Source organism: Salvelinus fontinalis, chromosome 13 (genome assembly GCF_029448725.1).
Source record: "Salvelinus fontinalis isolate EN_2023a chromosome 13, ASM2944872v1, whole genome shotgun sequence".
In the NCBI taxonomy this organism is placed as follows: Eukaryota; Metazoa; Chordata; class Actinopteri; order Salmoniformes; family Salmonidae; genus Salvelinus; species Salvelinus fontinalis.
Window position 1 is genome coordinate 5,027,300 of NC_074677.1, and position 144,179 is coordinate 5,171,478.

General features: G+C 42.9%; 1 protein-coding gene across 4 annotated transcripts; it reads right to left on the reverse strand.

Moving 5' to 3' along the window:
• Positions 1–5,343: 5,343 nt before the first annotated feature.
• LOC129867970 (glutamate receptor 1-like) lies at positions 5,344–118,967 on the reverse strand. 4 transcript variants are annotated; one of them, XM_055941495.1, is made up of 16 exons: positions 118,394–118,961; positions 118,062–118,196; positions 83,648–83,887; positions 47,914–48,101; positions 46,378–46,431; positions 41,624–41,782; positions 41,355–41,522; positions 40,387–40,491; positions 36,762–36,872; positions 34,724–34,930; positions 31,804–32,312; positions 20,808–21,006; positions 20,414–20,661; positions 15,806–15,920; positions 13,894–14,028; positions 5,344–9,097 (listed from the first exon to the last, which is right to left on the reverse strand). In XM_055941495.1, the coding sequence occupies exons 1-16, from the start codon at positions 118,476–118,478 to the stop codon at positions 8,951–8,953; spliced, it is 2,805 nt and encodes a 934-aa protein (XP_055797470.1). In that variant the 5' UTR covers positions 118,479–118,961; the 3' UTR covers positions 5,344–8,950. The 4 variants fall into 4 exon arrangements, with proteins under 4 accessions (XP_055797470.1, XP_055797469.1, XP_055797471.1 ...); XM_055941494.1 differs by lacking the exon at positions 15,806–15,920 and adding an exon at positions 16,492–16,606; XM_055941496.1 differs by lacking the exon at positions 5,344–9,097 and having other exon boundaries at positions 13,885–14,028; positions 118,394–118,967.
• Between the last annotated feature and the right edge of the window lie 25,212 nt (positions 118,968–144,179).

Here is a 144,179-nt window from a genome sequence, read left to right on the forward strand (position 1 = left end):
CTAATCACTAGGCTACCCGCCGCTTCTACACTCTAACCACTAGGCTACCTGCCCCCCCAACGCTCTAACCACTAGGCTACCTGCCCCCCCAACGCTCTAACCGCTAGGCTACCTACCCCCCCAACGCTCTAACCGCTAGGCTACCTGCCCCCCCAACGCTCTAACCACTAGGCTCCCTACCACCCCCCAACGCTCTAACCACTAGGCTACCTGCCCCCCCAACGCTCTAACCGCTAGGCTACCTGCACCCCCAACGCTCTAACCACTAGGTTACCTACTGCCTCTACACTCTAACCACTAGGTTACCTACTGCCTCTACACTCTAACCACTAGGTTACCTACTGCCTCTACACTCTAACCACTAGGTTACCTACTGCCTCTACACTCTAACCACTAGGCTACCTACTGCCTCTACACTCTAACCACTAGACTACCTGCCCCCCCAACGCTCTAACCACTAGGTTACCTACTGCCTCTACACTCTAACCACTAGGTTACCTACTGCCTCTACACTCTAACCACTAGGTTACCTACTGCCTCTACATTCTAACCACTAGGTTACCTACTGCCTCTACACTCTAACCACTAGGTTACCTACTGCCTCTACACTCTAACCACTAGGTTACCTACTGCCTCTACACTCTAACCACTAGGTTACCTACTGCCTCTACACTCTAACCACTAGGTTACCTACTGCCTCTACACTCTAACCACTAGGCTACCTACTGCCTCTACACTCTAACCACTAGACTACCTGCCCCCCCAACGCTCTAACCACTAGGTTACCTACTGCCTCTACACTCTAACCACTAGGTTACCTACTGCCTCTACACTCTAACCACTAGGTTACCTACTGCCTCTACATTCTAACCACTAGGTTACCTACTGCCTCTACACTCTAACCACTAGGTTACCTACTGCCTCTACACTCTAACCACTAGGTTACCTACTGCCTCTACACTCTAACCACTAGGTTACCTACTGCCTCTACACTCTAACCACTAGGCTACCTACCACCCCTACACTCTAACCACTAGGTTACCTACTGCCTCTACACTCTCACCACTAGGTTACCTACTGCCTCTACAATCTAACCACTAGGCTACCTACCACCCCTACACTCTAACCACTAGGCTACCTGCTCCCCCTACACTCTAACCACTAGGCTACCTGCCCCCCCCTATGCTCTAACCACTAGCCTACCTGCCCCCCCTACGCTCTAACCACTAGGCTACCTGCCCCCCCTACAATCTAACCACTAGGCTACCTGCCCCCCCTACAATCTAACCACTAGCCTACCTGCCCCCCCTACGCTCTAACCACTAGGCTACCTGCCCCCCCTACAATCTAACCACTAGGCTACCTGCCCCCCCTACAATCTAACCACTAGGCTACCTGCCTCCCCCCTCTAACCACTAGGCTACCTGCCCCCCCTACAATCTAACCACTAGGCTACCTGCCCCCCCAACGCTCTAACTACTAGGCTACCTGCCGCCCCTACATTCTAACCACTAGGCTACCTGCCCCCCCTACACTCTAACCACTAGGCTACCTGCCGCCTCTACACTCTAACCACTAGGCTACCTGCCCCCCCTACACTCTAACCACTAGGCTACCTGCCCCCTCTACACTCTAACCACTAGGCTACCTGCCGCCCCAGAGAGACTACTTTTTAGACACTATAAATGGTGATGATTTCACTAATGAACCAAGGAATGAAGTAACATCCTCACTCAATAGAGAACTCGTGATAATAATACAATCTAAATCAGCAGACAATCTAATTAAAATATTTAAGTACCAAGAGCAGATTGAACCAGTGACTTAGCCCTGTGACACTACAAGACTTTTAATGAGGTAACTATGTAATGTAATGAGCCGATAACTCATAATTAGGGGCTTCTCAACTAATTGCCAGCTCCTTTTTAGTGTCTCTCCTCCTGATGCCAGTGCAGTGATTAATGGTGTGTTACGCTCTATGATGCCCAACAGTTCACAAAACAAAGAACAAAGGTCAACGATTTTCGAGGCATATGGCAATTTTGTTTATTTATTTTGTTTCAAGAGTAAGAACCCTCACACAGAAAACAGAGCAGAAAGAAACGAACACTGAGAGAGAAATTCTAAAACAGCCTGCCTGTCACGGATCCTTCCGGAACTTTTATCACGCACACCTGTCCCCTATTCCCACGGATTAGTATGTGTACTGTATATATGTGCCCTTTGATTTCCGTGGTCTTGTCTATTATTGTTACAATGTCCGTTGGTGCGTGTGAGTACCTGTGCTGTGTTTTGGGCATTCGTGCCATTGTGACTTGTGCAGATGATTATGGGTCTCGTCCCGTGTGTTAATCATTGTGTGCGTGTGTATTTATTTACTCCTCACTCTTTTGTTTGGGTTCCAATCCTGTGTTTTATGTACGTGTTTGTTTGGTCTTCGTCCCCGTGCCTTTACATGGCACGCCGTAATTTGGGCTGAATAAAAAACCCTATTACGCATTTCCTGCGTCTGTCTCCTGAATCATTCATACCAGCGTGACACTGCCAAACGGGGCTCTTCGGCTATCCCCATAGCAGAATCCCTTTTGGTTCCAGGGAGAACCCTTTTTGGTTCCATGTGGAACCCTTTTGGGTCCAATGTAGAACCCTCTGTGGAAAGGGTCCTTCATGGAACCCAAAAGGGTTCTACCTGGAACCAAAACATGTTCCTCAAAGGGTTCTCCCATGGGGACAGCTGAAGAACCCGTCTAGGTTCTAGGTAGCCCTGAGATTGCATTGTGACTCTGAACCCTTTTCTCTCCTTTTAAAACCAAAAGAATCCCTCAGGATATTTCCTGTGTTTTGTATTTATTGTGAACAACGGGGAAGAAGGGGGTAATTTATTTTTTTACGTTCAGCATCCCTACGTCAAGGGAAATCTAGTATTCTTTCTAACAAATATATTTAAATACATTTCAGGATGTTGTGTATCCATGGAAATAATCAGAATTCATGTAAACATAAGATTTGTGAAAACATAGCTTGTCTAAAGAAAAAGTAGTCTCTTGGAAGCCTCCTTGGAGGGATGCAACTCAATATTAGGAAGGTGTCCTTAATGTTTTGTACACTCAGTGTAGATTTCTCTGTTAAATATCACTTACCTTTCCATTTCTTTACCAGTTTTCTGGGACAAGGTTGTTGTTTTCGACGTGCCAATTCCTAGGCAAGTTCTTTGCATTAAAGGCTACTAATCCCATGAAACTGGTCTGCAAAATTCTTGATATGTTTATCAAGCTCACACCATGTCATCATATAAGACCTGGTGTGTCTCTGCTACTCTATCATAGCCTCTCTTTATCAAGCTGAGACTCCATGTCATCATATGAGACCTGGTGTGTCTCTGCTACTCTATCATAGCCTCTCTTTATCAAGCTGAGACTCCATGTCATCATATGAGACCTGGTGTGTCTCTGCTACTCTATCATAGGCTCTCTTTATCAAGCTGAGACTCCATGTCATCATATAAGACCTGGTGTGTCTCTGCTACTCTATCATAGCCTCTCTTTATCAAGCTGAGACTCCATGTCATCATATAAGACCTGGTGTGTCTCTGCTACTCTATCATAGCCTCTCTTTATCAAGCTGAGACTCCATGTCATCATATGAGACCTGGTGTGTCTCTGCTACTCTATCATAGCCTCTCTTTATCAAGCTGAGACTCCATGTCATCATATGAGACCTGGTGTGTCTCTGCTACTCTATCATAGGCTCTCTTTATCAAGCTGAGACTCCATGTCATCATATAAGACCTGGTGTGTCTCTGCTACTCTATCATAGCCTCTCTTTATCAAGCTGAGACTCCATGTCATCATATAAGACCTGGTGTGTCTCTGCTACTCTATCATAGCCTCTCTTTATCAAGCTGAGACTCCATGTCATCATATGAGACCTGGTGTGTCTCTGCTACTCTATCATAGCCTCTCTTTATCAAGCTGAGACTCCATGTCATCATATGAGACCTGGTGTGTCTCTGCTACTCCATCATAGGCTCTCTTTATCAAGCTGAGACTCCATGTCATCATATGAGACCTGGTGTGTCTCTGCTACTCTATCATAGCCTCTCTTTATCAAGCTGAGACTCCATGTCATCATATAAGACCTGGTGTGTCTCTGCTACTCTATCATAGCCTCTTTCACACAGGCACATGTTAATAGTCTTTTTTGTTCATGTACCTCTTCAGTGTCATTCAGTCTATTTGTTCATCTCTTGCTGCTGTTCAAATGGACTTCTTCCCTTCTCTCACTTCCTTGGCTTCTCTCTGAAGAACCTCAAGGGGGACTAGACCCCTGCTTGTTTTATGTTTGTATACACGGCCATGATGTCTGCTCTGTAACAATGAAAATACACTATATTGAGGTTTTATGCATGACACATTGCAAAAGTACTACGTATACTATGCATAAAACTGAAGAAATGTAATCGTCATTTGTATGGGGTATGGTGACTCAACTTACCTCATGGTCATTGGCTCAATTTACCCCAAGGCTAGGTTTAGGACCTGCTAGATTTAGGACATCATATTGCAGCTTATAAAGACCCCAACTGATGTATAAAACAATCTTAAAATGATCTACTTTGGTTTAGATACAAGCATCATGAAACCTCTAACACAATCAATTCATTTGACCTGGTGAAAATCAGTTTTTTTTGTGACCTAACTTGCTTACCACTTTTTACCATGTGGTTTCTTCCTTCACAGAGACTCCATAAAATTATGACCTCTTGCTAAATATTTGGTCTAATGATTATTTTTGTTTATGGTTTCCTAGAAACGAGGGTTGGTTCAACTAACCCTTTGGTCCCTACCCCACTCTGGTTCAACAGGAAGACTCACAGCGTGTGAGAGGAAGACCATGAGGATACTATATCTATTGTAGTGAAGGGGGGGGGGGGGGGGGGCAGGGATGAATACCTAGGCAAACACTCTATGCATCACGCCAATAGGGTTAACCCACCTGGTGGGAATTGTAAAGTGGCTCATACATGCGGAAATCAAAGGAGGGGAAATGAGGAGAGAGAGTCAAGACAAAGTTTTACTCTACGAAGTAATGGATCCACTTGACAACTCCAATTCAAGAGACTCCATCAGGACATGTTTTGTGAACGTTCTAAAAGGCAATCTTCAAACAATTACCCGTCTTCAGTTCACGGATTTAATGACACTGTAGAAATAAACACAAGAGGAGCCTCTCTTTCTCTCTGTCTCTCCATCTCCCCAGGACTATTTTCACTTCTTAGCCTCACCATCCTATTCTCTCCAGACCAAGCGGAGCGCTGAATAATGAGAAAAGAGAACCAGGGCATGTGGTTACAAAAGTTTAGAATTTATTGAGAGCACTGTTACTCAACAAAGTTCTCTCCTCACCTATTGAAATCCAAATTTTTGCATTAGTCTTTTTCTAAAAGCTATCTCTTGAGACAGAGGTGAACACAAAGACATAAGGTAGATTTTCTCTTGCATTTTGAGAAGTAAATTAAACAAAGTAGTGCCAGATCAAAGTATTGTTTAAAAGGACAATATAAATGTAATCTCACTATATATGCACAAAATCTATTGGACTGAGAATAGCTTTGAACAAAACTGGCTGAACCTGATCAACATCATCAGGGTGTCTTACATTACATTTCTTACCGTACAAATGTGGATATTATTATTATTATTTTTAAACAAATTGATTAAGGTACAGTACAAAAAAAAAAAAAGTTTTAGTTGTGTGACACTTTTGATGTGCTATGCCAAAGAGGATGACAAATAGGGAGAAAATGAAGAGAAGACGATGACCCTCTGAGTCGTACAGTAACATATTGGGTGATGGGATAGTGACATACTATGGATGGCTGCTCAACGGACCATGAGATGCTGTCCCTCACAGTACAAATACGACCGTGCAGCGTCCATTTTAAGAGTCTTCTTGTGCTTGTACGGTCTTTGTACTGTAGATCCAAAAAGTTGTGAAATTGTACAGTTGTCTAAAATCATATGCCTTTTTTTGTTTTCAAAAACACCATCCACATGTCCACATGAAGGTAGGTAAGCTTAGGTTAGGTGATGTAGGTTAGGTCATTGGTAGGTTAACAAGCCTGAACCTGAAACATCAATGTAGGTTAACAAGCCTGAAACATCAGTGGATTAGTAGAGTAAAATGAAAATGGCACACCCTAATTTGTGGGCTAATTGCGTCATCCTCTCATACCATCTCATTTTCAACGCTAAAGCCACTCGATTAGTCATCTCATTCATGTTCTATATTTTTATGTATTTTTCAATCCCAGCCCCCTTCCCCGCAGGAGGCCTTTTGCCTTTTGGTAGGCCGTCATTGTAAATGAGAATTTGTTCTTAACTTGCCTAGTTAAATAAAGGTTAAATAAAAAATACAAAAATAAAAATGTCAAAGATTTTATACCACTAGATATTCTACTGCCATCTACTTACCAGCGCATTGGAACATCCTATCTTTATCAATGGCTCATACTTCAACTCTGAACTATTAATGGAAACATGCGGAATGAAACAGCAGGTAGAAATTATATTGTCTGTTCTATCTGTACTCTGTTAAATCCTTTAAATCCTCAGTTGGTAGACCATGGCGCTTGCAACGCCAGGGTTGTGGGTTCGATTCCCACTGCGGACCAGTATGAAAAAAAGTACAAAAATTCACTCACTACTGTAAGGATACGAGTGTCTGCTAAATGACTCACTACTGTAGTATCTCTGGATAAGAACGTCTGCTAAATGATTCACTGCTGTAGTGGCTCTGGATAAGAGAGTCTGCTAAACGACTCACTACTGTAGTGGCTCTGGATAAGAGAGTCTGCTAAATGATTCACTACTGTAAGTGGCTCTGGATAAGAGAGTCTGCTAAATGACTCACTACTGTAGTGGCTCTGGATAAGAGAGTCTGCTAAACGACTCACTACTGTAGTGGCTCTGGATAAGAGAGTCTGCTAAATGATTCACTACTGTAAGTGGCTCTGGATAAGAGAGTCTGCTAAACGACTCACTACTGTAGTGGCTCTGGATAAGAGAGTCTGCTAAATGATTCACTACTGTAAGTGGCTCTGGATAAGAGAGTCTGCTAAATGATTCACTACTGTAAGTGGCTCTGGATAAGAGAGTCTGCTAAACGACTCACTACTGTAGTGGCTCTGGATAAGAGAGTCTGCTAAATGATTCCCTACTGTAAGTGGCTCTGGATAAGAGAGTCTGCTAAACGACTCACTACTGTAGTGGCTCTGGATAAGAGTGTCTGCTAAATGATTCACTACTGTAAGTGGCTCTGGATAAGAGAGTCTGCTAAACGACTCACTACTGTAAGTGGCTCTGGATAAGAGAGTCTGCTAAATGACTCACTACTCTAGTGGCTCTGGATAAGAGAGTCTGCTAAATGATTCACTACTGTAAGTGGCTCTGGATAAGAGAGTCTGCTAAATGATTCCCTACTGTAAGTGGCTCTGGATAAGAGAGTCTGCTAAACGACTCACTACTGTAAGTGGCTCTGGATAAGAGAGTCTGCTAAATGACTCACTCCTCTAAATAGTAATGACCTACAAACTGGTTGTTTAACATATTTATATGCCAAGGGAACACAATAGGGAAAATGGTTGGGAAATATGTCATAGCTGCACAAAAATGTAGTGTAGTTTTGTAGTAATTTCAAAATGTAAATGTATTCTCCATGTCAGGTGTTGGGCATATTAGAGAGGAAATCCGTAAGTCGGAATGAAATTTCAATGCAGTGACGTTGACAAAGTGGCTCATATGAGAAACAATACAGAAATCATCCGTTCCTATGTGATGTGTGAAAACAGTCATCAGTAATTTTACTCAACATACTGTATGTACCTATAGATAGGTTGAAAGGCAAATGTTTGGAATTGGAAATGCTTGAATTTTTGTGTCACAAGGAACAAAATCACTGTTCAGTTTAAGGCAAAATGATTGACACCCTTGATACAGCTAAGCATTAATGACTGTATAATATAAACAATTAAAATGCTGAGCTATATTGTTTACTCAAAAGGTCATACCCCCAAAACATGCTAACCTCATGGCTTTGGGGAATGATCTTTGACCCTCTGTAACTTTACTATTCACGATTCATTCAGGATTATCCGTAATCATCGTAGCATCCACATTTCTATTCCTATTTATAATAAAAAATGACACCAAAATGACACAATACATTATTTACCATTAATTTCTATTGGGCCCAAAATAATCTGAAACACAACCAAAACAAACTGCAAATGCATCCAACAAGTTTGTAGAGACACAAGCTTAATGTAGTCACTATGTGCTATGAATATGGGACCAAATACTAAATGTTTGACTACTTTATTTATAAGAATCTTTAGGGGTGTCAATCGGTTTGACCCTTGCCTTTTTGAGAGAAAAAAAAATCTCTTTCTCCAAGCTATTGTATTAGTATAAAATAAAATAATTTCCTAATCATTTTTCTTGCATACAATATAGCTAAGTATTTGAATTATTTATTTTATACATTATTGCTCATCTTTATCAAGGGTTTCAATTATTTCAGACTCCACTGTAGCTGTTCATGACTGTTAATGATAGTAGTAGACAGGAAAAACTGAATTGTCGACAGAAAAAACTGAATTGACATAGTGCAAAAAGTGTCACTATTGTTGGGGAAGAGCTTGTCTTTTTTTTTTTTTGATACACAAAAGTATGCCATCTATTAAAGTCCAAGACAGCCATCTTTATTGCAGCAGAAAAGATCCAAATAAACCGTCTCTTTACAAAAGTGATTTTGTTTGTTGTTTCTATCTTCAGAGTGAGCAGTCAGTGAATCCTATTGGCAGTAGTCAAGCCGCAGTGCAACACTTTCCCCCCCTCTCTTTTCCTTTCCTCTTTTCTGGTGGGGTCTGTGCAGAGGAAGGACTGCCCCATCACATGCCCGCGGCCTGGCTCATGCAGGGGAGAGTCTGTGACGCTTTGGGGAAGTCATGGGCGACCACTCGTCCATTCTCGCCGCCGCTCCCTGTCCTGGTCATCCGGCTCAGGGTGGAACTCAGCATGGCTGCATCGATGATTTGCTGCATGGGATAACACAGGGAGTTACACAACAACAACAAGTGATAGTTACCCATTGACTCTATTGAACTCTACTGAGTTAATCCACTGAACTATACTGAGTGAATCTACCGAGATAATCTACTATACTCTACCAAGTTAATCTACTATACTCTAACAAATTAATCTACCAAGTTAATCTACTATACTCTACCAAGTTAATCTACTATACTCTACCAAGTTAATCTACTATACTCTACCAAGTTAATCTACTATACTCTACCAAATTAATCTACTATACTCTACCACGTGTCATGACGTTGGCCTGTGGGTAGGTTTATGACATTCATAAATACCTCTTTCCCCCTTTTCCTTCTCCCTACTATAACTGATGTGACATAAGGAAACCCCTTGGTTAACATAGAGGTTCTGGGAACATCAGAAGTGGGGGGAAATGAACTATATTCTGGTAATCCGACCAACTGAACATATGCGGTGGTACTTAAGGTATATTATGTCAGTTCGGTTGCCCTCTGACACATTCTCATCAATGATAGAATGACATAAACTCTACTGTGGAAAGTCTAAATGTCAGAGATATCGGATTCACATGGAATTGTTGTTTAATTCAAATGTTTGAATATGACATTATATGTGAAGAGGTGAAATGCAATTTTAGCTTCCAAATGAGAGATCTGGACTTTCACAAGTGTTCCTCTGCTCACAGTGGCCCGCCCCTGTGACGAGGCATGGGTTATAAACTTTTCAGACACACCCCTCTCCCTCCACTATAAAAGCCATTGACAAGAATATAACTTTCTGTTCCGGGCACACCAGGATGACGGTCCGGTGTCAGAATGGTTCAGATAATAACTACAGAATTAAGCCAACATCAGCATGGACTTTGATTGTGAATGGTATGAACTTTGAACTCGTATTCACTACAGAAGTGATATCTCCTAGCCGTTGAGTTAGCAACAGCTAAACGCAGGTTAGGAAGGAATTTTGAGTATCCCGTCTACTACACACAACATTCCTCCAACGTATCCAGTAAGGCACCAGAGACATTCTCCAAAGGACAGAGGACTCGGGTTGGCGACACGGTCCATCTACCACCAACCTACTGAAGCGCAGCTCAGAGTAAATATTTATTGCATTTTCCTTTTCTAAATGGGCGGTAATTTAGAATGCATAAAATACTGTATTTACGATAGCACAGCTCGCCTATGTTCCAGTCTCCCGCTCTTTCACTAGGACTCAGCCCCTTCCCTTTGTGTAACAAGCTGTCATATCTATTCCGCCCGCTAGGGACGTTTTTCTGTATGACGTAATTTGTGATCAAGTTATGATTTAATTGCATATGTGTGATTCTGTGTGATTAGTTAGGTATTTAGTAAATAATTAATTAAACCCAATTTTGTATTGCTGATTCAACTTGTTAGCCAGGATTCTTGCAGATAATCAAGTATTTACAACTTTCAGATGAGACTGAATAAAATGACGATTAATGTGACTGTTATGGATGTAAAATCTTACTAAATCTTTAAGAGTTTATTCGGAAGATAACAGCTCTATAAATATTATTTCGTGGTGTCCCTCTCTAGTTAATTAATATTTACATGATTAGTTCAATCAGGTAATATTAATTACGGAGAAATTATTTTATAGAATAGCATGTCATAGCAATTAATCTGGCATAGTCAAAGACACGACACACGTTAATCTACTGAGTTAATCTACTATACTCTATCGCGTTAATCTACTATACTCTACCAAGTTAATCTACTATACTCTACCAAGTTAATCTACTGAGTTAATCTACTATACTCTACCAAGTTAATCTACTGAGTTAATCTACTATACTCTACCAAATTAATCTACTGAGTTAATCTACTATACTCTATTGCGTTAATCTACTATACTCTACCAAGTTAATCTACTATACTCTACCAAGTTAATCTACTGAGTTAATCTACTATACTCTACCAAGTTAATCTACTGAGTTAATCTACTATACTCTACCAAGTTAATCTACTGAGTTAATCTACTATACTCTACCAAGTTAATCTACTATACTCTACCAAGTTAATCTACTATACTGTACCAAGTTAATCTACTATACTCTACCAAGTTAATCTACTATACTCTACCAAGTTAATCTACTGAGTTAATCTACTATACTCTACCAAGTTAATCTACTATACTCTACCAAGTTAATCTACTGAGTTAATCTACTATACTCTACCAAGTTAATCTACTATACTCTACCAAGTTAATCTACTATACTGTACCAAGTTAATCTACTATACTCTACCAAGTTAATCTACTATACTCTACCAAGTTAATCTACTATACTCTACCAAGTTAATCTACTGAGTTAATCTACTATACTCTACCAAGTTAATCTACTGAGTTAATCTACTATACTCTACCAAGTTAATCTACTGAGTTAATCTACTATACTCTACCAAGTTAATCTACTATACTCTACCAAATTAATCTACTATACTCTACCAAGTTAATCTACTATACTCTACCAAATTAATCTACTATACTCTACCAAGTTAATCTACTGAGTTAATCTACTGAACTCTATCGAGTTAATCTACTGTGTTAATCTACTGAACTATACTGAGTTAATCTACTGAACTATACTGAGTTAATCTACTGAACTCTCCTGCGTTAATAAACAAAAATGTACTTGAAACAGTCATTATTGGTTCAGTTACTTGGTATAAAGCAGGAATTTGCAAACAGACAATCCTGACTTCTGTGCTATGAGTCACGCAATGTATTTTCTTCCTTGGTAATCTCTTGTGAAAGATGACACACGTTCTCTCTGCTCATTTCTCTCTGATTATCTCACACAGTGGAGAGCCAATAAGTGTACCGTGCAAAATATGAGACCGAACCCGTAACAATAACGCCAGCAGAACCGTGTGGCGTTAGCTCCCAGCCTACTCTCTTTTGCATTAGTTTAACATAATGAAACACCCGTAGGCTTGAAACTGGAGCTAATGATCTGGATGTTGGCTTGTACATCCTCAGTGTATAAATGATTTAAATCGAGTACACTTCAATAGATCCTGAGGATTATGCTCTTCGGCTGATGCAGACTAATTGGTCTACTCACAGCAGCGATATGTGGCTGAGATACTTTAAACACAGGACTTGCGTGATTCCGCTGTCGACATGACATGTAAACATTTTCAACGGAATGGCTGTTTATGATGGAGCTAAATGTGTACTGTACAGCCGGGATGTATACTTTACACATTAAGATATCATCATGACATTAAATCACTTCTGTTGCTCATATGCAAAGAAAGTCCCTGGTTTCATGTCTTCATCTAATTACAATCTACTGATATTTGGACATTCATTTTTGAAAATGTATCGTAAAAAAAATAAAATACATATATTGAAGAATTTTTGGGGGGCGCATTAAGTTCATCAGGTTAATGAGAAGTTGCAAATGAAAGTCATACACAAATCTTAACTAATTATCTGATAAGATGAAACGATACCCACATGTTTGATCTAAATAGGAACTTGGTGGATACTGTAGCATGATCACGTGCATCTGGCAGCTATTATGCCATTGTTTTCAATCAAACCTACGTCATCAAAGATGTAGATGACAAACAAAAGCCAGGTGTCTCTACACCTCACACGATACAGTACACAACAGAATAATGAATACTGTATAACTAAGAAGTAGTGTGACATATTCTCCTCACACACATAACTCATCTAGTAGCTGTAGGGTCAATAGCTGACTACATGGACCCTTCATTGAAACAACTCTGAGCCTGACAAAGTGCTTTAGTCTTCAGTCCGATGGTTTAGGGGGATGACCAGTTGTCACGCTCTGACCTTAGAGAACCTTTTTATTTCTCTATTTGGTTAGGTCAGGGTGTGATTTGGGTGGGCAATCTAGTTTCCCTATTTCTTTGTTTGGCCTGGTATGGTTCCCAATCAGAGGCAGCTGTCTATCGTTGTCTCTGATTGGGGATCATACTTAGGCAGCCTTTTTTCCCACCTTAGTTTGTGGGATCTTGATTTTGTTAGTTGCTGTATAGCCTGCAGAACTTTACGTTCGTTTTGTATTTTGTTGGTTTTTGGTGTTCATTTTAAATAAAAGTAAGATGTTCGCCTACCACGCTGCACCTTGGTCTCATTCCAACAACGGATGTAACACCAGTATCTCTGTTGTTCAGGGGTTTTAACAGTATCTCTGTAGTTCAGGGGTTTTAACAGCATATTTGTGTGAGTCATATAGGTGGCAGAAATATATAATAATGATTGCCAAGAGTCATACGTATGTTATTATATTATAGAGCCTCTGTCATGACTTCAGGGTTTAAATAATATAAAAATAATAATTTAGAGGGGGCTTATATTTGTTCTAGTTCACACATGTACAGATGTAGGATCTTAATTTGAGCCAGTTTGCTACAGCAAGAAAATAATCCTCCAGCAACAGGAAATGTGAATTATTACGTGGATTATAATCAATGGACTTTTCTTGTAAGGGTTGGTATATTTTACGTTTGGACAAATCAAGTCAGATTTTTTTTATGTGTAAATTACAAACTTTAGAAGCCTTTTCAAATCTTGATTACACTAGCTTGCATTTCCTGCTGTGCAGGAAAATTTTCATCAACAAAAGAGAGATCAAATTAAGAACCTACATCTGTACAAGTGTGTATTAATACGCACGTGTGAATTGAAAATACATTTTTTTCCACATCCCAACTCCCCCTGAGACACATTTGGAGAGTCGGGGTCACGGCCTGCCGTCCTCCACTTAGCTTACCTTCATCCTCCTCGACTCGATCCTGGACTTGTAACAGAACTCGACCAAGGCCACGAGCATGGCCAGCCCCAGCCCACCAATCAGGATGTAGAACACCCCAGCCACATTGCTGAGGCTCAGGGCGCTGGTCTTGTCCTACAGGCACAGAGACACAGGGTGAGACGCACCGGACCATGCCCAAGAGACACAACACAACACACTAGGATAAAGATAGCCTAATTAACCATTCAACTACTGGTCTCTATAGGATAAAGATGGCGTAATTAACCATTCAACTACTGGTCTCTATAGGATAAAGATAGTGTAATTAACCATTCAACTACTGGCCTCTATAGGATAAAGATAGTGTAATTAACCATTCAACTACTGGTCTCTATAGGATAAAGATAGTGTAATTAACCATTCAACTACTGGTCTCTATAGGATAAAGATAGTGTAATTAACCATTCAACTACTGGCCTCTATAGGATAAAGATAGTGTAATTAACCATTCAACTACTGGTCTCTATAGGATAAAGATAGTGTAATTAACCATTCAACTACTGGTCTCTATAGGATAAAGATAGTGTAATATAACCATTCAACTACTGGTCTCACTACTGTCCTAGTGAACTTACACGGCACATACCGGTAAGTGTACCTTCAAGATAAATCAACAGGTTATTGTTTATCTCCTAGAGAGGTGCTGCCAAATCTTTCTAAGTTAACTGACCACTATCAACAACATACTTGATGCAGTACATATCTAAGACTGACAGAAACATGCAGAGTCATGCACATGTAACAGGCTTGGGGTGAACATATCTTTAGAAGTAGCTGACTAATGTGTATTTTATACCAGACATAATGTCCAGTCATTCAAAATCAAATATGCATTAAAACACTTACATTCATTTCATTCTATATCGCCTCGCTGGTTTTTGATCATTTACTAAACCACGAAGTCCCATGAGATGAGAATCTCTTTTTCAAGGGAGAGCGTTTCACACTATCAGAATGATATGTAGTTTGTGTTGTGTATTTTAAAACATTACAAGACTGAATTTTCATAGAGTGGAACCATGCAAGAGGGAAAGGTCAACTTTTATTTTTATAGGTTTACGTCATAGGTAGGGGTATCTTTATAAAATATAATTTGATCTTTAAGTAAATGCACCAGGGAGGGCAATTGATTCGACAAGCCGTGGTTGCCGTGACATCACAAAAGGGGTTGCGCACATCTGTGACATGCGTGGTCTGGGTTTGGTGGCAGATTGGCCGTGTCTTGGGTCTCAACCAATAGCATGCACACTGTCTAAAGACAGAGACAAGGAAAACAGCACTAAAGGAGAGGAGATCCCAGTTCTGGAGGAGGTCTTGTATAAAGGGCCTTTCTCTCCACGCTGTCATTTACCCGTGTCTCTTCATTTGACTTGGAAAGTTAAAATCACAAATAAATCTAACTTCTATTCATTCAGAAAACTGTGAATACTTGGCCTGTAGATGTCTGTAGAATATCCCAGACACAGGAAAAGAAAAGGTATTAGCACTGACAGTAACTGTGTTATTCCTACACTATACAGTTTCAATTGTTATCCTTGTAATTGGTTCATCATCATTAGCTACACACATTTTGTAGAATAGAATACAACCCGAGGTCTACTTTTTGGTTTAGACGAAACAAGCATTTACCAAGATCTAATTACGGGCCACTGACTCATCCATAGCATGTGAGGACACAGCAATTATCACTAATCACTAAAGGTGTCTAGAGTTCCAGGGCTGACATGAATCACAGTTATAAGGACACCAGTTTGTGTAAATGGCAGATTGGAGAGAAAGACAAAGAGTGCTAGGGAGGGGGACGAGGGACCTTACAGAAGTGCTAATACTCAATCTTGGTGTTAAGTATAGGACCAACACATGGACTGACCTTTCTTCCGGAGTCCTTGCTTCCACACTCTCCCTTATCGTACCACCATTTGTTTTTCAGTTTGTCTAAGATGGCTTGCTCATTGAGTTTCAACACCGCTAGGTTTACGGGGATTCTTCAACCAGGAAATGACATAAATAACATCACCCATGTTATCTTATGTTATTCAGTACATAGTAAACAGACACCCATTATTATGTCTAGATATGTTCTACGTACATGTCTAGACAGATAAAAAATAAAATAAAATACACAATCACAACTTGAAACTGTCACTGCCAAAGTGATATGCATTAATACTCCATCTAGCTTTGTGTCCTTTTTCCCTATTGCAAGATGTGTATTACTATATCACTTTGGGTAACCGGCAAAATGTAAACACTCGGATATGCAAACCTGTCAATTATTGTTGCTTTAACAAGACAGTACTTGAGAAAACCTACACAAAAACTGTGCTCTTTTTTTTGGGGGGGGGGGGGGGATTGCTAATGCAGCTAATTTGAAAGTAAACGGCACGTTTTTGAAGAATTCATCATACAATATAGTTGTGATCTTACACAAACTAACGTCAACAAGGACGAAGGGGGATTTGTGGTATTGCAGCCGGTGTGTTTTTTTTTAAGGTACGTTGCCGGTTACCCCCCATCGTCGTGGTTACCCGCTAGGTTTCTCATACTGGGGCTGACCTTGGAATCACCTCCCCCGCTGCCGCACTCGCCCTTGTCGTACCACCATTTGTTTTTCAATTTGTCCAACAGGCCCTGCTCGTTCAGTTTTAACACTGCCAAGTTTACTGGGTTTCTTGAAATGATAATAGAATAATACTGGTCAGCATTTATGGAGATGTGATACGGTGTGGCAGAGGTAGTTCAGAAATAAAGTCTAAATAGCAAAAAGGAGGTACTGTTATCAGATTAATGAAACATTAATAAAAAATAAGGCTACTAATAATGTGCCTGCCACTGTAAGATTAAAAAATAAACATTTTTTCTAGTTCTGTATATAAAATAATACTATATGGCTAAACCATGACAGATTTTACCAAGCAAGACAAAGATTCTAGGTAGGAGAACTATATAAATATCAGAAAATGTCTTGGATTGGTTGCATGGGTATGTATTTCAGTTAAAAACTAGAATAAGTAGCTCATTGGATAAGGAAAAGGCATAAACAGCCAACTTGTCGATTCAATATTCAGTTTTCGTCAGATATCGTCATTCATTGTGTTATTTTTTGTGGTCAGGGAGCACTATCCAAGGCATTACTGATATTGGGCATTGTGCTCCATTCTCTTCACCCTTTGCTGTTGCTGGTCCACTATGGACAACCCTCTCATAACTAACATGGTAGAAGGTGCTGCTGTACAGTAGACTAATGGAAACATTATGTCAGCATGAACCTCAGCAAGCTAGAGTCTTTCTCAGCAAAACCCCGGAATTCTTTCTCTATTCAGAGAGAAAGAAAGAGTTCCGTCTGCCTAATGGATGAGTCAAATAAATCCACATCCTCTATTAGGATTTTAGTAGCATTTTTGTCTTTGAGAGCGGCAGTTTTCTTGTGATGCGACTGACAAAATAAAGTGATGTGACGATGATGTTGAGGAAAACATGTCAGGGATAAAACAGAAAGGAAGAAGATTATTTTTGTTGTTGTCAACAGGTAAAGAAGGCAAGACAAGGGTGAGATGTAATGGTATGCCACATTAGATACATAGCAACGAAGGACTCTTAGTCCATTTCTGTTTCATAAATATTATGGAGAACGGATCACAGTTTATAACTTTATGATAGCGGATAAGGGTATTGTCTGAATATGACGTAGCAACACATTTAGAGCTGATGGTTAAGAGATTTTTTTTCTCCAAATCATCAAAACCTTAAAGCTCATATAGAATAGTATGTATCTGATGTGGCAAAGTTGTTACAGTTCACACAGCAGTCATTTCAACATCATTTTCTACATTCAACATACACAAACTCTCATTAAAGTGCAAATATAGGCTAGTACACTGTGGCATGGGGATCACTGTTTGGTTTAAACATGTTTTAGATGGTTATTTTTCAAGAGCTCATTTTTAGCTCAACTTTAGAGAATGTACCGTAGAATAGGAAAATATCAATCGTATACACATAAATCCATAAAAACACCATTTCACAGAATTAGCTCAAGATTTTTGGAATGTTCGTAATTTGAACCCACAGCCACAGGGTGAAACTACAATTAGTCTCAGAGCATGTATGAGTCCGTCAAAGCCCAGTCTGAACCAGCCATCACACTTGATATTGAGTGGTACCTAGAAAGCCTTTGCGAAACACCACTCTTTCTGTCACCTTGATAAAGATATTGGTAGACTAAAAATCAAAAGGTAAACAACACGAGTGATCGATCAAAAAGGCTTGCTAGGTGCGATTGATAAAGCCTATGTGCTTTGTGAATGGGGCCTGCATCCCATTAAGATGGGCCTGTTAATATGGAGACAATAAAATCTGATTGAACACAGATGCATTAAAAGTGGTGAAACAGATGACATCCTAAACGTAAACAGCAGAATCTTGCACAAAAAGTTTTAACTGGTTGCCTTCACCCTGAAATAACTTGTAAAATACTGGATCATAATTGGTTTTTGGTACTAAAATAAAATGGTAATTAAATCACAGGAGACGTACAGAAAAGGTAATAACTAAAACCTAGGATACTAATTCAAGCGCTATTTCTTGGGAAAATGACGTTTTGATATTTACTACCAAAGTGCACATCTCTAGAAGTTCTGAGATAAAAGAAAAGCTGCAGGTAATAACATCAGGGTGCAATTTAAAGTTAATTTAATTAAATAGCTTTCATTTACTATCTATCAAGACTGAATTTACATTTTCGTAACAGTTATTACCCCCAGTTTTACTTAGTTATTCCAAGGAGCAAGACATTACAAAATGGTATTATAACCAGTGTCTGTCTGAAGAAAGTAAGTGTCTGAATAGTCATGCTTCCACTTTATGGACTGAGTTGAGACAGTGGGGCGGGAGGGGGGGACATGGACTGAGTTGAGACAGTGGGGCGGGAGGGGGGGACATGGACTGAGTTGAGACAGTGGGGCGGGAGGGGGGGACATGGACTGAGTTGAGACAGTGGGGCGGGAGGGGGGGACATGGACTGAGTTGAGACAGTGGGGGGGGGGGGGGGGGACATGGACTGAGTTGAGACAGTGGACTGAGTTGAGACAGTGGACTGAGTTGAGACAGTGGACTGAGTTGAGACAGTGGACTGAGTTGAGACAGTGGGGCGGGAGGGGGGGACATGGACTGAGTTGAGACAGTGGGGGGGGGGGGGGGGGGACATGGACTGAGTTGAGACAGTGGACTGAGTTGAGACAGTGGACTGAGTTGAGACAGTGGACTGAGTTGAGACAGTGGACTGAGTTGAGACAGTGGACTGAGTTGAGACAGTGGACTGAGTTGAGACAGTGGGGGGGGAAGGGGGGACATGGACTGAGTTGAGACAGTGGACTGAGTTGAGACAGTGGGGGGGAGGGGGGGACATGGACTGAGTTGAGACAGTGGGGGGGGGGGGAGACATGGACTGAGTTGAGACAGTGGGGCGGGAGGGGGGGACATGGACTGAGTTGAGACAGTGGGGCGGGAGGGGTTGACATGGACTGAGTTGAGACAGTGGGGGGGGACATGGACTGAGTTGAGACAGTGGGGCGGGAGGGGGGGACATGACATGGACTGAGTTGAGACAGTGGGGGGGCATGGACTGAGTTGAGACAGTGGGGCGGGAGGGGGGGACATGGACTGAGTTGAGACAGTGGGGGGGGGGGGGGGCATGGACTGAGTTGAGACAGTGGGGCGGGAGGGGGGACATGGACTGAGTTGAGACAGTGGGGGGGGGGCATGGACTGAGTTGAGACATTGGGGCGGGAGGGGGGGACATGGACTGAGTTGAGACAGTGGACTGAGTTGAGACAGTGGGGCGGGAGGGGGTGACATGGACTGAGTTGAGACAGTGGGGCGGGAGGGGGGGACATGGACTGAGTTGAGACAGTGGGGTGGGAGGGGGGGACATGGACTGAGTTGAGACAGTGGGGCGGGAGGGGGGGACATGGACTGAGTTGAGACAGTGGGGCGGGAGGGGGGGACATGGACTGAGTTGAGACAGTGGACTGAGTTGAGACAGTGGGGGGGGGCATGGACTGAATTGAGACAGTGGACTGAGTTGAGACAGTGGGGGGGAGGGGGGGGGGCATGGACTGAGTTGAGACAGTGGGGGGGGGGCACACGTTCTAGACGTCTGATGAGAGTGGTTACAAATCAGAAGTAGAGAATAGTTGAATGAGACTTTATCTCACTATATCATTACATTAACTAGCGTTATCACTGAAACAGACTAAAATGTGCATCATTTGCCCAAAGATTGTAAATTGATATATAACATCAAGCTTCATTTATTAAAGAAATAGTCTCTTCACTAATTATTATTTACTTTACATAAGTGGGATAATTTGCAAGTGTAACCTCACTCACCTCAAGGGTGCATTTGGCATTCACATGTAAAACATAACATGTGTGGCGGATCGTCACGGTGACGTGACCAGCCTACACACTGTAATACCTTAGTGCTGACCCCTTGGGCGTGGCCACTCCGTAACCCTTGGAGTCCAGGTTCCCCCCGACCTTCATGGTGTCACAGGGTTTTCTCTGCTCGATGTACTCGTTCATGGTGGACTCCAGCAGGTAGGCGTACCTCCCTTTGGACTTCCTGACCCGGACCACGCCTTCGTCTGTGGTCTTCACGAACACTGACGGGTCAGCAGACTTCATGTACGACCACATCTTCTCAAATACGGCTATTTTCGATCTCTAAGGTGCAAAAAAACAATAATGGGTAAAATACTGTATATAGATGCTCTATGAGAAATGTAACCGCCTCGTCAAAAACTACTTGGAGCCACTTCATGACAGTTGATGCTTTTCCAGAGTGATGACATCTAGAGCTTCAGCTTTACCCTGAAGAACTCTTTGGTGGAGCCTCCGTCTAGAGTACCATAGGCGATCTCTGTCTGCTTGGCCAGGTCCTCAGCACTCTCTATGGGCGACACCATCCTCTCCACGGTGAGGAAGGCAGCCAGGTTGGCCGTGTAGGAGGAGATGATGATGAGGGTGAAGAACCACCACACTCCCCCTACAATGCGACCAGAGAGGGACCTAGAGAGAAGAGAGAGAGAGAGGAGTCTCTAGCAATCCAAAACATTGCCATCTCAGATAGAAGCAAAGGAAAGTGGACGTGTTGAGTGAGGGAAGTGATAAAGCAATGCTTCAAGAGTAACACTAATCGTTTCTTGGCACACAATGATACATTGCTTTCTGTTGACACTATACAGATAATCACTCAATCACTTGGATAATCACTCAGTTTCACACAATGCCACAGGTATAGAGACATGTGTATTAATTGCTTTTCCTTGTTTGATTGAGTGTGAGTGTTGTACTTTTTTTTTTTTTTTTTACAAAATAAGCTCTATCTGTTCACACAAACATACACTATATGTGAAAAAATAAGCCTCCCCAAAAATATTTGCGATCAAATCATTGCGATAATTGTACCTTCAAAAAGACCTGTCCCCATTCCTGGCCTAAATCTATGCTCTGCTACAAATGTATTCTGAACTACAGCAGAGACAGCTGCTGCAGCACGTCTGCTCCGAAGATCACAGCGGCGCTACAAAACAGAGATCACATTTATGAAAACAGAAACGCACATTGTTGGATTGTCCTTTGTAGGCTGCACCCACCCAATTAGTATGCATTGTATGAAACAATCCTCTCAATTTCAGTCTGAGCAGGCGTAAAAAAAAACAAACATGAAAGTTGTGTGGGCTGACGGGGAAAGACGGATAGATCTGTAGAAAATGGCGTTCAGCGTTGTAGGATCTCTTGAGTGTCAATGTAGATTTCTCAAAGACGACACTCCTCTTTTGGAAGCAGCAAAGCACTAACTAAAGCAGAGAAATTGTGTGAAAAAAAATTGCTGTAAAAATAGCAAATTGTTGTTTTGTGTTGTTTTATGCAAAACAGAGGATAAGCTCCAGTATTTGGATTTGCCCAGCAAATTCAGGGAGAAGGACATCCTCACCCACAGACCTGTTTCCAAATTCAGAAACCGTTCCTCTTGGAAGATTCCCTGAACAAAACCTCCTTTTATTTCCCTGAATCCCTTGTACACAATGCAGCTCACACACTAAAAGAGAATTTAAAAGCAGCGAGAACAGAGTGAGCCTAAGACTAGGGGTTAGAGGGTAGCATGTGAGAACGGGCCATTGGAAACTCCAGCAAAAAGGAAAGCACAAACAATAAGCCCTTCAAAATTCAATTCATGACAGCTTGCAGGCACAGAGATCTTTTGAAGCCTCGGCACTAGCCAGCCAACAATCTGATCTCCAGAGAAACAGCCTGCCAATAGTTTTTAGCCACCAAGAACTGGACAGGGGAATTTCTAGGTCCAGCCCACCACAACGAGACGGGATAAAAAAGTACAGTTACACCTCCAGCATATTAGCAGCAGGGAACGATTCTAAAATAGGCATTCATTTATTTCAATGCAAACTAACTGGTAAACAGGGTTGACACTAATGTGGATAGTTATAACACTACTTTAAATTACAAATAAGAGGTAATGAGGTAACCATGCACATCACCACAATACATTTTAAAATGACAAATCATTTCCCAAGTGCGTGCTAGAGCAAACACATAAAAACACACACACACCACACACACACACACACACACACACACACACACACACACACACACACACACACACACACACACACACACACACACACACACACACACACACACGCACACAATACTCCGTCATGGTGAACTGTCCTCTCCAAATATTTGAGCTCATCAGCGGGAGGCAGGGTTATGTCCGTAGGTCTGTCAGCCAAGTCTGGGGCGGGTAACGAGTCTCCAGAGACGATGCTGAAGTCTAAAACTTGCATTCTGTCAGTCTGTTCTGTTTGAACAGAACACTGCAACTGCAGCAACACAGTTCATATGTGACGCCGATCTCTATTTTTGACAGAACCGCTGTTAAACACTGTTAAGCATGTCATAACACTGAGGGTTTCTGGGTCACCTCTGTACAGGGAAAGGGCTGTGAGGCCCGCAGGGTTGGGTTTGTGTGAGTGTCTGTTTGTGTCCGTGTGTGTGTGTGTGTACTGTATGTACTGTTAAAGGAGTAGAATGTATGAGAGTGTGTAAATGTTTTAGCTATGGGATGGCTGGGCGTTGTGTTTGGGGTGTGTGTGTGTGTGTTTAACAATAGAATTGAAGTGACAGACTCTGCCTGGGGCAGGAAGAGGAGCGTTCGGGGCGTCTGGTCACACTAAGAGAGAGCTCTGACCCGTACACCACCACGTCTCACTGCAGACACACAGGCAAAGGGGACTGGTCCGGGTTATACACTGACCCTTCCCCACTGTGTGCACACATACGTACTGTACATATGAACACACTTATACCTTTCTCTCCTTAAATTGATACAATATATAAACAAAAGTATATGGACACCCGTTCAAATTAGTGGATTCGGCTATTTCAAACACATCCGTTGCTGACTGGTGCATAAAACGGAGGACACAGCCATTCAACCTCCATAAACAAACATTGGCAGTAGAATTACTTTCAACGTGGCACTGTCATAGGATGCCAGCTTTCCAACAAGTCATTTCATCAAATATCTGCCCTGCTAGAGGTGCCCCGGTCAACTGTAAGTGCTGTTATTGTGACGTGGAAACATCCAGGAGCAACAAAGGCTCAGCCGCGAAGTGGTAGACCACACAAGATCACAGAACGGGACCGCCGAGCTGTAGATCGCGTAGCACGTAAAAAATAAAACGTCTGTCGTCAGTTGCAACACTCACTAACGAGTTTAAAACTGCCTCTGGAAGCAATTTCAGCACAATAACTATTAGTCGGGAGCTTTATGAAATGTATTTCCATGGCCGAGCTGCCGCACACAAGCCCAAGATCACCGCGTGCAATGCCAAGCGTCGGCTGGAGTGGTGTAAAGCTCGTTGCCCTTGGACTCTGGAGCAGTGGAAACGCATTCTCTGGAGTGATCAATCATGCTTCACCATCTAGCGGTCTGATGAATGAATCGGGGTTTGGCGGATTGCCAGGAATGCATAGTGCCAGCTGTAAAGTTTGGTGGAGGAGGAATAATGGTACGGGGCTGTTTTTCATGGTTCGGGCTAGGCCCCTTAGTTCCAGTGAAATCTTAACGCTACAGCATACAATGACATTCTAGACGATTCTGTGCTTCCAACTTTGCGGCAACAGTTTGGGAAAGGCCCTTTCCTGTTTCAGCAGGACAATTCCCCCATGCACAAAGCAAGGTTCATACAGAAATGGTTTGTCGAGAACTTGACTGGCCTGCACAGAGCCCTGACCTCAACCCCGCCAAACACCTTGGGGATGAATTGGAATGCCGACTGCGAGCCAGGCCTAATCGCCCAACATCAGTGCACGACCTCACTAATGCTCTTGTGGTTGAATGGAAGCAAGTCCCCGCAGCAATGTTCCAACATCTAGTGGAAAGCCTTCCCAGAAGAATGGAGGCTGTTACAGCAGCAAAGGGGGAACTAACTCCATATTAATGCCCGTGATTTTGGAACGAGATGTTTGACAAGCAGGGGTCCACATACCTATTGTTCGTGTAGTGTATCTCCCTGGCTAATTATTTAAAACTAATCTTAACCCTTTCATAACTCATCTATCTCCAGAAACCTCTGTATGACATACGTAAGTATGAGATATTGTGTCCATAAAATGACTTTAATGAGCTGTGAAAAGTTACAATAACATTAGAGGTGCAGCACACATTCCTCCAGCGGTGAAAGTGGAGAGTATGAGGCTGAGAGTGAGATCCCCCTCAGGGCAAAAACGCAGTAGCAAACACACATCCAAGCAGACAGGAGCGTCTATCTTCCCTGAGCAGAGTCTAGCAGTACCAGGGAGGCATCAGTCTGCTGTACAGCAGGAGTGGTATGGAGGGAGGAATGGAGGGAGGGATGGAGGGAGGTATGGAAGGAGGTATGGAGGGAGGGATGGAGAGAGGTATGGAGAGGATGGAGGGAAGTATGGAGAGGATGGAGGGAAGTATGGAGGAAGGTATGGAGGGAGGTATAGAGGCATGGAGGGAGGTATGGAGGTATGGAGGGAGGTATAGAGGGAGGTACGGAGGGATTGAGGGATGGAGGGAGGTATGGATGTATGGAGGGAGGAAGGTATAGAGGGAGGCATGGAGGTATGGAAGGAAGGAGGGAGGGAGGCATGGAGGGAGGCATGGAGGGAGGCATGGATGGAGGTATGGAGGCATGGAGGGAGGTATGGAGGGAGTCATGGAGGTAGTCATGGAGGGAGGTATGGAGGGAGGCATGGAGGTATAGAGGGAGGTATGGAGGGATGGAAGGAAGGAGGGAGGGAGGCATGGAGGGAGGCATGGAGGGAGGCATGGATGGAGGTATGGAGGCATGGAGGGAGGTATGGAGGGAGTCATGGAGGTAGTCATGGAGGGAGGTATGGAGGGAGGCATGGAGGGAGGTATGGATGGAGGTATGGAGGCATGGAGGGAGGTATGGAGGGAGTCATGGAGGGAGTCATGGAGGGAGTCATGGAGGTAGTCATGGAGGGAGGTATGGAGGGAGGCATGGAGGGATGGAGGGAGGTATGGAGGGAGGTATGGAGGGAGGCATGGAGGGATGGAAGGAAGGAGGGAGGGAGGCATGGAGGGAGGCATGGAGGGAGGCATGGAGGGGGGTATGGAGGGGGGTATGGATGGAGGTATGGAGGCATGGAGGGAGGTATGGAGGGAGTCATGGAGGTAGTCATGGAGGGAGGTATGGAGGGAGGTATGGAGGGAGGCATGGAGGGAGGTATGGAGGGAGGTATGGAGGGAGGCATGGAGGGAGGTATGGAGGGAGGTATGGAGGGAGGCATGGAGGTAGGTATGGAAGGATTGGCATGGAGGGAGGCATGGAGGGAGGCATGGAGGGAGTCATGGAGGGAGGCATGGAGGGAGGCATGGAGGGAGTCATGGAGGGAGTCATGGAGGGAGTCATGGAGGGAGTCACGGAGGGAGTCATGGAGGGAGGTATAGAGGGAGGTATGGAGGGAGTCATGGAGGGAGTCATGGAGGGAGGTATGGAGGGAGGCATGGAGGGAGGCATGGAGGGAGTCATGGAGGGAGGTATGGAGGGAGGCATGGAGGGAGTCACGGAGGGAGGTATAGAGGGAGGTATGGAGGGAGTCATGGAGGGAGTCATGGAGGGAGTCATGGAGGGAGGTATGGAGGGAGTCACGGAGGGAGTCATGGAGGGAGGTATAGAGGGAGGTATGGAGGGAGTCATGGAGGGAGGTATGGAGGGAGGCATGGAGGGAGGCATGGAGGGAGTCATGGAGGGAGGTATGGAGGGAGGCATGGAGGGAGGCATGGAGGGAGGTGTGGAGGTATGGAGGGAGGCATGGAGGGAGGCATGGAGGGAGGTATGGAGGGAGTCATGGAGGGAGGTGTGGAGGTATGGAGGGAGTCATGGAGGGAGGTATGGAGCGATTGGAGGGAGGGAGGTATGGAGGGAGGCATGGAGGGAGGCATGGAGGGAGGTGTGGAGGTATGGAGGGAGGCATGGAGGGAGGCATGGAGGGAGGTATGGAGGGAGTCATGGAGGGAGGTGTGGAGGTATGGAGGGAGTCATGGACGGAGGTATGGAGCGATTGGAGGGAGGGAGGTATGGAGCGATTGGAGGGAGGGAGGTATGGAGCGATTGGAGGGAGGCGGTATTGACTGCCTTGATCTTGCCAGCCATTAGTAAAACGCTATTTCATATTTGATTATCTCTGTGATTGGGAAATAATCCCATCGGCTTTGCACAGTGGAGAACAAAAAGGTTAAAGAGATACTTTGGTATTTTGGCAACGAGTCTCTTTATCTACTTCCCCAGAGTGTGATGATCTCGTGGACACCATGTTTATGTTTCTGGGTGCAGTTTGAAGAAAGTTACTAACAGCTGCATGTCTGTGAGGCTAATCATGTCTAATAACAAGAAGATAATGACATATAATCTGTAATAAGTGTGCACTTAAAATGGCACACAGACATTTACCTCAGAATTTAAACTGGGCGTCTAGTGGCTTCTGTGAGTTGCTACATGACGAGCCCTTCTCTGAGTGGCAGTGGTGACATTTACAGAGATCAGACACATGCTATCATTAATAAATAGCTGGGGTCTGCCCACAAAGCTGCTCCTTCCATCTCCCATTGCTCTTGTTCTTCAAAGTTATGTTTCGATCTGGTTGTTTGGAGATGATCATCAACATGGCAGGCCTCCCAGTTCCTGAATCCTCTGACAAATAGCATCCTGCCAAACGCAGCTGGCCGGCCATTTCTTTAAACAGTTCTTTCCTCAGAGCTGCTATCGATATATGACATTTGAGCTGTTTTACTGCAGGTCAGCTCACTGAACACACCAGTGTGAGAAGCAACTTGACCTTTCTATTCATATTGACCTTCAGGTGACCTTTCATAGTGTAACGGCTTTCTTCCTGGAACTATGGTCAGGACGTGACACATAGTGCCACCTATCCACCTAGTGTCACCTATCTGCTCCAAATTAGACTCCCTCAGAGATGCAGTGCCCTCACCGCACACGCTTTCACAGTGCTGAAGAAGCTACCTGAATATACTGTAGATTCTCGCAATACTGAAGAAGGCACATGACTAAACACTTCGTGGCCAGTTTATTAGGTACACCCCCCCCCCCCCCCCCCCCCCCCCCCCCCCGTTCACGAAAATGGTTTGCTCCTACAAACAGTGAGTCACGTAGCTGTGGCTTGCCATATAAATCGGGCAGACAGGCATCGAGGCATTCAGTTACTGTTTGATTAAATGTTAGAATGGGCAAAACCAGTAGCCTAATCGACTTTGAGGGTGGTATGATCGTCGGTGTCAGGCCGCGCCGGTTCCAGTATCTCAATGGTACAGATTGGTGGAGGTGGTGTAATGGTGTGAGGAATGTTTTCCTGGCACATGTTAGGTCCCTTGATGCCAATTGAGCAACGTTTCCATGCCCCGAAGAATGCAGGCTGTTCTGGAGGCAAAGGGGAGGTCCGACCCAGTACTAGATTGGTGTACTTAATAAAGTGAATGTAGATTCTCACAAGACTCTTCAAAATAGAGTGGAGAGGTGTTCTTATAAAAGCCATCCTGTGTATCAAATCAAATCAAATGTATTTATAAAGCCCTTCTCACATCAGCTGATATATCAAAGTGCTGTACAGAAATCCAGCCTAAAACCCCAAACAGCAAGCAATGCAGGTGTAGAAGCACGGTGGCTAGGAGGCTAGGTGTAGGCTACAAGTATTACCTAGTGTGATGCATGACTGATTAAGAGAGTCACTATGTGTTTGAGACATGAATGTAACTCATCTGTGCTCTGGCCTCATGGGTAAAAAGGTCCTTATCCCACTGAGTTTCTCCATTACTGTATAACGCCATGAGGTAGCAGGGAGGTGAATCACCACTATTTGTCAGGTCTCCCCTCCTCTATTTGTCAGGTCTCCCCTCCTCTGACAGCCTGGGAGATGAAGTCAAATCACCAGCCCGCCAAGAGGCTTAGACCATGAAACCCAAATGATTCACACAGGAGAGAGAGCGCGAAAGAGAGAGAAAGAGAGAGAGAGAGAGAGAGACCGAGAAAGAGAGAAATAGAGAGACACCGAGAAAGAGAGAAAGAGAGACACCGAGAAAGAGAGAGAGAGAGAGAGAGAGAGAGAGAGCGAGAGAGCGAGAGAGCGAGAGAAAGTGAGAGAGAGAGAAAGAGAATGAGAGAGAGAGAGAGAGACTGCTCCCTAGTCAACTGAGGAGAGGGGAAACTGATGTGTTAAAACAGAAAGCTGCAGAGAAGACAAGCGAAGAGAAGATATAAGATCAAAGTCTTTGTAATGATTTCATTTGGAGGAATCAACAATCTGCAGTTCACGACTCTGCCTCGTTGGTCAGTATAGGGAGACAGAGAAATGGGGAGGAAAATAAGCTTTTACTGCACAAACTAAGACAAAGTAAGACTTGGATTGTCCTTGGAACGGCCAGCGCTAAAGAGTTCTTCTCCTGAAGCTTAAAAATTTTGGCTGGGTTAAATTGGATGCATCTATGACCGAGAAAACAACATCTGTCACAGGCAGCTTTCTGCAAATGTAATCTAATTTGGGCCCATTAAGCAGCTTTCTGCAAATGTAATGTAATTTGAACTCATTAGTTCCCTCAAAGCAGAAGGATACTCATGTCCACCTAAATGTCAGGCAGTGACTGAGGAGCCAGCAATTAGAGCAAGCCAAGCACCCAGCCGCCTTACTTTATAATGAGGAGGAGGAGGAGGAGGAGGAGGAGGAGGAGGAGGAGGAGGAGGAGGAGGAGGAGGAGGAGGAGGAGGAGGCAGTGGGAATGGAGGAATGTCACCAGATTGACCTGAACTAATGATCTGGTAATGAATCCCCACATGACTTTATGAAGGAATAAATTGATAATATAATAATATACAATAATAATAATCATAATATATATAATATACACCGTACAGTATGGTTAGCTGGAAACAAAGGGGCAGGCGTGGGGCAGGCTAGGTAGGCAGGCAGGAGGGCCGCAGGACACAGTACAGTATGGTTAGCTGGAAACAAAGGGGCAGGCATGGGTCAGGCAGGCAGAGAGGGGCGCAGGACACAGTACAGTATGGTTAGCTGGAAACAAAGGGGCAGGCGTGGGTCAGGCTAGGCAGGCAGGCAGAGAGGGGCGCAGGACACAGTACAGTATGGTTAGCTGGAAACAAAGGGGCAGGCATGGGTCAGGCTAGGCAGGCAGGCAGAGAGGGGCGCAGGACACAGTACAGTATGGTTAGCTGGAAACAAAGGGGCAGGCGTGGGTCAGGCTAGGCAGGCAGGCAGGCAGAGAGGGGCGCAGGACACAGTACAGTATGGTTAGCTGGAAACAAAGGGGCAGGCATGGGTCAGGCTAGGCAGGCAGGCAGAGAGGGGCGCAGGACAAAGTACAGTATGGTTAGCTGGAAACAAAGGGGCAGGCGTGGGTCAGGCTAGGCAGGCAGGCAGGCAGGGAGGGGCGCAGGACACAGTACAGTATGGTTAGCTGGAAACAAAGGGGCAGGCGTGGGTCAGGCTAGGCAGGCAGGCAGGGAGGGGCGCAGGACAGTATGGTTAGCTGGAAACAAAGGGGCAGGCGTGGGTCAGGCTAGGCAGGCAGGCAGGGAGGGGCGCAGGACACAGTACAGTATGGTTAGCTGGAAACAAAGGGGCAGGCGTGGGTCAGGCTAGGCAGGCAGGCAGGGAGGGGCGCAGGACACAGTACAGTATGGTTAGCTGGAAACAAAGGGGCAGGCGTGGGTCAGGCTAGGCAGGCAGGCAGGGAGGGGCGCAGGACACAGTACAGTATGGTTAGCTGGAAACAAAGGGGCAGGCATGGGTCAGGTTAGGCAGGCAGGCAGGGAGGGGCGCAGGACACAGTACAGTATGGTTAGCTGGAAACAAAGGGGCAAGGCATTGTGATAATGATAATGGTAGTCCTGCCATGTGGCAAGGGAGCAGTGAATAAGGCCACACATAGATCTGCAGTAGATACCACCAAAGCAGTTGCAATCCAATATTTATGAAAATATATTTTCTTTCAACGAGATCCAGGAGGCACAATGTAAAGTTATCCATCCGAAAGGGTTCTTTTCACGTTAACTCACTGGAAGGAAGGAATCCTGTAAGAACTGTAACTGAATCTGAATCAATCTAATTTCTCCAATTCTTCTTTTGAATTGGACTTGCCTATTCACCAAGAATCAACATGAAAAATACACCCTCTTTTGTGTGCCAAAAATACCCCTATCTTAGGGAATATCTTTGTCTCTCTTCTCTGAGAAGCTTCTGCTGATGTCCACGTCTGACCTGATAAGAGCACAACTGCACACACCTCCAACAGCAGCCTGGACTGGACCCTGGGGCTTGGCTTGGGCCTAGGGAACCCCTGACTAGGGTCTGGCCTGGACCCCATGACTGCTGTCTTGGGTTGTGATAAGAACACAGGCTCCTGAAGGCCCAGTACAGTAATACTGTCAGTCAGTCTGTCACTCTGCTCTTGTTCTGTTCTGATATTTTCTGATCTGTTCTGTTCTGGTCTGTTCTGTTCTGGTCTGTTCTGTTCTGGTCTGATCTGTTCTGATCTGTTCTGTTCTGGTCTGTTCTGTTCTGATCTGTTCTGTTCTGGTCTGTTCTGTTCTGGTCTGTGCTGTTCTGATCTGTTCTGTCCTGTTCTGGTCTGTTCTGATCTGTGCTGTTCTGATCTGTTCTGTCCTGTTCTGATCTGTTCTGATCTGTTCTAATCTGTTCTGATCTGTTCTAATCTGTTCTGATCTGTTCTGTTCTAATCTGTTCTGATCTGGTCTAATCTGTTCTGATCTGTTCTGGTCTGTTCTGTTCTTTTCTGCTGTTCTGTTCTGGTCTGATCTGTTCTGTTCTGATCTGTTCTGTTCTTTTCTGCTGTTCTGTTCTGATCTGTTCTGTTCTGGTCTGTTCTGTTCTTTTCTGCTGTTCTGTTCTGATCTGTTCTGTTCTGATCTGTTCTGTTCTGATCTGTTCTGGTCTGTTCTGTTCTTTTCTGCTGTTCTGTTCTGTTCTGTTCTGTTCTGGTCTGATTTGTTCTGATCTGTTCTGTTCTGTTCTGTGCTGTTCTGTTCTGTCCTGTTCTGTTCTGGTCTGTTCTGTTCTGATATGTTCTGATGTCTTCTGATCTGATCTGATCTGTTCTGCAGGATGCCTCTGTATCCTTTCTGCTGATGACTCATCTTCCATGTCTTCACTGTGGGGAGACTATTATAGTGTGAAAGGATGTTGTTCGTGGAAACACTACAGGTAACAGTGGGGGTCAAAAAAACGTTTGCCTACCTTGGCGAGATGTCACAGCCCTGCTGCATGAAGGCACCCAGCGAGAACCACAAGCTGTTGAATATCCCAAACTCATTGGTGTGCCCCTCACTCTGGCTCTGTCCTTGGCCCTGGTTTTGGCCCGGTTGGGACTGGGACTGGCCCTGTCCTTGGCCCTGGTTTTGGCCCGGTTGGGACTGGGACTGTCCTGGCTCTCTCCTGGGACTGGACGACTGCTGTCTCTGCTGCTGCTCGTGGCCCTCCTCTCCCTCTGAGTCGTCCCCCTGCCACTCGTACGGGCTGAAGCGGCTGACCAGGAAGAGAACCACGCTCACACCGATGTAGGCAAACACGATGCACATCCAGATCTCGTAGGCCAGTGGGTCGAGGAAGGAGAAGACTCCAGGTTTTGACTTGGTGGGCTTCTTGATCATGATGGAGATGCCCAGGGACATGAAGGGCTTGGAGAAATCGATCACCTCCTCTCTCACCAGGGTGATGGTCAACGGCGCTACTGCTACATCTGCTTTCTAGGAGTCAAGGAGAGAATTACGTGTTCATCTATGTAGCTCTCCCTCAATGTATCATTCACCAACATTATCCCTATATTATCCCTGTATTTGTCCTTCAAACAGTATCCCAACAATCAGAAATCCATCTCTGTATTTGTCCTTCAGACATTATCCCAACACTCAGAAATCCATCTCTGTATTCGTCCTTCAGTCCATAAAGACTTCAAGTGGATATGACAAAAGCATTTCCTTAAAGGGGCAATCAGCAATTGCAACAATAACAAAGCATTTTCCCATCCCTTGCTTTGGTAAAAAGCTGAGGGATGTGGCTAAAGAAACCAGGGCTCCTGAGTGGCGTAGCGGTCTAAGGCACTGCATCTCAGTGCTTTAGGTGTTACTACAGAAACCCTGGTTTGAATCCAGGCTGTATCACAACCAACAAGCAGCTGTTTTTTACCAAAGCAGGGTCTGGGAAAATGCTTTGTTATTGTTGCAATTGCTGATTGTCCCTTTAAGGAAATGCTTTTGTCATATCCACTTGAAGTCTTTATAGATGGAAGGTGCACAATTGGCCCAGCGTCGTCCAGGTTTGGCTGGTGTAGGCAGTCACTGTAAATAAGAAATTGTTCTTAACTGACTTGCCTAGTTAAATAAAGAAAAAATAAATGTAACCATTTTCAATTCATAGACAGAGCTATCGATTCAAGGACTTTACCATCCACGACATCAAAATTATAGTTTTAACCATATCTTGAGGCTATATAGTGTCTGTTTACATTTACTTTGTTTATAATTATGGAGTAAAACAAGCTTATATTTTGGGTTCTGATGGGGTACAAAAGTTGAACTAAGCTTATGAGGCATCAAGAAGCATTTTTATTCAAGAATCAATAAATAAAATAGATGTAACAACTGCAGATTGCCCCTTTAAGGTGATGTGAAGGAATGTAAATCTCAAGGATTAGCATACGGCTCAGTAATAGTAAACTCTGTTCCCATAAGACAACTTTCTAAAAATCACTCCCCAGCTTACATAAACACGGCGCCTTTTCAAGCTGAATAATAATGAATCGCTTTCAAGAAATATCAGGCTTACAACACTGAGAGAGAAAAATAAAACCCCCCCAAGCTAAACTTGATTTGGTTGAGTCCACCCAGCACCTCTGTCATTGTAAGGACAGAACAAACATTCTACTGTACCCTAGACCCAACTAGGAGCGTATCTTTCATCTCAAGTTCCTGAGGGCAGAGAAATAGTGTTTTGACATGATTCACATGAACAATGGAAGATATGAGTTGTGACAGTTCTGTTAGGGACGTTTCAATAACAGCCTTCCTGGAATACAAATCCAGATACGGTTCTGTTCTCAATCTGTTGCCTGTTGCCCAAATCTTTGGTTACCAGACAACAGCTTTTGACTATTTGTTACCCTATCACTTCAACACTGGCAGCCTATCAAGACCCATCTGAATTGTGTGGCTATGTGTTTTGACATTGAGGAAGCTGCTGGATATGTAAAGTGAGCGGTATAGGACCTTCGTCCGAATATATCTTAGAACTTGTAGGGACACGCTGCGTCCTTTTCTGAAGTAAAGCTGTGAAATACTTCTCCAACACAACGTTATTGTTACCACAAAGGATGTGTGTCAAACCTACATAATATTCTAATTAAATAAACTATGCTACAGAATGTCCTTTGGTTACAGTTGCAAAGGACATGTACAATGTAGATCTGTATATGCTCCAGACCTATAAAATAACACAACGAAACACTATTTATACTATAGGCCACATTGAATTTATTTGTACGTATTTAGCATGTGACAAACATCCACTAACGAAATCATTGCACACGTATTTTGCATACATTTGTTATGTTAGGATTAAGGCTTAAAGTCGTGTCTGTATGAATGTTGAATCTTGAATATTGACTGGGGGGGAAAGGCTAGAGTGAAGGTGGAGATAAAAGATGGTGTGTCCTTGGAAAACTACATGTCAGTCTAAAAGAAATGTGAAATAATGTCAAGATGCTTTTTATAGTGAAGATCAAGTTTATAAATTGCCTGGCTGGGCTGACGAGACAGTGGATTGCACAGTCAGAAGGAACAGAGTAAATAGGCATTTTACCGTCATAGACTTAGCCGGTTTTAACTTGTGGAATAGACACCGGCTGGAATGCGGTTTTAACCAATCAGCATTCAGGATTAGACCCACCCGTTGTATAAACGACAGATACTGTACCACATCTGCAACATTTTGGTTACTGCTACTACAGTATATAAACCGAAAGTGGGTGCATTCAAAATGTGTCCTTGCTATTGGACGAATTCCATGGACAGCTGTGTTGACTGAGACTGTACAATTAACACATTTCTCCTCTCTCTGAGCCTAGTGAGTTGCCCAGTGTGTTCATGAGACGGTTACTAACCCCATAAACGAGCTCGCCCACCATCCCGTTCCACATCTTGGACTCAGCGTCTCTGGCTCCGTACTTGCCATCCCCTACGATCTCCAGTTTATAAGTATAGCCCACATGCTTGGCGATCTCCGCGGCCAGCTCCACACAATAGCCCTCATACTTATCGTTCCCCACCAGCTGCTCATGATTCTTCTTCAGCATCACATATGGAGATTCCTAGGAAACATGAAGGACAACAGTGATGTTTGTTTTTCTTGGTTTTCTTCACTCTGCACGCATTCACCATTCATTTTTCACACATTTTTTAAAAGGGGCATTTATAAATCTTTCCTGTACAGCTTTCTCTGGGATAATGTACTCTAGGGGTTCCAGGGACTTTCCTTGATTTGAGGGGTAAAAAAAAAGTACATACTGTAGATTATAAATAAAAAAAATAAGAAAACTATTCGCAATTGTTTATACTAATCTAAAACGACACATAAATCTGCGATGCGTTGTGCTAGAAACAAGTGGTAAAATACCAGAGGAAGAAGTCCCTCGGATGCATATGAGAATAACTTTGGTTTGTCTTTATGACATTTGGAAGCTGAGCTACGCATTTCTAAAGTTGAGGAGTCAAAGAAATCTGACTTTGCTTAGAAAGTAATCTGATACTCTGTCCTTATCAATTGATCTAATCACTTTCTGTAAAAGAGAAGAATATAATTAAATTGAGGGTTCATATAAATTACCATAATAAAACATATTTGGTAGCGGAATAACATTTGGGGCATTTGTGACATTTTTCAAATGTTAAAAAGGGGGCCCTGGATAAAAAAAGTTGTACATGGTACGGTATAATATATGAACTTGTTTACAACCATTGGGCTTCACACCAATTTCTGTCAATTGCTTTGTGTATACGAAGGGGCCTTCAAATGACATTATTCGTAGTGAGGAACTGGCCACCCCCGGGGGTCTGGACACAATCTCACACCTTCTCCTCAGTGTGGGGTGACTCAGATCTGATGGGCAAGCAGCGCTCCTGCTATTTCTGGCTGGCCAGGCCAGGATGACTGTAAAGAGGCTGTGTGGAGCTCTGGGTCTGCCCTCCAGGTAAAGCAGAACAGAGCTGCTGTGAAAACAGCCCTCATGGCCAGGCCACGGGTGAACACAACATAGAGTACAATCTGGAAATCGTGGGGCTGAGATAGTTTCACAGGGACACTATTTCAGAGTTCAGATTTAGCCAGAAGCATTTTGAGACACGCAAGGGTTATCGCTCCCCATCCCGTACTCTCTCCCTTCCTCTCGCTCTCTCTCTCTCTCTCCCTCCACATCCCTTACTCTCTCTCTCCCTCTCTCTCTCTCTCTCTCTCTCTACCTCCCCATCCCGTACTCTCTCCCTTCCTCTCGCTCTCTCTCTCTCTCTCCCTCCACATCCCTTACTCTCTCTCTCTCTCCCTCTCTCTCTCTCTCTCTCTCTCTCTACCTCCCCATCCCGTACTCTCTCCCTTCCTCTCGCTCTCTCTCTCTCTCTCGCTCTCTCTCTCTCTCTACCTCCCCATCCCTTACTCTCTCCTTCTCCCTCTCTCTCTCTTTTTCGCTCTCTCCCCTTCCCTCCCTCATGTAGATGACTTGACCCACTGGTAATGATAGCCCATCTTAGGGATTTCTTAGATGGATGAATGTGCTGTACCAAATAGAAACCCTGCCATTTAGATATGAAAAGTTAAAATAAATTCACTGTCCAAATTTTCTGGGATAGTTGCCACTAATTTCTATTCCTGTGTGAATCCAACCTAAAAATCCCTATTTTCCAGTATAGCCATATCAAACACAGCCTCAAACAATTGTTATTTTTTTGTCAGTGAAACCCATTATCAGCATCCAAACATTGAGCCTATCAGTTAAGCTAGAAGAAGTATTACTAAATTGTCACTGTGAATTATTGTAATGTTTGTTTATGTGTCAGTTAATCCCATAAGGGACGGGTAGCCAACTGGCGATTCCACACGAAAATAACATGTCATTCATTCATTCATTCATTCATTCTAGTGAGACTCACAAGGATACTGGTCACTATGTAGGTCCTGTTTTGCAGTCCGAAGAATTCTTCAACCACCGGTGTGTATACCGCTGTGTTCACATAGTTCTCATTCTCATTCCAGTAGCCCACCTGCAGTCAGAAAGGGTACAGTGTATCAACACACACAGCGGAGGAAATCATACACTTCTATTTATAGTGTAAGAAATATTAATATCACTGGCTTATGAAGCACAATTAGCCTATACACACATGTAGCGTGGGCATAAGAACACTGTCCATATCAGATTTAGCATATTGTTTATAAGGGCCCCAAATATGTATTAACGGCTTTGCCTGATGTCCTTTGTGGGCTATCTCATCAATTGATGTGATGGATTTAGACGAGCGGACACCTGGGGTGTGAGTTGTACTTCGTGCCCACTCCCGTACCCTATAATTGTGTATCTTTTTGTGACTAGTTTGTATACAGGTAGACCATAAAAGCCACATCCTTGATTGGCAGATGAGGCAACCCTGATTAGAACCACCTGCTACCCATCTGCTGTTCCCTACAAAATGCTGTTTTGAATTAAAGAAAGTTGTACCTACACACTGAAGAAGGCTGTAAAGACGTCAGTGTACGCTATCCCTGATACAGCGAAAACAATTTGAATAATGAAGTAAGCTTTATGCAATATATTTATTGAGTGCAAACCCATTACACCTCTTTGTTTGGGCATAAGAACATCCATTAATTCATATGGCTAATCCCCTAGCTAGTCCTTACGCTATACTCAGTGATAACCAACACCTCCTACCGTACGTCAGGGACAGATTATCTTACTCTCAGGTTGTAAGACTGTGTCGGTGATAACATTAAAGAGAGTCTTCTTTATGTACAAGTACCTTGCATACCAAATTATATGAGGAATTTGCTCCAAATACAGTATGCAAGATCACTGAGTACTATAACCAATGAGCTGCTGGTTCACTGAGTACTATAGCCAATGAGCTGCTGGTTCACTGAGTACTATAGCCAATGAGCTACTGGTTCACTGAGTACTATAACCAATGAGCTGCTGGTTCACTGAGTACTATAGCCAATGAGCTGCTGGTTCACTGAGTACTATAACCAATGAGCTGCTGGTTCACTGAGTACTATAGCCAATGAGCTGCTGGTTCACTGAGTACTATAGCCAATGAGCTGCTGGTTCACTGAGTACTACAGCCAATGAGGCTCTGGTTCACTGAGTACTATAGCCAATGAGCCGCTGGTTCACTGAGTACTATAGCCAATGAGCTGCTGGTTCACTGAGTACTATAGCCAATGAGCTGCTGGTTCACTGAGTACTATAGCCAATGAGCTGCTGGTTCACTGAGTACTATAGCCAATGAGCCGCTGGTTGCATTCATGTAAACTCAGCAATAAAAGAAACGTCCTCACTGTCAACTGCGTTGATTATTAGCAAACTTAACATGTGTAAATATGTCTATGAACATAACAAGATTCAACAACTGAGACATAAACTGAACAAGTTCCACAGACATGTGACTAACAAAAATTGAATAATGTGTCCCTGAACAAAGGGGGGTCAAAATCAAAAGTAACAGTCAGTATCTGGTGTGGCCACCAGCTGCATTAAGTACTGCAGTGCATCTCCTCCTCATGGACTGCATCAGATTTGCCAATTCTTGCTGTGAGATGTTACCTCACTCTTCCACCAAGGCACCTGCAAGTTCCCGGACATTTCTGTGGGGAACTTCACCCTCCGATAGCCCTCACCCTCCGCTCCAACAGGTCTCAGATGGGCTCAATGGGATTGAGATCCGAGATCTTCGCTGGCCATGGTAGAACACTGACATTCCTGTCTCGCAGAAAATCACGCACAGAACGAGCAGTATGGCTGGTGGCATTGTCATGCTGGAGGGTCATGTCAGGATGAGCCTGCAGGAAGGGTACCACATGAGGGAGGAGGATGTCTTCCCTGTAACGCACAGCATTGAGATTCCCTGCAATGACAGCAAGCTCAGTTCGATGAGGCTGTGACACACCGCCCCAGACCATGACGGACCCTCCACCTCCAAATCGATCCCGCACCAGAGTACAGGCCTCGGTGTAACGCTCATTCCTTCAATGATAAACGCGAATCAGACCATCACCCCTGGTGAGACAAAACCACGACTCGTCAGTGAAGAGCACTTTTTGCCAGTCCTATCTGGTCCAGTATGGTGGGTTTTTGCCCATAGGCGATGTTGTTGCCGGTGATGTCTGGTGAGGACCTGCCTTACAACAGGCCTACAAGCCCTCAGTCCAGCCTCTCTCAGCCTATTGCGGACAGTCTGAGCACTGATGGAGGGATTGTGCTTTCCTGGTGTAACTCGGGCAGTTGTTGTTGCCATCCTGTACCTGTCCCGCAGGTGTGATGTTCAGATGTACCGATCCTGTGCAGGTGTTGTTACACGTGGTCTGCCACTGCAAGGACGATCAGCTGTCCGTCCAGTCTACCTGTAGCACTGTCTTAGGCGTCTCACAGTACAGACATTACAATTTATTGCCCTGGCCACATCTGCAGGCCTCATGCCTCCTTGCATCATGCATAAGGCCCGTTCACGCAGATGAGCAGGGACCCTGGGCATCTTTCTTTTGGTGTTTTTCAGAGTCAGTAGAAAGGCCTCTTTAGTGTCCTAAGTTTTCATAACTGTGACCTTAATTGCCTACTGTCTGTAAGCTGTTAGTGTCTTAACGACCGTTCCACAGGTGCATGTTCATTAATTGGGAAACAGTGTTTAAACCCTTTACAATGAAGATCTGTGAATTTATTTGGATTTTTACGAATTATCTTTGAAAGACACGGTCCTGAAAAAGGGACCTTTCTTTTTTTGCTGAGCTCATTTACTCTGATATGCTGTGCATTTTCTCATATGAAATATAAATGGATATATTAGAAACTCGAAGAGCTAGGGTAAATCATTTTCTGATTGACAAACAAATTCTTCGCATATGAATAAATAATATGAAAATCCTACAACTGCGCTATGAAAACAAATATGTCACATACTGGTATGATGTGGACATTGGACATACATTTTTTGCAAAGCCAATTTTGCTCCAGCGGTTCAATTTTGCTCTAGTGGTTCAATTTGGCTCTAGTGGTTCAATTTGGCTCTGGTGGTTCAATTTGGCTCTAGCGGTTCAATTTGGCTCTAGTGGTTCAATTTGGCTCTAGCGGTTCAATTTGGCTCTAGTGGTTCAATTTGGCTCTAGTGGTTCAATTTGGCTCTAGTGGTTCAATTTTGCTCCAGTGGTTCAATTTGGCTCTAGCGGTTCAATTTGGCTCTAGTGGTTCAATTTGGCTCTAGTGGTTCAATTTGGCTCTAGTGGTTCTTGTTGCTGGGCACAATGCTAGTGAATGACTAGTCAAGTTTTTTTTAACAAAGTGTCTTAAAAAAGGATTTGTAGTTAAGATGAAAATAATGTGTACAGAAAATGACAGTTGAGATGATGAGTCCATTGAGGGTGATGTTCTCTGATGATGACTCCTACTCGTAAGGTCAAGTGTCATACAGTATCCTATCTAACTATCTAACACAACAGATTTCCCCTGAGGAGGATAAAAAGAGGTTGATTGATAATTCTAGAGGTTATGGACAAGTCCCAGTTCACCTTCAGCGGTCCACTCGGGCTCAGCTCCATGACGCTGACCGTGTAGTTGGTCCGATGGCCTTTCTCGTTGAACTGGACATGGCCAGTCAAGCCTTCAATTCGAACCTGTAGGACAAAACAGATATTGACCAGGATTGGTATGAAGAACTGTTAACTCTCTGAGACCTGTATCTGTGCAACCTTGGAATCTGGAAAACGAATAACGCTCAAGTCGTTTTAAGTAGCTACAGTACGCAAAGAAATCAACACCTAATACAAGGGTAGGTAACTAGATTCATCTGCGGGACGGTTTTTCCCTGAGCGGATGGTCGGGGGAAAAGAGACTTCTTTGATGACGTTATAATGTCTCCTTTTTATATTGGTGGGAATACTTGGGAACAGATTTCCTAAATTAATCTCAATTTTAGTGATTTCCTGGTGATTTATCAGTCCTTTTTGACCAAAAGCTAAAATCCTATATATATATATATTTTTTTTTTCATTAAAAACTTTGGTGAGCCACCCAAAAAAATAACTTGAGGGCCAGTTTGGCCTGTGGGCCGTCTGTTGCCGACCACCGATATAATATATCTTTTACACAATACTGTCTGATTATATTATAGCTAGAAGCAAAAACTGCAGAAATGTCCTTTTCTTATCTCAAGAACACAAGATTGCTATTTCAGGATTCCAATATTACCAGCTGGTTGTGTTGACATTGTATGATGTCTAACACAATATTTGAAATCCTACAAATCTACAGGTCACAAGATAACTATTTAAGGATTACTGTACTGTACATATAGCTCACACGTTTGCATTTAACTGAGGGTTTAACACAATAGTACTTAATTAAGCTAGTATTGTTTTCTATTGTACAGTATTTCTCATAGTCATACATGATTAATTGCCTGTGCAGCTAGCGTTGAGTTTGAAGCCTAGTCCTTCTATTGTCTGTGGCTGTGGAGTGAGTGGTGCTATCTGCCTACCTGCTGTAAGGCTCTCTGGATGTCGATACCCTGGCCCCAGGGAGCTGGTGGGTTGGCCAGACACTCGCCAGCGTTGCCTCGCCGAGAGATGTCAATACGTTGCTTCCGGAGGTTCTGAAAGGCTGTTGCCATGACGCTCACTCCGTCGTATGTGAGGGCTCCTGTGTACTAAGAGGGTAAGTCCGAGGAGGCAACATTAGAGGCTGATAGATGTTTATTGAAAACTTGAGAACATGAATGGAAAGATCTCTTAGACAGTTTGATCATACCTTCAGTCTTCTCTTGGGTAGCTTAAGGTCTTTGCTGTCAAAGTCCACCCACTCCTCTATGGCCTTGCTGACATTTTCGTCTGAGTAGTTCATTAGTTGGAACCCGGTGATGTTGGCACCACTTTTCTGGAACTCAGTGAAGTTCATGTCCAAAAATCCCTGAGAAAGAAGGAATCAAATTCTTACCATAGAACAGAAGCAAACTTAAGCTAAGTAAACATAACAGAAGCAAACTTAAGCTAAGTAAACATAACAGAAGCAAACTTAAGCTAAGTAAACATAACAGAAGCAAACTTAAGCTAAGTAAACATAACAGAAGCAAACTTAAGCTAAGTAAACATAACAGAAGCAAACTTAAGCTAAGTAAACATAACAGAAGCAAACTTAAGCTAAGTAAACATAACAGAAGCAAACTTAAGCTAAGTAAACATAACAGAAGCAAACTTAAGCTAAGTAAACAAAACAGAAGCAAACTTAAGCTAAGTAAACATAACAGAAGCAAACTTAAGCTAAGTAAACAAAACAGAAGCAAACATGGCCGTAAGGTTGGAGCTGATCATTGGATGACAGTGTTTTTTCAGAGTGCCGGTATTGAAAGCTTGGATTTTCTTAAAGTTGCTAATCAGCTGATCAACCCCACTTGAGAAGTCACTCCACTGGGCAAAAAACTTGTTGAAATCAACGTTGTTTCCATGTCATTTCAACAACAAAAAGTTAATGTGCTGACGTTGAATCAACATGGGAAAAACTGATTGGATTTGAATAAAGTCATCAACGTAAAGGGAATTTTGAATATTTTCAGCCACATTTTTACCTATATCCATTGACATGGTGACTGTTTTTGTTGATTTCACATTGAATTCACGTTAGTTGACAACTCAACCAAATGTAAATCAAAACTAGACGTTGAACTGATGTCTGTGCCCAATGGGCAGGTCCAGGCAATCACTACAAATCTATGAAGCAGGAAATGAAAACCACTATTCTACAGTTTGACAAGCAGATTGTCTTTTCAACTGCATCTGCTCTCTTTTACTATTTTGATTTTACAAAATGTGACTACTTATAGTCGTGCAAAGATAGAATCAAGTCAAACACAGGACAGCACTGCCACAGTCTCTGAGCATTCAAGGAAGTGTGTAGAGTCCATTAAAACACACATCAGACACACAGCCTGACGACTTCAAAATGGGACTTCGGTAACACTTCACATTAAATGTACACTAATGAATATGTAACTAAATAGTAATACATGATATTTATAACATAGTAGTTACATGTAATTACTATGTAAATACTATGTAATTATACTGTAATAAGGGTTTAGCAGTGATAGGTTATGACACAAGTGGAACAAGGACATGTAATTACAAATCTGCTTGTCGGAGGTTATTCCGGATCTTCAAATGGAATTGTTCCTCGTGCTATCTTTGATTGACTTAGGGATATGGTGGACAACCAAGTGGGAGCGGCTCCCATCACCTTGTTTGCATTTAATTACCTGCGTCTCCAGAGTAAGAACGTCTATCTACATTAAACTTACCCAGCTGGAGTCACGCTGCAGCTGGCCTCAGAAACAGGCTTCAGAAAACGATCTTTGAATGCTTTATTTGAATGATAAAAAGTCACAGATCACATATTCCATTCTTACCCCACCGAGGCTAAAAATAATAAGAAGACTGTTGGAAGGTTAAGGAGTCTTCACAGGCTTCACATAGACCATACTTAATCAATAAACAGAGGGAGTATGAGTGTGTTTGTGTGTTTGTGTGTGTGTGTGTGTGTGTGTGTGTGTGTGTGTGTGTGTGTGTGTGTGTGTGTGTGTGTGTGTGTGTGTGTGTGTGTGCGAGCATGTGTGTGTGTGTGTGCACACGTGTGTGCACGTGCGTGTGTGTGTGCACATGCATGTGAGTGTGTGAGCATGTGTGTGTGTGTGTGTGTGTGCATGTGAATGAGTGTGTGTGTGTGTGTGTGTGTGTGTGTGTGTGTGTGTGTGTGTGTGCGTGCGTGCGTGCGTGCTTGCGTGTGCGTGCGTGCGTGCGTGTGTGTGCCCCATCTGGCAAATGGTTCAAATGGTAAGGAACCGCGGAGTGTTGCATCTTGCCACCTTTATAATCATTATTATCTATGTTTCCTACGGCACAATCCAGTTATGAATTGAACAATCCTGCCGGTGAAGTCACCGTTTTTCCCCCCTGTATTTCACAGTCCACTTTATGTGTTCTACCACAACAAATGTTTCTAGATTTCTTGAGTTGAGCCCTCTGGAGTGCATGTTTAGACCATGCTCCTGACATGCAACCCTTAAGCCAAACATACAGCATCCTCTCCAGGTGAAGTACTGTGTATAACACAAGACGACATCCCACTAGAGCAAGCGGCTAGCTTGTTGCTTCACGGGCGACAGTTGACCTCAGATCTCAAATCAGATCAAATCAAATCACATTTTTTTGGTCACATACATTTTGATTAGCAGATGTTATTGCGGGTGTAGTGAAATGCTTGTGCTTTTAGCTCTGACAGTGCAGTAACATCTAAACAAGAAATATATTATAGAACCGTACCGTAGAATATTATAGAATACAGTATATACATATGAGATGAGTAATGCCAGATATGTAAGCATTATTAAGTGAATGAGATACCGTAGAATATTATAGAATACAGTATATACATATGAGATGAGTAATGATAGATATGTAAACATTATTAAAGTGACTAGTATTCCATTCCTTAAAGTGATCAGTGATTCCTAGTCTATGCCTACAGGCAACAGCCTCTAATGTCTTAGTGATGGCTGTTTAACAGTCTGATGGCCTTGAGATAGAACCTGTTTTTTAGTCTCTCAATCCCAGCTTTGATGCACCTGTACTGAACTCTCCTTCGTGGATGATAGCGGGGTGAATAGGCAGTGGCTCAGGTGATTGATCTCTATATGAAGCTATGCTAACGTGAGAGGCAAACATAGAAAGATGGCTGCCGGAGGGTAAGGCTGCGGTTTTATGGGCTCTTAACCAACCGTGCTATTTTGTTCGTTTTTTCCCCGCATTTTTTGTAACTTATTTTGTACATAATGTTGCTGCTTCCGTCTCTTATGACCGGAAAGAGCTTCTGGACATCTGTAACGGCTTTCGTCGGTGGAAGGAGAGGAGGACCAAAATGCAGCGTGGTGCGTATCCATAATAAATGTTTAATCGAGAATGAATACAAAAAAAAGAACAAGAGAATCAAATGAAAACCGACACAGTCCCGAATGGTGCAAACACTGAAACGGAAAAAACCACCCGCAACACACAATGAAAAACAGGATACCTAAATATGGCTCCCAATCAGAGACAACGATAAACAGCTGCCTCTGATTGGGAACCACACCAGGCCAAACACCTAGAAATATAACCCACAGAACAAAACATAGAAAAACAACATAGAATGCCCACCCCAACTCACACCCTGACCAAACTAAAATAAAGACATAAAAAAGGAACTAAGGTCAGAACGTGACAGTACCCCCCCCCCCCCCCCCCCCCCCAAACGTGCGGATATATAGCCTCGTTGTTGTTATTTTACTGCTGCTCTTTAATTATTTGCTACATTTATTTATATATTTGTAGGTATTTTTCTTAAAACTGCATTGTTGGTTAATTAAGGACTTGTAAGTAAGCATTTCACTGTGAGGTTTACATCTGTTGTACTCGGCGCATGTGACGAATACAATTTGATTGGATTTAAAATAGAGGCTAGCTTGTTGCTTCATGGGTGACAGTTGACCTCTGATCTCTATATGAAGCTATGCAAACGTGACAGGCAACCCTAGACATAGAATGACTTACGAGGTAACTATGCTTCAGTACAACTGGATATGTGTGGAATGCAGAATCATTCTAACAGAGTCCCTACCTACTATTGCTGGTATCTAGGAACTCATTAGGTCTGGTGGCCAATGAATATTAACAGGAAGCAATGAATTGAGCCCGTTAATAATAACAGAAAACTAACTTCTGTTTAGTTACGTAAAGAACAAAAGCACACACACATTCATATACCAAATATATATATATATATATATATATATATATATATATATATATATATATATATATATATATATATATATATATATATATATATATATATGCGCAAGTATAGTGTAAGCATGTACAAGCACGCCCATGCACACACACACACACACACGCACACGTACACGCACACACACACGCACACACGCACACACGCACACACACACACACACACACACACAAAAAGAAGCTCAGAGCCCTACAATTGCCTTAAAGGAGTAGAAATGATAATATACTTGCTCAGCGAGTAATCAGCAATCTGTCTACATTGTGTTCTGCACAGACAAGCAGAAGCTCTACAGCCTGTCAGATACTGAGAAGATGAAGAGGGACCAATACATGGAACAACGCCACCATAGATTAGTCTAAACAATCGCTTTCCATCAATTCTGCAACAGATGAAACTACAGTTGTGCTCACACGTTTGTAATCGTTCAGTGGGGATGAAGGTACAGTGTTATTTTACTTCTCAACAGGGGCGCCAGTAACGTCGTGATCAGAACAACAGACAACAAAAAAATCCTAGCAATTTCACAGTAGAGTTCTCTTGACTGGGAGTTCCAAGCAATATCTACAACGAAGACATTTCAGATGGATTGAAAAGAAATTACAATGAAATACATTGGAGCCTGCATGTTGCATTAAAGCTTCAATTGTTTCAGAGAGGGCTAGACTTACCAGGTTTGCCAATATGTAGTGGTAATTTTTTAGGTTCTTCTTCTGAGCAGCGATCTGGAAAGCATAACAAAAAGGGGAAATTATGTCCATTTTGCAACACGTCAATGAAGATAAAGCTATTTCATTCCAGATGTGGATTTAAGTGCCCCATTAATCCTGAGTGGCGCCTCAGTGCAAGAGGCGTCACTACAGTCCCTGGTTTGAATCCAGGCTGTATCACATCTGGCTGTGATTGGGAGTCCCATAGGGTGGTGCACAATTGGCCCAGTGTCGTCCGGGTTTGGGTTAGGCCGGGGTTAGACCATGCTCCTGACATGCAACCCTTAAGCCACATTGTAAATAAGAAATTGTTCTTAATAACTGACATGCCTAGTTAAATAAATGTAAAAAAAAAAAAAAAATGTACCACGGTCCTCCCAAATAGGAGCTAATTGTTCCTGTCTTTGAGGAAATGAATTACTCATCTCCTGTCTCTGCCTGCATGTCTGAGTAAAATATCAGTGCTCAGCAGAACGGGGGCAGCTGGAACAACTCGCCGTGGAGGGCTGGGAAGGAGTTGGCATCTGTCACTGTGGGAAGCCCAATTAGAGCTTTAATGACTACATGTTCACAATCTGTATCAAAATCACTAGTACACCTGTGATGGATAGGCCCGGGATCGCCTCTGGGAGACAGAACGAAGCAGCTGTCAGGGATAATTGAGCCTGAACATATTTCTAAATGCTTATCTGTAAACTACATGTTTTTGAATATACTAATTTCACTAGCTCTCTGCTATTCAGAAACCATGACATTTTTTACATTTTAGTAATTTAGCAGAAGCTCTTATCTAAAGCGACTTACAAGAGCAATTAGGGTTAAGTGCCTTGCTCAAGGGCAAATCGACAGCTTTTTCACCGAGTCGGCTCGAGGATTTGAACCACCGACCTCTCGGTTACTGGCCCAACGGGACTAAAGAGATTTTACATATTCAAAATAGCTCAAAGGAACTGTTATCCCTTCTAAAAACAAGATAGACTACATTTATAAAAAGGTCTGCTATGAATGTTTCTTTAGCTAGGTTTTTGAATAGTTTTAGTCCAGATCTACTCACTGTGGTGATTCCATTTATAGTACAATATATAAATGGTACCAGGGAACAATGTTGTCCCTGGAGAACTGGCTGATGGTCTTCCAGCAGCAGCATGGAATCCAAGTCATACACATCTATCTTTGTCTTCATTACAAACTTCCCTCCACTATCCCCCTGAGACTGGTCCAGTATAGAAGAGACACTATAACAATACCACACAGTGTTCAAACTGAACCCTTGTAACTGAACCTTTGTCAATAGTTTGAGTTGTAAAACTCAGTAAGAGGAGGAAGGGTTGTTTTGTTACTCTAGCTGCATGGTCTTCTTGTTGGAGTGAACCCATCCAATCCAATTACTGAACTAATCATGTCTAGTTTACGGATCATCTCTTCATGCATTAAGCTCTCAATAGTCAACTCCCCCTTTTTCATTACTGGACTGTCTATCAATCTGATGTTATTTACCAGGTTGAGGATCAAGTTGAGTCTCTCCAGCTCACAGTCCAGGATGATGTTGTACTCCTTCTTCTTCTCTAGGTCCTGAACCACCTTCAGGAAGGCCACCTGATCCATACCACTGTCCAGGTTCACTGATGTCACCTGCCACGTCTTCTCTGCTGCCGTATCCAGAATCTTCTGCAGCACTGTCAGGCCTACAAGACAAACACCGAAGGTACACGCTAATTAGTCTGGGCACATTTGATGGTAAACCACACTTAGGTACTTTACTTAGGTAAAGTAAAGCACACTTAGGTACTTTACTTGGGTAAAGTAAAGCACACTTAGGTACTTTACTTAGGTAAAGTAAAGCACACTTAGGTACTTTACTTGGGTAAAGTAAAGCACACTTAGGTACTTTACTTAGGTAAAGTAAAGCACACTTAGGTACTTTACTTAGGTAAAGTAAAGCACACTTAGGTACTTTACTTAGGTAAAGTAAAGCACACTTAGGTACTTTACTTAGGTAAAGTAAAGCACACTTAGGTACTTTACTTAGGTAAAGTAAAGCACACTTAGGTACTTTACTTAGGTAAAGTAAAGCACACTTAGGTACTTTACTTAGGTAAAGTAAACCACACTTAGGTACTTTACTTAGGTAAAGTAAAGCACACTTAGGTACTTTACTAGGTAAAGTAAAGCACACTTAGGTACTTTACTTAGGTAAAGTAAAGCACACTTAGGTACTTTACTTAGGTAAAGTAAAGCACACTTAGGCGATGGGGTGCAGGTAGCCTAGCACTTGTTTGTATTATTTATTTAACCTGTATTTAACTAGGGCAAGTCAGCTAAGAACAAATTCTTATTTATATTGAAGGCCTACCCCAGGCCAAACCCTAATCCGGACGACGCTGGGACAATTGTGCGCTGCCCTATGGGACTTCCAATCATGGCCGGTTGTAATACAGCCTGGAATCGAACCAGGGTCTGTAGTGATGCCTCTAGCATTGAGATGCAGTGCCGTAGACCGCTGCATCACCTGGGAGAGGCGAGCTCGCAGTCGGAGGGTTGCCAGTTTGAATCCTGGGTCTGACAGGGAAAACATCTTTCAGGAAGTGAGCGAGCAATCAGAGGGTTGCTGGTATCAAATCCTAGATGCCATTGCCTGCTGTTGTTCCCCTTTTGCAAGTCACTTAACCTCCCACAATTGCTCCACGGGCGCCCAGTGTGGCAGTCCCATGATCCAGTCTCTATATGTATGTAACAGTCCCCTGATCCAGCCTCTATATGTATATAACAGTCCCCTGATCCAACCTTTTCAGCCTCTATATGTATATAACAGTCCCCTGATCCAGCCTCTATATGTATGTAACAGTTCCCTGCTCCAGCCTCTATATGTATGTAACAGTCCCCTGATCCAGCCTCTATATGTATATAACAGTCCCCTGATCCAACCTTTTCAGCCTCTATATGTATATAACAGTCCCCTGATCCAACCTTTTCAGCCTCTATATGTATGTAACAGTTCCCTGCTCCAGCCTCTATATGTATGTAACAGTCCCCTGCTCCAGCCTCTATATGTATGTAACAGTCCCCTGCTCCAGCCTCTATATGTATGTAACAGTCCCCTGATCCAGCCTCTATATGTATATAACAGTCCTCTGATCCAACCTTTTCAGCCTCTATATGTATGTAACAGTCCCCTGCTTCGATGTCTTCAGCCTCTATATGTATGTAACAGTCCCCTGATCCAACCTCTCCAGCCTGTATATGTATGTAACAGTCCCCTGATCCAACCTCTCCAGCCTCTATATGTACTGTATGTAACAGTTCCCTGATCCAACCTCTCCAGCCTGTATATGTAGGTAACAGTCCCCTGAACCAACCTCTTCAGCCTCTATATGTATGTAACAGTCCCCTGATCCAACCTCTCCAGCCTCTATATGTATGTAACAGTCCCCTGATCCAACCTCTTCAGCCTCTATATGTATGTAACAGTCCCCTGATCCAACCTCTCCAGCCTGTATATGTATATAACAGTCCCCTGATCCAACCTTGTCAGCCTCTATATGTATATAACAGTCCCCTGATCCAACCTCTCCAGCCTGTATATGTATATAACAGTCCCCTGATCCAACCTCTCCAGCTTCTATATGTATGTAACAGTTCCCTGCTCCAGCCTCTATATGTATGTAACAGTCCCCTGATCCAACCTCTCCAGCCTCTATATGTATATAACAGTCCCCTGATCCAACCTCTCCAGCCTGTATATGTATATAACAGTTCCCCGCTCCAGCCTCCATATGTATGTAACAGTCCCCTGATCCAACCTCTCCAGCCTCTATATGTATATAACAGTCCCCTGATCCAACCTCTCCAGCCACTATATGTATGTAACAGTTCCCCGCTCCAGCCTCCATATGTATGTAACAGTCCCCTGATCCAACCTCTCCAGCCTGTATATGTACTGTACGAGTGTCTTTCAGAGGTTGGGATAAAGCAGTAGTCAGTATTTCAGTTGGACCTTGGGTAACAATTGACGAGTAAAAATATCTTTATATTAACTTTTCTTTTGATCCTTTGTAGTCACTAAAATGTCATTTACACCTCTTTCTTTACATCTCTTTTCTTTACACATTCTTTCTTTACATCTCTTTTCTTTACATCTCTTTTCTTTACACATTCTTTCTTTACACGTTCTATCTTTACATCTCTTTTCTTTACACATTCTTTCTTTACACGTTCTATCTTTACATCTCTTTTCTTTACATTTCTTTCTTTACACGTTCTATCTTTACATCTATTTTCTTTACACATTCTTTCTTTACATCTCTTTTCTTTACATTTCTTTACACCTCTTTTCTTTACACGTTCTATCTTTACATCTCTTTTCTTTACACCTATTTTCTTTACACATTCTTTCTTTACATCTCTTTTCTTTACATCTCTTTTCTTTACATTTCTTTCTTTACACCTCTTTTCTTTACACGTTCTATCTTTACATCTCTTTTCTTTACACATTCTTTCTTTACACCTCTTTTCTTTACACGTTCTATCTTTACATCTCTTTTCTTTACACCTCTTTTCTTGGCTTCACCTGCTGTATGGGGCAAGCTCCAATGACGTTGTGACTTACAGAAGCACTTGAGTTGACTGAACGTATCCAGTGAAGCCTCAGTTGATTTCCTCTACTCTCAGCTTCTATTGAACACACGTGTACTCTTTTCTTTAAAAGCAGATTCGTAAATAAACTGGTATTATAAAGGCGTAATGCTTTTGTGATCAGGAGTGGTTTGTTTAGCACAGCACTGCTGCATATAGAGAACAGAGGATTTCAAGTGCTACACAGAAGACTGTGTACGAGGCAGAGTTGCTCCGGTTGTTTTCACGGCAGTCACCTGAAGTCACTGTCACCGTACCTAAAACTGTGACAGCCAGGCTAAGGTGCTGCTGCCTGAGTGCCTGTGTATTCTCCTCAGCCAAAGTAAATGTGCTGCTTCATATCTGCTTTCCCAAGAGCCCTGAGTTTGAAAACGACGGTTCCCCCCTTTCAATACTGGAAATGGAAATGCTGAGTATTTTTTGCACTGGGTTAATCTGGAGTCTGGGGTGATGACAGTGAGAAAGATCTATGAAGTGGAAATAACTTCTCCCCCCCTCCTTCCTTCCTCACCTCTCTTCTTCTCTCTTTGAGGAACATGACTTAGAACTTAGACAGATGACGTGTGAATGCAGCTGAACTATCTGAATTAATGCCATTCCTTCCCCTTATCTATAACCCTGGCTCATCAGTATTCCCCCATATACAGGGCCTTCAGAAAGTTTTAATACACCTTTGACTTATTCCACATTTTGTAGTGTTACAGCCTGAAGTCAATATGGAGTAAAAATATGTTTGTCTCACTCATCTACACACAATACCCCATAATGACAAAGTGAAAACATGTTTTTGGAAATGTTTGCTAATTTATTGAAAATGAAATACAGAACAATCTAATTTACATAAGTTATTCCCACCCCTGAGTCAATACTTTGTAGAAGCTCCTTTGGCGGTGATTACAGCTTTACGTTGTCTTGGGTATGTTTGTATCAGCTTGGAGTTGTCTTGGGTATGTCTGTATCAGCTTGGAATTGTCTTGGGTATGTCTGTATCAGCTTTATGTCGTCTTGGGTATGTCTGTATCAGCTTTATGTCCTCTTGGGTATGTCTGTATCAGCTTTATGTTGTCTTGGGTATGTCTGTATCAGCTTCATGTCGTCTTGGGTATGTCTGTATCAGCTTTACGTCATCTTGGGTATGTCTGTATCAGCTTGGAGTTGTCTTGGGTATGTCTGTATCAGCTTGGAGTTGTCTCCGGTATGTCTGTATCAGCTTTGAGTCGTCTTGGGTATGTCTGTATCAGCTTTATGTCGTCTTGGGTATGTCTGTATCAGCTTTGAGTCGTCTTGGGTATGTCTGTATCAGCTTTATGTCGTCTTGGGAATGTCTGTATCAGCTTGGAGTTGTCTTGGGTATGTCTGTATCAGCTTGGAGTTGTTTTGGATATGTCTGTATCAGCTTTATGTCGTCTTGGGTATGTCTGTATCAGCTTTATGTTGTCTTGGGTATGTCTGTATCAGCTTTATGTCGTCTTGGGTATGTCTGTATCAGCTTTATGTTGTCTTGGGTATGTCTGTATCAGCTTTATGTTGTCTTGGGTATGTCTGTATCAGCTTTATGTCGTCTTGGGTATGTCTGTATCAGCTTTATGTTGTCTTGGGTATGTCTGTATCAGCTTTATGTCCTCTTGGGTATGTCTGTATCAGCTTTATGTTTTCTTGGGTATGTCTGTATCAGCTTTATGTCGTCTTGGGTATGTCTGTATCAGCTTTATGTCGTCTAGGGTATGTCTGTATCAGCTTTATGTTGTCTTGGGTATGTCTGTATCAGCTTTATGTCCTCTTGGGTATGTCTGTATCAGCTTTATGTTGTCTTGGGTATGTCTGTATCAGCTTTATGTCGTCTTGGGTATGTCTGTATCAGCTTTATGTCCTCTTGGGTATGTCTGTATCAGCTTTATGTCGTCTTGGGTATGTCTGTATCAGCTTTACGTCATCTTGGGTATGTCTGTATCAGCTTGGAGTTGTCTTGGGTATGTCTGTATCAGCTTGGAGTTGTTTTGGATATGTCTGTATCAGCTTTATGTTGTCTTGGGTATGTCTGTATCAGCTTTATGTCGTCTTGGGAATGTCTGTATCAGCTTGGAGTCGTCTTGGGTATGTCTGTATCAGCTTTATGTCGTCTTGGGTATGTCTGTATCAGCTTTATGTTGTCTTCGGTATGTCTGTATCAGCTTTATGTCGTCTTGGGTATGTCTGTATCAGCTTTATGTCGTCTTGGGTATGTCTGTATCAGCTTTATGTTGTCTTGGGTATGTCTGTATCAGCTTTATGTCCTCTTGGGTATGTCTGTATCAGCTTTATGTTGTCTTGGGTATGTCTGTATCAGCTTTATGTCGTCTTGGGTATGTCTGTATCAGCTTTACGTCGTTTTGGGTACGTCTGTATCAGCTTTATGTTGTCTTGGGTATGTCTGTATCAGCTTTATGTTGTCTTGGGTATGTCTGTATCAGCTTTATGTCCTCTTGGGTATGTCTGTATCAGCTTTATGTTGTCTTGGGTATGTCTGTATCAGCTTTATGTTGTCTTGGGTATGTCTGTATCAGCTTTATGTCGTCTTGGGTATGTCTGTATCAGCTTTGCACATCTAGATTTGGGGATTTTCTCCCGTTCTTCCTTATTGATTTTTTCAAGCTCTGTTAAATTAGATGGGGAGCGACCGTGAACATCAATCTTCAAGTCTTACACAGATTTTCAATGGGATTAAAGTCTGGACTTTGGCTGGGCCACTCAATGACTTTCACATTTTTGTTCTGAAACATTTCAGCATTGCTTTGGCTGTGTGCTTTGGGTTATTGTCCTGTTCAACGTTCGCACTCTGAAGCAGGTTCTCATCAAGGGTTTGCTTGTATTTGGCTCCATTTATTGTTCCTTATATCCTTACCAGTCTTTCAGTCCCTGCCTCTGAAAAGCATCCCCATAGCATGATGCTGCCACCACCATGCTTCACGGTAGGGATGGTATTAGACAGGTGATGAGCTGTGCCTGGTTTTCTCCAGACATAGCGCTTTGCATTCAGGCTAAAGAGTAAACATTTTGTCTCATTAGACCACCGGATCTTTGCATTATGGTCTCAGAGTCTTTCACAAGCAATTTTGCAAACTCCATGTGCCATGTGCCTTTTTCTCAGGAGTGGCTTCCGTCTGGCCACTCTCCCATAAAGCCCAGATTGGTAAAGTGCTGTAGAGACATCTGGCATGTTCTCCCATCTCAGCCAAGGAACTCTGTAGTTCTGTCAGAGTGGTCATTGGGTTCTTGGTCATCTCCCTGACCAAGGTCCTTCTTGCCTGGTTGCTCAGTTTGTGCTCTTGGAAACTTTCAATTGTTTTATACCCTTCCCCAGATAAATGCCTCATCACAATTATATCTCGGAGATAGTCTTCATGGTATAGTTTCTGGTCTAACACACACTGTCAACTGTGGGACCTTATAGACAGGTGTGTTTTTTTCTCTGTCATTTCCAAACAATTGAATTGGCCCACAATCAAGTTGTAGTGACATCTCAAGGAAATTGGATACACATGAGCTCAATTTGGAGTTTCATAGCAAATGGGGTGTGAATACTTATGTCAATTAGATATTTCTGTATTTCATTTACAAAAAATGAGCAAAAAAAATCTGAAAACATATTTCAACTTTGTCATTATGGGGCATTGTGTGTAGATTGGTGAGAAATTATTTTATTTAATCAATGTTTAATTCAGGCTGTAACATAACAAAATGTGGTACAAGTCAAGAGGTACGAATACTTTCTGAACACAGTAATGTACAGTGTTTTGGGTAACGTGTTACAAAAATAACACGTTATATAATCAGATTATTAACTTTTTCCTGAATTGGGTAATATTACTACAGTTACTTTGTCAAATGACGCGTGTGTTCCTTTCAGAATCATATCTATACCGGGCGTGTGTTTCCATGAATCCAATCTCAACTTGTTTCCTCATTTAGTTCTCGGAGCGAGTGGAGAAAGGCTGTTTGGAGAAATGTCATGACAGCTGCAGTCCTTAGAAATATATAGAGGGAGCACCTCTGATCTTTGCCATTGATCGCTGCTGTGATAGCAAAGCCCATAGAGGGCTTTCCCGTCTTGTGGCAAGTATGCCCTCTATACAACTCTATGGGTCTGTGCACGTGCGGTCTATAACCAGAACCGGCGGCTCGAGAGAAAGATTTTGAATGAAAAGATAAGAAATCTGTACAGATGTTTGGCTTACAGTATACTACCCAGCTAGCACAGTGGATCTGGGCCGATTCCGGCTGAGAGTCGGGACACTCGGCTGAGAGTCAGTCTCGGCCGACGTCATGTGACCCGAGTCTGGGCCGTCTTCGGCCGTATTACTTATGGCTAGGAGGCGGGGATTGCACAATTGGCCCAACGACGTCCGAGTTAGGGGAGGGTTTTCCTGGCATGGACGTCCTTGTCCCATCACGCTGTAGCGACTCCTGTGGCGGGCCAGGCACATGCACGCTCACACGGTCACCAGGTGTACAGTGTTTCCTCCGACACAATAGTTTTTTTGTGGATGGGTATAATTTGTCTGTATAAAATGTATAATAGTAATATTTAAAATTACTAAATCGGGTAATTTTGTATACATTTATTTAAATTTGCATCGGGACACTTCTGGGGGGATTCTGGTAAGATGCCGGCAAATTCAGGTAGACGGAAACGGCCCGATGTATTTGGGCCGATTTTGGGCAGTCATTCATTTTAATTCCGGGCCGAGTCCAACACCTGATTCCAGGCCGATTCAATCAGTTCCGGCCCCCCAGAAGAGGGACGCTTCTGGGCCGATTCCTCATTGCTAGCTGGGTATATACGGCTAATTAAGCAGCCCATATATGGCAGAGCACTTGTAGACTAGCACAGGAAAGCAGCGCCACAGATGAAAGGAGAAACTAGTGATAAAACCTGAGTTAGTAGTCTATCTTTGGTAGAGCGTGCGCGGCTCGCGTCGCTTCCTCATACAGTCAAACAAACGGTGAGATTTATATTTTTTTCAAGAAAGTAAGATAACGAGTATTATAAATTGGGTGGTTCGAGCCCTGAATGCTGATTGGCTGAAAGCTGTGGTATATCAGACCGTATACCACGGGTAAGACAAAAAAATATACTATTTACTGTTCTAATTCCATCGGTAACCAGTTTCTAATAGCAGTAAGGCACCTCATGAGTTTGTGGTATATGGCCAATATACCACAGCTAAGGGCTGTATCCAGGCATTGCGTCGTGCCTAAGCACAGCACTTAGCTGTGGTATATTGGCCATGTACCACATGCCTTATTGCTTAAATATAATGTGGTACTTTCCTGAAAAAGTAATTTGTTACGTTACTTTTGTTAACCAATATGTAATATATTACTTTCCCAAGTACCTAATCCCGACACTGGTAATGTATTACAGCACTTTTAGTTTTTGTTTAGTTCATTAATTAAACCATTTAAAAAAAACAAGCACACATAAAACTTAAAAAAGCCATATAGGCACATGAGTTAAATCATGGAGGATAACACACAATACAGTCTGGGACTTATTTCCATTGTTAAATCATGGAGGATAACACACAATACAGTCTGGGACTTATTTCCATTGTTAAATCATGGAGGATAACACACTATAGAGTCTGGGACTTATTTCCATTGTTAAATCATGGAGGATAACACACTATACAGTCTGGGACTTATTTCCATTGTTAAATCATGGAGGATAACACACTATACAGTCTGGGACTTATTTCCATTGTTAAATCATGGGGGATAACACACAATACAGTCTGGGACTTATTTCCATTGTTAAATCATGGGGGATAACACACAATACAGTCTGGGACTTATTTCCATTGTTAAATCATGGGGGATAACACACAATACAGTCTGGGACTTATTTCCATTGTTAAATCATGAAGGATAACACACAATACAGTCTGGGACTTATTTCCATTGTTAAATCATGGATAATAACACACAATACAGTCTGGGACGTATTTCCATTGTTAAATCATGGAGGATAACACACTATACGGTCTGGGACTTATTTCCATTGTTAAATCATGGAGGATAACACACAATACAGTCTGGGACTTATGTCCATTGTTAAATCATGGAGGGTAACACACAATACAGTCTGGGACTTATTTCCATTGTTAAATCATGAAGGATAACACACAATACAGTCTGGGACTTATTTCCATTGTTAAATCATGGAGGGTAACACACAGTACAGTCTGGGACTTATTTCCATTGTTAAATCATGGAGGATAACACACAATACAGTCTGGGACTTATTTCCATTGTTAAATCGTGAAGGATAACACACTATACAGTCTGGGACTTATTTCCATTGTTAAATCATGGGGGATAACAAACAAAACAGTCTGGGACTTATTTCCATTGTTAAATCATGGAGGATAACACACAATACAGTCTGGGACATATTTCCATTGTTAAATCATGGAGGATAACACACAATACAGTCTGGGACTTATTTCCATTGTTAAATCATGGCGGGTAACACACAATACAGTCTGGGACTTATTTCCATTGTTAAATCATGAAGGATAACACACAATACAGTCTGGGACTTATTTCCATTGTTAAATCATGGAGGATAACACACTATACAGTCTGGGACTTATTTCCATTGTTAAATCATGGAGGATAACACACAATACAGTCTGGGACGTATTTCCATTGTAAAATCATGGGGGATAACACACAATACAGTCTGGGACTTATTTCCATTGTTAAATCATGGGGGCTAACACACAATACAGTCTGGGACTTATTTCCATTGTTTAATCATGGAGGATAACACACAATAAAGTCTGGGACTTATTTCCATTGTTAAATCGTGGGGGATAACACACAATACAGTCTGGGACTTATTTCCATTGTTAAATCATGGGGGATAACACACAATACAGTCTGGGACTTATTTCCATTGTTAAATCATGGAGGATAACACACAATAAACTCTGGGACTTATTTCCATTGTTAAATCATGAAGGATAACACACAATAAAGTCTGGGACTTATTTCCATTGTTAAATCATGAAGGATAACACACAATAAAGTCTGGGACTTATTTCCATTGTTAAATCATGGAGGAAAACACACAATACAATCTGGGACATATTTCCATTGTTAAATCATGAAGGATAACACACAATACAGTCTGGTACTTATTTCCATTGTTAAATCATGAAGGATAACACACAATACAGTCTGGGACTTATTTCCATTGTTAAATCATGAAGGATAACACACAATACAGTCTGGGACTTATTTCCATTGTTAAATCATGGGGGATAACACACAATAAAGTCTGGGACTTATTTCCATTGTTAAATCATGAAGGATAACACACAATAAAGTCTGGGACTTATTTCCATTGTTAAATCATGAAGGATAACACACAATACAGTCTGGGACTTATTTCCATTGTTAAATCATGAAGGATAACACACAATACAGTCTGGGACTTATTTCCATTGTTAAATCATGAAGGATAACACACAATACAGTCTGGGACTTATTTCCATTATTAAATCATGGGGGATAACAGACAATACAGTCTGGGACTTATTTCCATTGTTAAATCATGAAGGATAACACACAATACAGTCTGGGACTTATTTCCATTATTAAATCATGAAGGATAACACACAATACAGTCTGGGACTTATTTCCATTGTTAAATCATGAAGGATAACACACAATAAAGTCTGGGACATATTTCCATTGTTAAATCATGAAGGATAACACACAATACAGTCTGGGACTTATTTCCATTGTTAAATCATGGAGGATAACACACAATGCAGTCTGGGACTTATTTCCATTGTTAAATCATGAAGGATAACACACAATACAGTCTGGGACTTATTTCCATTGTTAAATCATGAAGGATAACACACAATAAAGTCTGGGACTTATTTCCATTGTTAAATCATGGAGGATAACACACAATAAAGTCTGGACTTATTTCCATTGTTAAATCATGAAGGATAACACACAATAAAGTCTGGGACTTATTTCCATTGTTAAATCATGGAGGATAACACACAATACAGTCTGGGACTTATTTCCATTGTTAAATCATGGGGGATAACACACAATACAGTCTGGGACTTATTTCCATTGTTAAATCATAAAGGATAACACACAATACAGTCTGGGACTTATTTCCATTGTTAAATCATGGGGGATAACACACAATAAAGTCTGGGACTTATTTCCATTGTTAAATCATGAAGGATAACACACAATACAGTCTGGGACTTATTTCCATTGTTAAATCATGAAGGATAACACACAATACAGTCTGGGACATATTTCCATTGTTAAATCATGGAGGATAACACACAATACAGTCTGGGACATATTTCCATGTTAAATCATGAAGGATAACACACTATACAGTCTGGGACTTATTTCCATTGTTAAATCATGAAGGATAACACACAATACAGTCTGGGACTTATTTCCATTGTTAAATCATGGAGGATAACACACAATAGAGTCTGGGACATATTTCCATTGTTAAATCATGGAGGATAACACACAATACAGTCTGGGACATATTTCCATGTTAAATCATGAAGGATAACACACAATACAGTCTGGGACTTATTTCCATTGTTAAATCATGAAGGATAACACACAATACAGTCTGGGACTTATTTCCATTGTTAAATCATGAAGGATAACACACAATACAGTCTGGGACTTATTTCCATTATTAATCATGGAGGATAACACACAATACAGTCTGGGACATATTTCCATTGTTAAATCATGAAGGATAACACACAATACAGTCTGGGACATATTTCCATTGTTAAATCGTGAAGGATAACACACAATAAAGTCTGGGACTTATTTCCATTGTTAAATCATGGAGGATAACACACAATACAGTCTGGGACATATTTCCATTGTTAAATCGTGAAGGATAACACACAATACAGTCTGGGACTTATTTCCATTGTTAAATCATGAAGGATAACACACAATACAGTCTGGGACTTACTTCCATTGTTAAATCATGGAGGATAACACACAATACAGTCTGGGACATATTTCCATTGTGGTCCTCTTGAAACAAGATGTCTAGTCAAGATCCGACACGGTTGAACACAGTATGACAGAGAGATAATAAAACATAAAACAAAGAGCGAACATCTATTTCATCATTTCAGTTACATCGTAGGGATCATTCATATGGGCACTGAAGACATCAAACAGTTGTCTACTTTATTTTTTAAAGCTGCCCAGAGAGGACGTTGTTTTTATGGGCAGAGGCGCATTGCAGCACGATAGAAACACAGAAGGTTAGATGTAATTCATGATACAGAGTAGCAACATATTCATCATTACTGTGAATGTACAGTACAGGGTCAGATGTAATTCATGATACACAGTAGCAACATATTCATCATTACCTTGAATGTACATTACAGTAATATGTCTGCAATGATAAATGACAGTGCTTCCTCTGAGCATTCTCTAACAATGATCCCAACTAAAGGCCTTAGAAGTGAGAAATCCACTTGACAGAAGCTTGTATGCATCTGACAGAAGCTTGTATGCATCCTCCATACAAGCTTGCATGCAGGGCTCAGCTAGACTTGAATCATAAGTACTGGGGAAAGATCCTTATTCATGATCAAATTGTAAATTGGATCGTTTTGACATGATAAAAGTGTTCAGCTAAGTGTGTACTATCTATGATCTAAAAATATTGCCTCAACGAACTCCTACTGTAGATGCATTGTTCAAGACAGACATTTCTTCACAACAGACAACAACGGTTCAGACAGCAGCACTCTACAGTTGCGATCGTGTACATGCCGGTACTGTAGGTGTACTGTACTCTTTGGACATGTCTTTAGAACAAGATGAAAGCACTTTAATTTCAAATAAATAAATTAAGACACCGTAGTGCTATGATCTTCTATGTCGTAACCACTTCACGTGTGTGTAAAATGTGCAGTAGTAGCAGAGGTCAGCAAAAATACTGACTTTAAAGAGGCTCCCATTGTGCCTTTACCTCAGGGCCAGAGTGTGGCTATTTTCAAATCACATTTCTGACCAACACAGAAATCCTCCACATTTCTGACCAACACAGAAATCCTCCACATTTCTGACCAACACAGAAATCCTCCACATTTCTGACCAACACAGAAATCCTCCACATTTCTGACCAACACAGAAAGCCTCCACATTTCTGACCAACACAGAAAGCCTCCAACAAAGCGCCACTGCTGAGCAGCAACAACAAAACATCTAAAACAAAAGTATTCAATGCAATTTAAATACACCACCCTGGCACCCTCAGCTCTGACCTGCAAACAATCCACCTGATAAATAATGTATTGTTTATATAATTGTAAAGTTATATTCTCAGCGCCACCCAGAAGCTCCTCAACCCGTTTCAGTTTGCCTATCAGCCCAGCACAGGAGTTGATGCCATTCTTACTGTCCTCAACATGGTCTGTAGACATCTAGAGGGGGCCAAATCCCATTTCAGTTCTCCTATCAGCCCAGCACAGGAGTTGATGGTGCCATTCTTACTGTCCTCAACATGGTCTGTAGACATCTAGAGGGTTCCAAATCCCATTTCAGGGTTCTGTTTGTTGACTTTTCTTCTGCATCCAGCCTTACATTCTGGCACAGAGACTCATAAGGGACTTCTCCTTAGATGGGGAGGGGCTGGTTTTGTGGCTGTTGGACTTCCTGAGCCAACGCTCACAGCGAGTCAAAGTAGGTCCCCATATGTCGGACATACGCAACACCAACACAGGTTCTCCTCAGGGATGTGTTTTGTCCCCACTCCTGTACATATTGTACACTAATAGTTGTACTAGTTTCCATCCTGACAGACACCTCGTTAAGTTCGCTGATGACCCTGCCTTGATCAGCCTGATGAATGATGACGAACACCATGGCCCAGTCCTAGATGACTTTGTAGAGTGGTGTGATGAATCACACTTCCTCAATACCAACAAGACCAAAGAGATGTGCATAGACTTCAGGAAGCGTACAACACCTACCTCTGCAACATCTATCAGAGGTCAGAACGTAGAGATTGTAGAGGAATACAAATATCTGGGTGTCCTCTTGGACAATAAGCTTCAGTGGAGTAAATGTTCAGACCTGATCTACAACAAGAGTCAACAAAGGCTGTACTTTCTCAAAAAGCTGGGATCTTTTAATGTTGATCTTTTAATGTTGACTATCACAAAATATTTTTTTACCCAAGACACCCCCTGTACCCAGACTGTACCCAGACTTTGAACTACTCCCCCCTGGGTGAAGGTATAGGGGACCCCTCGGCAGGAAAAACAGAACTAGACAATAATTTGTGCCCGGTGTGACATCCCTCTTAAATAGCTTGGGCTAATGTCCTATCCACTCAGTAAGGCCAGCAGGCTAATGTTCCTATCCACCCAGTAAGGCCAGCAGGCTAATGTTCCTATCCACCCAGTAAGGACAGCAGGCTAATGTTCCTATAGACTCAGTAAGACCAGCAGGCTAATGTTCCTATAGACTCAGTAAGACCAGCAGGCTAATGTTCCTATAGACTCAGTAAGGCCAGCAGGCTAATGTTCCTATCGACTCAGTAAGGCCAGCAGGCTAATGTTCCTATCCACCCTGTAAGACCAGCAGGCTAATGTTCCTATAGACTAAGTAAGGCCAGCAGGCTAATGTTCCTATAGACTCAGTAAGACCAGCAGGCTAATGTTCCTATAGACTCAGTAAGGCCAGCAGGCTAATGTTCCTATAGACTCAGTAAGGCCAGCAGGCTAATGTTCCTATAGACTCAGTAAGGCCAGCAGGCTAATGTTCCTATAGACTCAGTAAGGCCAGCAGGCTAATGTTCCTATCCACTCAGTAAGGCCAGCAGGCTAATGTTCCTATCCACCATGTAAGACCAGCAGGCTAATGTTCCTATAGACTCAGTAAGGCCAGCAGGCTAATGTTCCTATAGACTCAGTAAGACCAGCAGGCTAATATTCCTATAGACTCAGTAAGACCAGCAGGCTAATGTTCCTATAAACTCAGTAAGGCCAGCGGGCTAATGTTCCTATCCACCCAGTAAGGCCAGCAGGCTAATGTTCCTATAGACTCAGTAAGGCCAGCAGGCTAATGTTCCTATCCACTCAGTAAGGCCAGCAGGCTAATGTTCCTATAGACTCAGTAAGACCAGCAGGCTAATATTCCTATAGACTCAGTAAGACCAACAGGCTAATGTTCCTATCCACTCAGTAAGGCCAGCAGGCTAATGTTCCTATAGACTCAGTAAGACCAGCAGGCTAATGTTCCTATCCACCCAGTAAGGCCAGCAGGCTAATGTTCCTATAGACTCAGTAAGACCAGCAGGCTAATATTCCTATAGACTCAGTAAGACCAGCAGGCTAATGTTCCTATCCACTCAGTAAGGACAGCAGGCTAATGTTCCTATCCACTCAGTAAGGCCAGCAGGCTAATGTTCCTATCCACTCAGTAAGACAAGCAGGCTAATGTTCCTATAGACTCAGTAAGACCAGCAGGCTAATGTTCCTATCCACTCAGTAAGACCAGCAGGCTAATGTTCCTATAGACTCAGTAAGACCAGCAGGCTAATGTTCCTATCCACTCAGTAAGGCCAGCAGGCTAATGTTCCTATAGACTCAGTAAGGCCAGCAGGCTAATGTTCCTATCCACTCAGTAAGACCAGCAGGCTAATGTTCCTATAGACTCAGTAAGACCAGCAGGCTAATGTTCCTATCAACTCAGTAAGACCAGCAGGCTAATGTTCCTATAGACTCAGTAAGACCAGCAGGCTAATGTTCCTATAGACTCAGTAAGACCAGCAGGCTAATGTTCCTATAGACTCAGTAAGACCAGCAGGCTAATGTTCCTATAGACTCAGTAAGGCCAGCAGGCTAATGTTCCTATCCACTCAGTAAGGCCAGCAGGCTAATGTTCCTATAGACTCAGTAAGACCAGCAGGCTAATGTTCCTATAGACTCAGTAAGACCAGCAGGCTAATGTTCCTATAGACCCAGTAAGGCCAGCAGGCTAATGTCCTATCCACTCAGTAAGGCCAGCAGGCTAATGTTCCTATAGACTCAGTAAGGCCAGCAGGCTAATGTTCCTATATACTCAGTAAGGCCAGCAGGCTAATGTGCCTATAGACTCAGTAAGGCCAGCAGGCTAATGTTCCTATAGACTCAGTAAGGCCAGCAGGCTAATGTTCCTATCCACTCAGTAAGGCCAGCAGGCTAATGTTCCTATCCACCCTGTAAGACCAGCAGGCTAATGTTCCTATAGACTCAGTAAGGCCAGCAGGCTAATGTTCCTATAGACTCAGTAAGACCAGCAGGCTAATGTTCCTATAGACTCAGTAAGACCAGCAGGCTAATGTTCCTATAGATTCAGTAAGGCCAGCAGGCTAATGTTCCTATCCACTCAGTAAGGCCAGCAGGCTAATGTTCCTATAGACTCAGTAATACCAGCAGGCTAATGTTCCTATCCACTCAGTAAGGCCAGCAGGCTAATGTTCCTATAGACTCAGTAAGACCAGCAGGCTAATGTTCCTATAGACTCAGTAAGACCAGCAGGCTAATGTTCCTATAGACTCAGTAAGGCCAGCAGGCTAATGTTCCCATAGACTCAGTAAGGCCAGCAGGCTAATGTTCCTATAGACTCAGTAAGACCAACAGGCTAATGTTCCTATCCACTCAGTAAGGCCAGCAGGCTAATGTTCCTATTGACACAGTAAGGCCAGCAGGCTAATGTTCCTATAGACTCAGTAAGGCCAGCAGGCTAATGTTCCTATAGAATCAGTAAGACCAACAGGCTAATGTTCCTATCCACTCAGTAAGGCCAGCAGGCTAATGTTCCTATAGACTCAGTAAGGCCAGCAGGCTAATGTTCCTATAGACTCAGTAAGACCAACAGGCTAATGTTCCATCCACTCAGTAAGGCCAGCAGGCTAATGTTCCTATCCACCCAGTAAGGCCAGCAGGCTAATGTCCCTATAGACTCAGTAAGACCAACAGGCTAATGTTCCATCCACTCAGTAAGGCCAGCAGGCTAATGTTCCTATAGACTCAGTAAGGCCAGCAGGCTAATGTTCCTATAGACTCAGTAAGGCCAGCAGGCTAATGTTCCTATCCACTCAGTAAGGCCAGCAGGCTAATGTTCCTATAGACTCAGTAAGGCCAGCAGGCTAATGTTCCTATCCACTCAGTAAGGCCAGCAGGCTAATGTTCCTATCCACTCAGTAAGAACAGCAGGTTAATGTTCCTATCAACCCGGTAAGGCCAGCAGGCTAATATTCCTATTGACCCAGTAAGGCCAGGTGGCTAATGTTCCTATCGACTCAGTAAGGCCAGGAGGCTAATGTTCCTATCAACCCGGTAAGGCCAGCAGGCTAATGTTCCTATCGACTCAGTAAGGCCAGGAGGCTAATGTTCCTATAGACTCAGTAAGGCCAGCAGGCTAATGTTCCTATCCACCCAGTAAGGCCAGCAGGCTAATGTTCCTATAGACTCAGTAAGGCCAGCAGGCTAATGTTCCTATAGACTCAGTAAGGCCAGCAGGCTAATGTTCCTATCCACCCAGTAAGACCAGCAGGCTAAGGTTCCTATTGACACAGTAAGGCCAGCAGGCTAATGTTCCTATCCACCCAGTAAGGCCAGCAGGCTAATGTTCCTATAGACCCAGTAAGGCCAGCAGGCTAATGTTCCTATCCACCCAGTAAGGCCAGCAGGCTAATGTTCCTATCCACCCAGTAAGGCCAGCAGGCTAATGTTCCTATAGACTCAGTAAGACCAGCAGGCTAATGTTCCTATAGAATCAGTAAGGCCAGCAGGCTAATGTTCCTATCCACTCAGTAAGACAAGCAGGCTAATGTTCCTATAGACTCAGTAAGACCAGCAGGCTAATGTTCCTATCCACTCAGTAAGACCAGCAGGCTAATGTTCCTATAGACTCAGTAAGACCAGCAGGCTAATGTTCCTATCCACTCAGTAAGGCCAGCAGGCTAATGTTCCTATAGACTCAGTAAGGCCAGCAGGCTAATGTTCCTATCCACTCAGTAAGACCAGCAGGCTAATGTTCCTATAGACTCAGTAAGACCAGCAGGCTAATGATCCTATAGACTCAGTAAGACCAGCAGGCTAATGTTCCTATAGACTCAGTAAGACCAGCAGGCTAATGTTCCTATAGACTCAGTAAGACCAGCAGGCTAATGTTCCTATAGACTCAGTAAGGCCAGCAGGCTAATGTTCCTATCCACTCAGTAAGGCCAGCAGGCTAATGTTCCTATAGACTCAGTAAGACCAGCAGGCTAATGTTCCTATAGACTCAGTAAGACCAGCAGGCTAATGTTCCTATAGACCCAGAAAGGCCAGCAGGCTAATGTCCTATCCACTCAGTAAGGCCAGCAGGCTAATGTTCCTATAGACTCAGTAAGGCCAGCAGGCTAATGTTCCTATAGACTCAGTAAGGCCAGCAGGCTAATGTGCCTATAGACTCAGTAAGGCCAGCAGGCTAATGTTCCTATAGACTCAGTAAGGCCAGCAGGCTAATGTTCCTATCCACTCAGTAAGGCCAGCAGGCTAATGTTCCTATCCACCCTGTAAGACCAGCAGGCTAATGTTCCTATAGACTCAGTAAGGCCAGCAGGCTAATGTTCCTATAGACTCAGTAAGACCAGCAGGCTAATGTTCCTATAGACTCAGTAAGGCCAGCAGGCTAATGTTCCTATCCACCCAGTAAGACCAGCAGGCTAAGGTTCCTATTGACACAGTAAGGCCAGCAGGCTAATGTTCCTATCCACCCAGTAAGGCCAGCAGGCTAATGTTCCTATAGACCCAGTAAGGCCAGCAGGCTAATGTTCCTATCCACCCAGTAAGGCCAGCAGGCTAATGTTCCTATCCACTCAGTAAGGCCAGCAGGCTAATGTTCCTATAGACTCAGTAAGACCAGCAGGCTAATGTTCCTATAGAATCAGTAAGGCCAGCAGGCTAATGTTCCTATCCACTCAGTAAGACAAGCAGGCTAATGTTCCTATAGACTCAGTAAGACCAGCAGGCTAATGTTCCTATCCACTCAGTAAGACCAGCAGGCTAATGTTCCTATAGACTCAGTAAGACCAGCAGGCTAATGTTCCTATCCACTCAGTAAGGCCAGCAGGCTAATGTTCCTATAGACTCAGTAAGGCCAGCAGGCTAATGTTCCTATCCACTCAGTAAGACCAGCAGGCTAATGTTCCTATAGACTCAGTAAGACCAGCAGGCTAATGATCCTATAGACTCAGTAAGACCAGCAGGCTAATGTTCCTATAGACCCAGAAAGGCCAGCAGGCTAATGTCCTATCCACTCAGTAAGGCCAGCAGGCTAATGTTCCTATAGACTCAGTAAGGCCAGCAGGCTAATGTTCCTATAGACTCAGTAAGGCCAGCAGGCTAATGTGCCTATAGACTCAGTAAGGCCAGCAGGCTAATGTTCCTATAGACTCAGTAAGGCCAGCAGGCTAATGTTCCTATCCACTCAGTAAGGCCAGCAGGCTAATGTTCCTATCCACCCTGTAAGACCAGCAGGCTAATGTTCCTATAGACTCAGTAAGGCCAGCAGGCTAATGTTCCTATAGACTCAGTAAGACCAGCAGGCTAATGTTCCTATAGACTCAGTAAGACCAGCAGGCTAATGTTCCTATAGATTCAGTAAGGCCAGCAGGCTAATGTTCCTATCCACTCAGTAAGGCCAGCAGGCTAATGTTCCTATAGACTCAGTAATACCAGCAGGCTAATGTTCCTATCCACTCAGTAAGGCCAGCAGGCTAATGTTCCTATAGACTCAGTAAGACCAGCAGGCTAATGTTCCTATAGACTCAGTAAGACCAGCAGGCTAATGTTCCTATAGACTCAGTAAGGCCAGCAGGCTAATGTTCCTATAGACTCAGTAAGGCCAGCAGGCTAATGTTCCTATAGACTCAGTAAGACCAACAGGCTAATGTTCCTATCCACTCAGTAAGATCAGCAGGCTAATGTTCCTATTGACACAGTAAGGCCAGCAGGCTAATGTTCCTATAGACTCAGTAAGACCAACAGGCTAATGTTCCATCCACTCAGTAAGGCCAGCAGGCTAATGTTCCTATAGACTCAGTAAGGCCAGCAGGCTAATGTTCCTATAGACTCAGTAAGGCCAGCAGGCTAATGTTCCTATCCACTCAGTAAGGCCAGCAGGCTAATGTTCCTATAGACTCAGTAAGGCCAGCAGGCTAATGTTCCTATCCACTCAGTAAGGCCAGCAGGCTAATGTTCCTATCCACTCAGTAAGGCCAGCAGGTTAATGTTCCCATCAACCCGGTAAGGCCAGCAGGCTAATATTCCTATTGACCCAGTAAGGCCAGGTGGCTAATGTTCCTATCGACTCAGTAAGGCCAGGAGGCTAATGTTCCTATCAACCCGGTAAGGCCAGCAGGCTAATGTTCCTATCGACTCAGTAAGGCCAGGAGGCTAATGTTCCTATAGACTCAGTAAGGCCAGCAGGCTAATGTTCCTATCCACCCAGTAAGGCCAGCAGGCTAATGTTCCTATAGACTCAGTAAGGCCAGCAGGCTAATGTTCCTATAGACTCAGTAAGGCCAGCAGGCTAATGTTCCTATCCACCCAGTAAGACCAGCAGGCTAAGGTTCCTATTGACACAGTAAGGCCAGCAGGCTAATGTTCCTATCCACTCAGTAAGGCCAGCAGGCTAATGTTCCTATCCACCCAGTAAGGCCAGCAGGCTAATGTTCCTATAGACCCAGTAAGGCCAGCAGGCTAATGTTCCTATCCACCCAGTAAGGCCAGCAGGCTAATGTTCCTATCCACCCAGTAAGGCCAGCAGGCTAATGTTCCTATAGACTCAGTAAGACCAGCAGGCTAATGTTCCTATAGACTCAGTAAGGCCAGCAGGCTAATGTTCCTATAGACTCAGTAAGACCAGCAGGCTAATGTTCCTATAGACTCAGTAAGACCAGCAGGCTAATGTTCCTATAGACTCAGTAAGGCCAGCAGGCTAATGTTCCTATCAACTCAGTAAGGCCAGCAGGCTAATGTTCCTATCCACTCAGTAAGGCCAGCAGGCTAATGTTCCTATAGACTCAGTAAGACCAGCAGGCTAATGTTCCTATAGACTCAGTAAGGCCAGCAGGCTAATGTTCCTATCAACTCAGTAAGGCCAGCAGGCTAATGTTCCTATCCACTCAGTAAGACCAGCAGGCTAAAGTTCCTATAGACCCAGTAAGACCAGCAGGCTAATGTTCCTATCCACTCAGTAAGACCAGCAGGCTAAAGTTCCTATAGACCCAGTAAGACCAACAGGCTAATGTTCCTATCCACTCAGTAAGGCCAGCAGGCTAATGTTCCTATAGACTCAGTAAGGCCAGCAGGCTAATGTTCCTATAGACTCAGTAAGACCAACAGGCTAATGTTCCATCCACTCAGTAAGGCCAGCAGGCTAATGTTCCTATCCACCCAGTAAGGCCAGCAGGCTAATGTCCCTATAGACTCAGTAAGACCAACAGGCTAATGTTCCATCCACTCAGTAAGGCCAGCAGGCTAATGTTCCTATAGACTCAGTAAGGCCAGCAGGCTAATGTTCCTATAGACTCAGTAAGGCCAGCAGGCTAATGTTCCTATCCACTCAGTAAGGCCAGCAGGCTAATGTTCCTATAGACTCAGTAAGGCCAGCAGGCTAATGTTCCTATCCACTCAGTAAGGCCAGCAGGCTAATGTTCCTATCCACTCAGTAAGGCCAGCAGGTTAATGTTCCTATCAACCCGGTAAGGCCAGCAGGCTAATATTCCTATTGACCCAGTAAGGCCAGGTGGCTAATGTTCCTATCGACTCAGTAAGGCCAGGAGGCTAATGTTCCTATAGACTCAGTAAGGCCAGCAGGCTAATGTTCCTATAGACTCAGTAAGGCCAGCAGGCTAATGTTCCTATCCACCCAGTAAGACCAGCAGGCTAAGGTTCCTATTGACACAGTAAGGCCAGCAGGCTAATGTTCCTATCCACCCAGTAAGGCCAGCAGGCTAATGTTCCTATAGACCCAGTAAGGCCAGCAGGCTAATGTTCCTATCCACCCAGTAAGGCCAGCAGGCTAATGTTCCTATCCACCCAGTAAGGCCAGCAGGCTAATGTTCCTATAGACTCAGTAAGACCAGCAGGCTAATGTTCCTATAGAATCAGTAAGGCCAGCAGGCTAATGTTCCTATCCACTCAGTAAGACAAGCAGGCTAATGTTCCTATAGACTCAGTAAGACCAGCAGGCTAATGTTCCTATCCACTCAGTAAGACCAGCAGGCTAATGTTCCTATAGACTCAGTAAGACCAGCAGGCTAATGTTCCTATCCACTCAGTAAGGCCAGCAGGCTAATGTTCCTATAGACTCAGTAAGGCCAGCAGGCTAATGTTCCTATCCACTCAGTAAGACCAGCAGGCTAATGTTCCTATAGACTCAGTAAGACCAGCAGGCTAATGATCCTATAGACTCAGTAAGACCAGCAGGCTAATGTTCCTATAGACTCAGTAAGACCAGCAGGCTAATGTTCCTATAGACTCAGTAAGACCAGCAGGCTAATGTTCCTATAGACTCAGTAAGGCCAGCAGGCTAATGTTCCTATCCACTCAGTAAGGCCAGCAGGCTAATGTTCCTATAGACTCAGTAAGACCAGCAGGCTAATGTTCCTATAGACTCAGTAAGACCAGCAGGCTAATGTTCCTATAGACCCAGAAAGGCCAGCAGGCTAATGTCCTATCCACTCAGTAAGGCCAGCAGGCTAATGTTCCTATAGACTCAGTAAGGCCAGCAGGCTAATGTTCCTATAGACTCAGTAAGGCCAGCAGGCTAATGTGCCTATAGACTCAGTAAGGCCAGCAGGCTAATGTTCCTATAGACTCAGTAAGGCCAGCAGGCTAATGTTCCTATCCACTCAGTAAGGCCAGCAGGCTAATGTTCCTATCCACCCTGTAAGACCAGCAGGCTAATGTTCCTATAGACTCAGTAAGGCCAGCAGGCTAATGTTCCTATAGACTCAGTAAGACCAGCAGGCTAATGTTCCTATAGACTCAGTAAGGCCAGCAGGCTAATGTTCCTATCCACCCAGTAAGACCAGCAGGCTAAGGTTCCTATTGACACAGTAAGGCCAGCAGGCTAATGTTCCTATCCACCCAGTAAGGCCAGCAGGCTAATGTTCCTATAGACCCAGTAAGGCCAGCAGGCTAATGTTCCTATCCACCCAGTAAGGCCAGCAGGCTAATGTTCCTATCCACCCAGTAAGGCCAGCAGGCTAATGTTCCTATAGACTCAGTAAGACCAGCAGGCTAATGTTCCTATAGAATCAGTAAGGCCAGCAGGCTAATGTTCCTATCCACTCAGTAAGACAAGCAGGCTAATGTTCCTATAGACTCAGTAAGACCAGCAGGCTAATGTTCCTATCCACTCAGTAAGACCAGCAGGCTAATGTTCCTATAGACTCAGTAAGACCAGCAGGCTAATGTTCCTATCCACTCAGTAAGGCCAGCAGGCTAATGTTCCTATAGACTCAGTAAGGCCAGCAGGCTAATGTTCCTATCCACTCAGTAAGACCAGCAGGCTAATGTTCCTATAGACTCAGTAAGACCAGCAGGCTAATGATCCTATAGACTCAGTAAGACCAGCAGGCTAATGTTCCTATAGACTCAGTAAGACCAGCAGGCTAATGTTCCTATAGACTCAGTAAGACCAGCAGGCTAATGTTCCTATAGACTCAGTAAGGCCAGCAGGCTAATGTTCCTATCCACTCAGTAAGGCCAGCAGGCTAATGTTCCTATAGACTCAGTAAGACCAGCAGGCTAATGTTCCTATAGACTCAGTAAGACCAGCAGGCTAATGTTCCTATAGACCCAGAAAGGCCAGCAGGCTAATGTCCTATCCACTCAGTAAGGCCAGCAGGCTAATGTTCCTATAGACTCAGTAAGGCCAGCAGGCTAATGTTCCTATAGACTCAGTAAGGCCAGCAGGCTAATGTGCCTATAGACTCAGTAAGGCCAGCAGGCTAATGTTCCTATAGACTCAGTAAGGCCAGCAGGCTAATGTTCCTATCCACTCAGTAAGGCCAGCAGGCTAATGTTCCTATCCACCCTGTAAGACCAGCAGGCTAATGTTCCTATAGACTCAGTAAGGCCAGCAGGCTAATGTTCCTATAGACTCAGTAAGACCAGCAGGCTAATGTTCCTATAGACTCAGTAAGACCAGCAGGCTAATGTTCCTATAGATTCAGTAAGGCCAGCAGGCTAATGTTCCTATCCACTCAGTAAGGCCAGCAGGCTAATGTTCCTATAGACTCAGTAATACCAGCAGGCTAATGTTCCTATCCACTCAGTAAGGCCAGCAGGCTAATGTTCCTATAGACTCAGTAAGACCAGCAGGCTAATGTTCCTATAGACTCAGTAAGACCAGCAGGCTAATGTTCCTATAGACTCAGTAAGGCCAGCAGGCTAATGTTCCTATAGACTCAGTAAGGCCAGCAGGCTAATGTTCCTATAGACTCAGTAAGACCAACAGGCTAATGTTCCTATCCACTCAGTAAGATCAGCAGGCTAATGTTCCTATTGACACAGTAAGGCCAGCAGGCTAATGTTCCTATAGACTCAGTAAGACCAACAGGCTAATGTTCCATCCACTCAGTAAGGCCAGCAGGCTAATGTTCCTATAGACTCAGTAAGGCCAGCAGGCTAATGTTCCTATAGACTCAGTAAGGCCAGCAGGCTAATGTTCCTATCCACTCAGTAAGGCCAGCAGGCTAATGTTCCTATAGACTCAGTAAGGCCAGCAGGCTAATGTTCCTATCCACTCAGTAAGGCCAGCAGGCTAATGTTCCTATCCACTCAGTAAGGCCAGCAGGTTAATGTTCCCATCAACCCGGTAAGGCCAGCAGGCTAATATTCCTATTGACCCAGTAAGGCCAGGTGGCTAATGTTCCTATCGACTCAGTAAGGCCAGGAGGCTAATGTTCCTATCAACCCGGTAAGGCCAGCAGGCTAATGTTCCTATCGACTCAGTAAGGCCAGGAGGCTAATGTTCCTATAGACTCAGTAAGGCCAGCAGGCTAATGTTCCTATCCACCCAGTAAGGCCAGCAGGCTAATGTTCCTATAGACTCAGTAAGGCCAGCAGGCTAATGTTCCTATAGACTCAGTAAGGCCAGCAGGCTAATGTTCCTATCCACCCAGTAAGACCAGCATGCTAAGGTTCCTATTGACACAGTAAGGCCAGCAGGCTAATGTTCCTATCCACTCAGTAAGGCCAGCAGGCTAATGTTCCTATCCACCCAGTAAGGCCAGCAGGCTAATGTTCCTATAGACCCAGTAAGGCCAGCAGGCTAATGTTCCTATCCACCCAGTAAGGCCAGCAGGCTAATGTTCCTATCCACCCAGTAAGGCCAGCAGGCTAATGTTCCTATAGACTCAGTAAGACCAGCAGGCTAATGTTCCTATAGACTCAGTAAGGCCAGCAGGCTAATGTTCCTATAGACTCAGTAAGACCAGCAGGCTAATGTTCCTATAGACTCAGTAAGACCAGCAGGCTAATGTTCCTATAGACTCAGTAAGGCCAGCAGGCTAATGTTCCTATCAACTCAGTAAGGCCAGCAGGCTAATCTTCCTATCCACTCAGTAAGGCCAGCAGGCTAATGTTCCTATAGACTCAGTAAGACCAGCAGGCTAATCTTCCTATCCACTCAGTAAGGCCAGCAGGCTAATGTTCCTATAGACTCAGTAAGACCAGCAGGCTAATGTTCCTATAGACTCAGTAAGACCAGCAGGCTAATCTTCCTATCCACTCAGTAAGGCCAGCAGGCTAATGTTCCTATAGACTCAGTAAGACCAGCAGGCTAATGTTCCTATAGACTCAGTAAGAGCAGCAGGCTAATCTTCCTATCCACTCAGTAAGGCCAGCAGGCTAATGTTCCTATAGACTCAGTAAGACCAGCAGGCTAATCTTCCTATCCACTCAGTAAGGCCAGCAGGCTAATGTTCCTATAGACTCAGTAAGACCAGCAGGCTAATGTTCCTATAGACTCAGTAAGACCAGCAGGCTAATGTTCCTATAGACTCAATAAGACCAGCAGGCTAATGTTCCTATCCACTCAGTAAGGCCAGCAGGCTAATGTTCCTATCCACTCAGTAAGGCCAGCAGGCTAATGTTCCTATCCACCAAGTAAGGCCAGCAGGCTAATGTTCCTATAGACCCAGTAAGGCCAGCAGGCTAAAGTTCCTATCCACCCTGTAAGGCCAGCAGGCTAATGTTCCTATCCACCCTGTAAGACCAGCAGGCTAATGTTCCTATTGACCCAGTATGGCCAGCAGGCTAATGTTCCTATTGACCCAGTAAGGCCAGCAGGCTAATGTTCCTATCCACTCAGTAAGGCCAGCAGGCTAGTCTCTTTTTATTTGTATGTAACTGTTATGAAAGTTGTATTGTCAATTTTATTTATATTTAAACGCCACCTTAAACGTGTACATGACACTGCAACAACCCTTCCCCACGGGGACAATAAAGTAAAGTAAGTAGGACACTCAACATACGTTATACAGTAGTGATGGTAGCCACCTTACCTTAGTCACAGGAGGCTGCTGAGGGGAGAACGGCTCATAATAATGGCCGGATCGGAGCAATTGGAATGGCATCAAACACCTGGAGACCATGTGTTTGATGTTATAGAGTAGCGATGGGACGCTTGTCTCACATTTTCAAGGCACTCTGATCTGATAGAAAAGTACCGATGCTTGTATCAAAGTAACAATAAGACGTGATTGATGACGTTTTGCATCTTCAGACATCGCACTATCATCTGACAGCTGTAGGAACTGCCGGACAAAGAGCGCCGACCTGCTGCTAAACAGGTGGAAAGTTGGCTCCGGGCGTAGAGCCAAAGTGATATTAATTTAAACAGCTCTAGTTGTTATAGGTAATGATCAAATTATGGATACAAAGTTCTTTGTTAATATGTCAAAGCGAGTTTAAAAAGTTTAATTGAAGTTAAATTCAATTCAAGAGGTGACAGGCAGTTACACGTGATAAAAAAACTTTGTTGGATCCAACTGTGCCTTTCAAAACATCGACCTGCACTGAACACCACTTCCAAACTTACTCTAGATAGTCTTTCAAAACATCGACCTGCACCGGACACCACTTCCAAACTTACTCTAGATAGTCTTTCAAAACATCGACCTGCGCTGGGCACCACTTCCAAACTTACTCTAGATAGTCTTTCAAAACATCGACCTGCGCTGGGCACCACTTCCAAACTTACTCTAGATAGTCTTTCAAAACATCGACCTGCGCTGGGCACCACTTCCAAACTTACTCTAGATAGTCTTTCAAAACATCGACCTGCGCTGGGCACCACTTCCAAACTTACTCTAGATAGTCTTTCAAAACATCGACCTGCGCCGAACACCACTTCCAAACTTACTCTAGATAGTCTTTCAAAACATCGACCTGCACTGAACACCACTTCCAAACTTACTCTAGATAGTCTTTCAAAACATCGACCTGCACCGGACACCACTTCCAAACTTACTCTAGATAGTCTTTCAAAACATCGACCTGCACCGGACACCACTTCCAAACTTACTCTAGATATTCAGATATTCTTCACTTACTTTCACTTGACAGGTGGCTAAGCCTGTAAAGCAGTGGTGAGTGAGATTCCCCCCCTGTGGAGTACCATCCGCTTTGGTTCCTGAACGGTAGCCCAGGAGATAGGGTGGAGGATTAGGAATCCTCCAGACACCATAGGCCCAGGATTAAATCCTGGCTAAATTTGGAAAATGATTTTATTTGAAACCACACTAGCGGGACATTGTTGTTCAAATAATTTGTTTTATTTAGTCAAACCTATGATCATCTTTGGTCTTCAGCATCCTACATAAAACCACGGATGCACAGTTTTTGAGAAAATAGTGAACCGGGAAGGCAAAGAAGGAGAGCAGGATGTGAACCCCACATTCAAACTACATTTTGTTAATTAAAGCTCACACCTATCCATTGCGCTAGGTGATTGGCAACTGATGTATGTTTACAATTGTGTTTACAATAGGCTCATTCATCCCCCTCCTCTCCCCTGTAACTATTCCCCAGGTCGTTGCTGCAAATGAGAAGGTGTTCTCAGTCAACTTACCTGGTAAAATAACGGTAAAATAAATAAATAAAAATGTAGGTGGTGAGAACATAGTTCGCTTGAGAGTAGTGGCCTTTTTTTTTTTTTTTTTACAACAACACAACAACGAAGTTGGAATTATCATTATGTATGTTCATGAAGTCTACTACTGCAATAAAATGTTTGTCATTTGAGACTCCTAGGAGATAACCAAGTGAGACATAATTGTTTTAGTTCCGACGTGCATTAGATATATTGTTGTTGTTGTTGTTGATTTGTCTGGTTTCTGTTGTTTATAGTAGCATATGTCATCTGAATCAACCAGTAGGTGAACTCAGTACCAAAGCCCTCATTACAAATATCTCTTAAAGAACAAGAGCTTTGTGCTGAAGGAATTGGATAAAATTACATTTTGGTCAATAGAGATGAAAATGATAAATATAGACACTAATCTTTATGCCCTGAATTGGATTTGCATAAACATTAACAAAATGAATATAATTTACAAAACAATACTAAAGTAAACCCAAATGGAGATGGTAAATTTGGAGCCACAACAAGCTGCTTCCTCATTCCATTTTTTTGGATGATACTTCACTGGAGCCCACAGCTTTGAGTTCGTATGCAAATAACACATCAATTACATTATGCATTACTGATGCACCAGCCTGGCCATCTGACCTGACAAGGAGAGACTCCTAGTGGTGTGTGCTATGTATAATATTTCTGCATTTGCATTCATTAGCAGAGGGAACAAAATATGTTATGTTCCAAGAGAGACTGAATGGTTTAAAAAGTCCTTGCAATTTTTACAGTAATATATAGAAACAGATAAAAGTTATGTTTTTAAAATTTTAGTAGCGACATGGATTACGCAACAGATGACAAAAGTCGTTTTGTAAGAAGTAACAGTGATCCTGCAAAGGGCATTTCATGTTAATTAAAACAGTGTCGGATCCAATGTTTAAACTGCCACTGCTGGCCTTGCAATACACTTCCTGCCATCTCTGTATAGGCACATAGAACTTGTCTCAGCAGCTGTGGACTCGTCTCACACCAGAAAGCAAACCAGCTTTATCGCCCACTGAGCAGCATCCCAGCTAACAATATTAAGGAGAGACAACGTTTTTGTAATGTTACCGTAATTTTCCCCTAATGTTGGAGTGTCCAGTTTTCCATTAGTTGGGGGAACATTATATCTATGTTAACAAAAACCTTCTAAAAGCCTTTTTAACATGTTTTGGTGTTAAAGTTAGGAGAACTTTCCTTAATGTCAAGCAGAACTTCTCTAGAATGTGGTTGCAATGTTTTTAGAATGTACAAAATGAAGGTTTTAGAAGCATTTTCTGGCACATTGCAAGAACCGTCATGTGTCTAGGTTTCTGAGGGTTAGGAAAATATTCCATCAACGTCACATCAAGCATACACAAAACACGGTTGCCATGTTCTCAGAATATGAGATATTAATGTTCTAGGCATGTTTCATGGGAACGCTGCAAGAACATTTCTGTGTATCAGTTGTCAAGAGGTCGCCTGTTGGTCCAAAATAAATGTTCCCCCTAACAACATAAAAATGAATCACACATCACACCTTGTTGCTGTTGCCAAGCCCATCAAGTCCCTGATTGGTGAACCACAAATCTATTCACAGCTCCTTTTATATGTTGGTGAGGTTAGGGAAACTCTCACACACACTATGCTTTTAACATGAAATGCTCTCATTATTTTGAGTTAATCAAGGAGAAAGAGAACAACATTTTTGTCAAATGCAAACACTACAAAGGCAGCATTGTTCTCTTTGCCAGAAACATCACATCAAACCCCAAAAAGCATCTGGAGGTTGAGCACAAAGGCACAACGTTGGAAACCAAAGTCCCAGAAACGCATGAAAGAGGAGAAATCTACACATAATATGATAATAACTATTCTGACAACATTCAAAACGGTAATATTAACATATAGTGAGAGTAGGGTGACTCCCCTAGCAGGTCTCAAACCCAGGCCACCAGCATCCATGACTAACACCCTAACCACTGTCCCAATAAAGGATATCTCCAGGCCACCAGCATCCATGACTAACACCCTAACCACTGTCCCAATAAGGGATATCTCCAGGCCACCAGCATCCATGACTAACACCCTAACCACTGTCCCAATAAGGGATATCTCCAGGCCACCAGCATCCATGACTAACACTCTAACCACTTTCCCAATAAGGGATATCTCCAGGCCACCAGCATCCATGACTAACACCCTAACCACTGTCCCAATAAGGGATATCTCCAGGCCACCAGCATCCATGACTAACACCCTAACCACTGTCCCAATAAGGGATATCTCCAGGCCACCAGCATCCATGACTAACACCCTAACCACTGTCCCAATAAGGGATATCTCCAGGCCACCAGCATCCATGACTAACACCATAACCACTGTCCCAATAAGGGATATCTCCAGGCCACCAGCATCCATGACTAACACCCTAACCACTGTCCCAATAAGGGATATCTCAAGGGCACCAGCATCCATGACTAACACTCTAACCACCGTCCCAATAAGGGATATCTCCAGGCCACCAGCATCCATGACTAACACCCTAACCACTGTCCCAATAAAGGATATCTCCAGGCTACCAGCATCCATGACTAACACCCTAACCACTGTCCCAATAAGGGATATCTCCAGGCCACCAGCATCCATGACTAACACCCTAACCACTGTCCCAATAAGGGATATCTCGAGGGCAGCCTGAAACAGCCTGATAGGTCCAGAAGAAACCCTAACCCCTCCTCCCTAGGCACTAGATCTGAAACAGCCTGATAGGTCCAGAAGAAACCCTAACCCCTCCTCCCTAGTCACTAGATCTGAAACAGCCTGATAGGTCCAGAAGAAACCCTAACCCCTCCTCCCTAGGCACTAGATCTGAAACAGCCTGATAGGTCCAGAAGAAACCCTAACCCCTCCTCCCTAGTCACTAGATCTGAAACTGCCTGATAGGTCCAGAAGAAACCCTAACCCCTCCTCCCTAGTCACTAGATCTGAAACAGCCTGATAGGTCCAAAAGAAACCCTAACCCCTCCTCCCTAGGCACTAGATCTGAAACAGCCTGATAGGTGGAAGCACCAGTGTAAATTCACTTTGAAGTAAATCTCAGCTCTGTTAAAAGTACACTAAAGAAAAACTATTATTGATCATAGTGATTCAGGTGTATCATTTAAAAACAGGTTAATATACCCCACTAACATTAGACAACTATACAGAAAGCTCTTAAATTGCTGAAGTATGTCATTCAAATCAATGATAAAAGACTAGTCAGATCGACTGACATCTGACACAGACATGGTTGCGTAGCAGATAGATCAGAGTACGGTGAACCAAGAGGTTGTGAATTCAAATTCCAGGTGAGGACATCTTGAATAATAATTATAAAGTATAAATGAACATGCACAATGTAATCATGTATGTCAAAGTGTGTTAAATATTTATGTTTAAAACACAATGTTAAAAACGCTGTTGGTGTGAGGATCCCTATCCTTGCTAACAGACAAACACCTATGAATGGATCAGCTGTCACGTTCTGACCTTAGCTCCTTTTTTATGTCTCTATTTCGGTTTGGTCAGGGCGTCAGTTGGGGTGGGCATTCTATGTTTTGTTCTATGTTTTGTATTTCTGTGTTTGGCCTGGTATGGTTCCCAATCAGAGGCAGCTGTCAATTGTTGTCTCTGATTGAGAACCATACTTAGGTAGCCTGTTCCCACCTGTGTTTGTGGGTAGTTGTTTCCTGTTTTGTGTTGTGTCACCTGATAGGACTGTTTCGTTTTTTCACCTTTGTTATTTTGTATTCAGTGTTCAGTTTAATAAATTTATCAGGACCTTGATATGCTCGGCAACAGTAACAAGACATTATGTGTAATGAAATATTTGTTTGATACAAATGTTCTTGCAACATTCCCATAAAACTAGAACATTAAATATCTTATGTTCTGAGAACGTGGCAACCATGTTCTGTGTATGTTCTGTGTATGTATATACTGTACTCTATACCATCTACTGCATCTTGAGTAAGCCGTTCTGTACCATCACCCATTCATATATCATTACATTACATTTAAGTCATTTAGCAGACGCTCTTATCCAGAGCGACTTACAAATTGGAAAGCTCATACATATTCATCCTGGTCCCCCCGTGGGAATTGAACCCTGGTCCCCCCGTGGGAATTGAACCCACAACCCTGGCGTTGCAAGCGCCATGCTCTACCAACTGAGCCACACGGGACCACATTTCTTTATGTACATATTCTTTATCCCTTTACACGTGTGTGTGTATAAGGTAGTAGTTGTGGAATTGTTAGGTTAGATTACTCGTTTGTTATTAATGCATTGTCGGAACTAGAAGCACAAGCATTTCGCTACACTCGCATTAACATCTGCTAACCATGTGTATGTGACAAATAAAATTTGATTTGATTTGATTTGATGTTTGGTGGTACATTGATGGAATATTCTCCTAACCCACAGAAAACCGGACACATGAATGTTCTTGCAACGTTCCAATGAAACATGTCTAGGTCATTAACATCTTCAGTTCTGAGAACATGGTAACCACGTTCTGGATAAGTTATATTTGACAAATAAGAGAATGGTCTATTGGAAATATTCCTTGCACATCATGGGAACATTCCTATGAAAACATTAGCTAATGGCCTAATGAGACTCTTAAGGGAACATTCTCCAAAGTTATGGGAATGCTTGTTGTTAGCTGGGACTAACCTGCAGATAAACTAGAGAGAGAGACAAACGCTGTGCTCTATTTGTGTAGTGTTAGCGACGCATCACGCCACTGCAGCAGTGCAGATAAGCAAGTGAAACGTTGGGATTGGCAGGGAAAGCAGCCTGGGCTTCTATCAGCCCCCTTTTTCTGCTGGTCTCACAGATCTGCCTATCACAGCTTCTCTCAAAGGTCGCACAAATGCAAATTACATTCCCGCAGTCTCTATTTGTGTACAGTGTACATTTTTGAACACCTGTATGCAGTCGTTGCTCAAGTGGATCTTGGTTCTTATATGGACCCTGTCTAGGTTAAGATGGTGAGCTTTTGTTGTGAAATTATATATTTGTCTTCATTTTTACTATAGCAAACATATGTGTGAGATGGCAAGGCAGGAAGACAAGGGTTAATCTAACCCCCCCCCCCCCCCAGGACCACACTGTGGGATGGAGTCAGTAGGAAGAGGAACTACCCACCACCCACTCCCCCCCCCCCCCCCCCTGGGACTACACTGTGGGATGCAGTCGGTCAGAAGAAGGGCCAGGGAACTCGATTCCAGTTCTAGAGTCACGGCGAGAACAAAGGATAAAACCCATCACGTAGCTACATACATCAAAAAGTCAAAAGTACACGTAAAACCTTTTATAGTCATCTTGTAGTCTGTGAGAGCAATCACACTGTACTACTTAGCACCTAAGGGGAACCATGTCTTGTCGTATAGTTACCAAACTATGCTCTGGAGTCTAGTCTTGAGGTGTCACAATACTGAGCAGGGCTATGTGGCTTCTCTAGCGCAGGGCCCGGTTCCATAAAGCATCTTAAGTTAATTTCCCCCTTATCTTTTCACTTAAAGTTTCCTTAACTTTAAGACAGTTGCACAACACATTGTATGGTAAATTTCCCCCTTAAATTAAGTGAAAAAGTTAAGGGTTCCCTATGAGGTCCCTTAAGTGCTTCATTCAGTATGGATATCAATGTAAACAGCATTTGTGGAGGTGAATGTTGCTTTCTTCTGCCCTGGTTTCAAAAGGAAAACATCAACCAGCAAGTTAGCTAGGTAGCTAAACATTGGAAGTTGCACAATCCATAGCTACAAAGCTAGCTAGCTACCTACGCTGTAAGTTAGCTTGACGTGCTAGAATGTAATATAAAAAAAGTTGAGAGAAAAGTTACTAAAATAAATGTTTTGTTATCTTCTTAATCAATTTGTTTCTCCTGTCTTGAATGTAGAAGTTTAATTTGGCGATCTCCCAAAATAAAAGCGATCTCTTTGATGAGACACTCATTCAGCAAATCAGGTCGTCTCCGTGGTAACCAGAGACTCTTTCTGCATTTACATGCCTTTAAACTACCATAAAACCCTTAAATTATGCCCGTACCGAAGGAAATGTTTAACTGGCTCTATACAACGCCCTTAAACAATTCCAATAGGCAAGGGAAATTATACCTTAAGGGAAACACCCTGAGCTCTGGCTTCAGCGTTAAACAGAAAAACAGCCGTGATTAATCTCTGGTCATGTCCTGAAGAGTACATATGTCATGTAACCCCACGTACACACATATAACACAGACACAGAGTCACTGACATTAAGATTGGAGTGAAGTTTCCTAAAAGGCTTAAATAAATAACCACCGACTGTGCAATGCTATATCCAGGCAACAGGTGGGGCTCTCAGATCTGTCACGAAGAAGTCAACAACCTTGAGTTCCTTGTTCAAGACTGAAGCGCTAAGACTAGCTAAATAAATCCACGGAGCATTTGTCCCGTTACCGGAAACATTTTACTCAATGAAACTATCTACGGTCAAAGAAGCCCTTCGGTGACGATCATATACCGTGTACAATGAAGATAAGCAAGCAAGTTACACATGATGTAATTATATTTGTTCATCTTCAGTTTCATGCTCTTCGGTCTGCGGCCTTTGTCCAGGGCACATCCACTGCTCCGACCAGACTCTGCATCATTAAACAGTTAACGTATCCTTCTAGCTGCATCTGTTTCTGAAGGCACTGAAGATGAGTGAAGGTCACAGTTGAGTGGCTGCAAATTGAAGAGGTACACACGCACCACGGGCTCATTTCCCATAGGAGACCATGGCAGTCATATATGCCCATCCAAGCACAAAATGTGCATTGAGGAAATACAGTTTACAGAATTCAGCTTACACATGTAGAGGAGTTTCTGTCAGAATAACAGAAAATATATTTAACAGCTAAGAATACCAAATAATACTGTAGATTTAACAGCTAAGAAAACCAAACTCAAACACATCCACAGATGTTGTAGGACGATATATCATACCATATACAGTCGGGCAACATAGTTAGAGACAAAATAGTAAAGCAAACTTTAATATGGACTAGTCTGACTATACACCATTTCAATTAATGTCACCCTGAACCCGAGATAGGTTACATTTAGCAAGTATCCACAACATTCCCACAAAGATTAAATAACAGCTAGGCAACTTGAAAAATATCTACAATAACACTTGCAGAGATGCTCGAGCTTGACGTCAGTCCAACTGTGCTCTACCAGTGTATTGGGAGAGTATGTTGACGTCAAGCCTACTGTATAGTTTAACCTGCTCAAGAGGTTCCACTTGTAAAGACACAAAGAAACGTGAGAGAATGATGACCAGTACCTGAATGAGAGCTATACATGTAGACAAACTTGGTCCATTTGTAGTGATGAATCAGGGCGATGAGGGGCTCCTGAAGCTCCGGTCTCAGCTGGATCACAAACTGGTTGTTGGTTTCTATGGGGAAACTGGGTGTCACAAAGCAGACGTGGAGAGCCCCGCAGAACGACATGAGCATGTGCATGGTCTTCCTGTCATACAATCCAATGATGGCATAGACTCCTTTGGAAAACTGTGAACAAACTGTGGAGAGGAAAAGTAAAAGAGGAGGAAAGATGAACATGTTAGGTTTATGAGAGTTTCTGTTTATGCTGGTATTAAACATTGGGTTGCACGGGCCTATTGCAACTTTCTGCCCTGTTTCTGTAAAGTACATCAGACCGGCCTGGAGAGGGTGGGAGAACATGAAAAGATGAGAGCTCCGAGGGGTCACCCATCACAGTTCAACAAACAGGGGGAAGACAATTGTTGATAATGTGCTAGGGGTAAACAAGTTTAATTTTAAAACACATTTTGTATAATAAAACATGCAAACTGGATCAATAAATGAATAGATAAATAATTAAATAAGTACATAATTGGAAATCACACCAAGGGATGAAGAGATTAAGTGGTACAAAGATAAGTGCTATGTTAAAGTGCTTGATATAATACAATTAAATATTTAAAAAAACGACAAAACCAGATTGAACAAATAAATACATTGTTTTATATTGAACTTCCTCCTCGTGTCGGTGGCCCCTCCAGCTCTCTTAATTAGGCCCTCACTAACTCCCACTGTCAATGCTTTATCCTCCTCTTTACCGTTCATACCAAGTGGAGCCAAGGTCTTAAATGTTGCTATCCACCTGGATTAGGGTTAGGGTAGGGTTAGGGTTGGGTAGGGTAGGGTAGGGTTAGGGTAAGGGTAGGGTTAGGGTAGGGTATGGTTAGGGTAGGGTGGGGTTAGGGTAGGCTAGGGTTAGGGTAGGGTTGGGTTAGGGTTGGATCAGGGTAGGGTTAGGGTAGGGTGGGGTGGGGTTAGGATAGGGTTAGGGTTAGGGTAGGGTTAGGGTAGGGTTATGGTTAGGGTATGGTTAGGGTTATGTTTAGGATAGGGTAGGGTTAGGGTTAGGGTAGGGTTAGGGTTAGGGTAAGGTAGGGTAGGGTAAGGGCAGGGTTAGGGTTAGGGTAGGGTGGGTTAGGGTAAGGGCAGGGTTAGGGTTAGGGTTAGGGTAGGGTGGGGTGGGGTTAGGGTAGGGTTAGGGTTAGGGTAAGGGTAGGGTGGGGTGGGGTTAGGGTAGGGTTAGGGTAGGGTGGGGTGGGGTTAGGGTAGGGTTAGGGTAAGGGTTAGGGTAGGGTAGGGTAGGGTGGGGTTAGGGTAGGGTTAGGGTTAGGGTAAGGGTAGGGTTAGGGTAGAGTTAGGGTTAGGGTAGGGTGGGGTGGGGTTAGGGTAGGGTTAGGGTTAGGGTAAGGGTAGGGTTAGGTTAGGGTTAGGGTAGGGTGGGGTGGGGTTACGTTAGGGTTAGGGTAGGGTTAGTGTAAGGGTAGGGTTAGGGTAGGGTTAGGGTTAGGGTAAGGGTAGGGTGGGGTGGGGTTAGGGTAGGGTTAGGGTTAGGGTAAGGGTTAGGGTAGGGTTAGGTTAGGGTTAGGGTTAGGGTAGGGTTAGGGTAAGGGTTAGGATAAGGGTTAGGGTAGGTTGGGGTGGGGTTAGGGTAGGGTTATGGTAGGGTTAGGTGGAGAGGAAAAGGAAAGAGGAGAGGTGAACATGTGATTTGATTTGATTGCCATAATGGGACCCATGTCGTCGTTAAAGTTCTACTTTTGACTCATCTCTTCATGGAACATTCTCCCAAGTGTCTTGATTATCATCCAGGTACTTCCATGTGCTTTTAGACAAACTTGAGTCCACTTTCTGGAGTGTAAGGGGCCAATAATGTTTTCACACAGGGGAATTGGGTGTTGTATAACTTTGTTAATTAAATAAATAAAATAAGTATATATTTTTTGTGTGTTATTTTGTAAATGCAGGTTCCCTTGATCTAATATTAGTTTTGCTTGAAGATCTGATTACATTCAGTATAAAAAATATGCGAAAATCAAGAAAATCAGAAAGGGGCAAATACTTTTTCGCAGCACTGTATAAAGCGTGTTATAAAAATAAATGCAGTGCTATTTGAATGAGAACAGTGAGAAGAGATGGGGTAATTGGCACACCAGGAATGCAAGGTAGTGCCATGGTGGTGACAGCTATCTTTGCAACCATTCATTGATGATCTTAATAAGGTGTTGTTTTTTTTTATCTTGTTCACGTCTCTATTTGTCTGTGTATAACTTTTCTTTCATTCCATAGTGAGGCTCAATCATTTCTGCACTGTCACTCATTGTGGCTTCTCTCTGCAAGTGGTTTGCTTGTTATCCAATAGAAGTAGGGATCTGAAAAGACAGGAGCTGCTGCCATAATATTATATGATCAAGAACTGCAGCAAATGTGTCGTATACACACTGTCTATATCTATATAGAACGCTTTGATGTATATCACCTGCTAGCGAGTCAGCTGTCTTTATTCATCTAGACATGGCTGTTCACCTGCTAGCAAGTCAGCTGTCTTTATTCATCTAGACATGGCTGTTCACCTGCTAGCAAGTCAGCTGTCTTTATTCATCTAGACATGGCTGTTTACCTGCTAGCGAGTCAGCTGTCTTTATTCATCTAGACATGGCTGTTTACCTGCTAGCAAGTCAGCTGTCTTCATTCATCTCGATATGGCTGTTCACCTGCTAGCAAGTCAGCTGTCTTTATTCATCTGGACATGGCTGTTCACCTGCTAGCAAGTCAGCTGACTTTATTCATCTAGACATGGCTGTTTACCTGCTAGCGAGTCAGCTGTCTTTATTCATCTGGACATGGCTGTTCACCTGCTAGCAAGTCAGCTGTCTTTATTCATCTAGACATGGCTGTTCACCTGCTAGCAAGTCAGCTGTCTTTATTCATCTAGACATGGCTGTTCACCTGCTAGCGAGTCAGCTGTCTTTATTCATCTAGACATGGCTGTTAACCTGCTAGCGAGTCAGCTGTCTTTATTCATCTAGACATGGCTGTTTACCTGCTAGCGAGTCAGCTGTCTTTATTCATCTGGACATGGCTGTTCACCTGCTAGCAAGTCAGCTGTCTTTATTCATCTAGACATGGCTGTTCACCTGCTAGCAAGTCAGCTGTCTTTATTCATCTAGACATGGCTGTTCACCTGCTAGCAAGTCAGCTGTTTTTATTCATCAAGACATGGCTGTTCACCTGCTAGCAAGTCAGCTGTCTTTATTCATCTAGACATGGCTGTTCTCCTGCTAGCAAGTCAGCTGTCTTTATTCATCTCGATATGGCTGTTCACCTGCTAGCAAGTCAGCTGTCTTTATTCATCTGGACATGGCTGTTCACCTGCTAGCAAGTCAGCTGACTTTATTCATCTAGACATGGCTGTTTACCTGCTAGCGAGTCAGCTGTCTTTATTCATCTGGACATGGCTGTTCACCTGCTAGCAAGTCAGCTGTCTTTATTCATCTAGACATGGCTGTTCACCTGCTAGCAAGTCAGCTGTCTTTATTCATCTAGACATGGCTGTTCACCTGCTAGCGAGTCAGCTGTCTTTATTCATCTAGACATGGCTGTTAACCTGCTAGCGAGTCAGCTGTCTTTATTCATCTAGACATGGCTGTTCTCCTGCTAGCAAGTCAGCTGTCTTTATTCATCTCGATATGGCTGTTCACCTGCTAGCAAGTCAGCTGTCTTTATTCATCTGGACATGGCTGTTCACCTGCTAGCAAGTCAGCTGTCTTTATTCATCTAGACATGGCTGTTCAGTGAAGAAAGAAAACCAAAACAGTGATTCAAATCTACAAGATGAAGACTTGATCTGGAGAGCTTGTAAAAGTTTCTCTGTTGTACCTGTGTTCACAGGGAGAACGCTTTGTTATTGTTTGAACTTCAAAAATAAACCTAATTGGAATTACTCGTATTAAGCGGATTTGAATTTAGTTTCTTTCTGATTATACAGATGTAGGACCTTAGTTTGAGCCAGTTTTTTTCCCAGCAGCAACAGGAAATGGGAATGATTCTGTGGATTATAATGAATGGATATTTTTTGCAGGGATTGTACATTTTTCTTAAGGGCGAAATCAAGTCTGAAATTTCAAAGTGGAAATTACAAACTTCAGAAGCCTTCTTAAACCTCAACCCACATTTTTTTGGTGATCAAATTAAGATTCCACATCTGTATTTTGTGCAGATTTGTTTAGTCTTTACTGCGTATGCTATGTTGTTCCTATCTAAATCACAACCACATTTATCCTTGTAACAGCCAGGGCCATTTTTCCTCCAATGCAAAAGATACCAGAAGACTCTTTTATTATTATTTTCAAGATACACATCTTTCTCGCCAGGAGATACAAAGGCAATACAAGACTCGACAGTTCTTTTATATCCTTGTCCCATGTACCTTTAATCTCTTTATCATCGCCCTCCAGTGTATTTAAGTAGAGTACTCTAGCTATAACAAATTCATCCCACTGGGCACACCACATAATTTCAACGTGGAGAATTGGGTAACATTTGGTTTTATACGTTGATCAATGAGATTACAATCTATTTTCACCCACTCAAAAAGACAGTCAAATGTTTGTTGAATTCCCAATCTGTTACCACAATGCTTCAACCACCTAAAAGTACAACCAAATTCCAATGGAAAATCAATATATGATTTTCGGTTTAGTTGTCAATTAAATGTGTTATCACTGCGCTGTCAAACATTTAAAAGCACAGCAAAGTTTAAATGGGAATACAATTTCAGATATTTTGTCAATTTATACAACAATTTAAAGTGTTATGACTGTGCTTCATCTAATAGCAAAACCAAATAACCCTGGATTGCAATTTAGATTCAAATTTAGATTATAAGTACAGTTGAAGTCGGAAGTAAACTTACACTTAGGTTGGAGTCATTAAAACCTGTTTTTCAACCACTCAACAAGTTTATTGTGAACAAACTATAGTTTTGGCAAGTCGGTGAGGACATCTACTTTGTGCATGACACAAGTAATTTTCCCAACAATTGTTTACAGACAGATTATTTCACTTATAATTCACTGTATCACAATTCCAGTGGGTCAGAAGTTTACATACACTAAGTTGACTCTGCCTTTAAACAGCTTGGAAAATCCCAGAAAATGATGTCATGGCTTTAGAAGCTTCTGATAGGCTAATTGACATCATTTGAGTCAATTGCAGGTATACCTGTGGATGTATTTCAAGGCCTACCTTCAAACTCAGTGCCTCTTTGCTTGACATCATGGGGAAAATCAAAATAAATCAGCCAAGACCTCAGAATTATTTTTTTTAGACTTCCACAAGTCTGGTTCATCCTTGGGAGCAATTTCCAAACGCCTGAAGGTACCACGTTCATCTGTACAAACAGTAGTATAAACACCATGGGACCACGCAGCCGTCATACCGCTCAGGAAGGAGACGCGTTCTGTCTCCTAGAGATTAATGTACTTTGGTGCAAAAAGGGCAAATCAATCCCAGAAATACAGCAAAAGACCTTGTGAAGATGCTGGATGAAACAGGTACAAAAGTATCTATATCCACAGTAGAGTCCTATATCGACATAACCTGAAAGGCCGCTCCGCAAGGAAGAAGCCACTGCTCCAAAACCGCCATAAAAAAGCCAGTCTACGGTTTGAAACTGCACATGGGGACAAAGATCTTACTTTTTGGAGAAATGTCCTCTGGTCTGATGAACCAAAAATAGAACTGTTTGGCCGTAATGACCATCGTGATGTTCGGAGGAAAAAGGGGGAGGCTTGCAAGCCGATGAACACCATCCCAACCGTGAAGCACAGGGGTGGCAGCATCATGTTGTGGGGGTGCTTTGCTGCAGGAGGGACTGGTGCACTTCACAAAATAGATGGCGTCATTAGGCAGGAAAATGATGTGGATATATTGAAGCAACATCTCAAGACATCAGTCAGGAAGTTAAAGCTTGGTCGCAAATGGGTCTTCCAAATGGACAATGACCCCAAGCATACTTCCAAAGTTGTGGCAAAATGGATTAAGGACAACAAAGTCAAGGTATTGGAATGGCCATCACAAAGCCCTGACCTCAATCCTATAGAACATTTGTGGCAGAACTAAAAAAGTGTGTGCGAGCAAGGAGGCCTACAAACCTGTCTCTGTCAGGAGGAATGGGCCAAAATTCACCCAACTTATTGTGGGAAGCTTATGGAAGGCTACCTGAAACGTTTGACCCAAGTTAAACAATTTAAAGGCAATGCTTCCAAATACTAATTGAGTGTATGTAAACTTCTGAACCACTGGGAATGTGAAAAGCTGAAATAAATCATTCTCTCTACTATTATTCTGACATTTCACATTCTTAAAATAAGGTGGTGATCCTAACTGACCTAAGACAGGAAATTTTTTACTAGGATTAAATGTCAGGAATTGTGAAAAACTGAGTTTAAATGTATTTGGCTAAGGTGTATGTTAACTTCCGACTTCAACCGTACTTGATGCATGCGGTCATTGTCATTTGAGATTCTGCACAGACTATTGTAGCATTTTTGTGAAGATCTCCACAGACCTAGGTCATCTTGAACATTGAGCATCTATGATTTCATAAGAAGACACTTATTGTTACAGTAACCTCAAAATGTGGCCAGGGATGTGTTACTAATTTTAAAGTTGAATAAATACACTGAGTGTTCAAAACATTATGAACACCTTCCTACTATTAAATCCCTCCCTTTTTGCCCTCAGAACAGCCTCAATTCAAAGCCTTCCACAGGGGATGCTCGTCTATGTTGACTCCAATGCTTCCCACAGATGTGTCAGGTTTGCTGGATGTCCTTTGGATGGTGGACCATTCTTGATACAAACGGGAAACTGTCGAGCGTGAAAAATCCGGCAAAGTTGCAGTTCTCCATATAAATTGGTACGCCTGGCACCTACTACCATACCCCGTTCAAAGGCACTTAAATATTTTGTCTTGCCTATTCACCCTCTGAATGGCACACATAAACAATCCATGTCTCAATCGTCTCAAGGCTTAAAAATCGTTCTTTAACCCTTCTCCTCCCTTTCATCTACACTGATTTCAAGTGGATTTAACAAGTGACATCAATAAGGGATTATAGCTTTCACCTGGATTCACCTGGTCAGTCTATGTCATGGAAAGAACAGGTGTTCCTAATGTTTTGTACACTCAGAATATATGTATTGTCTATTTTTAGTTTAATCCTGGACTGAAATGTAAACAATAGATGTTGATTACTTCCCAAATGACAAATAGGCCTAAATAGCCCCATTGATGATATATAATTGATAAAGTGTGATTATATTTCATCTGCTCTGTTCAACTTACCATTTGGAATGACTTTGACAAGAACAGTGAATCTGTTAAGTGGAGGTTTCTCAACACTCATGCTCACAATAGCACATTGGTAAGTCAGTGACAAATATCAAAGCTGGGCTTGTTTAAAATCCTGGATGGGAGACTAAATTGGATGGCTGTAGATAAATCAACTCTCCAGCAGGAGGTGCTGCTCAGCTTATTGTTATTTGGGGATTTTAGTGGATATTACGTTGATGATTTGATGTTGTTTCAAAGGTACACATTCAAGGTTTTTTATACAAGGTTTGTCTATGTTGAAAATTGGTTAACATGATGACATAATCATGTGGTTGACATTTCACAAACAACAGTTCCAATGTATTTTCCACGGGTACATTCCACGTCACAATACGTTGACAAATTACATTGAAACCAATGTTGATTAAACCAGTTTGTGCCCAGTGGGCTATTCATGATAGCGGACCTTGGATTGTGCTCAATGGAGGTTAGTTGCACCACAACCTGCACTCAGCAGTGAGAAAAACAGGTTTTTCTCCTGAGGGGTTTTTGGGAGATGCAGAACGCTCTGAAAGTGAATGATCCTCTCTGATTCTCTGGCTCCCCAGTGAAAACCAGCTGAGGGCAGCTGAGGCTCTCTCGTCTGGCAGCCTGCTCTCTAGCTGGTGAGATTTGTTTTGGCTACAGAGAGGATCAAATAAAGACTGTCCGTCCAGTTGGGACAGTCTTATGGAACCTTATCATTGCGGAAGCACGGCGTGTTGACAACAGTGATAATGCATATTGACTTTTAAGAGCATCGAGACAAGCCACTTTTCCAGGCAAGAACTGGAGCCAGACCTAATCATGAAGCAGAGCCAGAGCTCAATACAATTCACTTCTTAGGGCGAAACTCAGGCTCTTTACGTGAATTGTAATAATGGTAATCCCCTCATGTTCTGCAGGCTTTGGCACACACAAAAAAAAGATATGTTACTGAGTTTATTGTGGTGAGATGTGGTGCTCTATCATTCTCACAATATATCAACCAAAGACACTGTCATTAGAGCCAGATTACACCAGACTATAGTTACATTAGCATCAGTGCCAAATAACACCAGACTGTAGCTACACAATCATTAGCGGCAGATTACATCATTATTTAGCTACACTATCATTAGATCCAGATTACACCATACTATACCTACATTATCATTAGTGCCAGATTACACAATTGTATAGCTACACTATCATTAGAGTCAGATTACACCAGACTATAGCTACATAATCATTAGAGTCAGATTACACCAGACTATAGCTACATTATCATTAGAGCCAGATTACACCAGACTATACCTACGTTATCATTAGAGTCAGATTACACCAGACTATAGCTACACTATCATTAGAGCCAGATTACACCAGACTATAGCTACATTATCATTAGAGCCAGATTACACCAGACTATAGCTACATTATCATTAGAGCCAGATTACATCAGACTATACCTACATTAATCATTAGTGCCAGATTACACAATTTTATAGCTACACTATCATTAGAGTTAGATTACAACAGACTATAGCTACACTATCATTAGAGCCAGATTACACCAGACTATAGCTACACTATCATTAGAGCCAGATTACATCAGACTACAGTTACATTATCATTAGCACCAGATTACACCAGACTATAGTTACATTATCATTAGCACCAGATTACACCAGACTATAGTTACATTATCATTAGCACCAGATTACACCAGACTATAGTTACATTATCAGTAGCACCAGATTACACCAGACTATAGTTACATTATCATTAGCACCAGATTACACCAGACTATAGTTACATTATCATTAGCACCAGATTACACCAGACTATAGTTACATTATCATTAGCACCAGATTACACCAGACTATAGTTACATTATCATTAGTGCCAAATAACACCAGACTATAGCTACACCGCCATTAGAGCCAGATTACACCAGACTATAATTACACTATCATTAGAGCCAGATTACATCAGACTACAGTTACATTATCATTAGCACCAGATTACACCAGACTATAGTTACATTATCATTAGTACCAGATTACACCAGACTATAGTTACATTATCAGTAGCACCAGATTACATCAGACTACAGTTACATTATCATTAGAGCCAGATTACACCAGACTATAGTTACATTATCATTAGTGCCAAATAACACCAGACTATAGTTACATTATCATTAGCACCAGATTACACCAGACTATAGTTACACCACCATTAGAGCCAGATTACACCAGACTATAGCTACCCCCCCCCCCCCTATTCTGCCTAGTAAGTGGTTGCCTCCTAGGTGCATCAAGGAGCAAAAATATGTTAGCAGGACGCTAGATACTCTAGTGCAGACAGTATCGTCAGGAGAGAGTTTCGAGTGCATTTGATTTGATTTTAGTGACGGACAGGATTTACAGGAGGTACGTAGCCTATTGATTCCTTGTTGATGAATAAATAAAACAAAAGTGTTTTGTTGTTTCTCTGTAATACTATCAAACCAATTTGGCTTGGAGTTGGCTTCAGCTAGTCAACTACATAAATTCCCAATCTCCCAATCTCATAACTAACTACCAAGCTATTTCAGGCTTTCGATCAAGTTAGAGTAGCTTGTCTCCAACGATCTTAGCTGTCATGCCTGCTGGCAAGGTTGATAGACTTTAGAAAATACTAAAATGTCTTTCATTATTGGGTTATGATGCTATGTACCAGTGTGGCAGTTGTACTAAACTTAAAAGGCTTAGAAGTTCAGAATTAATTAAAATGATAATTGAACAGGTACTGAGGTATGCTTAGATAACCTACGCATAATTTTTGTAATTTTTTTTTTTTACATAGAATTAGGCATAAAAATTATGTCTCTAGATTGCAGGAAAAAGCTGTTTCAGGTGTTTGAAAGATTCTAAATTCTCTGACTTCCAAAAGGGGCAAAGCCCCCCTCCAGATAACCCCTCCCTCTATCCTTACGTACTTCGTGCCCCCTCTAATATAATGGGTGCATAATTCATGGGAATTTATAATTATTAATGGGCAATTTTGTAGGGGTTAAAACATTTTTCTTCAGGGAAAATCAAGTCTGACAGACATCAGAAGCCTTTTCAAACCGCAAATACACATTTTTTAAGTCCTCCTTCAACAAGGTGATCAAATAAAGATACTACATCTGTAATTTACCCAGTGTAAGAAGGATACAGACCAAGGTTATTATAGTAAACTAAAACTGAAACTAATACAAAAACTGAAATAAAATAATTAACAAACCTGTTTGAAAAACGAAAACAATACTGAGACTATTATATTTTCACTGTAGAGCCTCTAGCCCTGCTCACTATATATCCAACCTCTCAGTTCCACCACCCACATATGCGATGACATCACCTGGTTTCAATGATGTTTCTAGAGACTATATCTCTCTCATCATCACCCATTACCTAGGTTTACCTCCACTGTATTCACATCCTACCATACGTTTGTCTGTACATTATTCCTTGAAGCTATTTTATCGCCCCCAGAAACTTCCTTTTACTCTCTGTTCTAGACGTTCCAAACGACCAATTCTCATAGCTTTTAGCCGTACCCTTATCCTACTCCTCCTCTGTTCCTCTGGTGATGTAGAGGTGAATCCAGGCCCTGCAGTACCTAGCTCCACTCCTATTCCCCAGGCGCTCTCTTTTGATGACTTCTGTAACAGTAATAGCCTTGGTTTCATGCATGTTAACATTAGAAGCCTCCTCCCTAAGTTTGTTTTGTTCACTGCTTTAGCACACTCTGCCAACCCAGATGTTTTAGCCGTGTCTGAATCCTGGCTTAGGAAGACCACCAAAAATTCTGACATTTTCATCCCTAACTACAAGATTTTCAGACAAGATAGAACGGCCAAAGGGGGCGGTGTTGCAATCTACTGCAAGGATTGCCTGCAGAGTTCTGTTTTACTATCCAGGTCTGTTCCGAAACAATTTGAACTCCTACTTTTAAAAATCCACCTCTCTAAAAACAAGTCTCTCACTGTTGCCGCCTGCTATAGACCACCCTCTGCCCCCAGCTGTGCTCTGGACACCATATGTGAACTGATTGCACCCCATCTATCTTCAGAGCTTGTGCTGCTAGGCGACCTAAATTGGAACATGCTTAACACCCCAGCCATCCTACAATCTAAGCTTGATGCCCTCAATCTCACAGAAATTATCAATGAACCTACCAGGTATCACCCCAATTCCGTAAACACGGGTACCCTCATCATCCTAACCAACTTGCCCTCCAAATACACCTCTGCTGTTTTCAACCAAGATCTCAGCGATCACTGCCTCATTGCCTGTATCCGTAATGGGTCAGCGATCAAACGACCTCCACTCATCACTGTCAAACGCTCCCTGAAACACTTCAGCGAGCAGGCCTTTCTAATCGACCTGGCCGAGGTATCCTGGAAGGATATTGATCTCATCCCGTCAGTAGAGGATGCCTGGATATTTTTTTTAAATGCCTTCCTCACCATCTTGAATAAGCATGCCCCATTCAAGAAATTTAGAACCAGGAACAGATATAGCCCTTGGTTCTCTCCTGACCTGACTGCCCTTAACCAACAGAAAAACATCCTATGGCGTTCTGCATTAGCATCGAACAGCCCCCGTGATATGCAACTTTTCAGGGAAGCTAGAAACCAGTGTACACAGGCAGTTAGAAAAGCCAAGGCTAGCTTTTTCAAGCAGAAATTTGCTTCCTGCAACACAAACTCAAAAAAGTTCTGGGGCACTGTAAAGTCCATGGAGAATAAGAACACCTCCTCCCAGCTTCCAACTGCACTGAAGATAGGAAATACTGTCACCACCGACAAATCCATTATAATTGAGAATTTCAATAAGCATTTTTCTACGGCTGGCCATGCTTTCCACCTGGCTACCCCTACCCCGGTCAACAGCACTGCCCTCCCCTCTGCTACTCGCCCAAGCCTTCCCCATTTCTCTTTCTCCCAAATACAGTCAGCTGATGTTCTGAAAGAGCTGCAAAATCTGGACCCTTACAAATCAGCCGGGCTAGATAATCTGGACCCTTTCTTTCTAAAACTATCTGCTGAAATTGTTGCCACCCCTATTATCAGACTTTTCAACCTCTCTTTCGTGTCGTCTGAGATTCCCAAAGATTGGAAAGCAGCTGCGGTTATCCCCCTCTTCAAAGGGGGAGACACTCTAGACCCAAACTGCTACAGACCTATATCTATCCTACCCTGCCTTTCTAAGGTCTTCGAAAGCCAAGTCAACAAACAAATTACCGACCATCTCGAATCCCACCATACCTTCTCCGCTATGCAATCTGGTTTCAGAGCTGGTCATGGGTGCACCTCAGCCACGCTCAAGGTCATAAACGATATCTTAACCGCTATCGATAGGAAACAGTACTGTGCAGCCATATTCATTGACCTGGCCAAGGCTTTTGACTCTGTCAATCACCACATCCTCATCGGCAGACTCGACAGCCTTGGTTTCTCTAATGATTGCCTCGCCTGGTTCACCAACTACTTCTCTGATCGAGTTCAGTGTGTCAAATCGGAGGGTCTGTTGTCCGGACCTCTGGCAGTCTCTATGGGGGTGCCACAGGGTTCAATTCTTGGACCGACTCTCTTCTCTGTATACATCAATGATGTCGCTCTTGCTGCTGGTGAGTCTCTGATCCACCTCTACGCAGACGACACAATTCTGTATACTTCTGGCCCTTCTCTTGACACTGTGTTAACAACCCTCCAGGCGAGCTTCAATGCCATACAACTCTCCTTCCGTGGCCTCCAATTGCTCTTAAATACAAGTAAAACTAAATGCATGCTCTTCAACCGATCGCTGCCTGCACCTGCCCGCCTGTCCAGCATCACTACTCTGGACGGCTCTGACTTAGAATATGTGGACAACTACAAATACCTAGGTGTCTGGTTAGACTGTAAACTCTCCTTCCAGACTCACATCAAGCATCTCCAATCCAAAGTTAAATCTAGAATCGGCTTCCTATTCCGCAACAAAGCATCCTTCACTCATGCTGCCAAACATACCCTTGTAAAACTGACCATCCTACCAATCCTCGACTTCGGTGATGTCATTTACAAAATAGCCTCCAAAACCCTACTCAATAAATTGGATGCAGTCTATCACAGTGCCATCCGTTTTGTCACCAAAGCCCCATATACTACCCACCACTGCGACCTGTACGCTCTCGTTGGCTGGCCCTCGCTTCACACTCGTCGCCAAACCCACTGGCTCCAGGTCATCTACAAGACCCTGCTAGGTAAAGTCCCCCCTTATCTCAGCTCGCTGGTCACCATAGCAACGCCCACCCGTAGCACGCGCTCCAGCAGGTATATCTCTCTGGTCACCCCCAAAACCAATTCTTCCTTTGGCCGCCTCTCCTTCCAGTTCTCTGCTGCCAATGACTGGAACGAACTACAAAAATCTCTGAAACTGGAAACACTTATCTCCCTCACTAGCTTTAAGCACCAGCTGTCAGAGCAGCTCATAGATTACTGCACCTGTACATAGCCCATCTATAATTTAGCCCAAACAACTACCTCTTTACCTACTGTATTTATTTATTTTGCTCCTTTGCACCCCATTATTTTTATCTCTACTTTGCACCTTCTTCCACTGCAAACCAACCATTCCAGTGTTATTTTTTTTACTTGCTATATTGTATTTACTTCGCCACCATGGCCTTTTTATATATATTTTTTTTTATTTATATATATATTTTGTTTGCCTTCACCTCCCTTATCTCACCTCACTTGCTCATATTGTATATAGACTTATTCTCACTGTATTATTGACTGTATGTTTGTTTTACTCCATGTGTAACTATGTGTTGTTGTATGTGTCGAACTGCTTTGCTTTATCTTGGCCAGGTCGCAATTGTAAATGAGAACGTGTTCTCAATTTGCCTACCTGGTTAAATAAAGGTGAAATAAATAAATAAATAAACTCCAAAACGAACTAAAATAAAAACCATCATGAATTATGTTCAATTGTTGTTTTTTTCCTAAACTTTGGGCAAAAATCGAATGGGGTTTTCAATTGAGTTTTGGGGGGATTTTCAAACTAATGAATCTGGTGTGTAACTGCTGCCAGTAGAGGGTGAGGTTTCAAATAGAGCTCTCTTGTGCATCACTATCACTAGCTAAACAAGGATAAAACAGCTAGGCAGCTAACTTGATTCTTCTCACAAGATAAAAAGGCATTGGATTGGTGTAAACCCCTATACATCAGTGGTGTAAACATGGGCGAGAGAGAGTTTCCTTCAATCATATTTTTTTATCAGTCTTTTAAATCCAAGTCACATTGAGATAGACTTTTTAATTTAAACCTAACCTGTGATCTGATTCATCACCTTATGTATTGCTGCCCCCCAGTTGCAAGAAGTGAAATCCCCCCCCCCAACAAAACCTAACCTGTGATCTGACTCATCACCTTATGTATTGCTGCCCCCCAGTTGCAAGAAGTGAAATCCCCCCCCCCCCCAACAAAACAAAAACACTATACAGCACAATGTCTCCTAGCCTCCCAGGTATGCTTTACAGAATGTCCCTACCGCTATAAATGAAACTAAAAAATATAAAAACTTGAAAAACTATAAAAAAAAACTATAAAACTATAAAAATTTGTATACAACTATAATTAAATAAAAACTAGCATTTCAGTTAAAAAAAAAAATATATATATATATTTTTTAATATATATATTAAAACACATATCTATTATAACCTTGATACAGACATAATGTCAGTTAATGTGCCGGGTGTCCCCTTTAGCTCACATCCCTACAGAAGTCTGGAATATGGCCACCAGCCATACTATGTATAGCCAAAGACTTAAAGAGGTCATATACTGTAACACGCTGAGCAGACTGAAGAAACAGACAGGATATCTGAACAACCTAGCACTCCAGAGACCAGCTGTCCTCGTCCTCTCTGGCCTTGGTCCTGTTCCCGTCGGCAAATTCTATCAAGCTAATGAGATATCTGTCACATACAATCAACACAGAAACACCCTAAAACCAACCTATTCCACACACAGAGGGATAAATGCCCAAGTGTGACAGCACTTTATTTCTAAATAACCCAGAGCTGCTAATAGTTGCTACAGGACCTGCAGCTGGTCCTAGCTTCAAACACGATGCCTCACAACCTGTAGGTGCTATGTGATTCAGAACCTTTAGTGATGGTTCTAACAACAACAACAACAACAACAACAACAATAATAACAACAACAACAATAATAGTAACAATAATAACAATAACACCAACAACAACAATAATAACAATAATAACAATAACAACACCAACGATAATAATAATAATAACAACAACAATAATAATAACAATAATATCGATAACAATAATAACAACAATAGTAATAATAATAATAACAATAATAATAATGACAATAATGACAATAATAACAATAGTAATAACAATAATAACAATAACAACAATAATAATAATAACAATAACAATAATAACAACAACAACAATAATAATAATAATAGCAATAACAACAATAGTACTACTACTACTACTAATAATAATAATAATAATAATAATACAAATACTACTACTACTAATAATAATAGAAATACTACTACTAATAATAATAATAATAGAAATACTACTACTACTAATAATAATAGAAATACTACTACTACTACTACTAATAATAATAATAATAATAATAATAATACAAATACTACTACTACTAATAATAATAGAAATACTACTACTACTAATAATAATAATAGAAATACTACTACTACTAATAATAATAGAAATACTACTACTACTAATAATAATAATACATTGTATATGCAGATGCCATTCAGGACACTGAAGGACACCTTTCATTAAAAGGCAGTGTGTGGAGAAAGACAGTCAGGAATGAGTGTTAGTTATAAAGCCCCTGGGAAGGAGGGAAGAGGAGATGGAGAGAGGCTTCCTGTTCTCCATGTGTATAATATAAACCCTGCTATCATCACGCAGGCTCTTGTGGGGCTGTGGTTGAGTGACATGACTGGGACATTTGGCCTGGCTGCATGTCACCATCTTGAAGGAGGTGACATGAGTTGAGAGGATGACCACAAGCAATCTCTGACCGACGAAAGACACTGGACAACCTGGCACGACGTGCTACTAGTGTGGGTCAGTGAATAGGGGCCCGGACTGAATTTATTTGTGCATGTCTTGTACTGCTGGAACGCATAGTCCTACACATGTATTGAAAAAAAACACTGTGTCCCCCACCGAAAAAATACAAGGCTCCTAAAAACAGATGTTACCATATGCTCAAACTGAGAGAGGCTGACTGTATACAGGAACATTGGAATTGCACTTGTGAAGGATTAGTCCAGATGCCCTCTTCATGTGAATCACACACACACACACACACACACACACACACACACACACACACACACACACACACACACACACACACACACACACACACACACACACACACACACACACACACACACACACACACACACACACACACGCATTCATAATTTGACAACATGCTCACTTTGTATTATCCAGACATATTGTGCATGAATTCCCTTGGACCTCAAGAGTTACCAAAATCAATTGCTTTTCTAGGCATAAACAATGAGGTGCCTTTGTTTAGAATCAATGTATAAAAAAAAATGCTGCTGCTGCACCAGACACTCTCTCCCCAGCTGGACAACACCACAGGCTCCCGCTGGACAACACCACAGGCTCCCACTGGACAACACCACAGGCCCCCGCTGAAAAACACCACAGGCTCCCACTGAACAACACCACAGGCTCCCACTGAACAACACCACAGGCTCCCACTGGACAACACCACAGGCCCCCGCTGAACAACACCACAGGCTCCCGCTGGACAACACCACAGGCCCCCGCTGAACAACACCACAGGCCCCCGCTGAACAACACCACAGGCTCCCACTGAACAACACCACAGGCTCCCGCTGGACAACACCACAGGCCCCCGCTGAACAACACCACAGGCTCCCACTGAACAACACCACAGGCTCCCACTGAACAACACCACAGGCTCTGGCTGGACAACACCACAGGCTCTGGCTGGACAACACCACAGGCTCCCGCTGGACAACACCACAGGCTCCCACTGAACAACACCACTGGCTCCGACTGGACAACACCACAGGCTCCGGCTGGACAACACCACAGGCTCTGGCTGGACAACACCACAGGCTCTGGCTGGACAACACCACAGGCAGGCTCTGGCTGGACAACACCACAGGCTCTGGCTGGACAACACCACAGGCTCCGACTGGACAACACCACAGGCTCCCACTGAACAACACCACAGGCTCCCGCTGGACAACACCACAGGCTCTGGCTGGACAACACCACAGGCCCCCACTGGACAACACCACAGGCTCTGGCTGGACAACACCACAGGCTCTGGCTGGACAACACCACAGGCTCTGGCTGGACAACACCACAGGCTCTGGCTGGACAACACCACAGGCTCTGGCTGGACAACACCACAGGCTCTGGCTGGACAACACCACAGGCTCCCGCTGGACAACACCACAGGCCCCCACTGGACAACACCACAGGCTCTGGCTGGACAACACCACAGGCTCTGGCTGGACAACACCACAGGCTCTGGCTGGACAACACCACAGACTCTGACTGGACAACACCACAGGCTCTGGCTGGACAACACCACAGGCTCTGGCTGGACAACACCACAGGCTCCCACTGGTCAACACCACAGGCTCTGGCTGGACAACACCACAGGCTCCCACTGGACAACACCACAGGCTCTGGCTGGACAACACCACAGGCTCCCACTGGACAACACCACAGGCTCCCACTGGACAACCCACAGGCTCTGGCTGGACAACACCACAGGCTCCCGCTGGACAACACCACAGGCTCTGGCTGGACAACACCACAGGCTCCCACTGGACAACACCACAGGCCCCCGCTGGACCACACCACAGGCTCTGGCTCCTGATCAAGAATGCTGCTCCCACAGAATCACATTCTTGTCATTTTCTACCAACTGACAACCCACTTGGAACACAGTGGTTGAATTTACATTGTTTCAACGTGATTTGTCAACGTATTGGAATCAACGAGGAAAACAAAAGTTATCAACCAGTACTGTTTTCATCTCATTTCAACCTGCGTTTTAAACATTGAAATTAGGGTAAATCTTCAACTTAAAAAGATTGATTTAACCTGACTAACGGATTGTTACATCAATCTAATGTCAACATAATCATCAGAACTATGTATAAGTTGAAAATGCATTGAACATTTCACATGGAAATGTCAAACATCTTTTTAAATCCTATATTCAATATACAGTATTTTGGGTGATTGAAAATATGTTGAATTTCATATTTGATTAAACATATGTTATTTACCTTGTTTCAATGTTGATATTAAAATGGTACGTTTGAATCGACGTCATTGTTCCAACATCATGGCCGTGAACCTAAATAAAGACTGAAGCCAGAGTCCAACGATTCCTTCCTGAACACTGACTCCTACTGGTATAAAGAGGGGTAATGCACTGCAGTGAGAATACCTCTATCATCCAGATACCTACAGTACCTCTACATATACTGCTTAGCTTTGGAAACACGGGAAAGGGAAAGGGGGGTACCTAGTCAGTTGTACAACTGAATGCTTTCAACTGAAATGTGTCTTCTGCATTACATTTATTATATTTTTTATTTAACCTTAATTTAACTAGGCAAATCAGTTAAGAACAAATTCTAATTTACAATGAAGGCCTACCAAAAGGCTAAAGGCCTCCTGTGGGGACGGGGGGGACGGGGGGGGGGGCTGGGATTATTAAAAAATACTATAAATACAATAGAAATATAGGACAAAATACACATCACGACAAGAGAGACAACACAACACTACATGAAGAAAGACTTAAGACAACAACATAGCAAGGCAGCAACACATGACAACACAGCATGGTAGCAACACAACGTAACAACAACATGGTAGCAGTACAACATGGTAGCAGCACAAAACATGGTACAAACATTATTGGGCACAGACAACAGCACAAAGGGCAAGAAGGTATAGACAACAATACATCACGCAAAGCAGCCACAACTGTCAGTAAGAGTGTCCATGATTGAGTCTTTGAATGAAGAGATTGAGATAAAACTGTTCAGTTTGAGTGTTTGTTGCAGCTCGTGCCAGTCGCTAGCTGCAGCGAACTGAAAAGAGGAGCGACCTAGGGATGTGTGTGCTTTGGGGACCTTTAACAGAACGTGACTGGCAGAACCCAACCCCTCTGAATCAGAGTTGCGGGGGGCTGCCTTAATCGATATCCGCGTCTTCGGCGCCCGGGGAACCATCAGCTGTGTTAAACAACTTTAAAAACTGATCAGCTTCCATACTCCTTTGTACGGACTACCTTAATAATATTGAAAAGTAGAAAAGTAACGCCTAACTTTTCTTACACAAGCTGTATGTTGAAAGTACATTCGGAGTGAGGTTGAGTTTATGTAAGCTACATGGACATCTGATTTTCCCAGAGGACACCATCGTTTCAACGTGAAACTAGGTATACTATCATTGGTCCAGTGTGTGCCCAGTGGGGATGTCTTGCCACAACCAGCCTTTTGAGGCTGGCTATCATCTCAATACCTGCTAATCTCCTCGACATGTTAATCTAAAGCATTACAGGCCTAAAAATAGAATTCCTTTGTGTGATTACAACCACAGGAGAACACGTGTACTACTTCTGCTAAACACTGGCAATCCCCTTCCTACTTAAATTGATTTTTTGACAACTGAACTCCCCTTTCACTCTACACCAGAGTTAATTCCACATATTCACTACTCTTAACTGAAGAAAATAATCTGTTTAGTTATGATACAATGAATAATAGATTGAATGGGTTTGTTGAGGCAAGGCCCCGCTAAACGATTCACATAAAAGGCACAAGCTCCATAGAGACAGCGACATCACTTATATGCAACCATCTCAAGCTACAGTATATCAGGGCAATCACACAGGCTTAGTTCTGTCTTTCACACACACACACACACACACACACACACACACACACACACACACACACACACACACACACACACACACACACACACACACACACACACACACACACACACACACACACACACACACACTGCCCTTTAACATGATAGTCTGTCTACCTGTGTCTTTTCACCCCTGCCATGAGGGAAAACAGATGTGTACTGTAAACATGCTGTTCCCCACGTCCACCACACCACCACACACACACACACACACACACAGGCTGTAGGCTACAGTTTCTCCTACAGCCCGAAAGAATTGACTTCAACTTAGTGATAGCACTACACCATGTATATCTAATTGGGGATAATCCAACTGGAATGGTTTCTTGCCAAGGTGGAGGCACTCAGTTAGCCGCTCCACTGTCACTCATCAAAGTCAACTTATCTCACAAGAAGCAAACGGATCACACCAAGCTCAGTCTGTTTTGGGGGATTGCCCAACATTGTGTGACATGATGTATTTTTATGCAAACACAAAACAACTGACTAGAAAATACCCCGGCAATTATTTCCATTCTTCGCTCAACCAATCTGTAAATTGCTGATAAGGACAATATTGGCGCTAACATAGAAAGTTGGAATCTAAATGAAACATGCCTCACTACCAACAGCACATTGGAAATGTATGAGTTTGTTGCCTTAATTGTAATTATCCTCAATGGCAGATTATGGTAATGTTTTTTTTTTCACTGGAGGGCATTGTGACTAATACCTCAATTTGCATGAATAATCCAATGGGATGTCTGTATAGCAGTTCATCCAGTGCAGTGATAAAACACCTACAGTGACATGTCTGTATAGCAGTTCATCCAGTGATAAAACACCTACAGTGACATGTCTGTATAGCAGTTCATCCAGTGATAAAACACCTACAGTGACATGTCTGTATAGCAGTTCATCCAGTGATAAAACACCTACAGTGACATGTCTGTATAGCAGTTCATCCAGTGATAAAACACCTACAGTGACATGTCTGTATAGCAGTTAATCCAGTGATAAAACACCTACAGTGACATGTCTGTATAGCAGTTCATCCAGTGATGAAACACCTACAGTGACATGTCTGTATAGCAGTTCATCCAGTGATAAAACACCTACAGTAACATGTCTGTTCAGCAGTTCATCCAGTGATAAAACACCTACAGTGACATGTCTGTATAGCAGTTCATCCAGTGCAGTGATAAAACACCTACAGTGACATGTCTTGTAACGTTCCTGACCTGTTTTATGTTGTTTTTGTATGTGTATATGGTCAGGGCGTGAGTTTTGGGTGGGCAGTCTATGTTTTCTGTTTCTATGTTGGTTTTGGGTTGCCTGGTATGGCTCTTAATTAGAGGCAGGTGTTTTGCGTTCTCCTCTAATTAAGAGTCATATTTAGGTAGGGTGTTCTCACTGTTTGTTTGTGGGTGATTGTCTTCCGTATCTGTGTTATGTTTGCACCATACGGGACTGTTTGGATGTTCGTTTCGTTTTGATGTAGTCTGTTCCTGTCCGTGAGTTTTACGTTAGTTATGTAAGTTCATGTTCAGGTTTTTCGTCTACGTCGTTTTCTTGTTTTGTAATTTTGAAAGTGTTTTGTTTTTCGTGTTTGCCATCGTCGTTTCAAATAAAAGATGGCTTATTTCCCGAATGCTGCATTTTGGTCTACTGATCCTTCTCTCCTCTCCTCGTCCGAGGATGAGGAGAACGACAGCCCTTACAGAATCACCCACCAAACTAGGACCAAGCGGCAAGGGAGTGCTCAACAGAGCAACAAGGACATCCTGGACGGTAGAGGACCTTGGGCTCAGCCAGGGGAATATCGCCGTCCCAAGGAGGAGTTGGAAGCAGCGAAGGCTGAGAGGCGCTGGTATGAGGAGGCAGCGCGGCGACGCGGTTGGGAGCCCGTGAGTCAGACCCAAAAATTTCTTGGGGGGGGGGACACGAGGAGTGTGGCAAAGCCGGGTAGGATACCCGAGCCAACTCCCTGTGCTTACCGTGGAGGTAGAAGGCGTCGTACTGGTAAGACACCGTGTTATGCGGTAAAGCGCACGGTGTCCCCAGTACGCGTGCTTAGCCCAGTGCGGGCTATTCCACCTTGCCGCACTGGGAGGGCTAAGTTGGGCATCGAGCTGGATGTCATGAAGCCGGCCCAACGCATCTGGCCACCAGTGCGTCTCCTCGGGCCGGCATACATGGCACCAGCCTTACGAATGGTGTCCCCGGTTTGCCAGTATAGCCCAGTGCGGGCTATTCCACCTCGCCGCACTGGCAGGGCTACGGGCACCATTCAACCTGGTATGGTTGGGCAGGCTCGGTGCTCAAGAGCACGTGTCCTCCTTCACGGTCCGGTAGACCCGGTGCCACCTCCATGTACCAGTCCTCCGGTGGCAGCCCCCCGTACCAGGCTGTCTCTCCGGGTTCTCTCTCCAGCTGTTTCCTCCTCTCCAGCGCAGCCAGTGCCTAGAGCACGCACCAGGCTGTCTCTCCTTCTCCTCCCTACAGAGCCGTCCTGCCATGACCAGCCAGAGCCGTCCTGCCATGACCAGCCAGAGCCGTCCAGCCGGGACCTACCAGAGCCGTCCAGCCGGGACCTGCCAGAGCCGTCCAGCCGGGACCTGCCAGAGCCGTCCAGCCGGGACCTGCCAGAGCCGTCCAGCCGGGACCTGCCAGAGCCGTCCAGCCGGGACCTGCCAGAGCCGTCCAGCCGGGACCTGCCAGAGCCGTCCAGCCGGGACCTGCCAGAGCCGTCCAGCCGGGACCTGCCAGAGTCCCTCAGCCGGGACCTGCCAGAGTCCCTCAGCCGGGACCTGCCAGACCTGCCCTCAGCCGGGACCTGCCAGACCTGCCCTCAGCCGGGACCTGCCAGACCTGCCCTCAGCCGGGACCTGCCAGACCTGCCCTCAGCCGGGACCTGCCAGACCTGCCCTCAGCCGGGACCTGCCAGACCTGCCCTCAGCCGGGACCTGCCAGATTCCCTCAGCCGGGACCTGCCAGAGTCCCTCAGCCGGGACCTGCCAGAGTCCCTCCGCCGGGACCTGCCAGAGTCCCTCCGCCGGGACCTGCCAGAGTCCCTCCGCCGGGACCTGCCCCTTGTCCCGGTGCTGCCCCTTGTCCCGGTGCTGCCCCTTGTCCCGGTGCTGCCCCTTGTCCCGGTGCTGCCCCTTGTCCTGGTGCTGCCCCTTGTCCCGGTGCTGCCCCTTGTCCCGGTGCTGCCCCTTGTCCCGGTGCTGCCCCTTGACCCGGTGCTGCCCCTTGTCCCGGTGCTGCCCCTTCTCCCGGTGCTGGCCGTTCATTTAGGGGATGTTAGTTTGAGGGTGGTCATTGGGAGGGGAAGACAGAAGCGGGGAGTGACTATGGTGGTGTGGGGACAGCGTCCAGAGCCTGAGCCACCACCGTGGTCAACTGCCCACCCAGACCCTCCCCTGGACTTTGTGCTGGTGCGCCCGGCGTTCGCACCTTGAGGGGGGGGGTTCTGTAACGTTTCTGACCTGTTTTATGTTGTTTTTGTATGTGTATATGGTCAGGGCGTGAGTTTTGGGTGGGCAGTCTATGTTTTCTGTTTCTATGTTGGTTTTGGGTTGCCTGGTATGGCTCTTAATTAGAGGCAGGTGTTTTGCGTTTTTCCTCTAATTAAGAGTCATATTTAGGTAGGGTGTTCTCACTGTTTGTTTGTGGGTGATTGTCTTCCGTATCTGTGTTATGTTTGCACCATACGGGACTGTTTGGATGTTCGTTTCGTTTTGATGTAGTCTGTTCCTGTCCGTGAGTTTTACGTTAGTTATGTAAGTTCATGTTCAGGTTTTTCGTCTACGTCGTTTTCTTGTTTTGTAATTTTGAAAGTGTTTTGTTTTTCGTGTTTGCCATCGTCGTTTCAAATAAAAGATGGCTTATTTCCCGAATGCTGCATTTTGGTCTACTGATCCTTCTCTCCTCTCCTCGTCCGAGGATGAGGAGAACGACAGCCCTTACATGGCTGTATAGCAGTTCATCCAGTGCAGTGATAAAACACCTACAGTGACATGTCTGTATAGCAGTTCATCCAGTGATAAAACACCTACAGTGACATGTCTGTATAGCAGTTCATCCAGTGCAGTGATAAAACACCTACAGTAACATGTCTGTATAGCAGTTCATCCAGTGGTAAAACACCTACAGTGACATGTCTGTATAGCAGTTAATCCAGTGATAAAACACCTACAGTGACATGTCTGTATAGCAGTTCATCCAGTGCAGTGATAAAACACCTACAGTGACATGTCTGTATAGCAGTTCATCCAGTGCATTGATAAAACACCTAGAGTGACATGTCTGTATAGCAGTTCATCCAGTGCAGTGATAAAACACCTACAGTAACATGTCTGTATAGCAGTTCATCCAGTGCAGTGATAAAACACCAACAGTGACATGTCTGTATAGCAGTTCATCCAGTGCAGTGATAAAACACCTACAGTGACATGTCTGTATAGCAGTTCATCCAGTGATAAAACACCTACAGTGACATGTCTGTATAGCAGTTCATCCAGTGCAGTGATAAAACACCTACAGTAACATGTCTGTATAGCAGTTCATCCAGTGCAGTGATAAAACACCTACAGTGACATGTCTGTTTAGCAGTTCACCCAGTGATAAAACACCTAGAGTGACATGTCTGTTTAGCAGTTCATCCAGTGATAAAACACCTACAGTGACATGTCTGTATAGCAGTTCATCCAGTGCAGTGATAAAACACCAACAGTGACATGTCTGTATAGCAGTTCATCCAGTGCAGTGATAAAACACCTACAGTGACATGTCTGTATAGCAGTTCATCCAGTGATAAAACACCTACAGTGACATGTCTGTATAGCAGTTCATCCAGTGCAGTGATAGAACACCTACAGTGACATGTCTGTATAGCAGTTCATCCAGTGATAAAACACCTACAGTGACATGTCTGTATAGCAGTTCATCCAGTGATAAAACACCTACAGTGACATGTCTGTATAGCAGTTCATCCAGTGCAGTGATAAAACACCTACAGTGACATGTCTGTATAGCAGTTCATCCAGTGCAGTGATAAAACACCTACAGTGACATGTCTGTATAGCAGTTCATCCAGTGCAGTGATAAAACACCTACTGTGACATGTCTGTATAGCAGTTCATCCAGTGATAAAACACCTACAGTGACATGTCTGTATAGCAGTTCATCCAATGCAGTGATAAAACACCTACAGTAACATGTCTGTATAGCAGTTCATCCAGTGATAAAACACCTACAGTGACATGTCTGTATAGCAGTTCATCCAGTGATAAAACACCTACAGTGACATGTCTGTATAGCAGTTCATCCAGTGATAAAACACCTACAGTGACATGTCTGTATAGCAGTTCATACAGTGATAAAACACCTACAGTAACATGTCTGTATAGCAGTTCATCCAGTGCAGTGATAAAACACCTACAGTGACATGTCTGTATAGCAGTTCATCCAGTGATGAAACACCTACAGTGACATGTCTGTATAGCAGTTCATCCAGTGATAAAACACCTACAGTGACATGTCTGTATAGCAGTTCATCCAGTGCAGTGATAAATCACCTACAGTGACATGTCTGTATAGCAGTTCATCCAGTGATAAAACACCTACAGTGACATGTCTGTATAGCAGTTCATCCAGTGCAGTGATAAAACACCTACAGTGACATGTCTGTATAGCAGTTCATCCAGTGCAGTGATAAAACACCTACAGTGACATGTCTGTATAGCAGTTCATCCAGTGCAGTGATAAAACACCTACAGTGACATGTCTGTATAGCAGTTCATCCAGTGATAAAACACCAACAATGGCATGTCTGTATAGCAGTTCATCCAGTGCAGTGATAAAACACCTACAGTGACATGTCTGTACAGCAGTTCATCCAGTGATAAAACACCTACAGTGACATGTCTGTATAGCAGTTCATCCAGTGATAAAACACCTACAGTGACATGTCTGTATAGCAGTTAATCCAGTGATAAAACACCTACAGTGACATGTCTGTATAGCAGTTAATCCAGTGATAAAACACCTACAGTGACATGTCTGTATAGCAGTTAATCCAGTGATAAAACACCAACAGTGATATGTCTGTATAGCAGTTCATCCAGTGATAAAACACCTACAGTGACATGTCTGTATAGCAGTTAATCCAGTGATAAAACACCTACAGTGACATGTCTGTATAGCAGTTCATCCAGTGCAGTGATAAAACACCTACAGTGACATGTCTGTATAGCAGTTCATCCAGTGCAGTGATAAAACACCTACTGTGACATGTCTGTATAGCAGTTCATCCAGTGATAAAACACCTACAGTGACATGTCTGTATAGCAGTTCATCCAATGCAGTGATAAAACACCTACAGTAACATGTCTGTATAGCAGTTCATCCAGTGATAAAACACCTACAGTGACATGTCTGTATAGCAGTTCATCCAGTGATAAAACACCTACAGTGACATGTCTGTATAGCAGTTCATCCAGTGCAGTGATAAAACACCTACAGTGACATGTCTGTATAGCAGTTCATCCAGTGATGAAACACCTACAGTGACATGTCTGTACAGCAGTTCATCCAGTGATAAAACACCTACAGTGACATGTCTGTATAGCAGTTCATCCAGTGCAGTGATAAAACACCTACAGTGACATGTCTGTATAGCAGTTCATCCAGGGATAAAACACCAACAATGGCATGTCTGTATAGCAGTTCATCCAGTGATAAAACACCTACAGTGACATGTCTGTATAGCAGTTCATCCAGTGATAAAACACCTACAGTGACATGTCTGTATAGCAGTTAATCCAGTGATAAAACACCTACAGTGACATGTCTGTATAGCAGTTCATCCAGTGATAAAACACCTACAGTGACATGTCTGTATAGCAGTTAATCCAGTGATAAAACACCTACAGTGACATGTCTGTATAGCAGTTAATCCAGTGATAAAACACCTACAGTGACATGTCTGTATAGCAGTTAATCCAGTGATAAAACACCAACAGTGATATGTCTGTATAGCAGTTCATCCAGTGATAAAACACCTACAGTGACATGTCTGTATAGCAGTTCATCCAGTGCAGTGATAAAACACCTACAGTGACATGTCTGTATAGCAGTTCATCCAGTGCAGTGATAAAACACCTACTGTGACATGTCTGTATAGCAGTTCATCCAGTGATAAAACACCTACAGTGACATGTCTGTATAGCAGTTCATCCAATGCAGTGATAAAACACCTACAGTAACATGTCTGTATAGCAGTTCATCCAGTGATAAAACACCTACAGTGACATGTCTGTATAGCAGTTCATCCAGTGATAAAACACCTACAGTGACATGTCTGTATAGCAGTTCATCCAGTGCAGTGATAAAACACCTACAGTGACATGTCTGTATAGCAGTTCATCCAGTGATGAAACACCTACAGTGACATGTCTGTACAGCAGTTCATCCAGTGATAAAACACCTACAGTGACATGTCTGTATAGCAGTTCATCCAGTGCAGTGATAAAACACCTACAGTGACATGTCTGTATAGCAGTTCATCCAGGGATAAAACACCAACAATGGCATGTCTGTATAGCAGTTCATCCAGTGATAAAACACCTACAGTGACATGTCTGTATAGCAGTTCATCCAGTGATAAAACACCTACAGTGACATGTCTGTATAGCTGTTCATCCAGTGATAAAACACCTACAGTGACATGTCTGTATAGCAGTTAATCCAGTGATAAAACACCTACAGTGACATGTCTGTATAGCAGTTAATCCAGTGATAAAACACCTACAGTGACATGTCTGTATAGCAGTTAATCCAGTGATAAAACACCAACAGTGACATGTCTGTATAGCAGTTCATCCAGTGATAAAACACCTACAGTGACATGTCTGTATAGCAGTTAATCCAGTGATAAAACACCTACAGTGACATGTCTGTATAGCAGTTCATCCAGTGCAGTGATAAAACACCTACAGTGACATGTCTGTATAGCAGTTCATCCAGTGCAGTGATAAAACACCTACAGTGACATGTCTGTTTAGCAGTTCATCCAGGGATAAAACACCAGCTGATGCACACATTAAGAGTGCATGCCCAGATTCTCATTAAAACCACAGTCAGTTGTTAGGAAACTTAGGAAACTTAGGAAACTTCTTCATTCAATGAGAATTATCTTCCAGTACAATGTGTAATTCCACAAAAAAAATAATCCAAGACTGATAAACCATATTCCATTCTACACTATCCATCTGTATCTGTGTGTGCCTCTGAAACGATTGATAATTCTTTACACCATTGATTACTGAACTACAGTATTACATTCAATCATTGAAACAGGTTTCTCAACCTTAAACCAGTCTTTTGAATAAACAGTAAAATGTGACACCCTTAAAAACAGAAATGAGGGAGCAAACTGGGTGATTGCAGAAGGGTAAGATGGCATTACATTAACTTTAAATTGGCTTGAGGGAATGTCGGGTTTGTCTAGAAAGATAATCATGTCCCTGTTGAACTGCTGTGCCACTCTCTCCCTAACCTCCCTCCATTTCTCTCTCTCTCTCCCTAACCTCCCTCCATTTCTCTCTCTCTCTCCCCCCATCCCGCCATTTCTCTCCCTCCCTCCCTCCCTCCCTCCCTCCCTCCCTCTATTTCTCTCTCTCCCTCCCTCCATCCATTTCTCCCTCCCTCCCTCCATTTCTCTCTCCCTCCCTCCCTCCCTCCCTCCCTCCCTCCCTCCCTTTCTCTCTCTCCCTCCCTTTCTCTCTCTCTCTCCCGCCCTCCCTCAATTTCTCCCTCCCTCCCTTTCTCTCTCTCCCTCCCTCCCTCCCTCAATTTCTCTCTCTCTCTCTCTCTCTCTCTCTCCCTCCCTCCCTCCCTCCCTCCCTCCCTCCCTCCCTCCCTCCCTCCCTCCCTCCCTCCCTCCCTCCCTCCCTCCCTCCATTTCTCTCTCTCTCCTTCCCTCCCTCCATTTCTCTCTCTCCCTCCCTTCCTTCCTTTCTCTCCCTCCCTCCCTCTCCCTCTCTCTCTTTCTCTCTCTGTATGAGAGTGAGACAAGCAGCACTTGGTTTTACTGGACTAGAATACACTGTAACTATCAGCACTTATTTAGTGTTAGCCCCAACACTGCCCTCTATAGGCTTGATGTCAGGATACAGAGCATGACATTATGGCTTCAACCAAAGCGCCAAAGTGCCAAGTTTAGGTCCAAGAGGCTTCTTAACAGCTTCTACCCCCAAGCCATAAGACTCCTGAACACCTAATCAAATGGCAACCCAGACTATTTGCATTGCCCCCCCCCCCTCCCCACCTCTTTACACCACTGCTACTCTCTGTTGTTACTACTCTCTGCATGTAAATCTTACCTCAATGAACTGCTGCCCCCGCATATTGACTCTGTACCGGTACCCCCCTGTATATAGACTCGCTATTGTTATTTTACTGCTGCTCAGGTGGGACGATTCTAGCCAATGAGAGGGCAGATACGCATGTAAACAACAGTTCCATTATAGCATCTGTGACAGCATAGCCAGTGCCATTGAGGCTATCTCCATTTTAAAGTAGTAAATGTTCTTCTTCTTCATTGGCTGATTGCTCCCAACTTATAAGAATCCCCACCCAGTTGACTACTTTTAAATGGTGGAAGCCCTCAATGGCAATGTCCATGCTAAAATGGATTATATCCATGATGAGTCTTCTATCTATCTCTATGACAACAGCCACAACTCCAATATAAAGTTTGTATTTCAAAGTTGCCGAAATGCTACGTGTGTCCACTTAAATCAGTGCATTCGTAACAACCAAACCATTACGAAACTTATTTTCGACCAAAATAAGCCTCACGTAGAAAATTAGCAATTCCATTTTTGTTGGCCAAATTCGACACTCTCTCATTGACCTCCATGCAAAAATTACTCACTTTGTGGGCTTATTTTTTTGTGAACAGATTTTGGGGCGGAGTAAAACCTCTTGCTTCGTCTCTCGCGTCACCTCTTCCTCTCTTATGGGTGGCATTTAGGTGGCTAGAAAGTCCACACTGGAGCCATCAAGTGTTCATGGAAATGTTTAAGTCTTTAAGGATTATTGGTACCGACTTGTAGCTATGTGGGACACCTCAGGTCATTTGTGGCACAAGAAACTGTCCGTTGTCCACTAACTGAATTTGCCATGTGTCTCGGAGCTCTCTACCAGGTGAGTGATGCTGTGCTGCCTGGGAGAAGCAGGAAGCTGTGTCTGCATTTTCTGAGACCCTGGATGTAGACGGCTGTGACTGTGTGTGTGACGCATGCAGACACATTAGCCTGAATAACCTCATACATTCCACATGAATCCTTCAACTTGGTAGGCATCCAATGGTGTCGCTGAGTCCTTGGTAGCCTAGTTAATGGTCCTAATATATTCATTGGATGTTATTATTGTTCTACTATATATGGTTATTATTGTAACTGTTAATATGGCTCTCCGTACCTTGTCATTCCTCCCAATCACCCTGGGCAACTCAATTAGTTGTTTTAAATGATGATGGTTTCTATATTATGGTAACATAGCCATCTGTCTAAAGTAAATATGGCAATATCTTACTGATGACAAAAAAAGGGTTTCTGTGAATTATTTGCTTACTTTAGAAATATGATTGTATTGCCAAGCCACTTTAGTGTTCTTAAGTCAAAATCATCATTGGCCCCCATTGAGAATGACTGGGGCAGCACAGTCACAATGCCTGGGGCAGCACAGTCACAATGCCTGGAGCAGCACAGTCAGAATGCCTGTGGCAGCACAGTCACAATGCCTGGGGCAGCACAGTCACAATGCCTGGGGCAGCACAGTCACAATGCCTGGGGCAGCACAGTCACAATGCCTGGGGCAACACAGTCAGAATGCCTGGGGCAACACAGTCACAATGCCTGGGGCAACACAGTCAGAATGCCTGGGGCAACACAGTCACAATGCCTGGGGCAGCACAGTCACAATGCCTGGGGCAGCACAGTCACAATGCCCGGGGCAACACAGTCAGAATGCCTGGGGCAACACAGTCACAATGCCTGGGGCAGCACAGTCAGAATGCATGGGGCAGCACAGTCACAATGCCTGGGGCAGCACAGTCAGAATGCATGGGGCAGCACAGTCACAATGGGAGTCAGTCGTACTGATAACGTCCATATCAATGGAGTGACGAGTCTGTGAAATCCATGAATAGGTTGCCCCCCCCCCTGTCTGATACAGCCAAGGAAGTATGATGTTGCTCACGACTATGATCCATTGTGTTGTCTGAAGAAGAAAATTAGAAAACAAAATGAATCGCTCAGGTCATTTCCAGATTGTCTGTGTCTTTTTAAATTAACTGATGAAACGCTGCTATTCCTTCCTAATGCAAATCCTGATGTCATAAGCGGCTCACGCTAATGTCTAGAATGAGGAGGCATTGGCAGGAACAACACTGAATCACTGAGCTCTTTTAATAAGAGCCCAGGGCCCGGTTGCATAAAATACCTTCAGTTAATTTCCCCCTTATCTTTTCCCTTAAAGTTTCTTTAACTCTAAGTAGGTTGCACAAAAGTGAATTTCCTAAGAGAGAGAGAGAGATCAGCCAATCAGGATACATTCAAAAACCAAATCAACACTGACTGGTCACTGTGTCTAAAGCAAGTCCTAAAACTCATCCAATCATAATATAATATCTCCAGGAGATGAGAGGTGAGGACCCAGGATCAGAATACCAAGTCTTCAACTGCAAGCCGCCTCTTTCAAACGTGTCAATTGAAATTACGAGTCCACAGAAAAATGGCCGTACCGTTGGGTTTGCTGTCTGTGTGCAATTTTACTGTTTCCTCCCACATTCCGTCTTCCACTTTCTCATTGAAAAGGTCACAATTATTGGAAGCTTGCGGGAACTCAGGGAGTGCCTGAAATGTGTTTATTCTATGTTACTCAATTGAGACACATAGGAAATGTAGTCAATTTGATACGTCAAGTATTTCCAGATAATCGTCATATTGGCATAAATATGGTTCCCTAAATGTGATATTTCACATCATTTCCACAAAATGACGCTGATACAGCTCAACTCCCCATGTTGATTCACACGTTTCATGACTGCTATGATCAATAAAATAATATCTCCGTTGTTTTTTGGAGCCTAAAATAACCATTATTGGCCAACGGGGAATGCGTTTTGAAAAGCGCTATCTTATAGACGCGACATGAAAGTCAAAAAGTAACTGCATGACGCCAACAGATGGTGTATTAAAATGTTCTAATCTTTTAGAAAACTGCAGATTCGTGGAAATTAGTGCCTAGACCGGATAATTTCCTACTGTACCTCGACAAAAATCATTATGACAGAATGTTAGAGAAGAGGTTACTGACACTCTCATTGACATTTAGTAAAGCAACAGATGTTAATGCAATGGAGATGGCATTTGAACACCTCAAACACTAACTGTCATCAAAGTGAAAACACTATTCAGTGCAATTACAAAGAACTGCAGTCAGTTAGTCAATTACAAAGAACAAACCATTCACTAAACCCTAAATCTCAACTAAATCTGGTAATGAATAATGTGTAAATTGACGAAGTTGAGGAGACTAAACTGCTTGGAGTAACCCTGGATTGGGGCGGCAGGTAGCCTAGTGGTTAGAGTGTTGGGCGAGTAACCAAAAGGTTGCTAGATCGAATCCCCGAGCTGACAAGGTAAAAGTCTGTTGTTCTGCCCCTGAACAAGGCAGTTAACCCACTGTTCATAGGCTGTCATTGTAAATAAGAATTTGTTCTTAACTGACTTGCCTAGTTAAATAAACTGACATGGTCTAAACATATTGATGCAACAGTAGCTAAGATGGGGAGAGTGATGTTCTGCTTTCTTGACATCTCTATCAACAAAACAAGTCCTACAGGCCCTATTTCTGTTGCACGTGGACTACTGACCAGTTATATGGTCAAGTGCCACAAAGAGGGACTTAGGCAAATTACAGTTGTCCCAAAAAAGAGCAGCACGACTATCCCTTAAGTGTACACGGAGAGCCAACATCGATGACATGCATGTCAATATCTCCTGGCTCAAAGTAGAGGAGAGATTGACTGCATCACTACTTGTCTTTGTGAGAGGCACTTGACACGTTGAAAAACATAGAGCTGTCTAGCACACAGCTCAGACACCCATGCATACTCCCACAACACATGCCACAAGGGGTCTCTTCACAATCCACAAGTCCAGAACAGACTCTGGGAAACGCACAGTACAGAGCCATGACTACAAACTCTATTTCAAATCAATTAACTCGTGAAAGCAGTAAAAATCAGATTTTTTTTTTAAATGGATAAAACTACACCTTATGGAACAACAAGGACTATGAAGAGACACAAACGCACACGCACGCTAGCACACGCACGCTAGTACACACACACTAGCACACACTCTACACACACGTACATTGTAATATTGTTGTATGGTGGTACTATACATGTTGCATTGTAGATATGTTGTGGTATAATAATGCTATATGTACTGTACTGTTTAATTTTTGCTTTTATGTGTGATGTAAGTGCCTCAATGTGTTTGGACCCCAGGAAGAGTAGCTGATAGGGATCCCTAATAAATACAAATTTAAAAAATGACAGATGCCATATCTTAATTTGAGCCAGTTTCACACAACAGGAAAATAATCCTGCAGCAACAGTTAATGTGCATTGTTATGTAGATTATAATTAATGGACATTTTTTTGTAGGGGTTTGGGCAAATCAAGTCTGAAATTTGAAATTGGAAATGATTATGCAAAAGGCTTCTAACCTGGTTTAACCTCGAATACACTACACGTTAGCGTTTCCAGCTATGCAGGAAAATTCCTGCAACAACAGGATGATCAAATGACGATATGGCATCTGTACATGTGCTGTTCATTAAGGGAGATAAAGGCTAAACTCACATGCATATGTCATAGCAAAGCTACTTGCTGTGTCGACCATGTCCACTTGTGGTACCAGTTTGGGGATATCCTGGTGACGAGAGAGTGCAAACCGAAACACCTCATATTCGTGGGAGCCGTTTGGGAACAATCCCCCTGTGTGCAAGACAAAGGCCATCATTGAAAAGGGTTCACATCAACTGTCATCAAACAACGAATATTTTAACGTAGCCTATTACAAAATAAGACGAATGGGGACTGTCTTGCAACTTTGGAATTACGCAGCAGTTTAGATGTCAAACTGACAGGACGTAGTAGTGATATAATAAGCATTCCGTGTTGATAATACTCACCTATATTTATATTACTTGGGAAACTTGAACCAGAGCAAAACCCAAGACAAAAACTAACAAAGACCAAGGTAAGTCTTCGCTGCATATTTCCTTTTGCATTGGCGACGAAAAAATAAACAAATTCCAAATAAAGGTCTGCTTCTGTTGCCCACAAGCCACTCACAATGCATTCATAGTTGTAGTAGACTAACTGAATTCGCAGAGCTTGAGTCACAACCGCTCTCTCCCTTCCCTGGCGCTCTCTCTCTCGCTGTCTGCGGTGCGCGCAGAGCTAAAGATAATGACGGTGTCAATACACAAGCAGACGGAGCCCTACCTGCTTTAGATATGAACTGCGGAGCTTCGATTATGTCAGCATTAAATGGGAGCTCATGATGGGTTTCTGAACATTCTGTCACCGTATTCACACAGTATCGTATGAGAATTACGCTTAGATAAGTCGTTACAGAACTGGGAATGCCCAAATCCCTTGCCCAGACTGTGTTAATAAACCAGTAGTGGAGTTGCCAAGACGTTCATGGCATAATGATTGTGCAAGCAGCTCATTAACGGTCTATGATTGGTCGTAAATGGCAACCTAAATCGACCGGTTAATTACATTTTATAGTGAAAATATATAAATATATAAGTATAGTGAAAATAATGACACATATATCTACCTAGTTAATTACGTCGTATGTACACAAGTTTAGTGAAAACAATGACATATATAGTTAACTATTTTATGACACATACATGTTATTATTAGGTTACAGAACACAAATGTATAGCCTAACGAGGCTGTTTTGCGATGGACATCAAGGTGTAGACCGACTGCAAAATAATAAATACGGAGTATTTTCACATGCGATATTTTACAGGCATACATCTCTCGAAAGATACAGTATATAAATAGGCCTGACCCTCACAACTGTTCTGTCACCTAATAACATATATACGGCACAGCGTTTAAATTCTGCCTATACATCAGAAATCAGACAACAAGACTGCGGCTTTGTCTTGATATGCAGCCGACTCGAGATCAACTCTTTGCGCGCGCTCTAATCCAGGACATCGGAAATGAATCAACGCCATAACAGGCGACGTGTTGGCTTGATAATAGCCTCATTACTAGCTCGTTTGGCTCTACCACTGTTCTCGTGTCTGTAGTCTTATGACCTTTGGATCAGGAGAGAGACACGGATACAAAAGTGATTTTTAGAGACTGCTCTTTTTGGACAGCAGAATATTTATTGGCGCTATAGGTTTTTGCAAATGGGAGAAACATTTCATGGGCTACTGGCTTTGTGATAGACTTACTTGGATAACAAATACTAATACTAATCTCTTACATATGTTTATCCACAGTGCTGAGTGTGTACTGTCACCATGCTAGCAGTAAAACAACATTTTAAAACAACGGTGTCACGTGCATCTACTGCACAATTCTATAGCAACCTCACAGCACGAGCTCATAAATGGACTAATGTTAAATCCCAAACTTCCTGATTTTCAACAGTTGAAAACCAGACAATGAATAACGGATGAATTCATTGTGCATTCACAGCATCTATTAAATGCAGAATGGCATAATGCATTTACAAACCATAGGAATTTAAACACTGTTGGAATCAATCTCTCTAGCTGTGGGCCCATTATTTTCTCTAGATCTCAGACATGACTGTAAAAGCCCATTTGTTGTGTTTACATCCGTGGCATGTTGTTTTGTGGTATTCCTAACACGTTATGCAAGATGCAGTGTCATTCAAACACATTTCCTCACCTTGAATTCTAGATTCAGATTTGTTGCATATTGTGAATCATGAGTCATCAGTAAATAGGTGACAGAAATAGAGAGTGAAGATGGCATTTTCACCACAACAATGAATCACAGAATTGCACAACCAGAGAGTCAGCCATTGTTAAATTCAAAATGCGAAGAAGATATATATTTCTGCAAGATGAACATTCCAGTTTATTTGTTAGAACACAAACAGTATTTGGTAAGAAGGAATATGTTTTCACTTGTGGATGTGTTTAGAGAGAATACGTAGGGTGGGTGTGTACATGTCACCTCCACAGGAATGTCACCATGGTACTGGACAGTATAGAATGAGTGATGAGATGAGTAAGAGGAGGAATGCAAGATATCGCTGTCACTCCATATGTAGCAAGGATGGTTCGGTGAACAACTCCTGCATGAAGAGTATAACCTTAATTAAGTCATACTTGAAGACTTGTGTTAGCTCGCAGAACCAATGCCTTGACTATACCTCACCGGGCTATACTGTCATCTTGAGTTATGCACATGATAACAGTATGATGCCTGTAATCGGGAAAACACACATGCACAAGTGACTATCACTTTGTATTTTCTTAGTTGATAATGGATGTTTTATATCCCCAAAGAAATGTTGTTTTAATTGTTGTTGTTTTTTAAAGACACTTGATTTGTTTCATGGAAACTAGAACTAATGATATTACAAACACTCCCTTTAAACCAATAGTATCAAATCAAATCACATTTTATTTGTCACATACACATGGTTAGCAGATGTTAATGCGAGTGTAGCGAAATGCTTGTGCTTCTAGTTCCGACAATGCAGTAATAACCAAAGAGTAATCTAACCTAACAATTCCACAACTACTACCTTATACACACAAGTGTAAAGGGATAAAGAATATGTACATAAAGATATATGAATGAGTGATGGTACAGAATGGCATAGGCAGTAGATGGTATCGAGTACAGTATATACATATGAGATGAGTAATGTAGGGTATGTAAACATAAAAGTGCATAGTTTAAAGTGGCTAGTGATACATTTTTTATCAATTTCCATCAATTTCCATTATTAAAGTGAGCTAGAGTTGAGTCAGTATGTTGGCAGCAGCCACTCGATGTTTGTGGTGGCTGTTTAACAGTCTGATGGCCTTGAGATAGAAGCTGTTTTTCAGTCTCTCGGTCCCTGCTTTGATGCACCTGTACTGACCTCGCCTTCTGGATGATAGCGGGGTGAACAGGCAGTGGCTCAGGTGGTTGTTGTCCTTGATGATCTTTATGGCCTTCCTGTGACATCGGGTGGCGTAGGTGTCCTGGAGGGCAGGTAGTTTGCCCCCAGTGATGCGTTGTGCAGACCTCACTACCCTCTGGAGAGCCTTACGGTTATGGGCGGAGCAGTTGCCATACCAGGCGGTGATACAGCCCGACAGGATGCTCTCGATTGTGTATCTGTAGAAGTTTGTGAGTGCTTTTGGTGACAAGCCGAATTTCTTCAGCCTCCTGAGGTTGAAGACGCGCTGCTGCGCCTTCTTCACGACGCTGTCTGTGTGGGTGAACCAATTCAGTTTGTCCGTGATGTGTACGCCGAGGAACTTAAAAAGTTACTACTGTTCAAGATCTGTTCAAGATCTGTAATATTCACTTGGATGAGATGTGTTCCTGGATAGCGGAACACCCTCTTTCATAGCCGTGCAACAGACAGAACGCTGAGCTTTTACACGATGTTGTTTAAGTAATTAAAAGAGCAGGATGCATGAGCGCTATCCACTGTGAGATTATTAGATTACATACTGTAGGGAAAGAAGAAGAAAAATAAAATTGCTTTGGAAATGCCATTTTACTTAACAGTGTCTTCTTAGTTTACAATGACAGGCTTTTACTGATTAAATATTCACTTTACACATAAGTAGTAACACCAGGGTGGAATTGGACATTTTCTATGTTGTGGCTGTTTTAGAGGGAATTCGCTTGTGCTCTCTCATGGTAATTGGGCTTCTGACGCAAGTGCCAGGAATATGCCTTATCTAGTTGTTGAGAGTCTGTTGAAAAACGAAACAAATATATAATTGATATTCATAAATAATACATTAATACTCTAAATTGAATAATTGAGTTTTGGCTTACTTTTTGTGTCATTTAGTTAGCACTGAAAAGCCTCCTATAGAAAAGCAAAATCAACAAGAAAATAGTCCAATAGGAACCTAGGATATAGGACAGGTGTGTAAGATTTCAACATCAGACCATGTGTTCAGCCCTCAACATTGGCAACAACATACAGTAAGCATCACCATTTATTTGACCTTTTATTTAACGAGGCAAGTCAGTTAAGAACAAATTCTTATTTTCAATGACGGCCTAGGAACAGCGGGTTAACTGCCTTGTTCAGGGGCAGAACGACAGATTTTTACCTTGTCAGCTCGGGGATTCAATCTTGAAACCTTTCGGTTACTAGTCCAACGCTCTAATCACTAGGCTACCTGCCGCTTCACCCTCTATGCTAAAGATCATGGGATGGTAATGCATTATATGATAATGTGTTTGCTGCTGAATGAACTATCCAGGATTTGAACTGTCTCCTGGGAAAATCCTACTGACCTCTTAGTCTGAAGAGCAGGTAAGTTGACTGAGAACACATTCTCATTTACAGCAACGGCCTGGGGAATAGTTACAGAGGAGAGGAGATGAATGAGCCAATTGGAAGCTGGGGATAATTAGGTGACCGTGATGGTATGAGGGCCAGATTGGGAATTTAGCCAGGACATTAACACCCCTACTCTTACGATAAGTGCCAAGGGATCTTTAGTGACCATAGAGAGTCAGGAAACTTGTTTATTAACATAACCATCCAAAAGACTGAAAGTCATAAGTAAGTAAGCACAAGTTTCTTTGTTGCAGGTTCAATAGCACATGCATTAATCGTACCAGTTGACCGCTGCAATCACTCATGGGAAGACTGGTTAAATCTGAGGCTGGCGATCGGCCACGACAAAATAGTCACAGACAGGCAGGCCCATTTTGTACATCATGTGCAGTAATTTGTCAAGTCCCGGGGCACGACAGTACTTCCATGCGGTGCCCATTTATGAAAAGAGGCCAATGGATGAAATATTAAACAGATGAATAATGAAACAAACCATCTGAACAGCTGACATCCATTATTCTTCAACCATTTGTCATATTGATTGTGTTTTTGTTGTTGTTGTTGTTCACAGCGCATTAAAAGCATTTTTATCTCCCGCCCATCCTCATCCTCATCCTCAGACCCCCTGGCTGTTTTCCCTGGCCTATGAGAAAGGTGAAAGAGCAAGACTCATCCACTGGTGCTCAGAGGGCACACTTTCAGCTCCATTATACTGTTAAAAGCTTTAAACCTTTGAAAAGCAGACAAGGAGGCAGGAACCCACTGGGCAAATCCTGGTTGAATCAACGTTATTTCAACCCCCAAAATGCAATGCGATGATGTTGAAACAACGTGGAAAACTGATTGGATTTGAAAAAAAATCATCAATGTAACGGACTTTAAAAAAAAAGTTTTTAAATTCACCCAACTTTTAACCTAAAATCCAATGACATAATTTGTTTTGGTTGATTTCACGTTGAATTCACGTTTGTTGATAACTCAACCAAATGTAAATCAAAACTAGATGTTGAACTGGCGTCTGTGCCTAGTGGGAGGTCTCAGTGCATTCGCCCCGTACAGAAAGCACCACGGTCATTCTCGTCATTATTACACAAAGTAGTGTGTGGTGCAAAAAAAACACACAAAAAAAAACCTTCCTTCTTTCAGATCCATTTTGTTTCGATATCTCAACTGTCACATCTTTTTCTTGCTGGAGGCAAGAGGAAGTGTTTGTCTCAAAATGAGACGCACAGAATTGTTTCCCGAAGATGGCATGATGGGATGATGGTGTGTAAGAATCAAACTGTCAAATATGTCTGTGAAGGATGAGCTACATCAGCTTTTCTTGTTCAGTCCTTGATGTGAGAAGGAGAGAGAGAACCTTTGATTGTGCTTCTGAGAGTTTTAAGTTCAGGCCATTTATACACAAACTACAGTATAATGAATAACTGAGGATAGGTCTGACTATGGCTTTTGTACTGAGTGTACTGCTACAATGAGAGTGGATTGATTTAGTCATAAAAATACTGTGTGAAACAGAGGAAACGCAACTATCAAATCAGCACTCCTCCCAGTGCTTGAAGACTGTTTATTTACCTCACACCAGAGAACTTTACATACTCTGGAGACCTGTACACCAGAGGAGGCTGGTGGGAGGAGCTATAGGAGGAAAGACTCATTTTAAGGGCTTGAATGGAATCGTACCAAACACGTCAAACACATGGAAACAACTTGCTTGACTCTCTTTTCATTGATTCCATTCTAGCCAATACAATGAGCTGTCCTTCTATAACACCTCCCACCAGCCTCCTCTGATGTACACGTGTGTTACCCAACAATGAAAGTATGGTGAATTTCAATGTATCATGTCTTGTGTTCCCTAAGAATACTAACTCACAAGCAGTGGATAGATAGGTCTGTCTGTTGACGTTATCCAAGACCTGGCATAAAGAGACATACGTTACACAGGGTTACGGCTCTGTGTAGCGACAGGTAGCCTTGTGGTTAGAGCGTTGGGCCAGTCACCGAAAGGTTGCTTGATTGAATCCCTGAGCTGACAAGGTAAAAATATGTCATTCTGCCCCTGAGCAAGGCAGTTAACCCACTGTTCCCCGGGCCCTGAGCAAGGCAGTTAACCCACTGTTCCCCGGGCCCTGAGCAAGGCAGTTAACCCACTGTTCCCCGGGCCCTGAGCAAGGCAGTTAACCCACTGTTTGCCCAGGTGCTGAAGATGTGGATGTTTATTATGGCAGCCCCCTGCAGTTTAAGTCACAGAGGTTTCCCCAAGCTTACATTATCAGCCCTCCCGAGTGGTGCAGCGGTCTGAGGCGTCACTACAGACCCTGGTTCGTTCCCAGGCTGTGTCACAACCGGCCGTGATCGGGAGTCCCATAGGGCGGCGCACAATTGGCCCAGCATCGTCTAGGTTTGGCCAAGGTAGGCCGTCATAGTAAATAAGAATTTGTTTCTTAACTGACTTGGCTAGTTAAATAAAGGTTACATAAATAAAACATCAGCAGAACCATTAACAATGACCTTTAGGTTGGTTTCACTTTTACAAGCGTGATAATGTGAGTTTGTTATAGCATTGTTTGTGATGCTTCACTTCACAACTGACTCTCTACACTCTCAGCAGTTACATAGTTCTCAGTGGCCAATAGGGTCGTTCCATATGAATAGGAAAGATGGCGATACAACGAGTCGGGATGCTTTCATTTGTAAGGTTTGTATAAAATTTGTATAAAAACATTTTCAAATAGTTTGATAAACCTGTTCATAAACTTTAAAATGATATCAAACTCAGTCGTTTATCTTTTCAATGATGAGGACATGGATGTCTCATGGTAGGGTGGGGTATGCAAATGAGCCAACTGTGGGTCAAAATGGAGCACCTCCATCTCCTGAATGTTTTTGCATTCAGGTCCAAAATGTCACTTCCTGACCACTTTTAACATGGGCAAACATGTATGGAAGGTTTCATTCAAATTAAAAGGGCGTGCAGTCAGAAAGTGATTGAAATCATATGCAACAAAACATTAGTAACCAGCATTTACAGAGTGCTTGAGAATGGTAAGCCTCCTCTGTTGGCATTGCTTATCCACATTGTGTCAGATCAGTGGGTCAACACTAAAGGTCAGAGAAACACCATGAAAGAAACTGCAAATGCTACCCCGTCATCAGAGTCCTTTAGGAGCCCAACGTGAGAGAGGATCTGAGAGCTGATTTCTGTTACGATGAATGCTGTTCATCGAATACAGCGAAGCGTTCAGCACCATAGTGCCCTCCAAACTTGTCACCATGCTCGGGACCCTGGCAGTGGCATTGCACAGATTCGCGGGACCCTCCGACCAAGCCCCACAAATGTATATATGTTTTTTTATTCTATGGGGCAGAGCGATAAATGTGCAAAAATCTAAAATCTCATGCTATTTTACACATTTTTGCCATGAGGCTGAGAGAAAATGTTGCTGTTTTAGAGCTCAGGGATTATTGAAAGATGGGAGACTTCTTTCCACACATATTTGTCTTAATACATTTATTTTTTTATGATATTAATATTTTTTATAAAGCAAAATATCAACTATCACACATAAAGAAACCACCTCCTAATTCAAAAAAAATATTCTTCATAAAATGCAACTAATTGGATTCATGTCAACTCCGTCCACCATAAAATACATTTAATTTTTACAATTATTGTCCAACATGTTTTTAAAGGACTTGTTTGTTTATTTATAACTTTAAATTATTCAAATATGTAATACAAATCTCCAAACTTCTTTTTGTTTTGTTTTACATCACTATTACATGTCTACAGGGCTAATTTCGTGAACATGTTGCCATGTTTTTCTAGATTTTAGAACATAAAACAAGTTTTATAAAGCAATCATTATCTTCTAGGTCTAGCACAACAAATAACCTACTTCTATTGTTAAAATATATGTTGCAGATCAAGTGATCAAATATTTTTTTCCAAATAGTAACAACAACAAAAATGACTACATCAGTAATGGCCTTGACAAGCCAATGACATAGCTGACAACAGATACTCAAAACAGACACAATTTTTCCTCTAAAAAATAAAAGTTAAATACAAACATTGTAAAATATGGACAATTATTCATTTTAAAATCTCCAATAAAAACAAAACCATTCAATCAGTTCTTTCAGGGTTGACAAAAATGTCTTTTTTCAATGTCATTCAAGTGGTATAGAGTGTAGCAATTGTGTATTTCCTCAGTTGTTTTATGACTCTAAAACATAATTAAATGTAACAGTATATGAATTTTGGTTCAATTATATCTGAATCTATGAGGCAGAGGGAGTTGACAGTTTACGGTTGTGACCATGGTGATTATTGTTTGTTTAAATCTATCAAAAGTAGAAAACTTGACAGACCATGAGTGGTCTTGTTGTACTACATGTGGAGCACATGAATAAAGGGTCCTTATGGTATAGCTGGCCCTGCTCATTCCTGATTCATTTAGGATTTTAGACAAATTCGACGGAGTTGACCAAATCTCCGGAGACATCTTTTAGGAATCACAGTTTTGAGGGAAATATTCTTTATAGTCACAGAGGGCTATTGCAAGAAACGACATAAAATATTTTTCAGTTAAAATCCATTATTGCCAGTTTAAAAAAAAATGTAAACACTTTTTGGAGAGTTTGAAATTGGGAAGATTTGCTCTGGACAAGGGCATTTCCAGGCATAGAGCCGACATAAAAATGTATAATATTGAAAGTATTTTGAAAAATCCAAAAACAAATCTTTTCCGTTATAAATACCCTAAATGCAACAAACAAAACATTTAACTATGACAATAAAGTTACCCTGCCGAACAAGTATTGTCCCGACTTTCAAGAATCTCTGAGCTAATTTCCTGCTATTCTCGACATTTTACCATGAGGCTAAGAGAAAATATTGCAGTTCTAGAGCTAATTTCCTGTAATTGTAAAAATGCCTTTCATGGTATCTGGGGGGCCTGACTTCCAGGGAGACCCCAACCAAAGCTTGTGGGCACCCCCTGCCTTGCGGGGGCTGCAGGGGTGTGTGCTACGCTAGTGGATCCTGTGACTGAACACCTCCCTCTGCAACTGGGTCCTGTTCAGGACCCTGGGACTGAACACCTCCCTCTGCAACTGGGTCCTGCTCAGGACCCTGGGACTGAACACCTCCCTCTGCAACTGGATCCTGCTCAGAACCCTGGGATTGAACACCTCCCTCTGCAACTGGATCCTATTCAGGACCCTGGGACTGAACACCTCCCTCTGCAACTGGATCCTGCTCAGGACCCTGGGACTGAACACCTCCCTCTGCAACTGGGTCCTGCTCAGGACCCTGGGACTGAACACCTCCCTCTGCAACTGGGTCCTGCTCAGAACCCTGGGATTGAACACCTCCCTCTGCAACTGGATCCTATTCAGGACCCTGGGACTGAACACCTCCCTCTGCAACTGGATCCTGCTCAGGACCCTGGGACTGAACACCTCCCTCTGCAACTGGGTCCTGCTCAGGACCCTGGGACTGAACACCTCCCTCTGCAACTGGGTCCTGCTCAGGACCCTGGGACTGAACACCTCCCTCTGCAACTGGATCCTATCCAGGACCCTGGGACTGAACACCTCCCTCTGCAACTCCCCTGTGTTGTACCTCAGGGAAGCTCTCTTCAACACCGCAGGGAAGCTCTCTTCAACACTGCAGGGAAGCTCTCTTGGCTCTCTACTCTTTTCTATTTTTACTAATGACCTACCACTAGAATTAAACAAAGCCTGTGTGTTTATGTATGCTGATGACTCAACATTATACACGTCAGCAACCACAGCTAGTGAAATCACTGCAACCCTAAACAAAGAGTTGCAGTCAGTTTTAGAATTGATGACCAGTAATAAACTGGTCCTGACTCCCGGACATCTCTAAAACTACAACCATTGTATTTGCTACAAATCATCCCCTAAGTTCTAGACCTGAATCTGATAATAAATAATGTGGCTGTTGAGCAAGTGGAGAAGACTAAATTACTTGGTGTTACATTGAATTGAGAGCTGTCATGGTCAAAATATATTGATTCAACGATTGTAAAGATGGGGAGAGGTATATCCGTGATAAAGAGATGCTCTGCTGTTTTTGACACCACACTCCACAAAGCAAGTACTGCAGGCTCTAGTTTTATCTTATCTTGATTATTGCCCAGTCATTTGGTCAGGTGCTACAAAGAAGGACCTAGAAAAACTGCAGCTGTCCCAGAACAGAGTGGCACGTCTTGCTCTTCACTGTAACCAGAGGGTTAACAACAATACCATGCATGCCAGTCTTTCTTGGCTAAAAGTAGAGGAGAGATTGACTGCATTGCGTCTTATTTTACAAGAAACATTCATGTGTTGAAAATTCAAAATGTTTTGCACAGTCAATTTACACACAGCATTGACACACACACACACACACACACACACACACACACACACACACACACACACACACACACACACACACACACACACACACACACACACACACACACACACACACACACACACACACACACACCCCCCACCAGACATGCCACCAGGGGTCTTTTCACAGTCCCCAAATCCAGAACAAATTCAAGGAAGCATACAGTAGTATATAGAGCTATGACTACATGGAACTCCCTACCATCTTATATTGCTCAAGTGAACAACAAACCTGGCTTTATTAAACAGATACAGCAACACCTCACGGCACAACGCCTCACCCCTATTTGACCTATTGTAAGTGTATGTACTGATAGATGCTACTGAATGTAAGTTTAGTATATTCAAATGGAAATATACTGTAGGCCTAGAATAGTTGGCCTCTGTGTTTCATCTGTGTTTCATCAGTACAGAACCTTTTAGTTATATTTGCCTTGTTTTAAATGAATGTAGTTCTGTCCTTAACATGTTCTTCTCTATAAATATTCTGTATTTTGTCATGTTTCATGTTTTGTGTGAACCTCAGGAAGAGTAGCTGCTGCTATCGCAACAACTAACGGGGATCCTAATAAAATACCAAATACCAAATGCTGGACTTCCTGATGGGCCGACACCAGGTGGTGAGGGTAGGCAACTACCCCTCCGCCACACTGACCCTGAACACGTGGGCCCCCCAGAGATGTGTGATTAGCCACCTCCTGTACTCCCTGTTTACCCACGACTGCGTGGCCACACACGACTCCAACACCATCATCAAGTTTGCTGACGGGAACGACGGTGGTAGGGCTGATCACCGACGGCGATGAGACGACCTACAGGGAGGAGGTCAGAGACCTGGCAGTGTCGTGCCAGGACAACAGTTTCTCCCTCTCAACTTCAGTAAGACCAAGGAGCTGATCGTGGACTACAGGAAACATGGGGTTGCACACACCCATCGACATCGACGGGGCCGCGGGGGAGAGAGTCAAGAGCTTCACATTCCTTAGTGTCCACATCACTGAGGACATAACATGGTCCTCTCACAACAGCATAGTTGTGAAGAAGGCACGACAAAGCGTCTTCTCCCTTTGATTTGTCATAGCCTCTCAGATCCTCAAGAAACTTTACAGGTGGTGAAAGCATTTCGACTGGTTGTATCACCGCCTGGTATGGCAACTGCACTGCCCTCGACCGCAAGGCCCTACATAGGGTGGTGCGGACAGCCCAACGCATCAATGGTGGCGAGCTCCCAGCCATCCAGGACATTGATGCCTGAACATTTTTCAGACTCCAGTCAACCAAGCCATGGACTGTTTTCTCTACTCCCGTCCGGCATTACTGGAGCATTGGGTCTTGGACCAACAGGCTCCGAGACAACTTATTTCCCCAAGCCATAAGACTGTTGAATAGCTAACTACCACTGCCCACACTCTTTCCCACTGACTACCTGAACTGACTACCTGAACTGACTCTATGAACTGACTATCTGAACTGACTACCTGAACTGACTACCTGACCTGACTACCTGAACGGACTACCTGAACAGACTCTATGAACTGACTCTATGAACTGACTCTATGAACTGACTACCTGAACGGACTACCTGAACTGACGACCTGAACTGACGACCTGAACTGACAACCTGAACTGACTACCTGAACTGACTACCTGAACTGACTCTATGAACTGACTACCTGAACTGACTACCTGAACTGACTCCATGGTCTTCCTCAGGTCTCTACCCACTAAGGCACACACACACACACACACGCACACACACTTCCGTGGACACACCCACTCACAACATACACTGCTACTATTATTAGTATTTATCCTGCTACCAGCCACTTTTGGTTTACATGAGTACATACCTACCACTATCACTACAGTACAAACCTACCATTATCACTCCAGTACATACCTACCACTATCACTACAGTACAAACCTACCATTATCACTCCAGTACATACCTACCACTATCACTCCAGTACATACCTACCACTATCACTCCAGTACAAACCTACCACTATCACTCCAGTACATACCTACCACTATCACTCCAGTACAAACCTACCACTATCACTCCAGTACATACCTACCACTATCACTCCAGTACAAACCTACCACTATCACTCCAGTACATACCTACCACTATCACTACAGTACATACCTACCACTATCACTCCAGTACAAACCTACCACTATCACTCCAGTACAAACCTACCTCTATCACTCCAGTACATACCTACCTCTATCACTCCAGTACATACCTACTACTATCACTCCAGTACAAATCTACCACTATCACTCCAGTACATACCTACCTCTATCACTCCAGTACAAACCTACCTCTATCACTCCAGTACATACCTACTACTATCACTCCAGTACAAATCTACCACTATCACTCCAGTACATACCTACCACTATCACTCCAGTACATACCTACCACTATCACTACAGTACATACCTACCACTATCAATCCAGTACATACCGACCTCAATCACTCCAGTACATACCTACCTCTATCACTCCAGTACATACCTACCTCTATCACTCCAGTACATACCTACCTCTATCACTCCAGTACATACCTACCTCTATCACTCCAGTACATACAGACCTCAATCACTCCAGTACATACCTACCTCTATCACTACAGTACATACCTACCTCTATCACTCCAGTACATACCTACCACTATCACTCCAGTACATACCTACCACTATCACTCCAGTACATACCTACCTCTATCACTACAGTACATACCTACCTCTATCACTCCAGTACATACCTACCTCTATCACTCCAGTACATACCTACCACTATCACTCCAGTACATACCTACCACTATCACTCCAGTACATACCTACCACTATCACTCCAGTACATACCTATCTGTATCACTCCAGTACATACCTATCTGTATCACTCCAGTACATACCTATCTGTATCACTCCAGTACATACCTATCTGTATCACTACAGTACATACCTATCTGTATCACTCCAGTACATACCTATCTGTATCACTCCAGTGCATACCTACCTCTATCACTACAGTACATACCTATCTGTATCACTCCAGTACATACCTATCTGTATCACTCCAGTACATACCTACCACTATCACTACAGTACATACCTACCACTATCACTACAGTACATACCTACCTCTATCACTCCAGTACATACCTATCTGTATCACTCCAGTACATACCTACCTCTATCACTCCAGTACATACCTATCTGTATCACTCCAGTACATACCTACCACTATCACTACAGTACATACCTACCACTATCACTACAGTACATACCTACCTCTATCACTCCAGTACATACCTATCTGTATCACTCCAGTACATACCTACCACTATCACTCCAGTACATACCTACCACTATCACTACAGTACATACCTACCTCTATCGGAACAGTACATACAGTGCATTCTGACATTATTCGGAACCCTTCACTTTTTCCACATTTGGTTACATTACAGCCTTAATCTAAAATGTATTAAATTAAATGTTTTCCTCATCAATCTACACACAATACCCTATAACGACAAAGCGTAAACATGTTTTAGAATTGTTTGCAAATTTATAAAATAAAAAAGTATCACATGTATTCAGACCCTTTGCTATGAGACTCGAAATTGAGCTCAGGTGCATCATGTTTCCATTGATCCTCCTTGAAATGTTTCTACAACTTGACTGGAGTCCACCTGTGGTAAATTCAATTGATTGGACATGATTTGGAAAGGCACACACCTGTCTATATAAGGTCCCACAGTTGACAGTGCATGTCAGAGCAAAAATCAAGCCATGAGGTCAGAAGAATTGTCCGTTGAGCTCCGAGGCAAGATTGTGTCGAGGCACAGATCTGGGGAAAGGTACCCAAACATTTCTGCAGCATTAAAGGTCCCCAAGAACACAGTGGCCTCCATCATTCTTAAATGGAAGAAGTTTGGAACCACCAAGACTCTTCCTAAAGCTGGCCACCTGTCCAAACTGAGCAATCGGGGGAGAAGAGCCTTGGTCAGGGAGGTGACCAAGAACCCGATGGTCACTCTAACAGAGCTACAGAGTTCCTCTGTGAAGATGGGAGAACCTTCCAGAAGGACAACCACCTCTGCAGCATTCCACCAATTAGGCCTTTATGGTAGAGTGGCCAGACAGAAGCCATTCCTCAGTAAAAGGCGCATGACAGCCCACTTGGAGTTTGCCAAAAGGACTCTCAGACCATGATTCTCTGGTCTGATGAATTCAAGATTGAACTCTTTGGCCTGAATGCCAAGCGTCACATCTGCAGGAAACCTGGCACCATCCCTACTGTGAAGTATGGTGGTGGCAGCATCATGCTGTGGGGATGTTTTTCAGCGCCAGGGACTGGGAGACTAGTCAGGATCGAGGGAAAGATGAACAGAGCAAAGTACAAAGAGATCCTTGATGAAAACCTGCTCCAGAGCACTCAGGACCTCAGACTGGGGCGAAGGTTCACCTTCCAACCGGACATGACCCTAAGCACACAGCCAAGACAACGCAGGAGTGGCTTTGGGACAAGTTTCTGAATGTCCTTGAGTGGCCCAGTCAGAGCCCGGACTTGAACCCGATTGAACATCTCCAGAGAGACCTGAAAATAGCCTTGCAGCGATGCTCCCCATCCAACCTGACAGAGCTTGAGAGGATCCGCAGAGGAGAATGGGAGAAACTCCCCAAACACAGGTGTGCCAAGCTTTTAGCGTCATACCCAAGAAGACTCAAGGCTGTAATTGTTGGCAAAGGTGCTTCAACAAAGTACTGAGTAAATGGTCTGAATACTTATGTAAATATGTTATTTCAGTGTTTTTATTTTTATACATTTGTTAACATAAAAACCTGTTTTTGTCATTATGGGGTATTGTGTTTAGATGGATGAGGGGGAAAAAACAATTTCATCCTGTAACGTATCAAAATGTGGAAAAAGTCTAGGGGTCTGAAGACAATAAAACTTTATCCTGTGCATGTTCATCCAGGCTGTATCACAACCGGCCGTGATTGGGAGTCCCATAGGGCGGCGCACAATTGTCCCAGCGTCGTCCGGGTTTGGCCGATGTAAGCCGTCATTGTAAATAAGAATGTGTTATTTAACTGACTTGCCTAGTTAAATAAAAGGTTAAATAAAGAAGAATTTTTTTTTAAAGTGACATTTCCCTTGAACTACTTAATGTACACCCCCAGAACATTTTGACCTCTGTCCTCCTTGTTCCTGCCTGAGGGGAAGACAGTGTCCTTACCGGTGAAGTGTAGAGATGTCAAATGACTCTGCTGATTGAAGAAGACTGGGATGGCTTTGTCACCGTCATGGAAGACAGGAAGTAGAGGAGCACAGCAAGTCACCTCATGAGACAGTATCACTGAGTCAGCCAATGAGTGGCAGACCTTGGCTTCTCGGGTGTAACATGTTTTCTGATATTTCTTTGAGTATTTTTTTTGGGGGGGGGGGGGGGGGGGCCTGTAGGAAATACACAACGTTCAACCTGATATTTAGAGTTATTCGTTCATACAATGAAAGTGATTGTGATGGCAGTATGAGTCAGTCATTATATTGCGGTAATGCGAACACTTTCAGTAATGAAAGTTCCACCAATAGATGTCACAGCTGTTGTGCTGCCATGCACAGACAAAATTTAAGCGCAAAATAAAATGCCAGGAAAACCACTCTCGGTCTCGTTGTTAATCTATATTTTGATTCTATGTCCATGAGAAGGAAGGCTATGATTCATGGCCTCCCCCATAATAAGAGGGAACCTGATTAAGTAAAAGCATGCTGATTTGCGGGTTAAAAAAAAACAACACTTGTGTGGAATTCTAAACCAAGATTACATTAACTCCTGGCATAGATAGGACTCCATGGGTTACTTTGAAATTACAGCTCATCTGCTTTTTTTTGTCCTTAAATCATATATAATTCCTTTTATTTAGGTTGTCATGGCAACTGTGGAACTCTTTGAAGCTATTTTATAGTTTCTCTGGGGCGGGGGGGCAGGGGGGGGGAGTGTAATGACTCTCAGCTTTATAGCACTACAAACAGACTGTGCAGCGCTGGAGCATAAACATGGTGCACCCTGGGCTATGTGACACACAGAAAAACTGCCGTGTGTAGAGGTAGAGGAGGCGGAGGAGGCGGAGGAGGAGGATCAAAATTAGATAGAGACATCACGACAGACAGCTGCTGCTGTGATGACTTGCTAATGAAGCCCAATCTTCATACAATCAGATCAGAACCTGCAGTTTTTGCAAACACAACAGGCGGTGGATAAGGAAACTTTTTCGAGAGGGTTCTGTTCTTTCAGCTTTGTATTTTCTATGAGATGGTTGGCAAGCAACCAGGACTAGAGGGTAGACGTAGCATAGTAAAGTAAATCTGTCTCCCTCCATTTCATATGATATGTTACAAATTTGCAATATGTATGATATGTTAACAATTCCAATTTGTGGCTGCTAACGTTAGCTAGGACACTAATGCTAACGTTAGCTAGGCTAGGGGCTAGGGGTTAGGGGTTAGGGTCAGGGGAAGGGTTAGCTAACATGCTAAGTAGTTGCAAAGTTGATAAAATGCTAAAGTTGTCCCCGTGATGAGATTCAAACACACAACCTTACGGTTGCTAGGCGTTCATGTTATACTGTACACCACAGGTGTCAAACTCATTCCACGGGGGGCCGAGTGTCTGCGGGTTTTCGCTCCTCCCTTGTACTTGATTGATGAATTAACATCACTAATTAGTTAGGAACTCCCCACACCTGGTTGTCTAGGGCTTTATTGAAAGGAAAAACCAAAAACCTGCAGACACTAGGCCCTCCGTGGAATGAGTTTGACACCCCTGCTGTACAACCACCCATCCACCCTAGTAAAACTGACTATCCTACCGATTCTCGACTTCGGCCGATGTCATCTACAAAATAGCTTCCAATACTCTACTCAGCAAAATGGATGCAGTTTATCACAGTGCCATCCGTTTTGTTACTAAAGCACCTTATACCACCCACCACTGCGACCTGTATGCCCTAGTCGGCTGGCCCTCGCTACATGTTCGTCGTCAGACCCACTGGCTCCAGGTCATCTACAAGGCTATGCTAGGTAAAGTGCCGCCTTATCTCAGTTCACTGGTCACGATGGCTACACCCACCCGTAGCACGCGCTCCAGCAGGTGTATCTCACTGATCATCCCTAACGCCAAAACCTCATTTGGACGCATTTCCTTCCAGTTCTCTGCTGCCTGTGACAGGAACGAATTGCAAAAATCTCTGAAGTTGGAGACTTTTATCTCACTCAACAACTTTGCTATCCGAGCAGCTTACCGGTATATAGCCCACCCAATTTACCTACCTCATCCGCATACTGTTTTTATTTATTTACTTTTCTGCTCTTTTGCACACCAGTATCTCTACTTGCACATGATCATCTGATGATTTATCACTCCAGTGTTAATCTGCTAAATTGTAATTATTCGATTTATTGCCTACCTCCTCACGCCTTTTGCACACATTGTATATAGATTCTCTTTTTTTCTACCATATTATTGACTTGTCTATTGTTTACTCCATGTGTAACTCTGTGTTGTCTGTTCACACTGCTATGCTTTATCTTGGCCAGGTCGCAGTTGCAAATGAGAACTTGTTCTCAACTAGCCTACCTGGTTAAATAAAGGTGAAATAAAATAAAATAAAAAATGTAGCTTTTGATTAAATAACATTCTGTCTTATGTAACCATACCAAACGTAACATCCTACTAATTTGAGTGCCCCGGATTGAATTTTACTATGTTACAGTATATCTAGTCTATGAGACCAGGCTGTGACAAGACGAAACACACTGCCCTAAGTGAATCTGGCAGCCAGAACTGAGGCACCCCAGACAGAGTTTTTCCTAAACCCAGAGGCGCAACATTACAAAACTTACGAGAACGTTTGCGAAACAGAACAAGCAGACCAGTCCGAGGTTTGGGGTTTGAGAAGTCAATGAGAGAAGTGAAAAAAATATTTCTTAGTTGTTAATTTTCTCCAAATCGAAATGCACAACCTAGATTTGAGCCAATGTCTTAATAAGTAGTTGAATATGTTATTACTTCAACCTCGTGAATGTGACACACTGACACTTTTCCATTTTCGTCAAAAAACAACTTTAATATCAAAGTTTTGTACCTTTTGATTTGATCATTTAGCGCAAGACGAACCGGTAGACCCGATGACGTGTTTCTGCGGTATGAGCTTAGCTAGCCAACATCTCCATGACATCACCTACAAGTGTGATGGGGGTATTTCCATTGGAGAAGCAGTTTCTGCCTATTTTACATAATGTACTGTGGTTTTTGGCCCCGGAGCTCATCGCACCATCATGGACCTACTGGGCACACACTGATTGAATCAACAATGTTTCCACGTCATTTCAATGAAATGACGTTGAACCAACATGGAATAGATGTGAATTGACTGTCTGCGTCCAGTGGGAACACCTAATTAATACGGTAATGGAGTCAGCAGTTTTATGCTGGAGGTAAGATATCAGTCATATAAAAACTAAATGACTGTAATTCAATGGAAGCTAGTTTCAGTGATGGATCACAGACGAAAAAACAAGAGCAGATGGAAAACATTTTTTAGTGTGTATGCGTGTACACGCATATGTGTGTGTTTTTGTGTACTTGTGTACACAAATATGCATGTGTTTTTGTGTATGCGTGTACACGCATGTGTGTGTGTGTGTGTGTTACTAGACAAACAACAGGGATATTTAGGACAGCCTCTGTAGTGGTAGCTTTTGAACTGATTCCTTTGCCTATTATAACCAAAAGCTGTAGTGCTGACTCTGAAGTTCCTCCCCATGTCAGCCATTTTGCAGAGAATAAAGCGAGGCTGAAATATGTAGCTTAGGGGATGGTTAGCTGCAGCACAAGAGGGGGGACCTTGAAAGTAGAGAGAAGAGTGATTCAAATAGGGGCGGACTGGGACAAGAATTTGGCCCTGGCATTTTATTCGCACTAGCCCACTTTAAAACAAATACAATATGTAAAAACACCACTGTTTAGGGCGATAGGTAGCCTAGTGGTTAAAAGCATTGGGCCAGAAACCAAAAGGTTACTGGTTTAAATCGCCAACTAGGTGAAACGTCTGTCGATGTGCCCTTGAGCAAGGCACTAAACACTAATTACTCCTGTATGTCTGCTAAATGAGTAAAATGCCTCTGTCTGGAGATACAACTCACCACTATAACTGCACCTCTGCTTTAAACATTTAGTTAACGTCCGTGTTGTGCTGTCTTCTTTGCTGTCACTCTGTTCTTCTTCATGTTTTCTGTCTGTCTCAGCATCTTCTCTGCTGTCACTGTGCTTCTTCATGTTTTCTGTCTGTCTCAGCATCTTCTTTGCTGTCACTCTGTTCTTCTTCATGTTCTCTGTCTGTCTCAGCATCTTCTCTGCTGTCACTCTGTTCTTCTTCTTGTTCTCTGTCTGTCTCAGCATCTTCTCTGCTGTCACTCTGTTCTTCTTCTTGTTCTCTGTCTGTCTCAGCATCTTCTCTGCTGTCACTCTGTTCTTCTTCTTGTTTTCTGTCTGTCTCAGAATCTTCTCTGCTGTCACTCTGTGCTTCTTCTTGTTCTCGGCCTGTCTGCCTGTCTGCCTGTCTGCCTGTCTGCTTAAGCCTTATATGTTATGAACGCCAAGCTAAAGACTTAGGATATACTGTGCCATCAGAAAGTATTCAGACCCCTTGACTTTTTCTACATTTTGTTACGTTACAGCTCAAAAATTAATGAAATAAAAAAAAGTCCTAAGCAATCTACACACAATACCGCATAATGACAAAGCGAAAACAGGTTTTAGAAACTTTTGCAAGGTATTAAATATTAAAAACAGAAATTCCTTATTTACATAGGTATTCAGACCTTTTGCGATGAGACTCTAAATTGAGCTCAGGTGTATCCTGTTTCCATTGATCTTCCTTGAGATATTTCTAAAACTTGATTGGAGTCCACCTGTGGTAAATTTAATTGATTGGATGTGATTTGGAAAGGCACATACCTGTCAATATAAGGTCCGACAGTTGACAGTGCATGTCAGAGCAAAAACCAAGCTATGAGGTCGAAGGAATTGCCCGTAGAGCTCCGAGAAGGGTAACAAAAAATATCTGCAGCATTGAAGATCCCGAAGAACACAGTGGCCTCCATCATTCTTAAATGGAAGAAGTTTGGAACCACCAAGACTCTTCCTAGAGCTGGTCGCCTGGCCAAACTGAGCATTCGGGGAGTAGGGCTTTGGTAAGGGAGGTGACCAAGAACCCAATGGTCACTCTGACAGAGCTCTAGAGTTCCTCTGTGGAGATGGGAGAACCTTCCAGAAGGACAATCATCTCTGCAGCATTCCACCAATCAGGCCTTTATGGTAGAGTGGCCAGATGGAAGCCACTCCTTAGTAAAAGGCACGAAAACCTGCTTGTAGTTTGCCAAAAGGCACCTAAAGACTCTCAGACCATGAGAAACAAGATTCTCTGGTCTGATGAAACCAAGACTGAACTCTTTGGCCTGAACTCCAAGCGTCACGTCTGGAGGAAACCTGGCACCATCCCTACGGTGAAGTATGGTGATGGCAGCATCATGCTGTGGGGATTTGTTTCAGCGGCAGAGACTGGGAGACTAGGCAGAAGCTTTCATTACAGGAATCATAAGGATAATGCACTTTACTGTTTGATCAAATCATAGTTTTAGCCGCCCAAAAAAATAGGATGTTTTGAGTGAGGTGACAAGATAGAATGCACTTTTTTCTGCATTTTACAGGCACCCTTTCCGAGTGGGAGCAGGTCTCTTTGCTGATGTCGCGTTGCACTTTGACCTCAACTAAGCCTAACAGAAAACAGGGCCTGCCCATCTTGCTAGGGGGGCCGACCAATGCCCACTGACCAGCCAAAGTCTCATTATAGATTAATATAAGAGAGAAGTTGCACAAAAATAATAAAATGAAACTTAACATGCCCGTGGGCCATGTCACCTGTTTCTCTTTATATATATATATATATAAAAAATGTGTCTCTGTCTTTATTTTTTATTTAATCTTTATTTAACTAGGCAAGTAGGTTAAGAACAAATTCTAATTTACAATGACGGCCTATCAAAAGACAAAAGGCCTCCTGCGTGGATGGGGGCTGGGATTAAAAATGAAAAACAAATTATAATAAAGATATAGGACAAAACACACATCACGACAAGAGAGACAACACAACACTACATAAAGAGAGACCTAAGACAACAACATAGCAAGGCAGCAACACATGACAACACAGCATGGTAGCAACACAACATGACAACAACATGGTAGCAACACAACATGGTAGCAGCACAAAACATGGTACAAACATTATTGGGCACAGACAACAGCACAAAGGGCAAGAAGGTAGAGACAACAATACATCACGCAAAACAGCCACAACTGTCAGTAAGAGTGTCCATGATTGAGTCTTTGAATGAAGAGATTGAGATAAAACTGTTCAGTTTGAGTGTTTGTTGCAGCTTGTTCCAGTCGCTAGCTGCAGCAAACTGAAAAGACGAGCGACCCAGGGATGTGTGTGCTTTGGGGACCTTTAACAGAATGTGACTGGCAGAACGGGTGTTGTATGTGGAGGATGAAGGCTGCAGTAGATATCTCAGATAGGAGGGAGTGAGGCATAAGAGGGTTTTATAAATAAGCATCAACCAGTGGGTCTTGCGACGGGTATACAGAGATGACCAGGTTACAGAGGAGTATAGAGTGCAGTGATGTGTCCTATAAGGAGCATTGGTGGCAAATCTGATGGCCGAATGGTAAAGAACATCTAGCTGCTCGAGAGCACCCTTACCTGCCGATCTATAAATGATGTCTCCGTAATCTAGCATGGGTAGGATGGTCATCTGAATCAGGATTAGTTTGGCAGCTGGGGTGAAAGAGGAGCGATTTACGATAGAGGAAACCAAGTCTAGATTTAACTGCAGCTTTGATATGTGCTGAGAGAAGGACAGTGTACCGTCGAGCCATACTCCCAAGTACTTGTATGAGGTGACTACCTCAATCTCTAAACCCTCTGACCACTCAACAAAAAAATGGTCCAGACTGTTTGGAATTACCAGATGGCCAATCCTCCCCTGGGTTCCTCAGACAATCCTTGTTTTCTTCTGCTCCATCAGTAAATCACTCATCTAACCACAGAGCCTTCTCTTCTTCAGGATGCTTCACTCTGAGCAACAGTACAGAGACGTAACAGAGTTCCTCATACTCACCAGCAAAAAGAACCAATTTCCAGATATATTCAACTGATGGCCTCGATACAAAAATGCATGCTGAGCTCTTTAGCAAAGGGAGTGTACAAAAACAAAACAAAAGATACTAAATATTTTACACATTTGCCATGACCCGTAAAAATGTTATGGGAAGCGGATATGTAAACACACCTAGAGTCAACCTCACATCTCTCCATTCCAGGCTTATGCTGTGGTTGCAAATGGATTAATAATTCATAAAATAACGTGATGAATAATTTATAATATGACAATTAATAATGTGTTGGAGGTTTCCCGCTGAGAGTTTAAGATGGTCATGCAAAGGATCATTTAGTTATTTGATTTAGAATTTTAGGAACCATTTAGGTATAAAAATATTTTAATAAATTGATTGAAACATTGAATTTGGCCTTACTGCTAAGGAGCTCATAGAAACTCATTGAATAACAGATTTATACATCTGTTATACATTTATACAACGTCCTTTTGATTTATTTTTTGACTGTCTGTTTTTCCAAAGAATGAGTAGCTGTGTCCAAAATGTTGACTGGTGTTGTACGGCCAGAAGTAATTTAAACTGGTACCGAATCTCATGAGGCTTGTGGGCGTCCTACAGCAAAACAGGTGTGTATTAGTGCATTTGTATTTGCATTTATTAAGGATCCCCAAGGCAGCAGCTACTCTTTCTGGGGTCCAGCAACATTAACATGATTGGATAATAGGAAAATAGCCTAACCAGCTCTGCTGGCAACAATTTCATTATGCAGGTGTTGTACACACGTCATGTAACTTTAGCTAACGAGCCAGCCAGCTAACGTTAACTAGTTAAACAACAATGAACAGTGCCCACAATGCCACAGTGCTGGGAGCTAACCAACCAGGTTCAATGTTAGCTAGCTAACATTAGGCTCTAACTAGAAAAGCAAACGGCTCTGGAATACGAATAATAACGTCAGCTAAGGAACCAGCCAGCTAACGTTAGCTAGCTAGCTAACAGTACAATTTAGCTTAAGACATATAGCTAGCTAGGTAAACAATAAACCTAGCTATGTAAATAAAGTGTAAGTTCACACACGTCACGTAACGTTAGCTAACGAGCCAGCCAGCTAATGTTAGCTAGTTAAACAACAATGAACAGTGCCAACAATGTCACATTGCTGGGAGCTAACCAACCAGGTTCAATGTTAGCTAGCTAACGTTAGGCTCTCATTAGCTAGCTATCAGTAAATGTTTAGCTTGAAATTAAATTAAAATTAGAAACGTGTAACATCTGAAAATGTAGCTAGCTAACGCTAGACTATCTTATCTGTATACATCATCATGCATGATGGACGCATCTCCCTGTCAGGAATGCCATACCACGGTTGCCCTTAGTTCGAAGATGTAATCCGGAGCCAGGTATTTTCTCCATCTCTTTAGCTAACAAACTCTAGCTTTCATTCAAAACTCGATCCTTCAGAAAGTGGAGAGCAATACTTATGCAGCTCCACTACACAATACATTTTTTTTAAAGCTGCGTTCGACAGAATTACCAACACAGACTGATGAGGTCAAATAGACAGAATCCTTTTATATGGCAGACCAATCCGAACTCATCTCTCGGCATGTCCAGCCCACTCATTATCTCAGCCAATCGTGGCTAGTGGGAAGGTTGTTGACTTTTTCTGTGGCTAAACCAACGTAATTTAACAATTGTATTTGTATTTACAGATGGCATACAAGTTTGTTTTTAAGGCACATGAAAGTTCACTTGTTCAAGGAGATATTTCTGCCAAAAAAACGCATTTTGATCCCAAATTTTTTTTTACGTTCAAACGGCTCTCCTGTGAAGTCATGACTTGCGACATACGCCTAGTTTCCTGAATCTTGTTACAGATGTGGAAGACCACCATTGGCGGATGCAGTGGCTTGTAAATATACAACATCCAATATATAATATCCAATATACCGCCTCCAATATACAGGTATACTAAGTCAAAGTATGCATTAGAATAATAAAAACATTCCCGTCAAAATCTGTCTGTTTAAGATAGAGATTGCGTGGGCTGGAGGTTGTATATTGCAGGTTGTATATTGCAGGTTATATATTGCAGGTTATATATTGCAGGTTATATATTGTAAGTTGTATATTGCAGGTTATATATTGGAGGTTGTATATATTGGAGGTTGTATATTGCAGGTTTTATATTGGAGGTTGTATATTGGAGGGGTATATTGGATGTTATATATTGCAGGTTATATATTGTAGGTTATATATTGCAGGCTGTATAATGCAGGTTGTATATTGCAGGTTATATATTGGAGGTTGTATATAGCAGGTTATATATTGCAGGTTGTATATTGGAGGTTGTATATTGGAAGATATATATTGGAGGTTGTATATTGGAAGATATATATTGCAGGTTGTATATTGGAGGTTATATATTGGAGGTTGTATATTAGATGGTATATATTGCATGTTGTATATCGGCGGTTATATATTGCAGGTTGTATATTGCAGGTTGTATATTGGAATTTATATATTGGAGGTTGTATATTAGATGTTATATATTGCAGGTTGTATATTGGAGGTTATATATTGCAGGTTGTATATTGGAGGTTATATATTGGAGATTATATATTGCAGGTTGTATATTGCAGGTTATATATTGGAGGTTGTATATTAGATGTTATATATTGCAGGTT

Bases quoted from the DNA above. Each gene is read 5' to 3' on its own strand.
- LOC129867970 (XM_055941495.1), bottom strand. From the start codon at position 118,478: ATGCAGCGAAGACTTACCTTGGTCTTTGTTAGTTTTTGTCTTGGGTTT. The intron at 41,783-46,377 runs GTAAGTCTAGCC...CTTCTTTCTCAG, and splicing joins ACTACATATTGGCAAACCTG to GGATTTTTGGACATGAACTT. The intron at 34,931-36,761 runs GTGAGTCTCACT...CATGTTTCCTAG, and splicing joins ACATAGTGACCAGTATCCTT to GAATCTCCATATGTGATGCT.